General features: G+C 37.7%; 1 protein-coding gene across 1 annotated transcript; it reads left to right on the top strand.

Annotated features, from left to right (window-relative positions):
* The first annotated feature begins 28,807 nt into the window (after positions 1-28,807).
* LOC140156678 (protein DOP1A-like) lies at positions 28,808-126,153 on the top strand. The gene is given in 31 exon segments (XM_072179616.1): positions 28,808-28,901; positions 39,103-39,364; positions 57,336-57,688; positions 60,986-61,175; positions 62,128-62,916; positions 63,911-64,895; positions 65,515-65,661; positions 66,957-67,088; positions 70,513-70,655; positions 71,096-71,248; positions 71,719-71,822; positions 72,218-73,394; positions 74,018-74,189; positions 75,111-75,385; positions 76,149-76,292; positions 82,099-82,297; positions 82,300-82,492; positions 84,088-84,304; positions 86,164-86,355; positions 100,071-100,196; positions 104,694-104,828; positions 105,357-105,517; positions 118,267-118,457; positions 119,294-119,442; positions 119,926-120,035; positions 120,497-120,646; positions 121,428-121,489; positions 121,907-122,196; positions 122,946-123,190; positions 124,059-124,164; positions 125,461-126,153. Coding segments are annotated over 30 exon segments (7,731 nt in total). The 5' UTR covers positions 28,808-28,901; positions 39,103-39,226; the 3' UTR covers positions 125,764-126,153.
* Positions 126,154-144,179: the final 18,026 nt, after the last annotated feature.

Genomic DNA, 144,179 nt, shown 5'->3' with positions numbered 1-144,179 from the left:
GATTGTCATCAATACCGGAAGTGTCCGGTACTCAAGGTCATTTGCATCATAATGTCCATTAAAATAGGTATGTCTGGTTGACCAGATTTAAATTAAATCTTCAACATTCACAGATGAATGCATGAACATGCAGTGGCGGATCCAGGGCAGTCAGACGGGGAGGGGGCAATTTTCAAAAAAAAGAAATGCAAGTAATGGCCATGAAGCGGCCATGTCGTCGCACTTGCGCGACGCAGGGGACTGTCTGAGGAGGGATGTGGCACCCTCAGAAGTTAGAAACTTTTGGAAAATGAAGACCCAATTGAAGCCATTTTAGTTTGAAAAAAATGTTTCGAAAAGACGGCCCAATTGAAGCCATCTGTGGACAAGTTTTGACAAGTTTTTATTGTCCAATTTATTGCTTTTTAATTATGTACCCATAAAGTTGTGCATGCAGGGGGTGTCTGGTGTCAATTTGTAAAATTTTAAATGTTACACTGACACTTTATAGGCCTAAGACTTGAGATTTGCAATTAAATTATGCATGGATCGATGTTGAATTGAAGTCAGCATGGAGTCCGTCTTAATAGGCCTACTGACTTTGGTGACAAAACATAATTTTCACATGCTTTTGCGCAGCGGACCCACCTTCAAACAAATAATCACAGACCTACTTGTAGGCCTATAGGCTATAGATTGACCAGACTGTACGTGCAATTAACCTTTTCCCTTCTCCTTTTCTCTTCTTTTTTCTCCTTTTTTCCTCTCTTCTCTTCTCTTCTCTCCTTTCTTTTTTTTTTTGGGGGGGGGATGAAGGGTTTTCTGTGCCTGTGAACATGATGAATGAGAGTCTACACAGTTTATGGTTAAAGGAGTATTTCGTGATCCTAGTATCCTCTTTTTATGACATTTTTCAGTAGATATCCACGAAAAAACTTCAGTTGATTCCGATTCGTAACATGCACAATTTGAGGTTGGTGTTTCGGCATGTTCTTTGAGTTCCACGGGAACAGGGCAGCGAGCAAAAAAAATTGGGGGTTTTATGCCTTTTTGGTCAAAAACGCCTGGGTCCAAATTTTGGAAAAAAAGTCCACTTTTTTCAAAATCAGCCCCTCAAAATAAATCCTGGTTACGGTCCTGCTCAGGGTCTCGAGATAGTAACTCGGGCCCGACTTGGGCCCGAGGTTCGAGATAGTAACTCGGGGTCCGAGATAGTAACTCGGGGTCCCCGATAGTAACTTGGAGCCTGACTTAGTAACTTGGGGTTCGAGATAGTAACTCCGGGCCCCGAGACAGTAACACGGGGCCCGACTTAGTAACTCGGGTCTGAGATAGTAACTCGTTCCCCCTCGGGCCCGATTTAGTAACTCGGGGTCCGAGATAGTAACTCGAGGCCCCAACTTAGTAACTCAGAGTCCGAGATAGTAGGCCTAACTCTGGGACCCGAGATAGTAACTCTGGGCCCCGACTTGGTAGGCCTAAGTCGGGGTCCAAGATAGTATCTCGGGGTCTCGAGATAATAACTTGGGGTCCCGACTTAATAACTCAGGGTCCGAGATAGTAACTTGGGGCCCCGTGATAGTAACTCAGGGCCCCGACTTAGTATCTCGGGGTCCGAGATAGTATCTCGGGCTCCCGAGATAATAACTCGGGCCCCTGACTTAGTAACTTGGGACCCGAGATACTAACTTGGGGCCCCCAACTCAGGGTCCGAGATAGTAACTCGGGGCCCTGTGATAATGGGGCCTGACTCAGGGTCTGAGTAACTTGGGGCCCGTGATTGTAACTCGGGGCCCCGACTTAGTAACTCGGGGTCCGAGATAGTAACTCTGGGCCCTGAGATAGTAACTCTGGCCCCAACATAGTAGGCCCGTGATTGTAACTCGGGGTCCGAGATAGTAACTCTGGGCCCTGAGATAGTAACTCTGGCCCCAACATAGTAGGCCTAAGTCGGGGTCCGAGATAGTATCTTGGGGCCATTAATAACTCGGGGCCCCGACTTAGTGACTTCGGTCTGAGGTAGTATCTCGAGTCCCCGAGATAAAAACTTGAGGCCCTGACGTCTTAGTAACTTGGGGCCCGTGATAGTAACTTGGGGCCCCAACTTTGTAACTCGGGGTCCAAGCTAGTATCTTGGGGCCCCGACATTAATAACTCGGGCCCCGACTTAGTGACTTGGGCTGTGAGGTAGTATCTTGAGTCCCCGAGATAATAACTTGAGGCCCTGACTTAGTAACTTGGGGCCCGTGATAGTAACTCGGGATCCAAGTTACTATCTTGGGGTCCCGACTTAGTGACTCGGCCTGGCCCTTCGCACTTGATTATAAAGATTTTGAAAAAGGGACGAGGTGACTTTTAATTATTAATTATCTTTTAATTTCTTTATTTAGTTTGAACTATTACAAGCAACTATTGACTCGCTTTTGACTAGAGCGGCATTTAATTATTTCACAACAATATTTGATTTTATAAATAAGTGAAGTTGGAGTTGTACTCTTTGCTCATTCATCATTTTTGTTGATATTTAAGTCAGAAAATGGCAAGTAGAAGTAGTTGAAAGTTATTTTAAAGGAGAAAATTAGAAATAAAAATAAAATAATTAATTATTTTCAGAATTTCAATTTTGGACGCGGGCGGTAAACAGGAAACTAATAATCAAGTGCGAAGGGCCTAACTCGGGGTCCGAGATAGTAACTCGAGGTTCGAGATAGTAACTCGGGGCCCCGAGATAGTAACTCAGGGCCCAAGTTACTATCTAGGGGTCTGAGTTAGTATCTCGGACCCGAGTTACTATCTCATATTGGGGCCCCGAGATAGTAACTCAAGTTTCGATTTTGCGTTTGTGAGTATGCATGATTATGTGTACTATTACACGTACTGCTCCGGCATAGACAATGTGTTGTAATTTCGAATTAATCTGCAAGAATTTTTTTGTACACAAACATTATGTAGCCATAGCTTTCCAGTGGTAATCCATGTATTCCAGCCGTTCAAGGTACCTATGAATAATTAAGCAGGTGACGTATTTACCAACTCTAAGGACGTAGTGTTTCGTCTGTTTCGACGAATACAACTAAAAAAAACTGTTTGAATGTCAATTGTAATGAATATTACTACAACTATCATTCAATCGTTGTAAATTATTAAACAAAAGAATCATTATTATTATTATTATTATCATTATCATTATCATTATCATTATCATTATTATTATTTACATTATTAGGCCTATTATTATTTACATTATTATTTATATTATTGTTGGTGTTAGTGTTATTATTATCATTATTATTATTTACATTATTATTATTAGGCCTATTATTATTATTATTATTATTATTATTATTTACATCATTATTATTATAAAAAGGCATAAATATCTTCTATCAGGGCAGCCAGCATCCCACATGGAGGGGGGGGGGGGTAGTTAAAAGGGGCGGGGGTTTTGTCACTGAACTCAATCAGTTAATTAACCTAATCAGTTTATTAATCTAATCAAGTAAATAATAACCAATTCTACAATAATTATTCAACCGGGGTATTGACAACACACCATACAATGATGACTCGGATGATGATGATGCATGGTGATGATATTCATCATTGATGATGATGATGATGACAATGATGATGATTATAGGCCTAGGATGATTATGATTTATGTTTGTGATATTAATGATTGCTATGGTGATGATGTGGATGATGATGTGGATGATGATGGGTTGGATGATTCTGATGGTCATGAATGATGATGTTGATGATGCGACTGATGATGATGATGATGATGATGATGCTGACGATGCTGATGATGCTGATGATGATGCTGATACTGATGCTGCTGCTGATGCTGCTGCTGACGATGCTGCTGCTGATGATGTTGATGCTGCTGCTGATGATGCTGCTGCTGATGATGATGCTGTTGATGATGCTGCTGACGTTGCTGATGATGATGATGCTGCTGCTGATGATGCTACTGATGATGATGCTGATAATGATGCTGCTGATGATGCTGTTGACGATGCTGATGATGATGCTACTGATGATGCTGCTGCTGCTGATGCTGCTGCTGCTGATGATAATGCTGATGATTATGATGATGATGCTGATGATGCTAATGATGATGATGATGATGATGATGCTGCTGCTGATGATTCTGCTGCTGCTGATGATTCTGATGCAAATGATGGTGATGCTGCTGCTGATGATGGTGATGATGCTGCTGCTGATCATGCATGTCATCATGCATGCTCTGGTCATCATGCATCATCATCATGCAAGTCATCATACGAGGCATCATTGTCATCATCATCATCATCATCAGTCATCATCAGCAGCATCATCAATATCATCAACAACATCATCAGTATCATCATCAGCAGCAGCATCCGCATCGTCAGCAGCAGCAGCAGCAGCAGCAGCAACAGCATCATCATAATCATCCTATAATCATCATCATTGTCATCATCATCATCAATGATGAATATCATCACCTTGCATTATCATCATCCGAGTCATGGTGTGTTGTCAATTACCCGGTTGAATAATTATTATGGAATTGGTTATTATTTAATTGATTCATGGATATCGTAGATATTGATTGATTACTTGATTAGATTAATACACTGATTAGGTTAATTAACTGATTGAGTTCAGTGACAAAACCCCGCCCCTTTTAACTACTTATGTAAATAATAATGATAATAATAATATTAAAGGGGGGTACATAATAATATCAAATATCGCCTCCTTTATGCTGCTTTGTGAAAAAACGAGAGCATTTTCAGCGTAAATGTGAATAAATAGCCAAATTTGCAATCCAATACCTTGGTATACGTGAATTGCATTCTGGGCAGGCAATGACGAATGCTGACATGCTGTACAATGATGCCCGGCCCGCATTGAACGGAAAATGTTTTTATTTTCGCACCGTTTCAGAAAAAAAAAGGAAAGAAAATATATTTCCCTTGCAATATGTACATTTCAAATGAATATATAAAAAGTTTGGGTAAAATGGAGAGGAAAAACCCTTCGGAGACCGGGTTTTGAACCGGGTACCTCTCGGGTAAAAAACAAACGCGCTAGTCAATTGAGCTATTCAGCACACTACGCTTATTCTTGCCGTTTTAATAACTATATACGGCAAACCGTCTCCTCAGCAGTTAGTGTGGTTCGCTTTTTTCACAGAATGTGTATGACGCGAAACCAAAGTAGCTGTTGCGGTGACTGATATTTCGCTCATAATTCCTCCCAGAATTCCAAAGTATTTACCATTGTTTACAAACTGGTATACCTGTAAAACCGCTGTGATTCATGATTTCTCCGAAATACATCGACTTGGAGCGTCAAATTTCAGGATAGTAATGAGAAAAATAGTATCTATTATGTGATACCAAAACCTCATCAACAATGAAAAAATCGGGGATGATGCTGTCGATCGGGTTACGGACCTTTAACACTAACAATAATAATAATAATGTAAATAATAATAGGTCTAATAATGAAAATAATAATAATAATAATAATAATAATAATAATAATAATAATAATAATAATAATAATAATAATAATAATAATAATAATAATAATAATAATAATAATAATAATAATAATAATAATAAATAATAATAATAATAAATAATAATGATTCTTTTGTTTAAGGTTACGCTAAATTTCTATGGTTCTCGTCCTAATTTGGGCTGTAATAGCTACCTAAACCAATTTTTTTCTCCAGAAAATAAACATCGAGACCTAAAAATCATAGGTCATCTCGAGCTAACATTCTAAGCATTATTATTAATTATGATTTATTAATCTAGCTCATACACAAATGTACTTTGTCAGTGTTTCAATTTTGTTCACGCCACGTGAGCATGAAGATTTTGTGACAGAGGCCATAATTTAGTGATGCATGCCCCGATTTTGCTTTTAATTTGGCTACAGATAATAAACAGTTCAATAAAATAATGGCACTATTCAGCCTGTATAGAGCTTGTGTTGATTTTATTTTATAAGCTTAAGCATTGACAAAATTTGCATGGAATCTGGTACCACTTGTGGTCATTTTTTTGTAACAATAATTATTGTTTTTGTGTATGATATTATCGCCAGAATTCTTAGCTACATTATTTCTATGATACCTTACCATAACATATGTGGTATGCTAGTGTTACTAGGATTCACCAAAATGAAATATCTGGCGTTTAGGCACACTCCGCTGTCATTTTGTGACGGTTTTCAATTAGCGAGTTACGGCCAGTCCATAAAATACACGCCGAAAAAATCGCTCTTTCATCAACATCTTTCATTCTGTTGATGTCAAAATGGACATGACGATTAATGAATAGCGTTACATGCTAATCAGTAACTTACTTCTTACCAATTTGGTCCAAAGATGTCAACATTTCAAAGTATTTATCCTCCGGACACTTGATTTGAATTCAGCATTTCAGCGTGTTGATTTCTGAAGAGGTCACAAGGTCACTCACGTTGTGTGCCCTGTGACAACTCGTATCTAGTACCAACTCGGCCTTATTTCAATTTGACCCGCTTATCGGGCGCTTATGTCAAACAACTGTGTCCAATTTTCTTTGCCATTTTCTTCCTCTCCGCACTCTCCTTCAGTCCCTCTTGCTTTCCCTCTCTATTTCTCTCTCTCTCTCTTCTCTCAGAAAATATATAATTAATCCATAGGGCCTACAATATGAAATCTAATAGGGCTAAATAGTATACGTAAATAAAAAATAAATAGGCCTAAAACCAATCTTTAAAAAAATATTAAGGGGCTGGCATTTTCTTCGGGGTCCCAAATATACTGGGGGGTCAAATTTTTGGAAAGAAAAATAGGGGTCATAAAATTTTTAATGACCAAATGTAGAGAATCTGAGTCACAAGATGATTACAGATAGTGTGTTTATTTTATTTAAAAGGACCGATTTCAATGCAATTTTAGCCTGTTAAGGGTAAGGTGTATCGGTGATGGCCGGGAAGGGGGGCGCAATTTTATTGGCGCTGACTTTTTGTAAATTTGGGACCCACTTCCAAAGAAAACTTCACAGCCCCCTAAATACATGAAAGTAATGCATGAGAAAAAAAACACATGAAAAATAGGCCTAATAGGCCTAGGCCTATATCTAATGGGTTGTGAAATAGGCCTAATATGGAGAAAAATTTTAATGGCCTTTGCAAAAAAATACCCCCCCCCCCCCGCATGGCAAAAAAACCATGCAATTTTTAGTAGGCCGAGAGGGCAGTGGCGGATTCAGGAATAGCGCGACCATCGGGAGGGTGTCTGAGGGGGGATGTGAGCCTCAAAACGGGGGGGGTACCAGTGCAGGGCCTCAAATTGCAAAACCTGTGTCTTGATGACCTACTATCAAAATGATTTTGCTGGAACAAATTCTCACGAATGGAGCAAAAAGTTTTAATGATATTAAAAATGGACCTAAATACTCGGTGCTTATATAGGCCTAGGCCTACTGGCTTGTCAATCCCAGTCCAACAATTAAGGGGGTGAGACCCCTCAACTTTTTGGATTGTTACAAAATTCAGAGATGCACAGACAGACCGCAAAAAAAAATCCTGAACTTGCAAATCGTCGGCGAGCGTGCGAGTGGAGCTGTCGCCCAGCACGGCCGGGGGGTTCGGGGCCCGCTCAAGGGCCCTGGTGGGGGTAAGCCAGATGGTTTCTGCACATTTCGCACCACAGGAAAGGACATTTCAGAGGCTATTAAAAAAGAACATTTCAAGGCTCCTGGCTTGTTCTACACTTTTAATAACAATTGCTTACTTTTTCCAGAAGCATGCTTTAAAGTTACGAGTTTCCTATACTTTTTTATGCACAAGAGACACTCTTAGAAAATTGTTTTTTGGTTTTATTACATGACCAATATGGCTGATGTTGAAACAGAAAAATAAGGCAATAATTCATTTTTTGTGCTTGGTATCCACTGCTTCCCCCACCCCACCACACCTACCGGCACCCCATCCTGGGCCTTCACGTTCAGTAAACATTTTAGCAGATTTAGCACCCCAAAAGAGACCATTTTGACATAAAAACCGGAGTGTTTTAGACTTTTTTGAAAAGTTTTTTTGACCTAATATAATATTAAACATGGCCTACATGACTGAAATTGATAGTATAGGCCTATAATGCGGAATATAAAAACAATGATTGTCCCCCCCAATCGGGATGTGGGAGGGGCCCACATGGGGTACTTATGCATGAAGAATACATGGTATGATATATAAGAGTAATTTGTAAAATTCGGTATGTTAAACATACAGCGTGTCGCTACAAATTGGGATTTGAATAGTAGGCCTATATCCCAAGGGAAATACATACACACACTCACTCACCCCCACCCAACCTACCCCACCACGACGGCCACACAAAGCGAAATTATACAGCTAAAAGGTCCACATCAAACCTTTGACCCAAGTTTGCTTCCATTTAGACTTAAACATGACTTGATCTTAGAGTATACATGGTATACATAGGCCTATACGGCATCAGTCCATGCAGCAGCATCTCAAACGTCATCGTTCATTAATACACATTATACTTCTTACTAGGGTAATATTCATTGAGGAAAAAGAGATGAGTTTTTGAGCAAAAACCCGACAGCAATCAGTGGCATGCTGGTCCGATAATGGACTAAAATTCATCAATTTTTGGCATGAAAATGTGTTCTCAATAATATAAAACTTTGATTTGGCCACGATGCAAAAAAAAAAAATGAGTAGGCCTACCATTATCTATAGCCGAGTCATCCAGTCAGGGTTCTAAGGACTTTTCATTTTAAAATTCGAGATTTTCTCAGATCCGGAAATTTGATATATATAATGCGCAATATAAAAACAATAATTCATCAAATATTTGACCCCTCCTCTTGGTATGTGGGAGGAGGCCCACAGGGGGGGTGGTAATAATGTACATGCAGAATACACTGTATGATAAGAGTAATTTGTTGGGAAAATGACACCAAAAATTGCTCCCCCCCCCGCCCGCCAAAAATCGCTTGCCCCCCCCCTCTCGGCCCGCCAAAAATCGTTGCCCCCCCACATGCCAAATTTTGGGATGTCAATTTACCAACTTTAAATGGTCTTTATACATGTTATGAAAGAGCGTGAAGGAAAATTTGCATTAAGCTTTTCCGCACGGTTTTCCTAAGCATTTTTAGAGTGTTTTATGTGCCTAAATTCACTTGCCCCTCCTCTCGGCCTGCCAAAATTGCTTCCCATCCCCTTTCGCTCGCCAAAAATTTCTTGTCCCCACCCCTAATTTTACCCTCCCCAAGGGCTCATAATTATTGCACAGCCTTTAGATGTCCCCATTTTCTCTGCTAAAACAAACAAAATAAACATGAAACACCCACCCCAACGAACTAACTAAACAGAGCGCTAATACATCTTGAAACGCAAGCCTGTCCGGGCCGTTCGTGCTATATAAAACATGAATGTGATAGGCCTACCCAAAACGATTCTGTCAATCAAACTCCAGCACAGCCCGTCATTGGCCAGGATTTTAGTGTGAGGAATAGGCCGAAAAGACAAATTTTTATCCCAATTTGTAAATTTCTTATCTCATTTTTAGTCATTTTAAGGCCCGGTTTAAGGACTCTTTGCTGTTCCCATGTATTCCTTAAAATTATCTGTGGGATGATCCCCACCGACTCCCCTGGGTGCCCCACTCCCACCCAACCAATCACAAAAAAAAAAAAATATTGACCGGGCCGGTCGGGTTTTTTCTGGCTGCATTGCAATAGGGCAGTGTCTTTGAGGCCGAGTGCGTCTTGGGTCGAGCTTGCAACTGATGATCAGTATAATTGCATGAGGCTGACATCTTTATAGTATGTTTTATAGAGATAATTGTGTTATGCATGACAGGTGACAAGCTATTGCCTGTCAATCAAATTTGTTACCAAGCATCGGTAAACAAATTTAACAATAGGAGCTGACTGAAGGTGACAAAATAAGCTAAAATGGTCATTTTTACACTTTTTTTAAATTTTTTTTATTTCACATGATTGGTATGCATGTTTTCTTACGTGTAAGATGATAATATGTTTTTTGAGCTGACAAAGCCATAACAGATTTTGTTTAACCTTAATAATTAACAACGATTGAATGATAGTAGTAGTAATATTCATTAGAATTAACATTCAAACATAGTTGTATTCGTCGAAACAGACGAAACACTACGTCCTTAGACTTGGTAAATACGTCACCTGCTTAATTATTCATAGGTACCTTGAACGGCGGGAATACATGGATTACCCTTTCCAGTGATATAAAAATCTCAACTTTTTTTGAGAAAAGTGGGGGGATGAGGCTGTGGATCACGAAATGCCCTTTTAGTTTTAATTTTAAGCTTACTCTACTAGAAATCATGGTAGAAATAATCATTATCATGCAATAATACTTGAACATCTTAATACCAGATTGAATACCTTCTCATGTTCTTCTAAAATAATACAGCTTCTAGGGAAACTATGCAGATTTGTTGACAGATACCTGACAGGTTAAAAACCTGCATGCCATGATCCATCTTGCTTTGGTGTTATCTTTGGTGACGGGCTGTCGTTAGCAAACTTCAGAGTGAAAAAAGTTGAGTTGGTGCTGCTGAAAAAACAAGGAGAAAAGGTCTGATTTTGTATTCCCGGTATACAAAAATAAGTTACTTGAAAGTATTGCTTGTACTTCTGTTTCGCTTCTGACTGTTATCTGCTTTAATTAAGTCAGTGACGCTTTAGTAGCCTACGATGCGCCTGGAACTATAGTATTATACTATACAACTAAGTATAGGGTCATGTATTGTAGGTAAGCTTAAAATTTTAATTTCAAGTCATCAACAATTCAACATTGCTTACTTTAAATACTGATGCAAAAGGGGCTGTGCATTGATTATGAGCCCTGGGGGACAGTAAAATTGGGGGGGGGGGCACAAACATTTTTTGGCTGGCTGAGAGGGGGGCCGGGGGGGGCACATCAAAAGAATTTAGTGGGTAAATTTGTTCTCCCGGAATTTTGAGGTGGTGGGTCTTTGGGAGCTGACGGTGTACCGGTAAAAGGGGGTCTTTCGGAGCTGTGAACAAGCAAAATGGGGATTGACTTTTGGAGCTGCGAACAGTCATCAAAATCAAGGGTATTTCTTGGCTTTCTGGTTGAAAAAAAAAAAAAGAAATATGAGGAATGAGCAATTTTGGGGTCTTTTAGAGCTGAAATTATCAAAATCAAGGGGTCTTTCGGAGCTCTATTTTGGTCAAATAGAGAGTCTTTCGGAGCTGCAAAATTCAAAAAGGGGCGTCTTTCCGGGGGAGCTAGCATTTATATACTCGTCATGGTCATTTGTGTTAAGTACCACCCGAGGGGGGGGGGGCAATTTTGGCATACATTTAGATCTATTAGTTCTGTGCCCAATTTTGCATTACATAAGGTACATCCCATTCCCAAGCATTTGGCAATGTATGGACCAAACATTTTATGGACCAAACATTTTGTGCACATAATTTTAGGCCTATGGTACATACGTATCAAAATGTATATTTTGGACAATTATACAGCTATCGTTTCTACCCTATGACGTTTGAAAGTTTCTTGTTATCAAAGTGTTCACAAAAAAATGGTCATGGCTAGCATCTTTGATGAAGAAAAATGAGAATATTCACGCAGGGACATGCCGAAAACCTTACATGTACCTCGATCGTAAAATCCACCCGATGCCCCGGGCCCGATGCATGTCATAAACAAGCCATTAGATTCATTGTTGTAGTGTCAGTGATTGTCTCCGTGTATTGTCCTTGCAGCTGCAAGATGAGTTGTCAAGCTGAATTTATACTCGATCACTGAGTCACCGCTGGGAAATCACCTCCACATGGAGCACGCAGACTGGCGTAGCAATTGTCCATGTAGTTTTTTTAACCAATCAGGTTAGACATACTTCGCTTTTTCGATATTACCGGGGTACCCAAAAAGGCCGTCGCGTTCATTAATCCCGATAATGGTTTACAACCAATCACAAAACGCGTCAAAAATTTTGCACACGTCACGCCCCCGTGCACTGCGGTGCCCATGTGGCTTCGCTTTTCTGCAATTTAGCGAGCGAGTTGTATAAAGTCAGCTTCACACCTGTGATTTATGAAGCGCATCTGACATTTCTTTGTTCAGCTACATAAAGTTTCCGACAACACCAAAAACTCTCTGACACTGAAGGCCTGTCACTATATTCACAGCCTGGGGTGAGGGAGGACTTATTTCACACCTATTTTAACTACAAAACTTAAAAAGAGATTAGAGTAATTAGCAAAGATTATACTGGCACACGACTACATATGGTTTTGGATCTATCTTGGGGAAGTTATACAGCATGATCACTAAGAGTTACCAATGGCTAGAATACTTGGATTAAACTGGATTTGCTTTGACAACATTATTTACACATAAGATATTGCTGGAATTGCTGATATTTTCTTTAACTTGTATTTTTTCTTCTTTCTTTTTTCAGAATTGAACACAAACTTGGCAATATGATGGCAATGTGTCCATACCTAAAGCATTTGCTTAGTTCTGGACGATTTCTACATGAAGCAACTAAATTACAAACACTGTCATCTGTAAAACCTCTACTTGGATCACCCACCTTGCCAAATGTGATACCACTATGCAAAATCCATTCTCGCATTTTGTCTTCACCCAAATCTTATAGCCATATAGTGCCAGTAGAACCTTTGTCTCGTCTGCTCAAGTCGCTATTAGGATACAGTCAATACCCTGTAAAGACATCATTTATTAGAACCTTTTTCACAACAAGCTTATGTTGTAAACGGAAGAAACAAATTAGAGCAGTAGCAGACGATGATTCTGATGAGGAGATGGATGAGAGGGGTGACGAGACTGATGATGATGAGGATGATATTTTAGATGATGAATCTGGTGTACCTAAAGACTACAAGGATATTCATCATAATATGAGCTCATTAAGGATAGATGCAGTGCTGAGTAAAGGACTTAATATATCTCGCAAGTAAGTTCATAGTAATACTGTAGAATTCCATCCGTATACCCTAAACGTTCACCTGATGGCGCTATGGGCTCCCTTGACATAACTGGAATTTTAGACATAAACTGAAAGTGCCCTCCCATAAAAATCCCATCAGCAAATAAGGGCACATACTCTTAATTCTTGTTGGGATATTTAGAGGAGGGAGCTCTCTATTTGTACATGAAATTTACTCCAAGGCAAAGGAGCCCAGGTGCACCATTAGGCGAAGGGTTTTTTGATGAAAGAAAGGCAGACAAATTAGAAAAGTCCAAATTAGAAAAGAAAAACAACAAAAGGATGACTGTTTCATTTAAAGCTCTTACCTCATAAAGTCCATGTTTTCTCATTTAAGTGTTTTTTTTTTTTTTTTTTGGGGGTAAATGTCCACATTTTGGAATCCCCCCACAAAAAAAAATCATGGCTATACAGGGTGTCCCAGAAAAAATTAATCCACAAATCTAAACATCAGCGTGTAGCTCATTTTATTCTGCATCATATATGTCAATTTTACTGGAATCGGTTGACTGATTGCGACGAAATGGGCGATTACATAATGCATACGTCAATTCACTTCATTCCAAGTTTGAGAGAAAGATCATTCTGCAACACAATGCGCACTATAGTTGTTAAATGTTTGATCAATTAAATCCTTTTCGTTCTTTTTAAACAATCTGTTTCTTTCAAAACATTTAATTAGGTTTTGTTCAAATTTGAAAACAACCAGCACGATATTGAAAATGAAAGCTTGCATGTAAGATGATGCTCGGTACTTGTAAATATCTTTTTCATTAATGTTGCTATTAATGTTGTATAAAGAATTATTGCATAAAAGAATCCCAGCTGGCTTAAAAAAAATTCTCACAGACATTTAAGTTTTTGGAATATTTCGTAGAAATTGTAATGCAAAGTTTAAATTTTTTTAAACTTTAACATTAATGTTGCATGGTATCAAAAATCACACGTTAACTGTAAGCACTTGGTCATTGTCATTCGTGGCTCAATTTAATGTTCTTTGAAAATTTAAAATATAACATATTTGCACAACCTAAAGAATTAAAGTTAGAAAGCTTCCAATTGCAGAAATCAAAGTATTTCTCGGACAAAATGTTATTCATCTTCAGTGAAAGCACGAATAACATAACCCCGTCGGATTATAAAATAGATAATGTGGACTAGATTTAATGAGATACACGAACTTTAGGAAGCGGTGAGCGAGTATGAAAAAAGCGCCTGTGCTCAAACTTGGAAGGAACTGCATTGATGCGCGCATTATGTAATCGTTAATTTCTTCGCAACCAGTCAACCGAATCAAATAAATTTTTTATACGTAATGCACAATAAAATAGGCTATGCGCTACATTTTAAATTTTTTGATTCCTATGTCTACTTCTTTTTTCTGGGACACCCTGTAGGCTTGATGTTAGCATGTCACCTATGGAAAGGAAAATAGTTCATACCTACCAGCTACACTGCAAACATACACACTCTTAATGAAAGTATGCTTGCAAGCGCGAAGTATTACATGCATAAACCTTTAATAATAATAATAATAATGGTTATGTTTTGAATTGCTGCCAGTCTCATGTGTAAAAATCAACATAATTATATCATGCAGTATTTCACATGAGTCTATGCAGTGTATTGACTAGACCTGTACATGTATATACCTCTTTGGTTTCTTGTATCTGATGACTGCCCCATTGCAAGTATGCAAAAGGGCCCCTATTCCACAGGGTGACATTTGAAAGTGTCCTCAGAGATTTGCAAGGTCATTTCCCCTAGGGTCCACCTGTTAAGTTGTTTTTTGGGTTTTTTTTTTTTTTTTGCAAAGGTACCAAAATGTACATATATAACAACTAAAGAAAATTGTTTAGCATAAACCGATGTACCATGCAAAACATTTCTAGTGAGCATATGTTATGTTGCGAACTGTCATTTATGTAAATTGTTTCTTATTTTCTTTTACAGAAAAGTTGAAGATGATTTCTTATCCACCAAGCTTCGATTGAATGGAAACGTAGTGGTTAAAAAGGGCAAACAGGTAGGTGTCAAGAAAATCAGATTTAAAAAAAAATTTAAATTGCATTTTTTTAAACATTTTTCTCCCCAACCACATAACATTCACTTTAGTCAACCAAAGTGGCTCATCAACACAATGCCTATGACTGGGCAATTCCAATTATGAAATAAAAATCAAATAAATTGTCACTCAAATGCAAAATATTGTTGAAGAGAAAGATTTTCCAAATTAAAGAAATTTAAAAGAATTGATTTAAATCAGTGATTAAAAAAATTCATGTGATTAACATGATTTAAATTGAGCAACCCTGCAACTTTCACTTGAGTAGGGGTGTACAGCACCAGTTTTCAAAAGGCAGGTCTTACGGAAATGTTTCAGAGTGAAAAGGGAGTTTCAAAACTGCACCCAGGTGATCTTTAATACAGGACAGAATCAGCGCTCTGCAATGGTAATCTTGCAGAACTTTTAAGAAACTTTATTAACCCCTGAGCACTTCCTGCCAATCTGACATTGCCTCTGATTGGTGATTAAAGTGAACATATCATGTAAGTGACCAATCAGAATGGAGCTTTGCAAATAATTCACCCCAATTTGTTTGTGTGGTGAAAATATTCTAACAATGTTGCTGATTGGGCTAATTGATAATGAAAACTTCTTTTTGGCCAATCGTCAGGTAGTTCTCATGGGGTTAACTAGAGGCTCTGAGAAGTATTCCTGGGCAAAAGTTGTGGCATTTGAATTAGAAATACTGCAAGGCAAATTATGTCGAGCTGGAAATTTACACACATGCAGTGAAAACTTAAAGATGTTTTGGAGGATCTTTTTTTTTTAAAAAACCCAATATCTTCTGAATCATTTCCATAAGACCTGCCTTTTGATTGACTGGCTCATTCCACCAAACAGAAGCATTAACTCCCTACTATTTTCAATTTTGTCATTATTATAGGTCAAAGTTGGTGACACTGTGGATCTGATTCGAGGCTCAGGTGATGGTGAAGATGACATGGTATCCGTGATGAGGCTAGTGGTAAAGAAAGTCCTCCTGGATAAGACGGCTAAAGGAAATACTAGAGTGGTACTGAGGAGATGGAAGAATCTCAAAGTCCCTAAATCAGAATTTAAATAATAGATGGACATAGTATTATACAATCATGTTTATGCATGGCAAACTATAGTGTCATGTTTTATAATTTAAAAAATGTTTGTCAGGTTTGGTAGTTGTTAAATTATACCACAGACTACAGATAGAGCATGTAGTGTGATGGACCGGAGATTTGTCACATAAATCTGAGGACAGTGATGACATATGTGATGCAATCAAGCAAAATCAGTCGGAACTTGGAAATATTGATTTGAGATATAGCCAAACAAAGGCAATATTCCCTTTTTGTTTCCTGTTGTTTTGGTAATTCTTTAATAGCTCATATCTTTGGAACTGGTTATTCAATTTCAATGGGGTTTTCTGCAAAATGCAGCTTTGCAAATGATTTTTACTATCCTTTTAGAAACTGAAAATGTAATATTTCCGAGTTCTGACTGATTTTGCTTGATCAAATCACGTATTAAACCAAGTGTCGACCCTTGCGGCAGCAGAAAAATTTCTGGCCAATTTTTGTTATTGTCAAGTGACATCATTTCCAAATAAGTCTTTATAGCTATGCGTGTAATCACTACTCATGTTACACAGGATCCTCTCCAGTGCCATGACATAAAGGTACCAGTTGACCCACTGTATAACCATGTTGTGATTAGTAATTGTGTGTCCCAAGACATATGGGCACATCTGGAGTCATAATTGTCTGTTCAGGCTATCATCACTAAGGACCACAATAGCCTCATCCCAATCCAATGGCAGTGTCCAATAACCTCAATTACATAATCATAGTGCAACATTTGACCTTGAGTTGCAGAGTATGAGACTGAGTTTTTGTACCTAAACTTTCAAAGGTCATTCAATGTATGTACAAATGTATTGGGGTTTAAGAACTGTGCCCCTGATAGATAAGCATGTTGGGGCACTAGATATGTTTTTTACCAAATACACAATGAGTAAGTAATTACCAGGAATCTTTGTGTTGTTGCTGTGTCTATGGCAAATTGTGTTCAATGTAAATTTAGTCTTTCTTTGAAAAGACGTAAAACTACTGCCAACAATAATATCACAATAGTGTTAATATGACAAATGTGCTCAAAACTCTGAGAAATAAAGCTTTCAAATTGAGTATAATGAATTAATATGGTCAAACCAGTAACGTCACTTAATGGCGCACCTGGGTTTCTTTGCCCAGGGGTAAATTGCATGTACGAGGGGGTATCCAAAAGTTTTTGACATCGCCCAGAAGTGAAAGAGCTACTGTATATTGATGAAATTTTGTCTGGTCCTTATGTACATTATGGTCCAAAAATGATCTCATAAGTATGTTTACTTTCTTTACAGGTGGCGCTAGATGGGCAGTAGGCGCATAACCTTTTCATGATAAGATCCTCCACTTTCTTGAGTTTCTTCACTGTGGCCGCACCATCCATAAGGGATGGACGTCCCCTTCTTGGCTCATCTGTGAGGGACATGTAGCCAGTTTGGAAATTCCTTTTTCAAAAAGCAACAGTGCCATGATGATGGGCAATCATCACCGTAGATAGCTTTCATTTCATCATAGATTTTCTGAGCATTGTAGGCCTAACCCTTCAAATGCAGGAACCTTAATCACGCTACGTTCCTCAATTTTCACCATCTTGCAGGTTATGTGCCTACTGCCTATCTAGCGCCACCTGTAAACATGTAAGTAAACATACTTATGAGACCATTTTTGGAGCATAATGTTCATAAGGATCAGTGATTACACTGACAAAATTTCATCGATATAGCTCTTTCACTTGTGGGTGATGTCAAAAACTTTTGGATACCCCCTCATACAAATAGAGAGCTCCCTCCTCTAAAATTCCCAACAAGAATTAATAAGTGCCCTTATTTGCTGGTGGGATTTTTATGGGATGTCAAGGGAGCCCATAGCACCATAATGTATGCCTAAATTAATGTACCTGGGTGGATGTGGAAGTAAGGGTGTAACTTCCTTTGGATGTTTGTCTCATAATGCAGTTTAATTCGCCTGTCGAATGAAACCTAAAATTATCTCGAGACTGAAATTGCCTTCCGTAGTTAAGTCACGTTTCACTATTTTCCCGGTGGCGGAAATAGCCTTCCGTAAAGGAAGTCACGTGATAGTTTCATGGGCAAGGCCTCGCCTGGTTGCCGTTAGGTACATGTGTACCGTTTTCATTCTATATCAGTCAAGCATTCGAATCGGACGTAAAATTTTTCTCTCTATGTATCATGTCTATTGTACAACGAAGAGGCCGTATTAAATCAGCAAGCTTTTACAATACAGCTTTCTTCACATGGAATAAACTGTGACGGCAACAGATATTAAATCAAGATGTTGTCTGAATAGTTTTGTGTAAATTACTCAATAATACAAGTATACTGAGGTAGTCAGGCATTACGAGTGCAATTCGCTGTATGACGATCATCGAGAGTGTGTGCTGATATTCCGGGGCTTCTTATGCTTGAACATAATGGCAACGACCGATGGCTAACACAATTTCTGTATTCGGCTTCAACGGTCAGACCAGGGGATAAATCTGTGAGATATTTGCTTTCAACAAATTTGTCAAATTTTGCCGTTAATCAGTTTTTATGAGTAGTGAATAACTGGGTTCTAGCCCATCTTTAGAAATTAGCCATGGAGAATAGCTCTAGATAACTACTTCTAAAATACAGGTTTACATTTCAATCTAACGTTATCTTGCTGTATTTCAGCTAGGGGCCAGGGGTAGAAAACCTGGGTTAATGTTCTTAGAACAATCTCTGAAATAGGCCTACGTAATCTATTCATGACTTAAGGGACGCAACCTCTATGGTCATCATTTCTATTCACCATGTTCATTGAAGTGACAGAGAATTGAATAGATGCGTGTATGTCACAATACAATAGAAATTAGAATATCATGAATGCGTGAACCAATCTTTACGCTTAGACGCAGTGGCGGTGGGGGGGGGCAAATGCCCCCCAGTCAGAACTCTTGCCCCCCTGTTGCCCCCCCCCCAGAAAAAATCCAAAATTACGAAAAATTTCACTTTTTACGGTAATGTTGCGCAAACTTTGTTGATTTTGCAAATTCACTTTGCCCCCCTAATGCCCCCCCGAAAAAAAATTCCTGGCGCCGCCACTGCTTAGACGTAATAAACTCGTAGTTGATAGAGCATGAATAGTGATCACTTTTAAATTATTGGTACTCATGAATGCTAAAGATCGATGAATCATGCGGGTGGCCATTTCTATAACACATCATAAACCGGGAAGAAGAAAACTTGTTTCTGTTCTGGTTTATAAAATTAATAGATTAAAAGTGACATTTATACAGAAGCATATTAGTGCCAAAAAAAAAAAAAATTAGAAATATTATTGCGAATATTCGCAATAATCACACCACCAGTTTGAGTATGTAGGCCTACTTATTAATGCACTCGGTGTTTCATGCTTTGCCATCACAAACGTTTCACCCTTTGAAATCTACTTTAGAACGTTTTGTACTCACACCCTGCTATCTACTGTACATATTTTTATACTCACGCTTTGCTGTCTACTGTAGATATATTTACACTGACATCTTGTCATCTACTTAAGATTCTTTTATATGCACACCCTGCCATCTACTTTAGCTCGTTTTACACTCATACCCTGCTATCTTCTGAATATACTTTTATACTCACACTTTGCTATCTACTGTAGATAGTTTTATAATCACACCCTCCTATCTACTGAAGATACTTTTATTCCCACACACTGATATCTGCTATAATATAGGCCTACTGTCATACTCATAACCTGATATCTACTGTTGATAGTTTTATTCACACTTTGCTATCTACTTTAGAAAGGTTTTTACTCACACACTATCTACTGTGGATAGTTTTATGTTCACACTTTGCACCAGCTATCTACTGTTGATAGTTTTATACTCAATAATTATTGCGAATATTTGCAATAATTATTGCGATTATTCGCAATAACATTGCGAATATTCGCAATAACATTGCGAATATTCGCAATAACTATTGCGAATATTCGCAATAACATTTTTTTTTTGGCACTAATATGCTTCCGTAAGGATATGACAGAAGAAATTATAAATGTTATTGCGAATATTCGCAATAATAACATTGCGAATATTCGCAATAATATTTATAATTTTTTTTTTTTTTTTTAATATGCTTCCGTAAGGATATGACAGAACTGTTGTCGGAAAAAAATTCCTAATACGGAAAAATTGTGACCTTGTTCAATGATTCCTTTAAGGGGGTACTACACCCCTGCCAAAATTTATGCCTATTTCTGCATTATTCTTTAAAATTATAGCGCATTGGGGACAAGTAAGATATGTATATTATAGGGGCAAGGACTACAACTACTGCACTATAAATTTTATTTCAGCACAGACAACAGTTGTGGGGTTACAGTCAAAAATGAGGGAAAACCAATATTTGATCAATAAATCAATAACTACTTGCTTTGAGTTGCTGAATTTTCAGTACAGTAGTTGTAGTCCTTGCCCCTATAATATACATATCTTACTTGTCACCAATGTGCTATAATTTTTGTTTATTTTTCAAAAAATAGGTATAAAATTGGCCAGGGGTGTAGTACCCCCTTAATTACAAAATTTTATCCCTAGGTCAACCATTAAAAAAAGAAAATAATAATAAAAACCGCTGGCATTTTACAATCAATTTTAAAGTTTCACCACGTTTACACACACCGCGCATGCGTGAGCTGCATTATACACCCCAACGGGAGTGTAGGCCTACATCCATTTACACTGCATTTGAACAAAGATGTTGCTACCTACTGTATAGCAATGCTATATAGCTAGTATTTAACAAATATGTTGCTATCTACAGTAGATAGCAATGCTAGATAGCTAGTATTTAACAAAGATGTTGCTATCTACAGTAGATAGCAATGCTATATAGCTGTTATTTAACAAAGATGTTGCTATCTACAGTAGATAGCAATGCTAGATAGCTATTATTTAACAAAGATGTTGATATCTACAGTAGATAGCAATGCTAGATAGCTATTATTTAACAAAGATGTTGATATCTACAGTAGATAGCAATGCCAGATAGCTATTATTTAACAAAGATGTTGATATCTACAGTAGATAGCAATGCTAGATAGCTATTATTTAACAAAGATGTTGATATCTACAGTAGATAGCAATGCTAGATAGCTATTATTTAACAAAGATGTTGATATCTACAGTAGATAGCAATGCTATATAGCTAGATAGTAACATATTTGTTCAAATTGCTACTGTAGATAGTAACATCTTTGTTCAAATACTATGTAGCATTGCTATCTACTGTAGATAGTAACATCTTTGTTAAATACTAACTATCTAGCATTGCTATCTACTGTAGATAGCAACATCTTTGTTCAAATACTAGCTATCTAGCATTGCTATCTACTGCAGATAGCAACATCGTTATCAATGTAGATAGCAACATCTTTGTTCAAATAATAGCTATCTAGCATTACTATCTACTGTAGATACATCTTCGCTCAAGTATTAGCTATATAGCATTGCTATCTACTGTATAGATAGCAACATCTTTGTTCAAATGCTAGCTATGTGGCATTGCTATCTACTGTAGATTCAAACATCTTTGTACAAATACTAGCTATCTGACATTGTTATCAACTGTAGATAGCAACATCTTTCAAATAAAAGCTATCGAGCATTACTACCTACTGTAGATACATCTTCGTTCAAGTATTAGCTATATATCATTGCTATCTACTGTAGATAGCAACATCTTTCTTCAAATGCTAGGATTCTGGCATTGCTATTTACTGTAGATAGCAACATCTTTCTTCAAATGCTAGCTATGTGGCATTGCTATCTACTGTAGATAGCAACATCTTTCTTCAAATGCTAGCTATGTGGCATTGCTATCTACTGTAGATAGCAACATCTTGTTTCAACTACTACCCAGCAAATACAAAAATGCTTTTAAAACAAACGTGTTCTAAACTCATTTTGGTATTGTCAAAACGTTTTCATAGCATTTAAGAGTTACATAAAGATCATGAAAACGTTTCTATCATTGTTAACTACTGTAGAAAGCAACGTTTTTGTACAAATACTAGATATCTAGCATTGCTATCTACTGTAGATAGCAATATCTATGTTCGAATAATAGCTATCTAGCGTTACTGCCTACTGTAGATACGTCTTCGTACAAGTATTAGCTACGTGGTATTGCTATCTACTGTAGATAGTAACATCTTTGTTCAAATACTAGCTATGTGGCATTGCTATCTACTGTAGATAGCAACATCTTTGTTCAAATGCTAGCTATGTGGCATTGCTATCTACTGTAGATAGCAACATCTTTGTTCAAATACTAGCTATCTAGCATTGCTATCTACTGTAGATAGCAACATCTTTGTTCAAATACTATGTACCATTGCTATCTACTGTAGATAGTAACATCTTTGTACAAATCAAATATTATTCATTCATTCTATTAGCTATCTAGCATTGCTATCTACTGTAGATAGCAACATTTTTGTTCAAATACTAGCTATCTGACATTGTTATGAACTAGATAGCAATGCTATATAGCTATTATTTAACAAAGATGTTGCTATCTACAGTAGATAGCAATGCTAGATAGCTATTATTTAACAAAGATGTTGCTATCTACAGTAGATAGCAATGCTATATAGCTAGTATTTGAACAAAGATGTTGCTATCTACAGTAGATAGCAATGCTAGATAGTTATAATTTAACAAATATGTTACTATCTACAGTAGCAATGCTCGATAGCTAGTATTTGAACAAAGATGATGCTATCTTCAGTAGATAACAATGCCACATAGCTAGTATTTGAAGAAAGATGTTGCTATCTACAGTAGATAGCAATGCCACATAGCTAATATTTGAAGAAAGATGTTGCTATCTACAGCAGATAGCAATGCCACAATGACATAGGGCCTATTTTAACTTTAGAAGAAAATCATATGTTCCATGTTCAAAGAAATATTTTTGGAAAAAATCCGTTGCTTAGAGTTTACCCACTTTTCGAGAAAAACGTGATTTTGTGGAACATTATCCCATAGAAGCGCGTGTTATAGACAAATTTGTAATTAATATTTCATAAGAATGGAATGACCAATAGCGTTGCTAATCACGGACTAGTTGGGCGTTACCATGGTCATTGTTATAAACGAAAATGACATTGACCCCAAAAACTCACAAAATCGGTCAGTACACACTTTCCAATTTCCTTATTCAGAACAAAAAAAATATTTTATTGCCAAAAATGTTGATTTTATCAATTGCGGCATAAAAATGGGAATTTCGTTTTTGTTTTTGTTTTTTTTTCTTTAACGTTCCGGAAATATCTTGATTGATTATCGATTATCAATTATTGATTATCGATTATCAATCATCGATTATCGATTATTGATTGACACGACAACCCCTCCCCTCCCAGTAGACCCTTCGTAAGGGATCGAATTGACGTGTTTGAAAATCATTTCCGCATGATTTTGAATGAGAAAAATTGAGATTATCTTGATTGATAAGCGATAATCGATTATTGATTTTTAATTGACGGGACAACCAAAACCACCCCCCCCCAACCAACCACCCCCACCCGGAATAGACCTTTCGTAAAGAGGCGACCCGACGGGTTTGCAAATCACTGCCCCCCCCACACACCGACACCGCCTGGCTAATAATTATTTGGTGCAGAAGGGACACTAAAATGAATACACGGGATCGATACACGTGAATTGCTATGCACGATTTTGATATCAGACGAAAATCTTCTGATACCGGGTTAGAAAATGATGAATATCTCCCGTCGTGATTTTTTTCTCACGCAACCAGATTTCGTCTCATAAACTTGGAAATACGTGTTGAACAGATATGATAGTCGCTAGAATGCGCTTTGAAAATTGGCCGTGCGCTTTGAACTCAAAATTTGACCATTTTATATTGCGTTGGTCCTGTTATGGACTACAGCGTGCAGCGTGTAGTACAGCTGCACTCACTGTAGGCAGTATAAAAGTCGATGACCATTGACCTCAATGGGGTATACAAGCTTAATCACGCACAACCAAGATCGATTACCCGGCTATTGTGAGTAGCCTTAGTTATGTCCCTCGACTAATTATTAGTTTAAAAGAGCTTTAAAGGTTTGAACCAAATGGCTAATCGTGGCTGTGGATTTAACCTACCATGGCGATTCCTGCCATGAAGATATAGGGTCGATGACACTGTGCCCCCCCATCATTTTAATCTTTTTGAAAAGTAGACCTAATCTTGATTGATTAAGTATTGACTGAATATTCATCGATTAGGGCCTATCGATAAGCCATCAGTAAGCCCTCGAGTACCCCCCCGCCACACATACACACCCACATATACAGAGAGATAGAGAGATCACAGGTTAACAGGCTGCCTTGCTCATAACAACGTGAATGATATAATGCGTACTATGTTAACAGTCTATTTTCACGTGTTTTATAAATTGGAGATGTTTACGTTCTAATTATTTCATATAAAATAAAAGTAAGTTTATTTGAACTTTTCATAAAATCAACCTTTTAGGCTACATGTCACATGGGAAGTTGCCCAAAGGTGTCAAAATTCTCCAAAAATGTCCGAAATTTTGCAACATTTTTTAATGTTACGTAAAGTTCCCCAAAAGTGTGTGAGGTTGCTGACCTATTTGCGCTGCATTGGAAAATTTTTGACAATTTCATAGAATCCGCGCTCACTTTACGCAGCTTGCGCGGGAGTTGAAGCAATTTTGAGTAATTTTGAAAACTTTTGAGCATCTTTTCAGCAACTTTAAGCAATTTTGAGAAAATGTTAAGCAATTTTGTGAAATTTTGAATAACTTTACGCGATTTTGAGAAACTTAAAAAGCAACTTTGTGCAACTTACCGCAATTTCGAGGAAGTTTTAAGCAAGTTTGTGAAACTTTGAATAACTTTATACTATTTTGACAATTCTGGACCAATTTGGGCAACTTCCCCTGTGACATAGGGCCTCTTCCGGGGCTCCGTAGTAACCCCATTAGCAATGCTGGGGAAAATTAATGCAGTAGGCCTATCTCCTTCCGTATAATATTAATTTTGTTTTCGTGTATTTCTCGTTTGTCTTGGTGGTGAATGCCAAAATTGCTTGCCCCCCTTTGGCCGTGCCAAAAAATCTTTGCCCCCCCCTTTTGACGTGCCAAAAACCTCCCCCCTTACATTGCAAAATTTTGGGGAACCCGAATTCAAAACCTTAAATTGTCTTATCATGTCAATGCGAGCGTAGCGAGCAGGAAATTTGCTTAGTATTTGAATGTGTTCCTAACGTTTTCCTACACCTTTTTAGGGCGTAATATAGAAATGGTGCCCAAAATATCATTAGGCCTATGCCAAAAATCGCTTGCACCCCCCACCTTTCGACCTGCCAATCGCTTGACCCCCCGACCTGTCAAAAATGCTTGCCCCCCTTTTGGCCTGCCAAAAATGTTTACCCCCCTTTAATTCACCAGACCGGGGGTAGGCCTACACATAGCCTAATTCGACCTGCCAAAAATGCCCCCCCTTTGGCCTACCAAAAATCCTTTCCCCTATAATTCACCAGACCGGGGGTACACATAATTATTGCACCACCCCTAAGTGATCGGAAGGTCGTGGGTTCGAATCCAGTGCTTTTTTCAAGGCATTGTAAACTTATTGTCCATTTTCCTATACTAGCTACACAGTGTGTCTGTAATTGACGCGTGACCTCAGCACACGGCTCTGTGTTGAAGGTATAGGAAACTTTTTTTAGAATGTCGTCCTGGTGTTATTTTTAATTCAATGTCTTAGAAACTCAGATCATCATTTGCAGAAATTTGTTGTGATTACTAATATCTTTTCAAAAAATAAAATAGAGCATGTTTTCAACGTAGTTGTAGGGTTTATATAACATGTTGTGCAAATCTATCACTCAAGAATCTGTGTACTAATTGAATGGGGATTTCATGCCTTCCACGGCCTGAAACTTTCTCTGACTTTGCAACAGCGCCACAAGCGAACCATAAATTCGATTCCTTAGAAACTCACATGTCAATCATCATCATTTTTTTCTCTATCATGAGTCCAAAAAGCAATTCTATTGGTCAATGTCTTCAACGTAGTCGCCCTGTTTGTATGAGTGACAGTTTTTCCTCAGTTAGTGGCCCTCCCAGCCAAACTCGACCAAGTAAGCAGACCAATGCATGACCAGTTATTGATTTATTGACGTCATAATTGGCCAGTGCCTTTGTGATAGGCAAACAGTTATTGATTGGCCTAGATCAGTGTTGAGCAAAGAGTTTTTAACCAGGATTAGGGCAGAGAGTAGTTATTCTTGAGAGGGCACTCACCTCATTTGCATGGCAAATTACCCGTCTCCTCTGCAGCCAATTTGGTTTCGCTCCATCGAAATCAAGCTGGTCACGGAGGAGACTACTTTCCTTTGTGTTTGTTCATTTGTGTATGGAGAGCCCTTCTTGGAGTCCGTTTGGACTCAGGCTACGCTCTCAGCTAGAGTCCGACGCTGCATAGTACTAGAAACACCTTCTCTGTGAACTCGCTAGAGCAAGGAAAATAAAAACTGGTTTCATTACTATCTGTTTTTGAGCTTTTTTGCAGGTCTGCGACCATGGTGTTACCACAACTGTCTTTGTGTCATTAACATGTGCTGGAGTCTAGCACAGGTCAACCAAAGTCCCGGATTTTAATAAGACAATAATGATTGACACACACACCAGGAAGTTTCTCATCCAAAAGAATGAGAAAATTTAAATTCTCACCATTTTGGCCGTTTCTCATCAAAATGTCCGTTTTCTCATCCAAAACTTCCTTTAGTGTATTAAGTTAGCTTAGGCCTATTGATCCTAAATTTGCTGGTAGGGTAAAACTCGTTTTAGGGGGTGTTTAAAAAGTTGGCCACACATGCGTATAGGCCTACATTATCATACTTGAGTGCCCCTCCCCGGTGAAATTTGAGACTCATTTGGTCACCGTCCTAAGCGTCCTTGCCCACACGAGTCGCCCAGGAGTAGGCCCTACCCAGCATTATTAATTATTAGTGGTTAGCCTCCCTAAATACAGTCGCGTATCGTGTTGTCAATTATCGTTACTTGTGTCCATGGATATGACCCTATGTATAAGTAGGCCCCTAGTCTTCATAGAATTCACACAGTCTATGCCATGTCATTTACGGATACAAAGAGGATAATAATGTTGAGGGCGCCCACAAAATCTTACACCGTCTTACACAATGTTCCAAGGCAAAGTTCAGTTTAATATTTACTCATCGTAAAAATACAGACGTTTTATTATGTGATGATGTTGTCTGGATGGGTGGACAGTTGTCACACTGTGGAAAAACAACAACCGGGAATCCGCATTCATTTACAAATAGCATTAAATTAGTATCACATAGTGGCCTCCGTGCAGTGGAAAACCTTAATTCTTTCATCAAAAAGAAATGAAAATGACAAAAAAACCCGGATCCACCTGTACGCCTATAAAATGGGCACAGAAATTTGTCTCAAATATGAATGAATTTTAAGAAACATACGGGATATGATGAACCAATGACCTGACGCCATGATAGTAGGATCTATTAGTCGTTTTATATACAATGTATATACCGTGTTGTCATAATACCAATATTTGACATAATATATAACGAGTAATATTTAGTATTGTAAATATGCAGTTCATATGCACAAACGAACACTGATCTTTATGATATTCAGGTTGTTGTACATCTCATATAGGAGGTCATATAGGAGGTCATATGTGTTGACCTTCTCCTATTGTATTTGTTCATCTGTGTATGGAAAGGATTAGCGCCATTAAAACTCCATCAGTATTTGGGCGTAGTTCAGTGAACTCACCAGATTGCTATTCCAAGTACTTTGATAAATACAGATAATATGTATTAATGGGTCGAGGCGATTGCATTGAAAAACTAATAAATTATTCATAACAGTTACGTAATCAATCGATAGTGCGGACACTTTTCATTTACAAACCACCAAAATTCGTAATCTTTTAGCGTTGGAAAAGAAACCACGTGAATAGAGTGTCATCCCCCTGATTAGGGTGATAAAAGGTCGAATTTTATTTTACACAGGGATAAGTTTATGATGGGATAGGAGTTGGGATAGGGGCCTATCACGGTTCCGATTTGTGTTTATTCCCGGGTGTTTATCTTTTGTCTTGTTTTAATTGTAACACTTTGGGTTGGTAAACTGTTCTTTCTTTAATTTATTCGGTTTCCTCCTTAGTCATGTTCGGTAGCGTGCAATAATGCCTAATTATTATTATAGGCCTACCTGTCCTGTGGGTCAAAACAGGTGACTGGGTCTGTAAACAGGCAAAAAAAAAAAAAAAAGTTATACTGCCCTCTCTTGACAATTCTTGCAATAGTTTTAAAATGAATAATTTTTTATTCTCTAAATCAGAAGTGTCTTATACTTAATAATAAATAACTTTAAATCAATCAAAGCAATTTTGAGTCTGTGTGGTAAAAACAACAGGAAAAAGAGATAAAAAGCTATCGCCTGTTTGGGATCTTTTGAGTTTGAAGGGTATTTTAGGTAAATCCAGTGTTTCCATTTTATTAGCGAAAATAAAAACACGAAACATCTGCGGAACTGGATAGCAAATTTACACGTAGCAAACAAAACAGAACAAAGATTGCACTGAAATTGGACATTATATCGCCTTAGTTTTGTTTTTTATTATAAGGTAAGATTGATTTAATGTATCTTTTATTGTTGGTCAGAAGAGTATACTCATAAGCCGTTGTGAAGACGATAAAAAACACGATTTAACTTCAGACCGATTTTTTTACCGGTGTGCAGAATTCTGCTCACCTGCTGTCATGGCTGTATTGTATTTGTATGAAAGGTGAATTCAAATTTGCCATCAAACCACATCATTTTATATATCAAATTAAAGCCCTTGAGTAAAGAAAGCCAAAACTAAAAACCGTTTTGTTATAGCACTTTCCGTAGCAAAGTTACATCTTGTCAAAGGTTGACTTTCTCCAAAAATATTCAGCCAACTTGTACGGTAATCAAAAACAAACAGCATGCTGCATCTCATGATCATGTGATAGAGCAGCTTTTCTATTTGGAACTGCTGTCAAAATCCCTCTAAAATTCCATGTGCGATTATAAATCTCATAGATCGCAAAAATAAATGAAATATTTGGGTCAAGGGAATAAGTGTCTTTGAAAAATCTGTTCTTTTAATTTTCTATGTAAAATATGTACCGGTCATGCCGGTAATGTATTGTGTTTGGGCTAGTACAAGGAACTTATACGATGTCCTTATTCACAAACTGATACTATCTGTCCATCCTATAAGACTGTTACCGTACGGCAATGTGGTGAAGGAATATTCCAGCACTATGGGATGAATGCATCATTGCTTAATTGGATCCAAAACTTCCTCACTAAAAGATCTCAACGGGTTGTCATTGATGGCCAGTCATCTGAATACGTCGATGTCACTTCAGGAGTCCCTCAGGGGACGGTCCTTGGGCCACTACTCTTCTTATCATTTATCAACGATATTCCATCTGGGATTTCATCTAAGCTTCGTCTCTTCGCGGATGATTGCCTTTTATATAGACCTGTGTCCAGCCTTAGCGATTGCGATCTTCTCCAACAAGACTTAAACCGTCTGGACCAGTGGTCATCCAAGTGGCAGATGAAGTTTAATGTGGACAAATGCCATATTCTGAGATTTTCCCTCCTTCGAAACAACACCATCAGTGAATACCACCTGGGAGGAAACCAGCTCTCATCAGTCAATGAATATCCTTACCTGGGCCTCACATTAACATCAAACCTTTCCTGGCAAGCGCATATATCGAACGCCACCAAAAAGGCAAATAAGATCTTAGGCCTGCTCAGACGCAACCTCAGAGGCTGTCCACAAAAACTCCGCAGCAAGCCTACATCTCTCTCGTCCGCCCTCATCTAGAGTACACCAGCACAGTATGGAATCCTCACACCAAAAAAGACACTGACAGACTTGAAATGGTTCAACGCCGTGCTGCAAGATTCGTCCTTTCAAGATACCATCATCGGGACAGCGTGTCATCTATGCTCCACGAACTGCAGTGGGAGTCCCTTGAGAACCGGCGCAAATCAGCATGCCTTATTCTGATGTTCAAAATCTTCACCAAGTCTGTGGCCATCAATGCAGATCATATCCTCATCCAGATGCCATCTTCAAACACCAGGTACTACCACCCTAACAAATTCCAGATCATTCCTGCTCGTATTCAACTCTACCAGTACGCCTTTTTCCCCAGAACAATCACCTGGTGGAATACCCTCCCCGCTTCAATCCTGACCTCTCCGTCAGTAGAGGCCTTTCGGGGAGCAGTCTCTAATGCCATGTAAAGGCATGTTCATTTTTTACTCGCACGACGACTGTCAACTTGTAAATAAAGCACCTAGCACATTGGACTTTGCACCGTGCATGAGCATGACCAGTTTCCTTGACACTACATCCTTACTTATGGATCCTGTCGAGTATCGTCGTAGAAGTAGAAGTAGAAGTACACAGTCAAGAATAGGCTCCATCATTTTTTATTATGATCCCTCCCAGTCTCCCGAAACATCAAAACATCAAAAGCGTTGCACTTATACTTACTTAAGACTGTCCTTTTTCACATAACGCAGACAAAGTAGGGCCAACTTGCCTAGAAATGGTCAAATTTTGGCAAGAAATATCTCTGTGTAATCCTATGTAAGTCCCATATCACATCGTTATCGGCGATCGAGGTTTTTCTTTTCTGAAGTTTGGTTGGTACCCACCAGCGTCATGCATGTGACGTGACACAGCTATAATAATCGACCGGGGATCGTTAAAACGTCAACAAATTTCAAAACACAGAAAGCAGTAAACTTAATGGCGAGCGGTCCGAATTTTGAGCCATACAAGTTTACGTGGTGAACTATGTTTGGGCCCCGGTTTGGACCAGTTTGGCTGACTAGCAAATGAGTTAACTGAGGTTTGCCTTTCATACCTATATTTATGCATTATATCATTCATGAAGGGTGGTGCAATAATTATGTGTACTCCGGGTGGTGAATTATGGGGGGGCAAAGATTTTTGGCAGGCCAAAGGGGGGAAGCATTTTTGGCAGGTCGAATCAAAAGGGGCAGGGGTCAAGCATTTTTGGCAGATGGCCCAACCATCTCTTCTCACAGAGAAGTTAACCCAAATTAATTCCTTGTAAGATACATAAATGAATGAAATGAATGAATGAAAATGAATGAATACATGGCCCTCCAGAGATTTTCCTTAATTGAACCCTCATATTGCACACACATACATGTAAGTGTGGCCCAACTTAACCCAAATTAATTCCTTGTGGGATACATAGAGAGTGAAAGAAATGAATGAAAAATGAATGAGTTAATCTGGGGCCCTCCAGGGAATTTCCCAAGCCATTTTGCACACACACACAAGTGTGGCCCAACTTCTCGCAGAGAAGTTAACCTTGTAAAATATGGGGCCCTCCAGGGAATTTCCCCAGCCTTTTGCACATGCACACGCAAGTGTGGTCCAACTTTTCTTCTCGCAGAGAAGTTAACCCAAATTAATTCCTTGTAAGATACGGGGCCCTCCAGGGAATTTCCCGGCACTTTTGTGCACATTCACAAGTATGGTCCGACTTCTCACAGAGAAGTTAACCCAAATTAATTTCTTGTAAGATACGGGGCCCTCTAGCCAGGGAATTTCTCAAGCCCTTTCCACATGCACAAAGTGTGGTCCAACTTCTTAAAAAGAAGTTACAGCAAATAAACCAGCAAGCTACGGAGCCCTTTTCCAGGGATTTCCGGAACCCCTAGATCTGTTTACCGAAAATGCGGCTCAGCCTCTCCAAGATAAGTTAATGTGAACTAATATTGAATCTACTCCCTGAAGGCTTGGTCAGCTAATGCCCTCTCTTGCCATGCCCAGAAGCTACCAATAAAAACACATTGCAATACCTTTTGGTATAATGTTCCTCTATTATATCCTCTATAATACCCCATGCGAAATGGGGGCCTTCCCAGCCAATTACTGACATGAAAATTTGTGGGTGTGGTGGGTGGGAAAAAGACATTTTCATCAAATCAAAAATCCAACATACTCCTTTGAGAATCAGAAAGGATATTTCTACTACAAAGATAATCATATAATTGGTTATGAACAGTTCTTTCAATAATCTTTGAAATAATTGGCAAGCCCTGGGCAAGACAGAAATCGGCCTGTAATTGCTTACGTTATTCTTATCGCCAGATTTAAAAATTGGAGTGACTTTGGCTTTCTTCCACTCATCAGGAAATTTGGAACTGTTTAAAAAAATGTTACAAATATGAGCAAGTGATTTTGACACATAAGGTGCAGCCAATTTGAGTAGTTTTACACTGAATTTATCTAAACCTGGTGACTTATTATTATCCATATTACATATTTGGTTATATACAAAATCATAGGATACAGAATAGAAACTAAAACTCTCACTATGGTTACATCGAAATATACTACTTTTCCCATCATTACATGGGCAGATGATATCAATATTATCAAATTGTTTACTACTTCTTAAATTCTTCACCTACTGAGGTGAAGAATTGATTTTGAGTCAGCAGTATCTTTACCTGTAGCAATATTACCATGACCATTTTGGCTTATAATGTTAGGCACATTTGGCTTATCCTTTTTACTTGGAATTACTTTTTTAAGTGTTTTCCATAACTTTTTGCTATCATGTACATTATCATTATCAGTAACTCACTTTCGGTATAAGCCCACCCCCTAGATGGGCAATTTAACTTCAAAAATGGGGTGGGCTTATAACCGGGAGGGGCTAGTAGTTGAATTTAAAAATAAGAAAAATCTTCCCCATTTGTACATGTGCCCAATGTATCAGTATTTTCACATTTATATTTTCTATCATTTTGTCAATTTTTTTTTAATTTTAAGTATGGAATGTTAATTTTTTAACTGATATTTTTAAATACTTGTTCTTAAATGTGAAAGAAAAGCATTGATATGAATTAAAAACTTAGCCAAAATGACTACTGGGCTTATAACCGAGTGCACCCTTGTTCCCTGAATGGTTTAAAAAATAGGGGGTGGGCTTATAGCCGAAGGTGGGCTTATACCCGAGTGGTTACGGTAATTTGCCCTTTCAAAGTGCTTCTTCTTCAAATAAAATTTCATATTATTAACTCTATTTCTAACTGACTTAGCCTTTTCCCAATCATCAGGGTCATTGGTTTTATGAGCCTTGGCATAAAAATAATCCCTATCCTTACACAATTTAAGGAAATTACTGTCTACCCATTCAGGGAGATGCCCCTTATATACGCTTAGTTTTAAAAGTGCATCTTTATCGCATGCTTCAAAACAATGATTGCCACTTAGATAAAGCGTCATCAACATCATCAATACAGTTTACTTGTTCCCAATCAATATTCTGAATTGTGTCCACAAAGTGTGATTCATCAAAAATTAGCCAGAGGGGTGTCAAAAATGGTCAAAAATAACCTTATTCTACAAAATCAGGGTGTCCATTTCCTATTCACTTAGACTTGTGCCAAGTCTTACAATTTTGTGACTACAAAGTACAATTGTAAGAAAACATGCAAAATTGCATGTTTTTGGCCCTTATTTCCAAAAATTGACCAAATATTAAAATTTTACTTTCATTGTCATTTAGGACTAACTAAAGGATTAGGATTTAGCTAAGTTTCATTTGGCAAAACAGGATAATATTTTTTTAATCCAAAAAAATTAGTTCTGTATTTTTCTGGAATGGGGAGTAGTATTGGAGAGCCCTACTGTTGCAATTTTACACAAAAATGAATGGTAAAAGTATTTAATTACAAATAATAAGGACCTCCCTCACCGAAGTTTTTTTTCTTTACTTGGCCTTAGTTTAATAGTGTACATTATAATTGTGCAAAATAAATTGAGGGCGTTCTGCTCAGCAAATGTTACAATAATATACTAAAGGATTTAGCCACATGTTTGAGCAAATGCAGTCAGTCACATGCGCAATCATACATGGATATGTGTTGATATATCTTGTGAAAGAGATTGATCTGTGGAAGAGGTGATGCATATTTTTGTTGTACTGTCAAAAAAATCTAAATGTCAAAAAAATTATGATTATTAGAGTTTGTTTAATGCCCGCCTCTCCAACCAATCACATGCAGCATACCTTTGTAGAATTTGATGGGAGAAAATTATTTTTTTTACTCTGAGGGGAAATAGTTTTTTCGTCTAATGTGGGCAACGTTTTTTCCTCGAAAAATTCCCATACACCCACCCATGGAAATCAAATGATGCACCTCTTAATAAACACAAGTCATTTTAAATAAGTTTTCTTTATTTTGGGAGAGACTGATTTTATACTAGAAGGTCTTCAGGAGAGACTAGCAAACTTTGATAGTGTGTCGGGTTTCCCAAGACGTGTTAAAGCCACATTGTAATTTGTAGTATTTCTTTTCCATAAATTTTAGCTTTTACTGTCAGAGATATGTCCCTGTTTAATTTTAAGCTGAACAACTGAGGTAAAGCAAAGAAAATTGGAATTTATTACCAGCGCTGACCAATGCATGTCACTTCATTGGTTGTGCTACAGCACTGCCCTTTGGTGTGCATTTGCCTGTTCCTCATGCCATGTACAATGTACGTACATGTGTTATGAACATTGCGTACATACATGCGTTCACCTAATATATTCTGTCGTAATGATTAAACGATGGTTCCTGCGTTTTATTCAAACTCAGATTTTAACAAAACTACAGCACCTAGAGACTAGAGTCTTGATTTTTGTAGGGCATGATAGTTTAAAAAAAATAAAGTACATGATAATTGTGTAAAAACAGAATTTTGACAAATATTAGGGCGTCCACCTCAGCAAATGTTACAATATGGCTTTAAATACAAGGACAACCTGAATCGTTCGCTTTTCTCGCCTTGTGCTCGGACGCTTCACTCTTCCCTGATTGTGGGAAGAAAGGAAGCTGCCAATAGGACATGAGGGAGTTAGGCTACCTACACAGGTAATTCCTAGAGAAAATGTCATAGTCTTGATTACAATCAGATAATGAACGAACAGGTGGCATTAGTTTATGAAGATTCACCAATATTTGCATGTAGGCCTAATTCTTCCATTCAATATATTTCTAATTGCTTTATTTGCTTCAAAACGTTTCAGTGCAAAATATAATTGTTGTCACTACAATGATATTCAAGCCCACCTTGGTTATTACTAGCTGCCACACCTAGATGTCAAAAGTCTTACACAAAAGTATTAAACAAAAAGCATGTGTATTATTATATGTGGCAGAGGGACAGTCCACGGTCATATTTTGTTCCCAATAAAATGTTATTTTGCTAATTATGAGTTGACCATATCATGTCTTACGGACATCTTGATTTAATATTTTGTCTCAAATCCTCCGCGCACATATAGTAATTTTATCGCCTGCTTTTTGCATCTCATACCTACTGGATTGAATTAAATTTCAGTTTTTTCCCGCTGTTTTATTTCTTTCCAAATCCACCACACAAAAATCTCACTTCTGACATCATCCGATGCCAAAATAGCCTATATCGTAAATCTAATTAAAATTCTTCATCTTTACCACATTGAAACCTCCTTTAGAGATGAAAAGGTGGTCTATTCTTGTCAAAAAGCTCGTCCCACAGTATAAAAAAAATTAAAGTAAAAACAAAACCCTGATTTTAAACTTGGGAAGGGCTTTGAGTCAAACTATTAAATTAACCCCCTGGACCCAACTGGTCATCTTACAGCATTTGTGATTGGTTGTATGGTTGATAACTTGAAATGCTCATGTCAATTGCCAATTATGATTAGGCTTTAAACTATTTGTGGATAAACTTGCGTTTGCAGATAAACTTGCGTTTGCAGATGATCTTATTAATACCCTCCTTGATTGGTTCAAAATTGGACACAATATTCATTTTGGCCAATGGGCAGGTAGTTCTCATGGGTTTTAAAGATGGCCTTATAGAATAATATTACAGGTGTATTGTTTAGAGCATGCACAATGAATTTATAATGAGTTAAGGGGGTACTACACCCCTACCCAATTTTGTGCCAATTTTTGCATTTTTCTCAAAAATTATAGCGCATTGGTGACAAGTAAGATATGTATATTATAGGGCAAGGAATAAAACTACTGCAATGGAAATTTTATTTCAGCACAGACAACAGTTGTGGAGTTACAGTCAAAAATGAGGGAAAACCAATATTTGATCAATAAATCAATAACTACTAGCCTTGAGTTGCTGAATTTACAGTGCAGTAGTTGTAGTTTTTGCCCCTATAATATACATATCTTACCTGTCACCAATGCGCTATAATTTGTGAGAAAAATGCAAAAATAGGCACAAAATTGGGTAGGGGTGTAGTACCCCCTTAAAACTTGTATTGTGTATATTTATATCTGACTGACAGCTGTCACTTGTAGTCTAAACAGCATATAGTGCGAAGCCACATGTTAGTTTTAATTTTTCAATTTGACATTTCTTGCTTTACTTTGTTGCTTGCTTGTGAATTATTGTGTGTAGCATAAAGTTATTAGTATTTGCACAAAAACTGAGCTGATTTTACCAATAATTGATCATGCCAAACATGGTATCAGTTTAAGACATCTGATATCACACCACTCCACGCCATACATAAATTCTGCCAGTCACATTGGCGGAGGCGGGGTTCGAACTCACGGCGGCGGACTGCTTTGGATACACTATGAACCCAGCGCCTTAGACCACTCGGCTACTTGTCTTGTTGGAATTCATTTGATACTTATTTGAAGATATAATCGCAACTTCAACATAGGCCTACCACGTGACAAGCAAAGGCAGAAAACGTACCATATTTTGGAATTTTATTTGCCTAAAAACATTTATATGTATTATTAGCGCTCAATTATTGTTAACTGCGTGTTTTATACAAAAAAAATCCAACGATAAACATGATAACTGGGCGTCTATATGGACAATACATTATATCGATTTTGACACATGCTTGTGTCTCAGTACATTTCCATGGTCAGTAAAATACTATAGAGGAAAACCTATCATTTTCTTGTATACACGTTCGATGTTTTGATCAAGTATGTGAATATTCGACATTAGACCCAAAATGTTTTTTCAGGAAATAAAAGATTAGATTACCATAAAAACGAAACGGTAATCTTTCGTTGGGTCTAATGTAATATTCACATAGGATTTTCAACATTTTTTCTATCCTTATTCTTGCTCAATTAAAAAAATATTTTGGCGTATATAAAATTGAAATAAAATTCTCTGCCTCATATAAAAAAACGACATCAAATGTGCCACAATTGGGTATCACAAATCGTTATATATGATGTGCAGTTAATATTCATATTTTCTTTTATACAGAGGATGCTTCAGTTTTGACAGGAAAAATATTTTCTTGAAAACCCTCTCACTCGGTTATTTTAAAAAGGTAACCACGCTTCCCTAGAATGTGCAATAAATTAGCATTAAAATTTTTCTTATTTTAACAGCAAGCGTTTCTAGAATGTATTATGGCGAAATGTGGTGTAATCTGATATTATGTACTCAAAGAATAGTTCTCAGTTGAAGGTTCAATTCTCCCATCAGATGAAACTGTTATGTTCATGCATATGTTATGTAACCATACAGCATTGTTAGCTCATAGCTGTATGTCAGTTACCTATTCCACAACATGCTCATCTATATGGGCACAGTTCTTTAACCCCAATATATTTGTACATACATTGAATGACCATTGAAAATTTGAGTACAAAACTCATACTCTGCAGCATGAAGTCAAATTTAATCTCTGATTGTTTATCTGAGGTTATTGAACTATGCCATTAGGATGAGGCTATTGTGGTCCATAGTGCTAGTATTAGTAAACATGGTAAATGCAGGTAGAAATAATTGGTAAAAATTTACTATAATTAAATTGCAGTCCTGACAGTGTGTATGTTAATGTACTTATTCACATGAATATTGTACACACCTGCAACCTGTAATTGCTGCCAAGCGTGGGCTATCTACAGAACTATACAAATGAGGATGACATTGACAAGGAAAAGGTGGAAGCACTACAATTTTTCATTTTTTTAAAGGATGTTTACCCCAGATCTCAAGAAGGAAAAGGGGTACTGAACTAGTTTTGGTCTCATTTTGCTGATCTAGCTAAAATAGTGGAAAGTAAAACCTTTCCACTTTATTGCAATTCAAATGACAAGTTTCGATGAAATTTATTTGTGACCGTACAGCATTGTACGAATGAGCCGTAAATGTCCTCAATTGTATTCTGAGTTACAGTGTAAAATGGGCATGAAGGTCGTATTCATAGGTACCTCAATTTGGTGCTACGTGTACCTCATTTAATGAGATACACGTAGCACCAAATTGAAATACCTATGAATATGACCTTCATGCCCATTTTACACTGTAACTCAGAATACAATTGAGGACATTTACGGCTCATTCGTGCTGTACGGTCACATTTTGTAATTTTGACCTCTGTTTATGAAATTTTTGATATTTGACCTATTTGACCTTATCACTCCTGAACTATTAAGCACCATAGAAAAATATGACAATTGACTTTTTTTATTCTGTCGATGAGAGGAACAATTTGAGATACATTACAACATGGTGGGACTATTTTACAGTTTTACTCCCACAATGACCTTCGACCCCACGTGGGAACCACAGGGGCCATAGAAAAAAATGGAACCAATCAAATTGTTAGCATTTCAGGTTTAAGAATTCCAAAAAACATTGGGTTCCACTAATGTAGGAATATGAAATCCCAAACCCATAGCGCCTTGTACTGCTGGCTGTTTACGCTAACTATGTACATGTTCTTTAATTTATTTTTCTCCAGCTGGCCACAATTTTCGGGTAGGAGGCTGGTAGTAGCATCCAGCCAGCATCATCTACTTCCAACCATCAGAAAGGAGGCTGGTAGCTACATGTAGCATCCAGCCACACCATCTCTACTACCAACCATGAACTTAGATGAGGTAGAGTTACAATCTGATCCCAAATACAAGAATTATGTGACTGCTGTGGAGAAAGCGCTGAAGGGATTTGAATACTCAAGTGAATGGGCTGATCTAATCTCAGCTCTTGGCAAACTCAACAAGGTAAGAAGGGAGGGATGGGCTCTCTCTTGACCAGTGCTTTTTTGTGCGTTTCAAACAGATTAAACTGTAAGGTCGGAACTTTGCCTTGTTTGAGTGTCACTTATTGAGGGCAAACTTTGTTTGTTTCTGCACATTTCTTTCTTCCTTTCTTTTTCCTTCCTTCCTTCCTTCCTTCCTTCCTTCCTTCCTTCTTTCTTTCTTTTTCTTCCTTCCTTCCTTCTGTCCTTCCTTCTGTCCTTCCTTCATTCTTCCTTCCTTCCTTATTCCATCTTTCTTTCTTTCTTTCTTTCTTATCATAACTCTTTCTTTCCCCTTTTCAGGTTGTTACAGATTCAGAAAAGCTACCAGTGTTTCTTTAAATATTATTGCATCAATCTGGACAAGCATTCTTTCTCATTGCATTAATCTAGACAAGCATTTGGTAGTGAGCAGGTTATTTAATCAATGTGTAATCAATATTATGGTACACATGTGATGTTTTTATCATAACCTGATAAGATAAGCTGACATCATCTATTACTTCAGGGCTACCAAACCCGTGATTTGATAGCACTTTCTTTCTTTCTTTAAAAATTCCCCGGAAAAATTCTTTATTAGTGTCTTTTAAATTCTTTATTAGTGTCTTTCCTTTTCTATCTCTTTCCTTCTTTCTCATTTCTCTCCTCTTCATTCATTCATTTTCTTCCTTTATCATAACTCTTTCTTTCCACTTTTCATGTAGTTACGGATTCAGAAAAGCTACCAGTGTTTCTTTAAATATTATTGCATCAATCTGGACAAGCATTTGGTAGTGAGCAGGTTATTGAATAAATGTGTAATCAATATTATGGTACACATGTGATATTTAATCATAACCTGGTTAGATACAAGCTGACATCATCTATTACTTCAACGCTACCAAACCTCGATTTGGTAGCACTGGTTAAAAGAAAAATGTTGTGATTTTTTCCCGGTTATTTGACCTGCAATTCAGACTAAAAATCTTATTTCTTTTTGTAAATAACTTTACAAGTGTGCTCATTTGCAACAGTTTCAAAATTGTTGTGTTGATTTTTTGATACAAAATCACAGCTTATTTACAATGTATGAATTTTGTTTTGAATCAATCAAAAATGGTAACATTTGAATTTGTGTTTTAAACAATCTGAGAAATATGATTTGCACAACATAAATTTTACTTGGTATGGTGATAATATATGATGGCCTGATTTGCTGTATACATGTAGGTATGTCATGTTATTTGCATGCATATTTATATTAAAAATTTACAAACCTTTAAATTTGTTATTTACATGCCTTTGTGTTGGGGCCACAATTACGAAACATATAATTCTACTTAAAATAGCCCTGTGCCCAAAGTGGGTAATTTTTTTTTTTACATAATTCATATAAAAATACCATATGGAATATCATGTGAACTGTAGTTCATAGTTGGCATTATTACAGCTCTGAAGACTGACTGATTGAAAGGATGAGTTCAAATTTTATTTGCTCTATATTAAATTTTATGTGTGTGCTCTATGTGTGCCCATACTTGTATGTCTACCATTTGAGTTAATATTTTCATACCGTATGGTGCCATAAGCAAATATGATAGAGTTTATTTTCAAGTGAATCTGATGATATTAAACTGCACCTGATTGAAATTTTGATGTGAAATGCCAGCAAATTTTCAATAATTCGTAAGGCTTCATTAATTAAATTAATTTATAAACAATTGTTTTATTCTAAAAAATTATGCTTCTAATACTGGGACTTGCTACATGCAAAATTCCTGTGAATAGATTTCAAGGCACTGTTGGAGAGTGCAAAATAGCAAATTAAAGGCCTATTCAGTAATTTCAAAAAATCACAAAAAATCAGCAAAATATTTACACCTTTGTTAGTAGCATATAGATAAATGGTTCAGGGTGATACAATACTACCCTCCAGTTGTTAACCACTTCATGGGGCAGATTACCTGGGAAGTGCCACTATATTGCTGTAAAACTTTTGACAAGAACGTGCTTCCGCGATTTTGGCAAGGTGGTCCTAGTAAACGGGTAATTCCACCAGGTTGGGACACAGTGCATTAATCAAGTGTTAATGGACTATATCATTAAAAGTATCATTACATTTGAATCCACTGTTTAATATAGCATTCATCTAAGGGTGTGCAAGTGTTTTAGAACGTTTGAAATTATGTAAGTTATAATTTAACAAAAATATGATCAAAAATTTCTCATTTTGACCATGACATTGACACAGTGTTACGTCTGCATTTCTCTTTTTACATTTTTCCAACACTTAAATATATAAATATGCAAATTAATAATGTGTACTAAATTGCAATGCACACAGTGCAACTAGAAATACCTTTATAATGGTAGTCAGTGCCCAAATTACAGCAGAAATGGCAAGAAATAGAATTTTTTTAATGCAGACGTAACATTGACACCACAACCACACTCACATTTTTAATTTCTGCTGTTTCTGCTGTATTTTGAGACTGACTACCACAACTAAAGCATTTCTTGTTGCAGTGTGTATGTTGTGAATTGTACACATAGTGATTTTGCATATAACTATTTACTTAGGTCTTGAAATGCTAGGAAAGAAAATGAGGATTTTCCATGTAACACCTTGTCAATATTAAATGTTACGTCAAACTTCCTTACTTTGCAACACCTAAATAAGTAATGTGAAATAACTATATGTACTATCTAAAAGACAAATGGCAACACAAAAAAAAAAAATTGTTACGGGAGTCGGTATTCAAATACAGCAGAAACAGCAAGAATAGAAAAGTGTGAATGCAGACGTACCGTTGACACAGTGTCAATGTTACGTCTGCACTCAGGGGTAGCATTAATTAAGGCCCGAAAGTCGGGGGTTTGTTTTCCCGTGTTTTTCACTCCCGAGCTTGCAGAAAATCCAAATGCATGGGGTGAAAATTAAATCTCGGGGGTGAAAAATATTTTGCAGTGTAGTCAGGGGTAGGAGTAAGGTCCAAAAGTAGAGGGTCAGAGTTCACCCCGAGCTTGCACATATTCCCAACCCAGAGGGTGAAAAATTAACATAACGCTACCCCTGTCTGCACTCACACTTTTCTATTTCTTGCTGTTTCTGCTGTATTTAGGCAATAACTGCAATCATAAAGGTGTTTCTAGTTGCATTGTGTGTTTTGCAATTAAGTGCACATCATTAATTTGCATATGTAAGTGTTGGAAAAATATAAAAAAGTAAACTGCAGACGTAACATTGACACCGTGTCAATGTTACAGCAAAATGAGACATTTTTATGCCTCCACCGCGAGTTATGCCTCCACCGCGAGGCATACTGTTTTTGCAATGTCCGTCCTTCCGTCCTCCGTGCTTCCGTCCATCCGTCCTTCCGTCCGGAGGCTATATCTCGGGCATGGATGGGCGGATTAACTTCAGATTTTCAGGATAGGTGGGTCATGGTCAAAAACACTGGCTACTTTTTTTTTGGGTGAGGTTCAAGGTCATCTACTGAGATAAAAGGTCATTTGAGGTCAAGGGGCCCATTTTCCTTATTTACCTCTTTTCTCAGAGACTAGGGTCGCATACGTTCCTCAAACTTGGTGGGTGGGTGCATCTTGACCCCAGACAGAACAAGTTTGTATTGGTTAGTGGGTCAAGGTCTCCTGAGGTCATGCAGGGGTCATTTGAGGTCAAATGAGCAAAAATAGTCATATGGTTATGAAACGTGGTAGGTACAGTCAACATTTAGAGCCAAATTTTTGGAAGGGCATTTTGGGGTCATCTGGGGTCACCCAGGGGTCATCTGAGGTCAAATTAGTAAATACTGTCGTATGGGCATGAAACTTGGTGGGTACAGTCAACATTTAGAGCCTAATTTTTTGAAGGTCATTTTGGGGTCATCCAGGGTCACCCAGGGGTCATCTTAGGTCAAATTAGTAAATATTATCATATGGCCATGAAATTTGATGGGTACAGTCAATATTCAGAGCCAAATTTTTGAAAGGTCATTTCAGGGTCATCTGAGGTCATCCAGGGGTCATCTGAGGTCAAATTAGTAAAAACTGTCATATGGGCGTGAAACTTGGTGGGTACAGTCAACATTTAGAGCCAAATTTTTGGAAGGTCATTTTGGGGTCACCAGGGGTCATCTGAGGTCAAATTAGTAAAAACTATCCTATGGGCATGAAACTTGGTGGGCACAGTCAACATTTAGAGCCAAATTTTTGGAAGAGTCATTGGAAGGTTGTTTTGGGGTCATCCAGGTGTTGTCCAAGGTCAAATTCTGTCTCCTCTTTTAGGCCACATCACACCCTTTGGTGGAGGCATCACGGTCGACGCTGTGCGTCGAAAACCGCGACATCCGAGAACCGCGGTCCATCTAGTTGATCATATTTTTGGTAAATTATGACTTATGATAATTTAAAACCTTCTAAAACACTTGTACACCCTCAAATTAATGTTACATTAAACAATTGATTCAATTGTAATGATACTTTTAATGATATGGTCCATGTAACACACTGTATCCCAACCTGGTGGAATGACCCAAACCTGAGACGAATATAGTTATATTTATGATGCATATTTCAGGGATTTGTAAAATGAGTACAAAATCACAACAACTTTTTTTCTGTCTCAAAGCGTTAAATTTCTTATTTTACCATTTGTTTTTATGTCTGTGGAATGCAAGAGATGGTTTCACAAACTGTAGGTGTCCACCAATAATACATGAAAATGAATTCTTATACCAGCATAGAATTTCACTCTCTGTGTCTGTCTGCTGCAGTAATCCCTGGAAATACTGCTGTTCAGAAATCAAATCACATGTGGACGTACCCAGATGTAAGAGAGTTTTAAAGGTACATAAACAATTGAATAAATTAAGAATAAATTAAAATAATACCAAGGATTTTCTCTGACTTAATTTTTAATCTATCAAGTATATGGTAAAAATGAAACTGATAGGCCTAATATTTTGTAATGTGATATCAACCAATGTTTTGTTAGTCTCATTTGATGGCTAATTTTCCATGAACTTGATGAGGAAATAAAAAATAAAAAAAGTAAACTCTTGTCACATACATGTATAATAAATTTGCTATGCATTGTACTTTAAAACAAATGAAGTGAACTAACAAACTACTGAAGGATTCAGAAAATTTTACTTTTAAAAAAAATACTGTAGAAGTGGAAATTTAATTTGCAATTTTTCATGCCTTTTCCTATTTTGCCAATTTTCATTTGTTTTTCAATTGACGATTCAAAGCTCCCTTTACGTTTTACCTAATATATTTGCGTGTTGTTATTTTCAAACAACAAAACCGCACCAGAGAAAAGGTTTTCTCTTCTTCTTTCTTTCTTCTTTCTTTCTTTCCTTTCCCCTTACCAAAAGCAACTGGGGCATTAGAGTTAATAACACCTTAATTTTCCTACAATTAAATTTGATAAAATTCCTTACAAGCTACATATGTGGTCAATTCCAGCGAAAGCGGGACAAAATTCTCTCTATGTTAACTTTCCACTTTAAAATGTTATTAATAAAGGAAATCACGTTATTGGTGGAGCATATCATGTCACGTCCAATGTGCTCTCTTTATGCATATAGGCCTTTACTAGCAAGTTATTCCAGGGGACAAGTTATGATGGCTTAAATGAATTGGCGTTACCCACGAATTCAAAGATAAAGCACCATATATGTCATTTAATGTCCTTCAATCAAAATGAAATTATTACCGTTAGAAAGACGTTTGCATGATCTCTCATAATATGTAAAACGATTGAATTCCACCAAAGTTTGTGGACTCTGGAGGCCATTAAGTCAATTTGGCTAATAATTTTGTTACCCGCGTATCAAAAATTAAATGATCGTTCTGAAAAATGTTAAGTGAATATGCCATAAATGACTATATCATGAAACGAAGGTTCGTTCTATAATTCTGAGGTGCAAGTGATTATTTTATGCAAATACGTTTTACCCATAAAATTCCATAAAATCAAATTTGACGTTACCCACGTATCAACTGTTACCCACGAGTCCAGCAAATATAATTGCCATAACTTAAATTAACATTTAATGACTTTGGACACTGAATTTAGTTTGACAAGCGCTTAAAATTGTAAATCGTAAAAATCTACGACGGTTTAAACTTTTGTTACCCACGAATCCCGAATAGATGCTAACCTTGAAAAACAAGGAGATTGTTTATTTTAAGTTTAAATCAGCATATATTCAAGCCATGGGTATGCTATAATTTTTACAGTACTTACAGTTTATGCACCTAAGAAGCATAAACCCCAAACGGTACTATAGTACTTATAGCTTTACCCACTTAATTTGGCGTTACCCACGAATCCAAGGATTTACTCGTAAATTATATGTTTCTTATGCATCTTAACATTTTGAAAACATGCGAAATAGGTTCCAAAACAGTCCTGTTTAATAGCGTCCTCTTGAAGGTATACTGAAGCTGTATCAATCATGAAGTTTTGATTAATTATCCTAAATTACCATTTTTGGGGTAAATGCAATTGGTTAGAGAAACGGGAATCATTGAAACACAATGGAGGAATAACCGCATGATGGTTTCCAACCTTCTGTAATATTTTCTATTTTGCCGCTTACCAATACATACCTTCAAATATGTGTTACCCACGAATATTTTGGTTACCCACGAATCCCTACTTAAATTATAGTTAACAATGTATTGATAGTGTTTTAGTTCATAGGAACTGTCAAACACGAGTTAATAGAATATTGCTGCATGAAAATATGGAATGATTTTACTAAAATAATAATATAAAACTGTTTGCTCTGTCTATTTGAATTTGGCAACTTCATTATTCTCAAAATTTTTATACCCAAAATGCCATAATGATCCATTCTAAATATTCCATGTAGTCTGTATTTTGATTAAAATTCATTTAAGTGCCATTGCAGCCTGAATTATTGACATTCGGAAAAGTATTTTAAAAAAAAAAAAAAAAAAATTAATAGGAATTGCTATTTTCCAGGCGCTGTTACCCACGAATCCATCCGAGATCCTCATCCTGCTGACGAGATACAAAATCTAACTTTATATTTATATGAAGCATTTATTCTAATCTTTCGAAATAATACAGTAATGTTAAATGACAGCCACTTTGGAAAGAGTTCAAGAATTGACACAATCTTAACTGTACACCTGGTTCTTTCTTAAAATTTGTAATAACCAAAATATTTCTTTGTAGATATATGTAATAAAATTCTATTTTACGTTCAAAGTCTTCACCGATTTCTAGTGTATATGAGTCACACATAAAATATTGAAAGATATTAAAGAAAGTGCAATTTTATGGCGTACAACAGGTGAAAAAGGCTTGAATTAAGTGGGTAACATGCATATCGCATTTAACACTTTATTTGGTCTAGCAAGAAAAGTTATTTTTCAATCCGATGGCACTTCCACCTGATGATTCACTAGATATGATCGTCTCATTTGATAAGTCTAGAATTGAAAAGGAAAACATTTTCAAAATGGCCCCCAGAGAGAATTTTGTCCCGCTTTGGCTGGAATTGACCATGTACATATTATGTAATTTGTGCAATTGAATGAATATATGTTATTATTATTCTGATAGGTAGTGGACATCCTATAGAAAGTACTATTGCAGTGCACACATGTGTGACCATCCAGGGTCTGTAATAAAAGCATCCAGGTCTGTCATCAAATTATGTGACAAGCAAAATAAGTCTGTTACACATGTATTTCATTTTCAGTTATTGTTTGACCATTGGAGTAGACAGATCATGGGGGGGAGTTTATGACATTTCAATGATATTGGAAGGGCACAGGTCCCCAGCCCCCATTTTCGGTTACACTACCGTCAGGGCACATCGTCATCATCCCTATATCTTTGTGTCAAAAATTGCCATGATAGTACAGTGAATCCTCTTGTTTTTCATCAGCTACGCATGGCGATTTTGTTCGAGATAGGCCGAGCGACTCGGGCTAAGCATACCATGACTGTCATATGAGATACTACAGAGTTTCTATATTCTACACATTATTACGATTTGTGCATGCTCTAGTACCCCATATGATGTTTCTATTACAAGAAAAATCGATTTGTTTCAGGTAAAACCAGGGTTTTGTTTCCAGTACACTCACTCGAAAAGGAATACACTAATTAGCGGGGCCTTGCGGCTTGCTGTGGATATCTTTTACTGCATTTTATAAGTAAAAATTTTGAAATCCAAAGTAAAAATTTTGATATATTTAATTTTGAGAATTACAATTATACTTTATAGGTATAAAGGAACATGTTTAGCCCATTCAGTTAAGTTCCAGGTGCAAGTCCTATATCACAATGCATATGTAAACTTTCTTTATCTGTGTCAATAATAGAATATTGATTTCAACGGAGTATTGAGCTGTATGGAAAAAAAATATTTATAATACAGGGTGTTGGCACTGTGCAGGGTTTAGCCAACACCCAAAAACTGCCCCTCCACCTGTCTCTGGGCCATCCACAGGCCGATTGGCCATAATCATCTGGTGTAGATTTCTTTTTGACATTGGGGGGAGGGGTGGGATTGGACAAAATTTCTTGGAAGTATAGTGAATTAAGCACCTTTTGGTGACAGAATAAGATAAAGTGATAAAATATGGTGCAAAAGTGGAATAAATTCACGCAACGCTTGCAAAAAGTTGTACTTTTGGGCTAAAATGACCAAATATGAGGTAAATTTGGTCAGAAACCCACATACAGGCATCAACATTTGGGGAGATGATTGTATGGACCATCCCCCTTACAAAATATTGGGATTTATCCCCCATCCCCCGGGATCTACGCCTATGGCCATAATTCTGACATGGGATTCAAGTGGCCCGTGTCAGTGAGTACATGTACGTCAAAATGGAGACTGTTGTACTACATGTTTGCATGTTCTGACTGTATAATGCATTAGAAATTGTTGCACCTTTACACATTTATAGGCTTTTTAAAAAATGGTTGATTTTACCAAAATTTAGAATTTTTTTAAAAAGAAATTGTACTATAATGGAATTTCATCTAGATATTTATCAGGCAGGTTATTCATTTGTTAAAATTACTTGTCCAAAAGTGCCCTTCCGTCATCCAATTTTTAGATTGGACATGTCTCAGGCAACTGTCTCATTGGATATGTCTCAAGCAACCTTGGCAACTATCTGTGTTTACACCTACAAAATTGTACCAGTTTTTTGAGACACGATCATTGAATGCAAAACTGAAAACAATGAAGTACAAAAGAAATTGGATATATTGCTTTTAGCTATTTTTCAAAATCAATTTTGCAAAATGTTTAACTCATTTACTTGATGGGCAATGTCAGTAAATTAGAACAGAAACCATTAAAAACACTTCCACTAATGTGTTTGTGTGTGTACATAGGGACAGTGTGTTCATGATTGATTGACCTAATATCTAATGGTCTTGTGACTAGCAATATTGTGAAACAAGTGTATGTACTTTCCATTTCATATAAAAAGAGGCATCCATGTACGTAAAACGTAACTTGTAAAAATCCTAGTGCAGGTTTTTGGTATGTTTGCTGAATTTTGATGGTTAAAGTGCAAATATGTTGGAGATAGTAACTGTTACTCCGTTGACATGGGGGGGGGGGGATGTCCTGGGCCTGCTTTCTGTGCAGGGCCTACATGTAGGATTGTGGCTGAGCGATAAAAAGGCCAAAGTTTGCCTTCCCATTTGTTTGTTTGTTTATTTTTTCTTTATCCTGGTCCATATTCTTGTTCATGTTGTTGAAAATTAATAAGTACCATACTAAAAATTGTAAAAATATGCCTATTTACTTGACTAGCAGATCTATAGTAAATGCATACTACATGTGTGTGATGATATCACCGTGTGCCAATGATTCATTCTGATATCAAGATTTATTTCAATAAATTGTCATTTATGTTTAGATTTAGAAGTGCAATAATCCTTTATTCAAATATGATTCACTGATTATATAAATAGCATGCATGTCTGTACTGGGATGTGAGAGTGCAGCAAGTTGATGGCTGATATAATATTATATTATAATGCAATTATAAATTATGCATGTAGCCATGTTCATAATTAGACATGTAGATATACATTGTGTATGGGATTAATTATCTACAATAAAATGACGTAAATAATTTATTGCCTCTATAAGTGCCCACCCAGCAACTTTACAACAAGCAGCATGTGATATTATTAACCACCCATCCAGTACTGTCAAAATACTTCCTTTTTAAAGCATACCTATTCAATGACTATACATGTGGGAAATTGAGCCTTGAAAATATTGAAAATGTACGCTATTTAAATTAAATTAAATTATGACGCTATTTTATAGTGGGCAGATGTATAGATATTAAAAATACTTATCAATAACCACCTGCAAATGCCTTAAAAACAGGACCTGGACATAATTATCTGGATACCATTTAGAGAGCACTATACATTGTAGTACATACATATTAAGTCGCTGGTAACCAGTCTTTCTAAAATTGGATGTGATGGGATTCAATTTTATTCAATAGGCTATCTATGCTGAACAACAAATCATTCACACAAAAATTATAAATTTGTTGTTTTGGTCCATTTTTGAGTGACATGATCTGATTTGTCCTTGCTTGCTTGCTTGCTTGCTTGCTTGCTTGCTTGCTTGCTTGCTTTTATATTTCAAGTTTTTGTAAAGAAGCTTTGCATTAAAATATTTGAAAAGTCTCATCAGTGTGAAGTGGTGATCAGCTCGTAATAGGTGGGAACTCATAATATGCATGATGGAAAGAATGGTATACACCTATCCGACTTCGCCATTACTGCGGTGTCCCCGATGTAAAACTGCGGTGTCCCGAGGTCGGGGGTTCCATCCATTATTTATTTTGTGCTATATAGTATTGTACCGGGAATTGTACACAACAGTGATATTCAATACACAATCATGAGTATTGAATTACGAATTAAATCTCCCGCTCTGGTACATCTGTGTTGCCGTCAATAGAGGTCCAAATACAGTAAACGCTTCTCGGATTGGTGTATACGCAGTTTAGGCACACGTATTGCATGACTGATGCACTTTTTTGTTTATTTACGGACTCATAGGTTAGGACTTTCTTGACGCATGTAGTAACAAAAACTTAATAATTTTCATCTACGAGTTGACCAGTATGTAATTTTAACAATTCTATTGTATGTTATTGTTCTCAGCAATACAAAAGTGTGTCAAGACACAACCAGATTCCTATTGCTGGTGCCCCCATAGTGCACTGCTGCCCAGCTACTTGATGGCTACTCATGAGTACCTATACCAGTGCAGTACCAGTGTGTGTACTGTATCTACTCGGACCCCATTTTCACAGAGCCTGAAGTTGACTTTAGTCGACTTTGAAACTTTATTTCAACAACAGGGTTGTGTGTAAACAGGGTTGTCGTAACTTGAACTCGACTTCAGAACTCGACTTCAGAACTCGACTTCAAATGACGACCCGGAGCAATTTTAAGTCGAATTTTGTAGTGTAAACGAACACATAATTAGAAGTCAACTTCATAATGTTTATTTGAATGTATGAGCAATTGATGGCATAAAAGTCGAATTCACAATTTATTTTGAAGTCAACTACCATGTAAACACCCTGTTAGGAAAAAAGTTATGCTAATCCTTAGTTGAAATCTGAATTTGATGTCGACTTCCCTCTGTGTAAACAGGGTCTATGATACATGTACCTACTCTAGAATTCCCGCAACAGTACCAAATGAAGTAGCTGGACGGCAGTATACCTCTTGGTGACCAGCAAGAAGAATCCAGTGGTGTAGATAGCATTATCAACATATTGAAGCCACTCTATTGGTAATGAATCAATTAAAATGGATTTACACTAAACCCATTTTGCCTGTTATGATATCGCATTTGTAGATATGATATTATGATGGCATAAAGTGTGACAGGTTTGACCTGGTTCTACTGCTATGGAAAAATATGTCACAAGGAATTTCATTTGGCAATTTGTGAGAAGCTCAGATTCACGGATCTAAATTTCAACAAACAAATATAGTTTATGAATGTACTTTATGATGGAAAAACAAAAATTATGAACATTGATTCTTCAACAACAGTGGTTTTCTAGTTCACAAAATAATGTTGACATGAAAATAACAGGTTGTATTTTAATTATTGTCATTGATTTGTACTCCACCAGGTGGTCTTGCAGAACTAGAACTGATCTATTGTTTTGTATTACAATGCATATTTATTTGCATATTTGATTTGATTTTTATCAATTTTTATTGATTGATTTTACTCTTAGTTCATGTATCTGCAAACAGATTTGTTTATTTTTTCTATGTGTTTGTTTTTATCAGAAATTAATATTAATGTCAGTTGTCATTTTCATTTTATTGTATTGCATTTGGTTGGTTGTTAGTTGGTTTGCTTATTATGACCAGTGTATTATTATTTTCATGACTATAAATGGAATCAGTAGCTATATATTGATCCATGATTTAGCAGTGATTTGGGTAGTTGATTTTATTTACTATCAATTTTTAAATTTGACTAGGTCAAATAGATTTTTTATTAGTGTCATGTGGGGGATGGGTGTGTTTTGTTACTGAGGGCTTACTGCAACAAAGGGCTATCTGCATTTTTGGCAATTTATTGAGGCCTTACCAAAATAATCCTGAGGACACTGAGAATGTTATGGACACAAAGGGCTATAGTTTATCCAGTATAAGATGGCACATGACCCTGTTCCTTTTCCACTATTATTGCTAAATTATATACATATATGAAGAGCTTTGTTTCAAAACCCCTTACATCCACTTGCCCATTTTTGAGAACACATTAAAAAATCATCAACAAATTCACTGATGTATGGGGGTTTGCAACAAAAGTAGTTTTTGGCGGGATGCTTGGGTAGGGTGATTTTGATGATTTCTTGATGTGTTCTCAAAATTGGGCAAGTGGATGTAAGGGGTTTTGAAAAACAAAGCTCTTCATATATCCCAAAATGATATTTTGAAGCCAACTGTACGAGTGTTCAGGCCATTTATTATTATTCAGACCTGAAGCTTTTCGTCTTTTTTAGCTGATTTCCTCTTTTTTATTCCTGAAATTTACTCATTATTTGTTATTTTCAGTCCAATTTGAGCTTTTTTAGCATGATTTTGCGCTATTTTCCTCTTGAAAGCATTTACCTCTTTTTTTTTCACAAATGGTCAGTTTCAGGTCTTGATAATTTTTCAAATAGTGTTCATTATACCAGTGTTCAGGGGTCCATTGCACTAAACTTTTAACCCTTCGTATCTCCAGTAACCATACGTAAAGTTACGAATACCCGATACTAGAACGCAACTTTATGAAGGGTCCCTGTAGAAAATCCCTATTACCATACTTAAAAAGGGTACTGTTCGTAAGTGAGTTTAGTGACTGGAACTTACGACTCGTTGTAAGTTACGAACTAGCACTGGCTTCTGAGCTGTACTCTGATACCTGTATGATGATTTTCCAACGCTGCGCTCGCTGTTCGAGAGGCGTTGCGGGTTGAGAACGGGGCTGCGCTTCGCTGCTCGCTCCACTCGTTGTTCGAGAGGCCTTGTGGTTTGAGAACGGGGCTAGTTCTATTACGAACAATTTCGATACTTACGAAGCTTTGTAAAGTTTAGTGAAATGGAACCCAGGCCCTTTATTATTATTTATATATGTTCAGCAGTTCCAGTTTCAATACTAGAGCTACAATTTAGAAATCTGCACAAGATGTGTGATGATTACACTGAGACCTTGAAACACTTGAAACATTAGGAGATTGGTTTTATCATCTATGATTCCTAATCATTCTATAGGCCTACACATCAGAATATTCATTCAATTATCAGAATATCCTTCAGTTAACATTTACATAAAATGTTTTTACTTCAATTTTGTATTGAAGCTATTTATATTGCAGTGTAATGATTTTTAATTTGGGTATAAATTAGGGGCTGGCATTTTCTTCGGAAGAGGGTCCCAAAAATACAGGGGGGGTCATCGAATTTTTTGACAAAAAATAGGGGGGTTATAAATTTTTTACACCCAAGATAGGGGCTGGTGACTCAAAATTTTCGCACGCATTCTTTGACTTCATAATCGAAATGTGCGTACAATCTATGCACAATTTTTACATGCTCTGCGCGCCTTCTTTACACTTATGATAAAAATTTAAACGCGCTCCGCGCACTTTCTTCACTCTTAAATTTTTTCGCTCCGAAAATTCCGGCAATAAATAATTTTTCTTGAGTCTGTGTAGGTGGAAGGGGGGGGGGACCTCCTTCCTAAGAAAATGCCATCCTCCTTATTATATGAAACATTAATCCTGCACTCTTATTTCTTAATTTTAACAGATAATTTTAGAATTGGACCCCTGCTCATCATTGATAGTAAATGAAGCTGTGTTTCCATGTTCTGTCTTGCAAAAATGACTTTATGTATTTTTCATTTCTATTACACATTACAAGGCTGTGAAGCCAATTTAAGTGGCAACATCTTAACTAGGTTGATAGCTGCAATAAAGGAAAAAAATAGTTGGCACACCTGGACAATTGGTAGTGTTCATTGCTGCTGTGATAGTTCTATATGGTGATTTTCACGGTAAAGGGTGTAACTTTTGATTTTTAGGGTCAAAATTTCAAACCACTTAAATATGTTTCTGTTTACTGAAATCATGCATAGAAGCAACTTAAATTCAAGTAAAATAATGTTTCAAGGCTTAAACCTTTTGATTTCTAATAAAAAATTTGACATTTGCATAACATTTTGGTTAAAATCTAAGAAAAATGTATTTTACATAACCTCAGAAAATGTTGACATGAAAGCTGGAATACATGTGAAATTCCATTCCAAAGTAAGTCAACAGATATAAGTTAAATTTTATACCATGTTTTGCTATGTTTGTAATTGCAGTTTTGAAAATTTTTAACATCAAGTGTCATTTACAATGGAAATTTCCAAACCTTAAACATATTTTTTAAGTTTTAATTGGGTTCCTAAAATAATTTGAATGTCTAACTTCATGTACAAATACTACTTGATGAAAGGAACCTCCCATCCAAGTTTCACAGAAATTGGAGTTATTTTTTAGAATTGGCAATTCAAGCGATTTGTGTTTCGGAGGCTTCAGTTAACAACACAGGTGATCATAAAAGTAAAATATTTAGCTAAGTACTACAAGTTGACATAAAAAAATAGGTAAAAAATATCACAATTACCAATTTTCATGCTTTGCTGCTAAGTATTGAATTTCAGTTGTGACAAAAATTAAATTATCACAGCAAGTCATTTTTTTTGTTTCGGAGGCTTCATGTTAACAATTGTTAAACATTGCAGAAGTAGTTTTTTGAAAACAACAGTGTTGGGATCATCTAAGCTGTTATTTTCTTGTGTGTATTGAATCAATGATTCTATGCGGCAGATATTGTAGATTTATCACACATTAATTTTTTCACCCATTTGTTAAGTATGGTGTTTTTTGCATGTGAAGCCTCCGAAACAGGCTTTTTAAGGTATCAGTATATTTTTCAAACATTAACCATAATGTCAATTTTTTTTTTTAATTTATGACATTCTGCACATATCAAGTAATAATTACAATGCAGATATCAGTATGAAACACACCAATTTAGATATGCATAGATGATAATTAAGTTTACTGTTGTTTCGGAGGCTTCATTTGTTTCGGAGGCTTCAATTGTTTAAAACGGAAAGTTTGTATTGGGTCCCATTTTCAAACGGTGATATATATCTCCACGATTTAAAAACATGTGACTTGAGGATCTACTTTGCTACATTTTGATAAATAGATTGGATGAGCTCTTTTATTTATATTTGCACAAGCTTGCTGAACAGTTTGTTTCGGAGGCTTCAAAAAGTTAACGGAAAAACGGCTATTTGAAGTCAAGATTTTATAAAAATTTTAAAAGCTTGCAAATCGGCTAATTTTTGTTACCCATTTCAAGTTAAGATAACAACTGTTATAAATCAAGAAGAAGTGAAGAAATAACCAAGAATTATGAACCAAAGCTACACCCACAAAGTTTGTTAACAATTGTTAACGGAAAATGAAGCCTCCAAACGACAAATATCGAAGTCTGGTTCTCAAAAATACAGGGCCGTTCACAATTAAATCTAATGTGGCAGTGTTTACTGAACATATGACTGTACTTTCAGGATAAGAAAAATTATCCATGAACTAACTGAAGAAAACACAGGGTTTTACAAAAATGTTACTGTTTTTTATAGTTTTTCAAAATGGCAATATTAAGTACATTTAAGCCTGCTAAAACTGAACGCAGTAACTCCCAAAGCTGATTATGCTACCCAAGGTAGCTGCTAACTAGATGACTTATGTGGCCAAAAATTATGGAATTCTGTGGCTTTATTAGAACACTACGGATTAAAATGTTAAAAATCCAAAGTTACACCCTTTACCGTGAAAATGACCATATTTGATGACTAGTACAAACCATCCCCTTTCCTCCCCCATACTCCTTATTTTTGAGAGCCCGATGGCAAAAGTGCTTTCATCAACATTGAATTGGGGGAGAGGGGTATAGTGATATACATTTAGTATGCCAGAGTTATGGCAATATTATTTTCCTTGCATGTAACAAGCCTTAGATTATTAATACACAGATTGGAATTTTCCATGCCTGTGCCCTCTAAGCGTACTCGAATTCAGCTGACGCCGGTACAGCGTACAGACCTGGCGACATCGCTTATCTTACGCGAGAAGTTTCTTTTGTGTACGCTCGCGCTGTTTGCGCTATTTTTGAGTTTGCTCACGCGGTACCTGACTTAGCGTTGATCCCTTGAGGCAACATGCCATGTTTCCGCGGTATGCTTGTAACACTATATACCAATATTCCATCCATCAAGCTCTGATGGATCCATCTAAAGGCAGTGGAAACCTATGATCGTATCTATTATCATCTTCATAACTACCACACCAAAGCTCATGTGTTCTAATTTCCTCTTTTAATATTACAGGTACTACAAGCCAACTCAAGATACAACATCATACCCAAACAACTCCTCATAGGCAAAAGACTAGCACAATGCACCCATCCAGCCCTCCCAAGTGGGGTCCATCTCAAGGCCCTGAAGACCTATGATTTTCAAAACTACCACACCAAAGCTCATAATGTGTTCTAATTTCCTCCTTTAATATTACAGGTACTACAAGCCAAGTCAAGATACAACATCATACCCAAACAACTCCTCATAAGCAAAAGACTAGCACAATGCACCCATCCAGCGCTCCCCAGTGGGGTTGATCTCAAGGCCCTAGAGACCTATGATCTCATCTTCAAAACTACCACATTAAAGCTCATAACATGTTCTATATTCCTCCCTTAATATTACAGGTACTACAAGCCAACTCAAGATACAACATCATACCCAAACGACTCCTCATAGGCAAAAGACTAGCACAATGCACCCATCCAGCCCTCCCCAGTGGGGTTCATCTCAAGGCAGATGAGATCTACGATCTCATCTTCAAAACTACCACACCAAAGCTCATAATGTGTTCTATTTTCCTCCCTTAATATTAGGTACTACAAGCCAACTCAAGATACAACATCATACCCAAATGACCCAAATGACTTCTCATTGGCAAAAGACTAGCACAATGCACCCATTCAGCCCTTCCCAGTGGGGTCCATCTCAAGGCCCTGAAGACGTACAATCTCATCTTTAAAACTACCACACCAAAGCACATAATGTGTTCTATTTTCCTCCCTTAATATTACAGGTACTACAAGCCAACTCAAGATACAACATCATACCCAAATGACTCCTCATTGGCAAAAGACTAGCTCAATGCACCCATCCAGCCCTTCCCAGTGGGGTCCATCTCAAGGCCCTGAAGACGTACAATCTCATCTTTAAAACTACCACACCAAAGCTCATAATGTGTTCTATTTTCCTCCTTTAATATTACAGGTACTACAAGCCAACTCAAGATACAACATCATACCCAAACGACTCCTCATAGGCAAAAGACTAGCACAATGCACTCATCCAGCCCTCCCCAGTGGGGTCCATCTCAAGGCCCTAGAGACCTACGATCTCATCTTCAAAACCATAGGACCAAAGCTACTGTGTCAGGACATGTTCATATACAGTGCCGGCATATTTCCGTTGCTAGGTTACGCTGCCATGCCGGTGAAACCGGTGTTGTTGAATCTTTACGAGGAACATTACCTGCCGTTGGGAGAACACCTGAAGCCTTCATTGACAGGATTACTACAAGGGATTCTGCCTGGGTTGGAAGAAGGATCTGATCAGAATGATAGGTAAGTCAATATAAGAGGGTACTTCAATATTTTTTGGACGGGCATATGAGGCTCCAGACTTGAAACCCTCACCCATTTCCAAGGGCCATTTGACTGTGGACAGGAACTCATTTCTAAGGATTTTCTTAGAAATATAGACCCATGTCTAAGGATTTCTTTTGAAATATAGACCCATTTTCCCCGAAATGATCGAGATTTATTCACCATGCTCGTGGAAAAGGGGTTTATGTCAAAAATGGACCGATGTCTAAGGATTTTCCAGCAAAAAATAGGGACCCATGGCTAAGGATTTTTGGCAATAGAGCAACCCATCAAGGAGCAGCACATCGCCATATGCCTTTTGTATGGGAGTACCCCCCTACCTCTACAGGGTCTTACTACTTGCCCAACAATACATTTACTGGCCCACTTAACTAACAAAAAGACTCCATTTTGTCAGTTCACTTGATGTAGTGGACCCAACTGAATCTCTTGGTGCAGCCATGAAATATCAAGCATGGATATCCTGTGTTTGCCCATTGGCACTCGGCAGAGAGAGAGAGAGCATGAAAGAGCCTGGAAGTACAATTGCTGTTATGCAATTCATAACTTGCAACACTACAATAAAATCTTTAAAATCTACTGGCCTGCCGGGTCGGCATTGTTGAATACTTACTAGCCTGACGCAAAAATACTGTCACAGGCTGCCAGGCCGCCACTTAAATCGGACTCTGGTCAGGAAAATTATGGGAGTTGATTCTTGAAATATTGTGTATAATGCATGGACGCGCATTTTGCATACTACGCGCAGTGCTACAGCAATTTTTCTTGCGGGTTGTTGGATTTTATTTTCAACATATTTTTGTTATAAAAGCAAACATCATGGGATTTTTCTCGTGTATGAAATAGGTTCATAAATGTGTGAGAAATAATACACAAAATAATACACTTGTAGTTGTACTGAGATGTTGATGCGTCTAATGCACAAGCCTCCACGTCTCAGTATGTGTGCATTATTGGGGGGAGTAAACAAGTTACAAGTACAATAGAAAAAGAAATTAAAATGGATGCATTATGGAAACCAAGCTTCAAACAAAAGGCATATTGATCAGTGTACTTTGTCCCACTCAATTAAAACTGTTTAATTCATGCTTAGAGCATTTTGAAAACATCCCATGATCCACCTTAAAGACTTAATAGTCTAAGATCTCTTGATCTGAGACCAGTTTCCCTCTTAAAGGGAAATATTATTATGTACCATCATGTAGGCTTGGGCATTGCCAGACTTTAGCATCGCATATCGCCTGTCATTATTTCTACATATCGTAATCGCGATAAGGATTTAATTTCGCGATATATCACGGGGCACGATATCGCCCAAGCCAACCATCATGTAATATATGGAAATACAATTCATTGTGTTACTGTATCACATTATCCTTATGATTATCATATTTCCATTTCATGAGCATCATGCATGATTTAACATTAAAATGTTCTGCAAAATCCATATATGTGATAACATGTTTGGCAGAACAGATGCTTGCTGATTTCATGCTTTATGTATGTTATTCATACATGTTAACCATCAGGACATTGTGAGCAAATAAATAATTATGTAGTAATTGCTTACATGAAATTATGGTCACAAATCTATAGCATATTGCACTGCTGTAATTAATTACGCCAAACCTGCACACATTAACTACATTTTGTACATGTGACATGATCAAGGGGAATGAGGCGAAGGTTGCTAATATTGTTTGTGAGATATTTTTAAAAACAGTATTTCAATTTTTTTGTTTTATATTGTTTCAGCCATGGATAAATTGCTATAACTCGGTAACCAGATGTCCAGTTTTGATGGGGGTTGCATCAAAATGTAGCATTCATAAACTGCCAGAAAAATTGATGTATAAAACTTCTAATTTTGAAAATTGCCAACTTGTGACTCATTCCCCTTGATCATGTCACATATCTTCATACACTGTTGCTGATTACGGTGGCCCAAGACAATAAACCATTCAACTCTATGGGCACTATCAGCCGAGTAAGAACTATTTTGATTGGTTTTAAAGAGGGCTACATCATGTATTGAGCCAATCAGAGATATGGTTAGAATAGTCACTACGGCTGAAGGAAATTAAGTTTAAAATTGCTAAGAGTTCTATAAGCTCTATTATGAATGGTTACTGAGATGATTATATCATGTAATAAATAAATCAGGAGCACTATAAGCAGTATCCGAAATAAGGACAATTTGGAGGTTTTCACAAGGACAACTAGAGCATAAATTCTGCTTGTCCTCAAAACGTTTTGGTTGTCCCCAAAATGTGTCATATTTTCGAGTGCAAAAAATCAAATTTGTTTGATGTCTTTTGTTCAAATTGATCATAATCGGAAGCTGGCTAGTTAAGATGGTGATTCTATTTACAGGTAAATTAAGTAATTATGGGCCAAGTTCAAAACTCGAAACGCTAGTGGCTCTGTGATAAACACACGCGCACATAGCGTGGTACTAAAGAAAGTAGTCTTACATTGCGTACATGCTTAGTACGCTACTTGGATGCAACAGGTACGTTTGAGCTTGGCCAAGAATTGCTTAATTTACCTGTAGGTATTTGATGGAATTGAGTTGTATTGGTATGTTGTTGTAAAGTGAGTGTTTAGACTTGTCTTTTGCAAAATTTTGTAGGAGCATTTATTAGGGTAGGACTACAAATCAGGTAGAATATAGTAGTAGGAGAATACAGTAAGCCAAATAATGAAGGTACCAATTATGTTCACCCCCTGTATATCCTAAACAAAGGCAGATATGTCATAATTGGAACCAGCCGCCAATAGCTGCATCTTTTAGCTTGAATTTGAGACCTCATTCGTTTAAATTGTTCAAGAAATAAACACACAACGATCCAAAAACCCAAGGAAGATGCAAATTTAAAAGTTGCAGTTTACCACATTGCATGCCCTATTGATTTGTACACAAAGCGTTCTCAAACAAGAGAACTAGCGCCGTGCTTTCATTGATTTGCACGAAAAACTAGCGTCGTGCTTTCATTGATTAAACACAAAAGTGCAACTTTTTATTTCATATCTTCATTTGGTTTTGGATCACCGTTTCTTTAATTCTCAACCAATGTCAACAAATAAGGTCCTAAATCAGAGCTAAAGCGTACAGGCTTTGGCTGTTTGTTTTAATTTTGACACATTTGTCTTTATTTAGGATATACAGGGGTGAACACAGCTGATATCTTAATTCTTTTGCTTACTGTATGTATGTGTAGTAATCCTGATTTATATCAAATTTTCCCCCTACAGAACACAGACATTACTAGAGCAGCTATGTGCAGGCATGGTGAAATCCAACTTCTACTTTGCATTATGGGATTGCGTTCTACACAGCCCATCGGTGCGACTCCCAGCTATTGCCTTTGTATTATCGCAAGTAGACCGCAAAGTGCCCATGAAGGACCAAGCTTATATTATGGGAAATAACAAGGCTCTATTGGTAAGTAAAATCTGCTGCATTCAGTCCCTCAGTGCAACTACCAATATGTGGTTTTTTTTTAGGGTTTCTCTACCGGAAGTCAATTTGTGCCGAAATTCCTTCCCACGATGCAATAGGCGTATTAACCTCCGAAATGTATCTATTGTTATGCAATACGCTTATTGCATTGTGGGGAGAAATTTCGGCACAAATTGACTTCCGCTAGAGAAACCCTGAATCCGTGTATTATTGCCTAACCGCAAAATGCCCATGAAGGACTAAGCTTATATTTTGTAAAATGACAAGCCCATGTTAGTATATAAAATCTGCTACATTGTGAGATTGCTTTCAAGACAGCCCTTCTGTGTGACTCTTTTTAATTAAAGACAGAATTCAAAAGACTAGTTTGCATCTGACGTCATCTAACTCATGGTTTGTTTACAAGTGCTGTGATGATGAGTTGCTGAAGGTGGCGGTAAAAATAGGACACCTTAATTTTGCACCTTCAAATATATCTCAAAAGTTAGGTCTCCATAGAAAGAAACTTTCTTTCCCAAAGGCACCACATCGACAATGTCTAGAAAAATTGCTGTTTACCTTGAAGAAGTACATATTTTTTCGCCATTTTCTATGATTCCTTTCCTCCTATCAGCACCAGATGAGTTGACCCTCCTTTCACGTGCTATTAACCAATCAAGGGTCGTAACTAAGTGATGTAAAAATACTAAGCACCAGTGATACAAAACTATCAAAGGCTGTATGTAGTACTTTTGGGATTTAGAAAAACCATACGTGAGAGTATTCACAACAAAATTCATTTGTGGTATTTTTATGATTCATTTTCAATGCCTGTGATTGAATTTGTTGATACTCGAGCTTGGTATTATGGTTTTCTTTACTTATTAAAGGTGTTTATTCACAGATTTTTATCCAATTAATGTTTTCTCATCTTTATGGATATACTTTTTTTCAGGTCGAGTCAGTTTGTTCAGCGCTCTATGACAATGTCGCCCTCGTACAACGCAACATCCTGGACCTCATACTAGTCTTGTTTCCAATCCATGATGCATGTGTTTCTCACGACAACATCTCCAGAATCTTGACTGCTGCCCTCAATGTGTTGCTACGTCGTGACATGTCACTAAACAGACGCCTATATGCCTGGCTGCTTGGGAATGACACTAACGGTTTTGTAACCGCCCCTAAACTTATAACTAAAGTTAACAGGTCCGATAGTACCTTAACCAACGATAGTATTATCAGCACAGATGATGAGTCAGCAATTTATTTTGAAACATACTCAAAGCACATACTGATTGAGTCGTTAAAGACGTGGCTACACAAGACTCCTCACATAGAACCAGGGTACACGGAAAAGAAATCCTCCATGTTGAAGCCCTACAGGTTACTCATCAGCCTTATAGACAAGCCGGAAGTTAGCACGTCCATTATCGATGATATTTTCATCGAGGTTTTCCGCGCTTTGTACAACAGGTGCACAGGAGTGGTGAAAGGTGATTCTGGGAAAGGGTCAAAGGTCAAGAAGGAGGTACTGCATGGTAGTGATAGGCCAACAGATCTGATCAAAACAGCTAATATGTTGTTTGGAACTTTTGAGGCATTTTTCATGTGGGATTTTATAGCAAGGAAGTTTGAGAAGTGTTGCCAGGAGAGAGCTACCAAGACTAATGGTGGTGATGGTAATCTGACTGTGTCCGAGCTGTGTAAACTGGTGGACTTCTTGCTGGATATTGTTTCATTGGTAAGTTGATATCCATACTTGATTGAACAAATTCAACAGGATCGGTAGAGTAAAATCAGTAACTAAAGTTCCTTGTGTATCTGATCCAATGATGCACTTACTTGTGAATGTTTCAGCAACCACATTTGCCTTTATCAACACTTGATGACTGATGAGGGGTGACTGCAATCTACTGACAACCGACACTTGAAGGATGTCCAGCGTGATTTTTTGGGTTGCCAGCGTCGGTTTTCAGTGGATTGCAGTCATTCCTCAAGTGTTGACAAAGGCAACAGAGGTTGCTGAAATGATCACAAGTAAGTATATAATTGGATCAGATACAAGGAACTTTAGTTACTGTGAGATCTATACTCTTTTTCACCCGAATGTGGAAGTGACTTCAAAGCGTTGAGGCAGCTGCTTCACGCATGCATCTTTGTGGCATTTTTAAAGCGCTTGTGTGTGAATGCCAACGCTTTGATTGAATGCTAGCAAGTTGAAGCTGTACGTAATAAAATGCGCATTGATCTCATTGCCCCATCTAGGTGATAAATGGTATAGGGTGACATCGGGAGATAAGATCTGCATTGATAGGCATTTCCGAAATCCAGACAAAATGTGGACTTCCTTAGCGCGCAGATGACACACGTACAAGTTATATGCAATTACGCGCTTACAAGTCTACGCTTCTGCAACATGTGTACTACATGCTTACAATAATGTAGCTTTTGTAACACTTCTGTAAATGTAAAGTTAATTTTTATTACTTCTGTGGTCCGAGCTGTGCGCCAAGCGTAGACGAGCCATGGAGAGTACTCACGCTGAACGCACTTGACAACAAACCAGTTGACACATTGGTCGTTGGCATGGTGCGTAGTAGGCGACCTTGTCACTTCTACGCGATCGCAATTCACCAGCGCATTCCTGGACCACAGAAGTAATAAAAAATTAACTTTAAACTACTTCAAAAGGTTCATTTAGATTAAATTACACTTTGTATTCCGTCTTATAACAGGAAACCTACATCGAAACACCAACAGAGTTCCTTCCACAACTCCTGTGTAAAATCACCATGTCACTGACAAACTACTGTACCTATCTCAGCCTAGATGAAATCAACGACGGTCTTCGTCTCTGCGCCAAGCTACTCACCAAAGTCCAACCTTCCATGGTGCTCAGTCCAGATCCTGTTGATGAAGAGCTGGAAGATAATGAACATGGTGATTGGGAGATTGTAGAAGAGGACTCTTTACAGGTGGGAAGTGGAAGAAGATCCGACTCGTTGTCAACATCAACTCCAAGTAAGAACAGTCAGCGCAGTCCCGACAAGACTGTAAGTAGCGGGAGTGAGAAAGATGTGACGAGCAGAGGTGATGCTGAGGAGAATCATAATCAGAATCACGAATCAAATGATACGGAAAATCAAGTTGACTTCAAAGGGATCAAAGAATTTACACTCCCTGTGAGTCCGGAGAGGTCTTTGGATAGATTGGTATCAGATCCTAATGCTGAGATACCAAGAGGAAATGATGAAGATGAAGATGAGGATGTAACGGTATCGAAATCCAAAAGACCAACACTTGTAGACTCATTGTCCCTTCAAAGTGATCCCGGTTCTGAGTCAAGACATGTGATAGATAGTAAGCTTCGTACTAGCAGCATTACGTCTCTAACAGCTAGCCTAACAGAGAGTGAACTTGAACAAGCACCTGTATTCCTAATGCAGGCTTGTGTACAGTGTTTTCAGTCGTTCTTCCACAAATTTGTCAGTAGCAAGATCTTACCGAGCGCAGATGCGATCAAAATGCATATTGCAAAGCTGCAAGTTGGGAAGAGGGCTGGGTTGGATAGTAGGAAACCCGGTGGTGGTAATGGGGAAGATGTGCTGCTCAAATTGCCGAAAGGGTTGGAAGAACTGATGGAGAGAGAACAGCCGGAGAATGGACGGATCAGAACTGACTCGGTGCTGACCAATGATTCATCAACAGCTAATTATTTGGGTAAGTGATATTGTGTGTAGAGCGTTTTCATTCACATTGTATAAATGTAACAATAGTAGAATAACAATTATATTTTGATCACGGTTTCAAATATTTTTCTAGTTTTAAATACATTTCCCGTTTTAATGTTTGGGGGTTAGTAAACAGAACTGGCAAAAAAAATCTATGTTTGCTATTGTTGGCAACATCAAAATGTTTAGAGAAAGAAAAGCCTTGTTTTGGTCGAAAATAACACATTAACAGCCCGGCAAAGGTGGTTTTATGAGCTGGAAGTTTGTGTTATACTACTATTCCAAAAGGCAGCACTCTCCATACTTTAATTCCTGAGAAAATGTAAAAAAATACAACAATACCTCATTTCAGCATCTTATTTCCCTTAATAAATCGACTTGTTTTCAGCCAGTGCCTGTAGATCATTGTTTTTATGCCAATGCTGTGATGTAATCAAATGTGCAATATCATTTTTACATGTGTTGTTTGAAAAGACAAAGGTACAATGTTTATGTGATCATAGAGAAATGCCTTGAAAATAATCCACACATGAGGTCACAAGACAACTTTCATTACTTACTGACCACCCCTCGTAATTGTTGACTATAATTATGTTTTATCTTGACAGATGATGTCACCTTGGAATGTGATGGGTCAGCCATAGCAGTTCAAGCATTCAGCACAGCCTGTCATCTACTAGTTGAGTTTGCTTGCTTTCCTATGTATTGTAATGAAACTGTATCTGCAGCACTGCTCAAGACACAAAAGATTAAAGGTAAGGATGTTAAACCCCCGGCGGTCATCTAACAGCATTTCTGATTGGTTGATAACTTCAAATGCTCATTTCAATGTCCAATTATGACTAGGCTTTAAACTATTTATGGCCAAACTTGCATTTGCAGATGATCTTATTTATACCCTCCTTGATTGGTTTAAAATTGGACACAATATTCATTTTGACCAATCAGGTAGTTCTCATGGGGTTAACTTTCTCCATGCAGGTGTCGACTGCAGACGACAAGTTTCTGACAATGTCCTGATTGAACAAATTCATCAGGATCGGTAGAGTAAACTCAGTAGATAAGGTTCTTAGTATCTGATCCACCAAGTTCATTTACTTGTGTACATTTCAACAACACCTGTTGTCTTTATCAACACTTGATGGCTAGTGACTGGTACACAGTGTCGACAACAGGCAAATAATTATTTTGTCCCTGCAATGAATCACGTTCTAATATTCCGTTGGTGAGCGACAGGCAATTGGTATCTCACCAATAAGGTTTAGCTCGTTTTTCCGAACGCAAGAAAAGGAGTCCTATCTGATTGGCTAGAAACCGATCGCTAGATCGCTAAGTACAAACTCAGATGTAGAGATGTATTTAATTCCATTTAAATCAATATTCTATTCTATTATTGACGCAGATAAAGAAAGTTGTAGTGTTTCACTATGGTGCATTGTATTATAGACTTGTGATTTGATATTCTATAGCCAGTGCTATACAGCACGTGGGTCTGAGGTGAATGGGCTATGCTTGTTCTTTTCACATGATTATAATTCTCAAACAGTTGAATATATCACATTATTATCGCACGATTTAAAAACATTTTGGTGAAAATGCAGTAAAATATATGTGTTGAAAGAAAACAGCAATTGCAGCTGAGTGTATTGAACTTCCAGTTAGTGTATTGAAAACAAAACCTGAGTTTTACCTGACAACAAATCAAATTTTCTTGTAATGGCAACGTCATATGGGGTACTGAGCATGCGCAGATTGTAAAAATGTGTATGAATAGAAACGCTGCGGTATCTCATATCGTTCAAGTGATATGCTTAGCCTGATTCACTCGTACTATCCCAGCAATTTTTGACACAAAGATATAGGGATGATGACGCTGTGTGCTATTGGCAACTGATGGCACTTTGTCATGAAATTCCAACACTGTCACTGTAGTAACTCTCAAAGTTGATATATTTCTTTGCCTTTTCATTGTAGGCAATGTTCTGAGCCTCCCTGACCGGCTTCGATCGTTACTGGTTTAATAAGTTGATATTTTTTCTTTTCATTGTAGGCAATGTTCTGAGCCTCCCTGACTGGCTTCAATCCTTATTGGCCTGCTGTTGTTTTGTTTACAACTTTCCAATTCAGAACACAGCAATATCAACTACTATAGAACTCATTGGGCTCACCAAATCTGTCACAGGTAAGATATATGGCACCTTAGTGGTTGTATGAACTCGTTTGAAAACAGTAATCTATAGTTAGTTAGGCTTAGAAAGAAAACGCAATCTTGCTTTTCTCGCTGTGAATCTCTCTTTTTAGTGCTTTTCTCGCTTTTAAAAGATTCATTTCTACCACGAAAATCTATTTCTGTGGCGCATGGTTGCAGAATTCGACAACCATTGCAACTAAAAAAGCTGAAATTTGACCTGATTTTCCAGCCTGAAAGCACCATTGCCAACAATGCCTAGAAAAGTTGCTTAATGCCTGGTAAAAGTACTGCCATTTTTCGCCATATTCTGCGATTCCTTTTCTCCGATGAGGGCACCAGATGAATCAATTTTCCTTTTACACGCTACTGACCAATTTTGGCTGTGGGGAGTTGATATGTCAGACACACACTAATATTGGGCTATTCCAGTTGAAATCCACACTACCCCTGTGGAAGATTTTGGAAATACCTTCCACAGGGGGATTAAGTTTTTCAAATATAATTGGTCAGAGTTAATCATTTTGAAACCCATACTCCCCCTGTATTATGGCTTTACCTATAACTTTTACATCTGGAGTGAGTATTTCAAATGGAAGCTACCCAATTGTCTATTCTATTCAAAACTCATACTCCCTCTGTGGAAGACTTTAGCTAAATCTTCCACAGGGGTAGTAGGGATTTTAAATGGAATAGCCCATTTTGATCTCTGGCTTTGATTATAGCTAAAACTATCTTGGATGATAGCTTAGAAAGGTCTGGGTCCCTGCTTCTGTTATGCAAACCATGGTTGAATTAGTTGAATACCAGCCAGTTTACTCCTATCATGACATGATCTTAATCTTCCACACAGGGAGTGTGAATTTCAAATAGGGTTACCTGAATGGATGACTCCATTTGAAATCTATACACCCTTTGTGTGGGATTAAGGTCATGTCTACCACAGGGGGTGTATGGATTTCAACTGGAATAGCCTAATGTTCCTTTCATTGTGATTTGTGATATGGGTAATATGATGGTAAATATGATTATTGGTCATGTGGTATGATTGCACCAATCACCTTGCTGTGTCGGTGAGTTATTTGCTGTATGAACTAATATATTAGCCTTGTGTTTTTATTTTTGCAATTGCTATTTTCCTAGGTTCTTCATCAGACAGTGCATATTTGGTACTGCCAAATCCTCCCAATCCACACAAAGCTGACGCAGGTACAAAAGTAGATCAGCTGACTGACTTTATAAATCTTATAGAATAATTATAGGATACTCTGTGCACCCTAACACTAACATTACTGCCAACCCTAACTCTATACACTAATACTAGCCCTAACTACAAGCCCTTACCCTCACCATAACACTAAAGACTCATGCATCCTTCACTGCAATAATAGCATTGTGTTGCGGTAAATCGACTGTAAAATTCTGTCACTTACGTTGCAATCCTGAAAATTACTGACGATTAAACCAGGTCACCGCATGCAGTAACTTGATGGTGGGTTGCAGTTAAGATATTGTAAAATCAATGCACTGCTGCACCTGAACGCAATTACTATTTAACTTGACTGTGGTAACGCAATGTACACCATGGACAGAAAGTGCTTTTGTTTTATGTACAATGCCACCAAAGAAGTGCACATCATTAGTTTTAAAAAAGTTTAAGAAATCAAATGCAGTGCTTGTTTTCACAGAGCTCTGATGCATTGAAGTATGAGTAAGCCTTAATACTAACCCAATTAATCCCAACCTTAAGCCCTAACCCTGCCCTAAAACCCTAACCCTAAAACCCAGGGTTCACAGGGTATTCTATAGATACCTATCCTACAATGCAGGGTTAGAAATTTTATGAGAATCAACTTTGATTCCACAAGAATTTTGTTTCATGAATCGGGTCGCAGATTCTTGTCCAATTCTAACCCTGAAATGCCTCTTTATCATGTGTAATCATCACTTTCCGTTTTCTGTCAATATTTAGGCGGTATATGGGATTCTATCAGTAGTACTAATATCAGTTTTTTTCTTCAAATAACTTGGAGACACAGTTCTAACTGTTTATTTAGAAGATTCTTGATCAATTCTTTTCAAAATGATAGGAGCGTTTTCAATTAAACAGATCATTTAATGTGTCTCTCAGTTAATTGTACAATGTATATTAATCAATATTTAGGTGTTTCATATAGTGCTTTACTTGATCCTAAATCCACCCAATTCACCCAAGCTGACACAAGAGCTACACTAAGCCAAAAAAGAAACTTATAATTTTTCACAAGGTCATATCTTAAAATCCTCTCCATAAAAATGAACAAAAATTGCACACAGGATTACTTCAATACTCTACTCTAAACACTGGTCAGTAACCAAACAGTTGTCCAACTGACACAACAGCAAAATACACTGACATGCAACACCTTCCTGGACCACATTCACAGCGCAACAGATTTCTTTGGCTGGGTTCCAATTTTTCGCCTGTACAAAAAAAAAAATTACACACAGGATTACTTCAATACTTATTCTAAACACATGTCAGTAACCAAGCAGTTGTCCAACTGTCACAACAGTAAAATACACTGACACGGAACAGCTTCCGGGATCACATTCACAGGCGAATAATTGGAACCCAGCCAAAGAAATCTGTTGCGCTGTGAATGTGGTCCAGGAAGGTGTTGTATGTCAGTGCATTTTGCTGTTGTGTCAGTTGGACAACTGCATAGTTAGTGACATGTGTTTAGAGTAGAGTATTGAGGCAATCCTGTGTGTAATTTTGGTTAATTTTGATAGACAGGATTTTAAGATATGACCTTGTGAAAAATTATAAGTTTCTTTTTTGGCTTAGTGTATATTAGTAGTGCAATAACACCACCAATATCAAATATAGCATTGTATTTTCTTCTAACCTAACCCATATTTAGGTGCATCATCAGTTTTTACACTTTTACTCTCAACAAGAGATTTGGTACTATATACCAGCTTTATCAACTAATATAGCCTTGCCTTTAACTCAAATGAGCTATTCCAGTTAAAACCCATACATCCCTTATGGTAGACATGATCTAAATCTTCCACATGAGGAGTGTGAATTTCAAATGGGATTACCTGAATGGGGACTCCATTTGAAATCTATACCCCCTGTGTGGGAGATTAATGCCATGTCTTCCATAGGGGTGTATGGATTTCAACTAGAATAGCCTAATTCCTATTTAGGTGGTTCATCAGACAAGGCTTTGGTGCTCCCAAATCCTCCCAATTCACCCAAAGCTGACACAGGAACTGTACTTTCTTCTAACCCATATTTAGGTGCATCATCAGTTACTACACTTTACTCCCAAATCCATCCAATTCACCAAAAGCCGAGTCACAGACTTGGTACTATGTACCAGCTTTATCAACTAATATAGCATTGTCTTGTTTAATTCCTATTTAGGTGGTTCATCAGACAAGGCTTTGATACTCCCAAACCCACCCAATTCACCCAAAGCTGACTCAGGGACTATATCAGTAGTGCTTATACCTGCTATATCAACCAATCATCTAGACTGCTTGAATTATTGCTCAAATTTCTTCCAGGTAAGGTAGTATGTGTACATCACAATGGTTTAGTTTAAGATTTCACACCACCAAATCATAGTCCTATAGAGATATGTGCTAAATTTGCCTTAAGAAAATTAAATAAGAAAATAAATTACATTACAATTATTCATGTTTACCAACCTTGAGTACCAAGTAATTTCAAATTGTATACTGCATTTAGGCCAGAAAACAACAACTTTGTTTTTAGTAGCCCACATACATTACATTTTTTTTTATTTCAAAATTTTTTTTTTTGGTTACTTTTTTTCCAGGAAAGTTCGATGAATATCAAGATTTTTTCCTCAATATACCATAAAAATACCAAGTCGGGAATAAAAAAAAATCACATTTCGCATTTGTTTTCAAACCACTCGTGAGCTTTGAGACAAACCTTTTTTTTGGCCTAACCAATGTCTTTCTTGTATTCCTCTCCACAGAGAGTATCAGTGAGTCTGTGGTATCACCTAGGATCCAGGACTCCAGACCATCATCAGAAGAGTGCCGACCTGCTGCATCAATTACATAATGTCACACCAGATGTGTTCATATGTGAAGATGTCATTGGTAACTCTCTGGTACAAAACAATAAGGTAAGAATTAGGGATTCAATCATGTTTCACCATTGTTCATCACCCGTTACAATGATGCGTATGAGTGATTTACTTCGCAAGGAGCGAAGTAAACCACGCACACGCACCGGACCAACAAAAATATGGCAAACATTTGTCATATTTTTCAAAAAGATTCCGTCAAAATCAATAAATTTTGACCAAAAATATGGTTGATCCTTCATGTAATTATTTTGTGTAAGCTAATCCTAACCCTAATCCTAACCCTAATCCTATCCCTAACCCTAATCATAACCCTAAACTAACCCTAACCCTAATATTGTGTAAAATTACATGAAGAATTAACCAAAAATATGACAGATTTTACATAATTTTAGCAAAAAAACCCCATTTCTCCCCAAACGTAAAATCTGGGCCATACGGACCCGTAAAACGGGGTGATTTTTCGTCACCAAATGTATGATTGCAATTTTTGAATATTTTATTTTCAGGTTGTATGTCTAGAATCTCACAGTAAATTTGCAATACTATGGCACCTGGTTCGAGGGCAGATCCTCAGTTCTAGTCCAGCTAGTAAATTACGCACATTTGATAGGTAAGCTTTGATTTTAAATTTCATTTGTATGTTTGCAGTAACATTAATTCACACCAGTATCACATCATCAAAATGTTATGTTTAATTTTGTTCACCAATGGAATGGCATTTACCTGAATTAGAGATTGCTTGACTTGGCCTAACACCCCCCCCCCCCCCCCCCCCCAAATGCAGCCCAGACCAACCACCTACACTTTCCTTTACTCCAGTCACTGAAAAACCTCAACCAACCAGATGGCATCTGTCAATATCCTTGGACAAATATGAAAATGAAGTGAACTTATATTTCCATTTGCAATTACACGATTGATTGACTGATGGTTTGATTGATTGATCGATTGATTAATTCAATTTTATGTAAATTAATGTTAATTTATACTTTACTTGTCTTACAGATCACTCTTTGTAATGCTGGACAGCCTTGAGCACCCAGACTGCATGGTACGTTCCATCACCCAAACCTGGCTTGTCCACGCTATCAACAGAGGTGATATCGCCAGAATCCTAGAACCCATTCTACTTGTGCTACTCCACCCAGCCACAGCAAGGGTATCCGTACAATTCCTACAAACCAGGACTCAACAAGAGCGGGAGAAGAAAGAAGCTACTAAGGTGGCTGAAGACCAAGAGACTGCTGAGAATAGAATATATAGTATCAGCAGTATCAATGGAGAGGTCAAATACTACGTGGTAAAGGATGGGAAGAGAGCTCTTGCTATAAGTCCTGGAAATAGGGATCCAGTGTTCGCTTGTACTGCGATGGATGAGAAGCAGAAATATGTGACGAAAACCAATATGGGATTACGCTACCAGCCACCATCTGTTCTGAACAAGACGTTGAGCGTAACGGTGAATCCTATGAGTCAGCAAGCGTATTATAGTGATTCTGACAGCGATCACAGCGCACCCATGCATAATAACATCTTCAAAGCACCCGCACTTGCAATGCCAAAATCGCAGTCTTTTGATGAGCAGAACTTGAGACGATTTAGCACCCCTGCAACAAATGCGATTGGGATATCCAACAACAACAAGAGAGGAGAGAGGCGAAAAAGTGAGCAGTCGAGTCCGCCGAGTAGCCAGAGTGTACTAGATGACAAACTTAGTCACAGCGCAAGCACAGATGATCTATCGGATGCAGAAAACTATGAAGAACCGTCATATTTCTACAACGAAGAAGTGAATGAGACTGTCGAGGATGCCGTTCGTAGCGTCTTGTCCTCGATCATCGATCAGGTTGTGTTGGATGTAGAAGGCCCAGATGGCTTACAGAAGGAAGACACAGAACCACCAGAATCACCACTGAAGGCTACGCCAAGGAAACTACCACTGAGTGGACATGGAGGCAAAGGTGTGTCACAATCAGAGAAACTATCTCCCGATGACATCACATTGGATGATCTGGAGAGCGCTATGTCTGGGTTGGAGACAGAACATAGTGATGTTGAAGGAGTGCATAGTTCAGGACAAAAGAAGAAAGAGAATGTGGAGGATAATGAAGCTAAACTGTTGACTGGTTTAAAGCTGAATACCGTCAGACCACTGCAGCAGCATATACTGCTTTATGTCCAGGTAAGAATATTATCTTACACTTCCCACAATGCATTTCTTCCATTTCAATTTTCTGTACTGATTTGCTATCTAGTGCAATATGGGTTGATACTGATAGTGACAAAATGTACCTCAAAAGAGCACATCCAGATCTTGCTCTCGTCATTGGTTATATTTCCTTGTTTGTTTCACATAACTACATATCATCTATGTTAATAGCATACCAATACTTTGTAATGTGAAACGGACGATGATCTGTTTGGACATATGCTACGTAATCTGGTAAATCAGCATAAAAATAAACTATATTGTCAATAAAGGGACCTGTTTTGTTGATCTCAAATATGATTGAATTGATAGTTATTTCCTACGTACTGTTTTGCAGACTTGTGCAGAAAAGAAATACTTGGTTATGATACCCTTATCAATATTTCCAGTTGGATTATTATAAGGAAAAACTAAATTTTGATGCCATTGGTTGGAATTTGTTCAAAATTAGCAGCAAATTTGACACCCTTCTCAGGGGCCTCCAATGTTCCATTGATTGTACAAAAGTCATCTTTATGCTAATTTGTATTTTTTGTCACAAGGTTATAAAAATCAAACTAAATTTGTCAAAATAATATTTATTTCTTTTCAAACAGGTATTTGATGCTCAGAGGATGCTGTATGTACTAGCCACATTGAAGTCTATATTGAACACCAATCCCAGGCCATTTGTATGTGCTATGTCATCAACCAGCATCAGTAGTACCAATACACCACAACTCATTAAGCTACAACAGGTTCTGGCAAGACATAAACGATGTATAACAGGTAACTTTTTAAATACTTATTTGTGACCGACCACCACAAATGAGCCTAGAAGTCAGCCCTTCATCAAATTGATATTTTTACAGATTTGGAAAGATCATACTGAAGCTTCAAAATGACGCTTCAACCAACTTTGATATTCTAAAACTGTGATATTCTAAAATGAAGTTATGTTTCTTTAAAACTTGCCTTACAACAGAGCAAAACACTGAGAAAACTGCACTTAAAGTTATCAAATTTCTATTATTTCTGTTGAAAGCTGTGTAAGAGAAGTATGAAATATTTCAAATCTGTGAAAATCTTGTGACATTTTTGGATATTTTATACACTGTAGCTCAAAATCACATTTTCTGACTTCTGGGCTCATTTGTGGTGGATGGTCACATTTGTAGGGTCAGTAATTTTCTCTCATTTGTGAAGTGGAAAGATATCAAGGGAATTCTCTTCAGCAGAAAATTACAGAGAAGAACCAATCAAGTCAGTCACTTTTGTATTAATCTTACTTGATCTGAATCGGCATTTGGGAAATTCCTTCTTTTGCGGATCTAATGAACCGCTTAATTACTTTCATGCAAAACATAAGTATTTGTAAGCTTCCAAAATCAAGGCTGCAATTAGCTAACACATTATATTTTACCGCAAAAGTATGGCAGTTTTTTTGCTCTGAGCTTAGTGCTCCTTTCAGGTTACCCGAGTGACTCCATTTGAAATCTATACGCCATCTACGGAAGATTGAGATCATGTCTTCCATAGGGGGTATATAGATATCAACTGGAATAGCCCATTTTCAGTTCTCTGCATCAATTTTCTTTTGTTCAGGAATCTTCTTTTCCATGCCACAGTGGCTTGTGCCTATAAATATTTGTGGTCTCAATATTGATTCTTGAGGGATACCATGTTTTTAACACTATTGTTAACTTTCAGGTCATGATTTCTACTGTGAGTTGGAGCTTGAAGCCCTGACGTTATTCCGTAGCAGCACCTACCTAGAAATGGTCATCTTAGTTTGTGTGTATTTCATGAGGAGTTACTACCCTCAAGATTTGCGAGCTACCCAGAGTGATATCCAGGGCAATAGAGATGTACAGATAGCTAGTATGGAGGTGTTAGGACAGATACTACATGAATTGGTGGATGTTGTTAAGGATAGTGGGCGTGGTCTGGCTACATTCATCAGTGATTTGTTGTCACGATGTAAGGTAAGTAATGCCTGCATGGCTGGTGCAGTGTTACAAGCTTTGACTCATGATTGCAAATTTGTGTGTTCAAAAGCCATCATTTCCAATGGAGATGAGGCAGTGTGGCGCTGAGTCGTCAATGGGGAGGGGGATTAGGGGTTGAAACCCCCAAATGAGTTGGTTTGCTAACTCAACACCTAAAAGAAAATTTTAACCCCCAACTGCCCCCCTAAAAAGAGAAAATGTCAACCTCCAAATAGTGTAAAAATGAACATTGGCTCTGTAATTTTGTTTTGTTTTTGGTGGATGGAAGGGGGTTAGGGGGTTGAGCCCCTTAAATGAGTTGGTTTGCTAACTCAACCCCCAAAAGAATATTTTAACACCACCTAAACCAACCCACAAAAAGAAAAAAGAAAATTTCAACCTCCAAATAGTGTAAAAATGAAATTTCCCTCTGTATTTTTTTTGGGGGTGGATGGGTTGAGTCCCTCAAATGAGTTGGTTTTCTAACTCAACCCTCCCAAAAGAAAAATTCACTACCCCCTAAAACCAATCTTCAAAGAAAATTTCACCCAACCAAATTTCAACCCTCTAAACCACCCTAGTTTACTATTGATGTACAATGTGAATTTTGCTGTCTTTGCCCCCCTCGGACAACCGACCCGATATGCCACATGTAAAATACTTGACTTCCCCCCCCCCCCATAGGATTTTGATAAAGACCACACTGATTAGGACAGAGAAAGAGAGGGATAATTATTTGCCTATTTATGATTATTTTCAGGTGCAAAAAGCAGTACTATATTGCTTGCTAGCAACAGTCTACCATGCTAGGAGGAGAAGCAGTAAACATAACAGTAGTAAAGAGAAGGATATCATACAAGATGTACCTAAAGACTTGGCTGACCATGGTGCTCAAGCATTCCAGGTAAGATACATAACAGCAGTAAAGAGAAGGATATCATACAAGATGTACCTAAAGACTTGGCTGACCACGGTGCTCAAGCATTCCAGGTAAAATACATAACAGCAGTAAAGAGAAGGATATCATACAAGATGTACCTAAAGACTTGGCTGACCATGGTGCTCAAGCATTCCAGGTAAGATACATAACAGCAGTAAAGAGAAGGATATCATACAAGATGTACCTAAAGACTTGGCTGACCATGGTGCTCAAGCATTCCAGGTAAAATACATAACAGCAGTAAAGAGAAGGATATCATACAAGATGTGCCTAAAGACTTGGCTGACCACGGTGCTCAAGCATTCCAGGTAAGATACATAACAGTAGTAAAGAGAAGGATATCATACAAGATGTACCTAAAGACTTGGCTGACCACGGTGCTCAAGCATTCCAGGTAAGATACATAACAGTAGTAAAGAGAAGGATATCATACAAGATGTGCATAAAGACTTGGCTGACCATGGTGCTCAAGCATTCCAGGTAAGATACATAACAGTAGCAAAGAGAAGGATATCATACAAGATGTGCCTAAAGACTTGGCTGACCATGGTGCTCAAGCATTCCAGGTAAAATACATAACAGCAGTAAAGAGAAGGATATCATACAAGATGTGCCTAAAGACTTGGCTGACCACGGTGCTCAAGCATTCCAGGTAAGATACATAACAGTAGTAAAGAGAAGGATATCATACAAGATGTGCATAAAGACTTGGCTGACCATGGTGCTCAAGCATTCCAGGTAAGATACATAACAGCAGTAAAGAGAAGGATATCATACAAGATGTGCCTAAAGACTTGGCTGACCATGGTGCTCAAGCATTCCAGGTAAGATACATAACAGTAGCAAAGAGAAGGATATCATACAAGATGTGCCTAAAGACTTGGCTGACCACGGTGCTCAAGCATTCCAGGTAAAATACATAACAGCAGTAAAGAGAAGGATATCATACAAGATGTGCATAAAGACTTGGCTGACCATGGTGCTCAAGCATTCCAGGTAAGATACATAACAGTAGCAAAGAGAAGGATATCATACAAGATGTGCCTAAAGACTTGGCTGACCATGGTGCTCAAGCATTCCAGGTAAGATACATAACAGTAGTAAAGAGAAGGATATCATACAAGATGTGCATAAAGACTTGGCTGACCATGGTGCTCAAGCATTCCAGGTAAGATACATAACAGTAGTAAAGAGAAGGATATCATACAAGATGTGCATAAAGACTTGGCTGACCATGGTGCTCAAGCATTCCAGGTAAGATACATAACAGTAGCAAAGAGAAGGATATCATACAAGATGTGCCTAAAGACTTGGCTGACCACGGTGCTCAAGCATTCCAGGTAAGATACATAACAGTAGTAAAGAGAAGGATATCATACAAGATGTGCCTAAAGACTTGGCTGACCATGGTGCTCAAGCATTCCAGGTAAGATACATAACAGTAGTAAAGAGAAGGATATCATACAAGATGTGCATAAAGACTTGGCTGACCATGGTGCTCAAGCATTCCAGGTAAGATACATAACAGTAGCAAAGAGAAGGATATCATACAAGATGTGCCTAAAGACTTGGCTGACCATGGTGCTCAAGCATTCCAGGTAAGATACATAACAGTAGTAAAGAGAAGGATATCATACAAGATGTGCATAAAGACTTGGCTGACCATGGTGCTCAAGCATTCCAGGTAAGATACATAACAGTAGTAAAGAGAAGGATATCATACAAGATGTGCATAAAGACTTGGCTGACCATGGTGCTCAAGCATTCCAGGTAAGATACATAACAGTAGTAAAGAGAAGGATATCATACAAGATGTGCCTAAAGACTTGGCTGACCACGGTGCTCAAGCATTCCAGGTAAGATACATAACAGCAGTAAAGAGAAGGATATCATACAAGATGTGCCTAAAGACTTGGCTGACCATGGTGCTCAAGCATTCCAGGTAAGATACATAACAGTAGTAAAGAGAAGGATATCATACAAGATGTGCCTAAAGACTTGGCTGACCACGGTGCTCAAGCATTCCAGGTAAGATACATAACAGCAGTAAAGAGAAGGATATCATACAAGATGTACCTAAAGACTTGGCTGACCATGGTGCTCAAGCATTCCAGGTAAGATACATAACAGTAGCAAAGAGAAGGATATCATACAAGATGTGCCTAAAGACTTGGCTGACCACGGTGCTCAAGCATTCCAGGTAAGATACATAACAGTAGTAAAGAGAAGGATATCATACAAGATGTACCTAAAGACTTGGCTGACCATGGTGCTCAAGCATTCCAGGTAAGATACATAACAGTAGCAAAGAGAAGGATATCATACAAGATGTGCCTAAAGACTTGGCTGACCATGGTGCTCAAGCATTCCAGGTAAGATACATAACAGTAGTAAAGAGAAGGATATCATACAAGATGTACCTAAAGACTTGGCTGACCACGGTGCTCAAGCATTCCAGGTAAGATACATAACAGCAGTAAAGAGAAGGATATCATACAAGATGTACCTAAAGACTTGGCTGACCACGGTGCTCAAGCATTCCAGGTAAGATATATAACAGTAGTAAAGAGAAGGATATCATACAAGATGTGCCTAAAGACTTGGCTGACCACGGTGCTCAAGCATTCCAGGTAAGATACATAACAGTAGCAAAGAGAAGGATATCATACAAGATGTACCTAAAGACCTAGCTGACCACAGTGCTCAAGCATTCCAGGTAAGATACATAACAGCAGTAAAGAGAAGGATATCATACAAGATGTGCCTAAAGACTTGGCTGACCACGGTGCTTAAGCATTCCAGGTAAGATACATAACAGTAGTAAAGAGAAGGATATCATACAAGATGTACCTAAAGACTTGGCTGACCACGGTGCTTAAGCATTCCAGGTAAGATACATAACAGTAGCAAAGAGAAGGATATCATACAAGATGTACCTAAAGACTTGGCTGACCACGGTGCTTAAGCATTCCAGGTAAGATACATAACAGCAGTAAAGAGAAGGATATCATACAAGATGTGCCCAAAGACTTGGCTGACCATGGTGCTCAAGCATTCCAGGTAAGATACATAACAGCAGTAAAGAGAAGGATATCATACAAGATGTGCCTAAAGACTTGGCTGACCATGGTGCTCAAGCATTCCAGGTAAGATATATAACAGCAGTAAAGAGAAGGATATCATACAAGATGTACCTAAAGACTTGGCTGACCATGGTGCTCAAGCATTCCAGGTAAGATACATAACAGCAGTAAAGAGAAGGATATCATACAAGATGTACCTAAAGACTTGGCTGACCACGGTGCTCAAGCATTCCAGGTAAGATACATAACAGTAGTAAAGAGAAGGATATCATACAAGATGTACCTAAAGACTTGGCTGACCACGGTGCTCAAGCATTCCAGGTAAGATACATAACAGCAGTAAAGAGAAGGATATCATACAAGATGTGCCTAAAGACTTGGCTGACCACGGTGCTCAAGCATTCCAGGTAAGATACATAACAGTAGCAAAGAGAAGGATATCATACAAGATGTACCTAAAGACTTGGCTGACCACGGTGCTCAAGCATTCCAGGTAAGATACATAACAGTAGTAAAGAGAAGGATATCATACAAGATGTGCATAAAGACTTGGCTGACCACGGTGCTCAAGCATTCCAGGTAAGATATATAACAGTAGTAAAGAGAAGGATATCATACAAGATGTACCTAAAGACTTGGCTGACCACGGTGCTCAAGCATTCCAGGTAAGATATATAACAGTAGTAAAGAGAAGGATATCATACAAGATGTGCATAAAGACTTGGCTGACCACGGTGCTCAAGCATTCCAGGTAAGATATATAACAGTAGTAAAGAGAAGGATATCATACAAGATGTGCCTAAAGACTTGGCTGACCATGGTGCTCAAGCATTCCAGGTAAGATACATAACAGTAGTAAAGAGAAGGATATCATACAAGATGTGCATAAAGACTTGGCTGACCATGGTGCTCAAGCATTCCAGGTAAGATATATAACAGTAGTAAAGAGAAGGATATCATACAAGATGTGCCTAAAGACTTGGCTGACCATGGTGCTCAAGCATTCCAGGTAAGATACATAACAGTAGTAAAGAGAAGGATATCATACAAGATGTACCTAAAGACTTGGCTGACCACGGTGCTCAAGCATTCCAGGTAAGATACATAACAGTAGTAAAGAGAAGGATATCATACAAGATGTACCTAAAGACTTGGCTGACCACGGTGCTCAAGCATTCCAGGTAAGATATATAACAGTAGTAAAGAGAAGGATATCATACAAGATGTACCTAAAGACTTGGCTGACCACGGTGCTCAAGCATTCCAGGTAAGATACATAACAGTAGCAAAGAGAAGGATATCATACAAGATGTACCTAAAGACTTGGCTGACCACGGTGCTCAAGCATTCCAGGTAAAATACATAACAGTAGTAAAGAGAAGGATATCATACAAGATGTACCTAAAGACTTGGCTGACCACGGTGCTCAAGCATTCCAGGTAAGATATATAACAGTAGTAAAGAGAAGGATATCATACAAGATGTGCCTAAAGACTTGGCTGACCACGGTGCTCAAGCATTCCAGGTAAGATACATAACAGCAGTAAAGAGAAGGATATCATACAAGATGTACCTAAAGACTTGGCTGACCACGGTGCTCAAGCATTCCAGGTACGACATTTCAAATAGGGAAAGTACATATTTTTTATAGGAAAATGTAAAATGGGCTATTCCATTTGAAATCCATACTGCCCCTGTGGAAGATTTTGGAAATATCTTCCACAGGAGGAGTATGAATTTTAAATGGAATTAGCACATTAGACAGCTCCATTAAAATTTCATACACTTTCTGAGAAAGATTCAACCCGAATCTTCAACAGAGGGAGGGTGAGTTTTAAATGGAGCTGCCTAATGTGCTATTTCCATTTAAAATTCACACTCCCCTGTGGCAGATATTTCCATAACATTCTTTCTCCATATTGATAATAGTAAATTGCTGTAAACATTTGTGGAGAACGTACCTGTGCAGTGTTGACAAGGCGCAAACTACAACTCGTATGGCGGCGGAATTAACAACATGTACGATGCGTGAAGTATGCTCTCTTCAAAGTTTTACAGCAAAATAGTATAAAGTCTGCACAAAAAGAAACTCAGCTGTTATAAACACGCCTATAGCTTCGGAATTAATAATTGTTTTCACGTTATTTCAACATAAAAGAAGGATGGTTTATTTGGCGCACTTTGATACCAATTTGTCAATTTTGTTCAATATTAACAATGCAGCAGTGTTTTGGAAGAAAAATAGTCGAATATAAAAGTTGCAGCCATTTGTATTGATTTTGAAGTGAGCGTGAAGATAATGGCGGGCTTTACGTGCTACCGTGCTGGCATAATAACCATTGATCGCTGTAAACTGCAACTTTTAAAATCGGGTATTTTTCTTTAAAAACACTACTGTGTTGTTAATATTGAACAACATTTGACAAATGTGGTATCAAAATGCGTAAATAATGCATCCTTCCTCTATGTTAAAATATTGTGAAAACAATTATTAGTTCTGAAGCTATAGTCGTGTTTATAACAGCTGAGTTTCTTTTTGTGCAGACTTTAGTTATACCTATGAAGAAATTTATCATATCCCAAAGTCATTGGTAGAATTTCAACAATTTATGCCCAGATGCATTATAGATTGGTTTGTTTCTAGAAATACCATGTGAAGTCTTGAACTTTTGTTATTTTTCTAACAGGTGCAACTGCTGAAGCTGTCCCACACCATCATCATCCTAGAAGACCAGCTATTCACTCTGAAAGATGACACAGACACCGGCATACTCCCGGACAATGAGTGGGAATGTTACCGTATCAAACATCAGCCTCACAACTCGCTAGCCTTTGTACGCACCGCCAGACTATCATGTCAAGGGATACTACTCACCGCAATGCTAAGCGCCTCAAGCAGCAGCATAACTGTCACATGCATCGACATTGGGTGTCGTTACTGACAGATTCACTGCCATATTTGGAGCATGGATTACCAAAAATGGCGATACCTGTGGTGAACCAGCTGTGTAGGAATCTGGAGATATTGTCATCGTTGTATAAAGTCCAAGCTCAGACTTTGATTTCAGACTCAAACAAGAGGTAGAAATTTTTTTAATTTTCAAATTTTTTCAATTTAAATTTTTTTAAAGAATATGATTGTGAAGATTATCATGCATTCAGGTAGTAATAACAATGAATTTGTGATTATAATCTGATCTACTGGACTTACTTGTTATGAGAAGCAGTACATCCGCTTCACAGGTCAACAAACTGTTGCCACCAGAAATTCAGACAGCCTGATGATACATCCTGGATAGGATGTGAAATATTGCCACTCATAAAAAGTAAGTCCAGTAGATCAGAATCTCAATTTTATTGATATAGAAGTTTAAGATTTACCTTAAAATGTCCTATTTGATATCAGATTTAGTTGTACAAGTCCAGAATTTTACTTACGTTTCAGACGTTTCATCTCTCGTGCGGAAGATTTCATCAGTGTATTTCCGCACAGAAGATGAAACGTATAAATCATGAGTAAAATTCTGGACTTCTTTAAATAAATCTGATATTAAATTTAACTATATCAGTCCTGATGAACTTATTCAAAGACTTAAAGTTGTTTTTTTAAAACTTCTGTGGTCGTGCCTGTGCGTATCGCGTACACGAGCGTAAACGCAAAAGCAATAAACAATCACGCTGATTGGCTGATCGACCATGACCATGCACTTGACAACAAGCCGGCTGACCCATTGGTCTTCGGCGCGGCGTGTAGTAGGCGACCTTGTCACTTCTACGTGATCGCAATTCACCAGCACGTACCCGGACCACGGAAGTTTAAAAAACAAAAACTTTACAATGTCATGTTTGCATCTGAACTGCTTTTGATGGAACATTAAAGTGTGTGGGATGGCAGGAGCCATATTTTAACAGTTTCTTGTCTGGGGCCAATAATGTTTCAAAACAAAGCTTTTGGGTGTTTTATCCCTCCCATGAAAAATCGTGCACTTGGGGTGGGAATGATGTGACTTCTCTCTAGTCCGAAGGGCCGCTAGTCCGAAGATTCTCTAGTCCGAAGGTTCTCTAGCCCGAATATAGAATAAGGATTAGGGTTAGGTTTAGGTTTATGGTTAGGGGTTAGGGTACGCGAGCCTTATTTTATATTCAAAATAGAGAACCTGATATTCGGACTAGCGAACCTTTTTCAGAATTTGGACTAGCGAATGGTAAATTACGTGTTCGGACTAGCGAACCTTCGGACTAAGGAGCCTTCGGACTAGGGAAACTTCAGACTAGAGAGTTGTCAACAGGAATGACACCCTTATACCAAGCCTTAGGATCTCCTTTATAGAACTTTCCTCCTGTGTGTGTCAGCTTATTTATTTCAATATTTAAATAGCTCCAACAATTTAGGAAGAATAAAGTTGCCAGTATTTTATTTCCATAAACTTCTTTCCAGATCCGAATTTGAATTAGACAACATTCCACCTGATCATGTGATCAACATGCTAGAAGGCCTGACAACCATTTAAATAGCAATCCTCCAATGATTTAGGAAAAATAAAAGTGCCAGTATTTTATTTCCATAAACTTCTTTCCAGATCTGAATTTGAATTAGACAACATTCCACCTGATCATGTGATCAACATGCTAGAAGGCCTGACAACCATTTTTTATTTCCATAAACTTCTTTCCAGATCTGAATTTGAATTAGACAACATTCCACCTGATCATGTGATCAACATGCTAGAAGGCCTGACAACCATTTGCCATTTCTGTTTGCTTGAGAGCACATCCAGCTTGTCAGCGATGAGTGGACGACATACAGGAGCCAGTTCTACTGAACCAGAAAGCAGCACATCAGCACCTCTATTGAGTACCTTCTTTGGGGCACTGACAAGAGATAGGGGCAAGGTAGGTTACACATTGGGACAAAATATGAAGGTGCATCATGTATGATACCCAGCATGTATGTCAATGGCAGTTCCTCTGTACCTTTTGTTATTATGCCTCAGTTATCAAACCACAGTTTCAAGTCAAAAGTTCTTGAAAATGTCCAGGTTTTCCTTTGTGACATTTAGAAAATAAACTCTCACTCCAATCATGTCGTTACGAATTCTTCAGACGTCGAATCCGGATTCGGCTTTTGGTAAATTTATGTTATGTATGAATTATTTTTGAATTAGAGAACAAGGGATCAATTTTTTTCCATAGAGGGCAGCATATGACTGCAATGCACCGTAAGAGGTACCAGTTTCTAGCAATTCTCAGTTTTGTAAGATGCCGAGACTGCTAGGCTCACTACCATGCATGATGTAGCTTTCTTAAAGAGATGTAAGGATTATCAGAGATCACCAAACAGTCAACAGTTATACAGGGTGTATCAAAATTAAGTATACAGTTTGAAAAATGCCGCTAGATTAAAAAGTACAAGGTCTTTGGTCAAAATTCTCTAGTTGATAACTTAATCAACATCTTGTCCTCCTACAGCTGAAAAATCACTGGGGTGTGACCATTAATAAGGATTTGGTGGCTACTTTTGTGAGCCGAGTACAAAAAGCAGTTGCGCGAAGTCAATTGGGTTTAAATGCCCGGTGCTTGTTATTGTTCTGCAGCCAAGAGAAACATGCAGGTGTACAGATCATTTGTCCTCATTGTTAGGGTTCCAATCCTGGGAATGTGTGAGTTACATAACACGTGACCTTTGATAAATCTGGGCAACTATCTCATTACATATGCTAGGTTTTACTTGACAAGGATAATAGCAACATTATTAATATTAAAAATGGATACTCCACAGTACACGAAAGAGTAAAGGACCTTCCTTGTTGCAGTGTACCATCGCACCCAGAGTCCAGTAGAAGTGCTTCGGAGATTCCATCAGCAGTACCCATATGCACGTCCTTCACGTGGCGCTATTTACTAAATTGTTGTGAAGTATCAGATAACTGGAACGAGTCTTAATCTGAACAGAGAACATTGTGGTCGCCCCCGAACTGGAATATCTGCTGCTAATATCCTAGCAGTCCGTAACACTCTGCAGACGGGGCCGGCAAGCAGGAGGTCAAATTAGCTGCCGTCGAAATGGACTTGGAATACGATCTGCAACAGAATAACTCGTTTATGACGATAAGGAGACATCAACTTCGGAAAGCAGATCACCAACGTCGCACTGTGTTCTGTCAGTGGCTTCTTGCCCGTCCCCTACGTTTCCTGGAAGATTTCATCATTGGCGATGAAGCAGAGTTTGTATTAAATGTTTTCACAAGTCCTCCTGCAGACCTTGATGAACTTCAGTGACGCATAATTGCACAAGTTGACATTCACAGGCAGGACAGACCTCTCATTAGACTTGGTGTGAACGCCATGTTGAGAAGAGCCGAAATCTGCATACAGAAGAATTGTGGGCATGTGGAAGACCAAGACTAAAATTGTCAATAACTGTAAACAGTAAAGAAAGTGGTGAGACCTTTTGTGTGATTTGTATGGTGTTTTGATTTTTATTGACTTCGCGCAACTACTTTTTGTACTCGGTTCACAAAAGTAGCCACCAAATCCCTACTATTGGTCACACGCCAGTGATTTTTCAGCTATAGGAGGACAAGATGTTGATTAAGTTATCAACTATGGAATTTTGACCAAAGACCTCATACTTTTTAATCTAGTGGCATTTTTCAAACTGTATACTTAATTTTGATACACCCTGTATATGCCAATTTGATCATAATATTGGCAGATCACTGATAATCTATATAACTTTGTTTTGTTGACAGAGTACCATCAACCAATCCAGCAATCAATCCAACACACCTAAATCTGAGGCACGTAAGGGTCTACTAGGCATGCTACCACGCATCATAGCCAGTGTGGCTAAACTATGGGCCATGGTGAAGAAATGTGAGCGAGCAAGAGATGGCGGGAGACGGTCAGAAGAAGCTACTTCATTGAGCTTTGGCTCACCAAAGGTTAGTAGAGCTGTCTGTTGATGTTTCTTGTAATTCAGACATGTTATCAGTGGCGGTGCCAAAAATATTTGTCAAAAACAGCTTCAAGCCATATTGTAACATTTGCTGAGGAGGACGCCCCCGATATTTGTCAAAATTCTGTTTTTTACACGATTACATTGTACATTATTAAACTAACATGGTGCTGTAGTTTTATTGTCTCGCCTGAATGTTCAGGGAGAGACTTAGTAATCACTATGGTGTGTGTGTGTCCGTGTGTGTGTGTGCGTTTGTAAATGCCTCCAACTGTGGAGGTGTGTGTGTCTTGTCACATTCACACTGTGGAGTCTGCTAACAACCGTGGAGCTCCACAGTTGAAGATAAGCTCAAAAATGGGGGTTTTGGGCCATAGAGGGGGGTATACCACCTGTCATTTTCTGATTAGAGCAACCTCCACAGTATGGCGGTTGCTGTGAGATTTATGTAAAAAAATCTCCCCAGTTTGAATGTGGGTGTGTGAATCTCCCCAGTTGGAATATACACACACCTCCACACTTGGCGGCATTTACAAGAGGGGGTGTGCGTGCGTGTGTGCGTGTGTGTGTTCGGAAAAAGCTTGTGAACGCGTTATCTTGAGAACCGTAAGTGCTATGATGATGAAACTTTAGAGGGGGTAGCATGACCAGAGGGTGTCGACCTGATTAGATTTTGAGCGCAAAATATGGTAATTAAGTACCTAATTTGCATAATTTATGCGTAATAAGCAAAATACCTTGTGAACAGATTATCTGGAGATCCGTATGGGGTACAGTGACGTAACTTGGTGGGGAGTAGCGTGGCCAGATGTTCTCGACCTGATTAGATTTTCAGCGTAAAATATGCTAATTAAGTACCTAATTTGCATAATTTATGCGTATTTGATGCGTATCAAGCAAAAAAACCCTTGTGAACAGTTTATCTGGAGATCCGTATGGGGTACAGTGACGTAATTTGGTGGGGAGTAGCGTGGCCAGATGTTCTCGACCTGATTAGATTTTCAGCGCAAAATATGCTAATTAAGTACCTAATTTGCATAATTTATGCGTATTTGATGCGTATCAAGCAAAAAACCCTTGTGAACAGCTTATCTGGAGATCCGTATGGGGTACAGTGACGTAACTTGGTGAGGAGTAGCGGGGCCAGAGGTTCTCGACCTGATTAGATTTTGAGCGTAAAATATGTAATTAAGTACCTAATTTGCATAATATATGCATAATAAGCAAAATACCTTGTGAACAGATTATCTGGAGATCCGTATGGGGTACAGTGACGTAACTTGGTGGGGAGTTGCGTGGCCAGAGGTACTCGACCTGATTAGATTTTCATGAGGTCAAAGGTCACATACAAGGTCAAAGGTCAACTGAGGTCACCAAATCTTTTAATAATTAATTTTTAACTGTGCATCACATATCCCAATAACAGCTTGATCGGTCATGTAATTAAGGAAATATGACGACTTTAAGATAGTCGCTTTCTTTGTAAAGTATAGCAAAGTAGCACTTTCAATGAGTGATAACTCGTAAAGGAAGCATCTTTCTGTTTTGATTTATTTGATGAAATTGTTCTTTGGTATTGCCAAATTTGATTTTTCAGCGCAACATACTTTTTCCAATTTCGTGAGGTCAAAGGTCAAATACAAGGTCAAAGGTCAACTGAGGTCACCAAATCTTTTAACAATTAATTTTCAACTGTGCATCACCTATCCCAATAACAGCTTGATCGGTCATGTAATTAAGGAAATATGACGACTTTAAGATAGTCGCTTTCCATGTAAAGTATAGCAAAGTAGCACTTTCAATGAGTGATAACTCGTAAAGGAAGCATCTTTCTGTTTTGATATATTACTTTGATGAAATAGTTCTTTGGTTTTGCCAAATTTTGGAAGGTCATTACGGGTCATCCGAGGTCACTCAGGGGTCATCTGAGGTCAAGTTATTAAAAACTCAGTATGGGCATGAAACTTGGTGGGTACAGTCATCATTTAAAGCCAAATTTTTGGAAGGTCATTTTGGGGTCACCAGGGGTCATCTGAGGTCAAATTAGTAAAAACTGTCGTATGGACATGAAACTTGGTGGGTACAGTCAACATTTAAAGCCCAATTTTTGGAAGGTCATTTTGGGGTCACCAGGGGTCATCTGAGGTCAAATTAGTAAAAACTGTCGTATGGACATGAAACTTGGTGGGTACAGTCAACAGTTCAAGCCAAATTTTTGGAAGGTCATTTCAGGGTCATCTGAGGTCAAATTAGTAAAACTGTTGGATGGACATGGAACTTGGTGGGTACAGTCAACATTTAAAGCCAAATATTTGGAAGGTAATTTCGGAGTCACCAGGGGTCAGCTGAGGACAAATTAGTAAAAACTCGTATGGGCATGAAACTTGATGGGTACAGTCAACATTTAAAGCCAAATTTTAGGAAGGTCATTTCGAGGCCACCAGGGGTCATCTGAGGTCAAATTAGTAAAAACTGTTGTATGGGCATGAAACTTAGCACGGGGGTACAGTCAACATATAAAGCCAAATTTTTGGAAGGTCATTTCAGGGCCACCAGGGTCATCTGAGGTCATATTAGTAAAAACTGTTGCATGGGCATGAAACTTGGTGGGTACAGTTACCATCGGCCAGATAATCGTGCCCAGCCGATAACCGCCAAATTCATTTACCTCTCTACCAACAGTTATCGCAAAAGCAGGCGGTCACAAAAGCAGGCGAGACTCGTGGTTCGAGAACCGCCTTGTTCAAAATCTGAGCGTTTGAATAAAACGCAGGAACCATCGTTTAATTATTACGATGGAAATATTTGTCAAACACATACTCGATGTTCATAACACAGTACATACATGGTGTGTGGGTCACTCAACACACATTAAGCAATCATGCCGCAGCACGGCCGATGGAGTGACACACATTTCCGTCATCTGCGCTGGTAGTAAATTCTAATTTTCTTTGCTTTGCCTCCATTGTTCAGCTCAAAAATAAAAGTGGACATATCTGACAGTAAAAGCTAACATTTTATGGAAAAAATACTAATCTATTTTTATGGAAATGTTACAACATGGCTTTAATAAGGGTGAAGTTTCACATTGCAATTGGTCACTGTTTGTGGACTGTGTCTGTACGGACACTTGCTACATGCATTAGAATGGAGCTTCATATTTGTCAATACCACCATTCTTCTTTTTGCCAATTTGGTTTTTTTTTTTATGAAAAATACCTAATAATGATTTTAGTGACTAATCCTTCACTTTTTAAGATATTTCAACAAATTTTAGCCTTGGTCTGTTGAGAAGCAATGGGCTATTCCAGATGAAATCCGTACATGACCTAAATCTTCCACACAGGGAGTGTGAATTTCAAATGGGGCTACCTGAATGGGTGACTCCATTTGAAATCTACACTCCCTGTGTGAAAGATTAAAGTCATGTCATCCATAGTGGGTGTAGGGATTTCAACTTGAATAGCCCATTTGGTGAATGAAGTGATGAAAGTGCACTGGCGTCAATGAAAAGCTTAAAATATAAACTTCTCTTGTGTAATTAGTGGTTGGGTGACGAAAAAAAAAACCTGTTCTAAGGGCCGACCGACCCAGAATTTGCATTTTGTAGAAAACTTGTAAATTTTGCCAACATTTTTTTTTGATTTTGGTGAAATGTTAGAGTAATTTTAGCATGCAGAAAAAAAACCCAAAACACCTGAACCAGCGACTCTACTTGAAAGGTCTGTTCGCCCGTAGAACTCATTTTTTCATCGCCTAAGTGTAAAAAGTAGTTTCAGTAAATGAATGTATACAGAAAAATACAAGAAGAATAAGTGATAACTGAAGTTTGATGTGGTTGTTTGTTTCTTTAAATTCTCTACAGCTTTTGGCCGAGGTAGGATTGTTTATCTTCTGTCCATTTTAGTTTGTTAATTAACCCTGCCTAAGAGTTTAGTACCTAATAGTAGTTTGTACCAGAGACAAGAAGCACATAGAATCATTGCTCAAATAGCTTACTATAACATATTGGAGCAGACCTCCCCCAAAAAAAAAGCATGATTGGTGGATGGCAGCATTTTGCATGCTGGCCTGCAATGATTTTCTTAAGTATGTCACAACAAAGCACTTTGCAATTAATTAAAGTATAAAAGGGTATGGTTTGTTGGCAGTTTGAAAAAGAATAGGGGGTGTAAGAAATATTATTCTTCGCAAAACCCAAAATGATTGCATCCTATGCGCACCAAAGAAGCACACTGAACACACATATATTGCGATGTTGTCTGTGTTATTACGCACCACAAAGTAACCATACTCCATTGAATTGGGGATGATACGCAGACTACGCACTATATAGCACATAATGCTAATTTATTCTGAAATAAAAAGAAGAGCTAGAAAATACTATTTAGCACCCACATTACCAATCTTATTGGATTTTGATATGATTCAAGACTTTATCGAATAATAATTTAACTCTTTCCACGCAGTTGTCGACAGCAGACGACAAGTTTAAATTTCTTTTTGAAAATTCAAAAATTTCAGAATTGTAAATGTTCATGACCATATTTGGAATAAGCATGAAAAATGCATTAAAATGAGTACAAACAAGCCTAGTATTGGTTCAGTGGTTCTTTCAGTGGTTCTTTCAGTGGAGTATTAAAGGTGAACCTCATTGAAAATAAAGTTATATATCAATGGAAAGCTTATGATATCAGGATATTAAAAATATTTTTTTCCGATTTTTTTGATGGCCAATAAAGCTGAAAAATTAAAAAATGAATGAATTTTTGGTCTTTTTAAGGCGCCCAAAAAGCACCCAAATCAATCGTCTTTGACCTTGAGAATGCTCGTGACGTAAGCTCAGGGTTCGCAGTCACGTGATCCTACTCGAAACACGTAAACAAGACTTGCTTCCTGTACTTTGCAAGCTGCTGCCCGGCAAGTCTGATTTTCACAATAAAGCTTGAAATGAGAAGAATCTTCAAGTTGCTGATTCCTTCTATATACAGGGTGGGCCAAAACCAACTTTACCCAATTACAAAGGTTCATATCTCAAAATTGAAAAGTTTGCTTCAAATTGTTTTCACATATTCGTAAAGAACATCTTCTTAAGAGTATTTGGTGAAAAAACTATCCAAAAATGTATTAAATTAAGAACGTGACGCTAGTTTTAAATCAAAGGGTCAAAATTAACTTTGTCCATGCGAAGGCTTACTGGCTGTCGCGTCGCATCACTTGCAATACCGAGTTCGATAGAGAATGAGAACCACTCAGTATACGCACAAATTTGTTCAGCAATTTTATATAACACAACCAAATAAATAAACATAAACAATTTAAATTTCAAGCTACGATATTTCGTCATGATATGCAGCTTTCAGGCTGCAAAGATATAAAAACAATTCTCTTCAAATATGCATAAAAGGAATTGTAACCTCAGACCTCATTTTTTGTCATTTTTTGTAAAATGTTATCTACAAGAAAGTTTGCACTTTTTTCGTTTTTGGTATGTTCGGCCCCGGGTTCGGCCGGCAAATTGTTGCGTCGACAACTGACTCTGGGGTTATAGCTGCAAGTTCCCTCTGAACCGCTGCAATATTTGCAGCTGAACGGTTACTTCTTGGACGTCCGCTCCGTGCTTTGCATCTATTCATCACACTTCCGAGGTTGTGGAAGTTGTTCATGTGTAGAGTTATGGTAGGTTTTGGCGGGACTCTTACGTTCGGGAAACGAATCCGAAATTGACGCTGCACTTCCAAAAAGCTTTCTGTTCATACAACTGCCATAAAAGTCCTCTCTTGTGTTGTGATCGCGAATTGCCTTATCTTGACGCCTTGCAAACCTATTTAGAAATAAGCCATGCAGTCTCAAAATGCACGAAGACTACCTATTTAAAATTCAAAACTTACGCCAGATGAAACCTCTGTAATTGTGTAATTTTATGCTAATTGTTGGTCAATGACAGTGAAGTTCGAGTACATGACAAGTAAATGGGGATTAAAATCGATTGTATTTCTTTCATGCGTATAAAACAATCATCACTTTTCAAAGACAAGCCAAACGTGTTTACTAATTACATGTATGCCTAACGCATATGTATGCCTTACGCTTAGCAATCGGACAAATCCCATTGAAGTACGTGTGGACAAAGTGATTTTTGACCCTCGGACGTAAAACTAGCACCATTTTGTTAATTTAGCTTCTTTTGCTTCCATTTCTTCATCACATACTCTTAGAAAGATATACATTTAGAATATGTAACATTAACATGAATGGCTCTTCTATAATTCAAGCAACCACCCTCTGAAATTGGGTAAAGTTGTTTTTGGCCCACAATGTATATTAGAAATAATAGAATTATTGTCAACACGAAAATGTTCCGTAAATTTTTGACAAAATCAGTCAGGCTGGCTGGGTATAACTGGGTAATTGAGTTTGAATTTCGCGCTGGGATCAATTCCATGCGCAAATGATTGCTGCTACCGTATACCGTTCATGTCATGGACTGAATAAACATGATCGAATAACAAATTAAATAACTTGTTTGTGACATTCCTATTCTTGATTCATTTTAAAATATCTGATTTTTAAAAATATCGCCTTGTAGTAATCAAAAATTAATAAAAAAAACGCCGATTTCATCAAATCCAGCCCATAAAGGTTTTCATATTTAGCGCATTGCGGTAATACATTCTCCCAGTACATTCTTTCCACACAATCCCTGACACAATCACGATTGAAAGAAACAGATACTTTATTATAAAATAAATACAATTTAGGCTTAGTAGACCGTTATTTGATGGAATTCTGAAATCTGAATAAAATTAAAATATTGTCACTTGTGTCACAATTCTTTTAATGATACTACAATCAGTGTACTGAAAAAGTGAAACATTCATGTTTTATGGATTACCGAACACGATGCGTAAATTGCTGCTTTTATGCTGAAGAAATTACAGGCAGCCGCGCCGATCAAGGTGGGCAAACACAGCGACTCGCTTGTCTCTCCGGTAGCACAAGTTTGCGCCGTGTTTCAGCAGATTTGATCAATCGTTCCCTTATATTTGGAACATTTACAGGAATAAATTTTGCTAATGAAGTAGCAATAAGTTGGAAATATCAGAATGTGAATATCAAATCGGTCATTTTGTCTGCAAGTACAGTACGTACAGTCGCGGATACGGAACATTCGGCGACTGAGACTCAGTCATAGTCAGTCACTGAGTTCACCCCGCCCCGTATGTATCTACGAGTTCGCCTATCATACATGACCGGTTGTAAAGTTAAGAAATAATTAAAAAATCCCTACATGTACCTTATTCTATTCCTTCATTTTCTCATTGTGATAAGTTCATCTCAACTTGGTGTGACGATCTGAACTGGTATACTAGCAGTTATTTTTGCAATCTGTTTTCATTCCGGTTCTTCGCTAATCTTCGCTCTTCGTGCTTTACTGTAATATTCCCTGCATATCGTGGATGGCCTGGCCTATCCCAAATCACCCCGGCCAGCACTTTTCCCATTTTTTAATCCACACAGTTTATTCAGGAACTTCATTCTTGATTTGATCATGATGTTTCCTTCATGTTATTCTTATTTTATTGAAGATATTTTTCATGTAAAGTAAGTTGACAATGACTGAGTTCGCAGCATTGGCCCGATGCATGCCACAGTAATGCATGGACATTGTGTTTACAATCAAACCCGGAAGTAACTGTGTGTCCCGTTGACGCCATCATCGAAAAGCGCCTAATTTGAACGATTTCGCTTTTGTAATTTAGGGGGTGCCAATATCCAATCTTTGCATGGAGATTATGTCTATCCTGGTGCGTTAGGCAAATAAAAAATATTCTTTTCTGCTTCCTGGCATCATAAGCTTTCCATTGATATATAACTTTATTTTCAATGAGGTTCACCTTTAAAGACTCAAGGCAGGGTGATGGTGCATGTGTATTGCCACATATATACTTACAAAATATTTACAATGACTGTTGTCTATCTATCTGCAATCAACAGGGCCAGTATAATTACACAAATCATTTACAGTGACTCTCTTCTATCCCCAATCACCCGGGCCAGTATAATTACACAAATCATTTACAGTGACTCTCGTCTATCCCCAATCACCCGGGCCAGTATAATTACACAATGCAACATAAATGCTTGGTCTATTCTACTTTGTTTTTACTTAATTTAATCAAACCTATAATGAAACAACAGAACAAGGTTTTCAGATATTTTGTCCTATGTAGGCCTAATTATGCACTGCAACACAAAGGTAGCCTTCTCTGTGAAATATTTTTTTCCAGGCAATTCACATTTTCACACCAAAATTCAGCAAAATGTGTATTTATTCTACTTTCTGTTATCTTGCTGGCATATATTGAAATCTTGCCCTCTATATACAGGGTGTCCCAAAAGTCTCGATACCATTTTAAACGTTCATAACTCTAGTATTCAGCACGCGATAACAAAAGTGAAGGAATCGTTGAAAAGAGAAAACTCTGGCAATTTTTTTGACACCAAATTTGACATGTAAACCCACTACCATAATAAATAATCTACGGTGAAACAGCTGGGCATATTACACAAAAAAAACCATACAATAAGTTTACTGCTCATCTCCGGATCCCAACTGTCCACTACCTCCTCTCAACATCAAGACCAATGTCTCTCCATTCAATTCAATTGCATATATCAAACAGTTCTCGTATTATAGAATTAGACTATCAAGATGATATACAACACCAGGAATTGTGTACTAATGCTTTGATTTCATTCATAAATCAAGCCAGTAAAAGCTATTTTCTAAAGTTGTGTAATATTCCATTCTTCAATTCTCTGCTCTCTCACAACATGCACAAGATTCCTCCACCAGGAGTGTAAGGACATAACTCTTAATAATTCGCAGTGGATGATGATAGACGGGGAGGTGAACATGAAAGTATCGTTCTTCATATTGTAATTGCAAACCCAAGGAAACATCCAGTTGTTTTCCATTACAAGTGTTCAAAAGTCAAGGCATATTCTAAACATTAATAATAACACATTTGATCTTCAGTCGGTGCTTAACTTCATCATCAGTGTGATCAGAGCCAGGGTTGAAACTTCTATTTGAATATATTATATAACCATTGTTAGATTGGAAATTCTATGAAGAAATGATTTCAATATATCATCATCAACCATATCATAAGAACAAGATAAGATTTTTCTTCAAAATTTTACTAGAATAGAAGGCGAGGAGCGAAGCATATTTTGGTTACCACTATTGACATGTTGCATTTGAGTTGCATTGTTCATTGGTCATATATGTCTTATTAACGAAGGAAAATGTATCATGTTTGGCATCCAAATAATTGCCCTAATTTAATCTTTTCAAATATGTATTTTGATTTCCCCTCGGTCAATCCTAGCGAAAGATATGACGGTTCAAAAAGGTATCGAGACTTTTGGGAGACACCCTGTATGATAATAGCACCCTTTTGCAGGCTTTTTAGCACTGTTGTCTGGAATCTAAAATGTCTTGAAGGTTTTTTATGAATACCCACAAAATGATGTAAAATTTTCTCTATGAAAATCCACGTAACTATTCTCACACAAAAAATTGAATGATTTCGCTATGTTTTTTCATGTAAACATGGGCCTCACCATATGGCATATTTAATTGAATTTGGTGCTTGGCCATCCACTAATTGGGCATTGCTGTTGTTCAAGTGAAGCTTTATTGTTAATGATGCTTCACAAATCCACCCCAAAAGTAATGAGGCTATATGTGTCTTGTCTCTGGTATGCATGGTTAACCCAATGAGAACTACCTGCCGATTGGCCAAAAAGAAGTTTTCATTATCAATTGGACCAATCAGCAACATTGTTAGAATAATTTCACCACGCAAAAAAAATTGGGGTGAATTATTTGCAAAGCTCCATTCTGATTGGTGATTAAAGTGAAGATATCATGTAATTGACCAATCACAGGCAATGTTAGATCGGGAGGTAGTGCTCAAGGGGTTAAAGTGTTCCCTTGGTGAAGTAGTGTCGTTTTAATTCAGAGAATTACCAAAGCATTGCATCATATTTATTATATTATAGACTTGTAAGTTACAATTTTGCTATTAACAGACTAGATATTTAAAAAGAGCTGTAAAAACTTGAGCTGTTGTATTACGCTAATCCAGTTAAAATCCATACACCCTCTATGAAAGACATGACCTTAATCTTCCACACAGGGAGTGTCAATTTCAAGTGGAGTCACCCATTCAGGTAACCCTATTTCAAATTCACACTCCCTATGTGGAAGATTAAGGTCATGTCTTTCATATGAGGTATATGGAAGACATGACCTTAATATCCCACACAGAGGGTGTAGATTTCAAATGGAATCACCCATTCAGATAAACCCATTTGAAATTCATCACATTCCCTGTGTGGATGATTTAGGTCATGTCTTTCATAGGAGGTGTGTGGATTTCAACTGGTATAGCCAATGGCAGCCAATCAATATAAATTGCTATAACACTATCAGTGTTAAACTTGATGCCTAACCATTTATGTATTCTTTGCTATATTAAACTAGCAACCCTGTATAAGTGTTGTTAATGCTAATAAGTTTAATTAGAACCATAAATGCATGCTATACTCTTTTAATTCAGCATTCATCTGTGTAGTGATTTTGGTCCTTTAGCAGACTTTGTACATGACCAGATTCCTATTCCTGCCGCCACCTTCAGTAGTACACTGCTGCTCTGGAGTACCTGTGTTGGTATACCTGTGTAGGTACTCTGGAGTACATGTTGGAAGTACACACACTGGTACTGCACAAGTCGTCACTAGTAGCTGGGGAGCAGTGTGCCTGGGGGGTGCGTCAGCAATGTACCTTGTGGGTGGGTGGGGGGGTCGGCAGTGTACCTCTGGGGTCGGCAGCAAAAGGAATCCGGTAGTGTATACTGAAAACATCCATGGGAGTAAGATACAGTCCGCTGGCTGTGTATAGTTTTCAGATTTAGATAGTTGTACCAGGAGAGTTCAAATAGTCAGCACATAAGTGGGAAAAAAATGTGAAACAGAATTGATAATTCAGCCTCTCATTTCAAATAGAGCAAATGATCTCTTTTTTTTTATCTTAATCATTTTGCATTGGTGAATCATACAGAACCTGGACCATATTTAACACAATCCACAGTGGGCTCGGGGCCCAGGGGCCACAATCTGGGGGCGGTGGGCATAATTTTTAGAGGACAAAGGTTATTTAAAAGAGAAAAAAACAAAATTTAACACAGGGCTCAGTAGGCTCAGGCCCAGGGGCCACAATCTGGGGGCAGTGGGCACAATTTTAAAGGATAAAAATTATTAAAAGAAACATTAAAAAAAATGTATCAAAAAAAAGAAAGAAAAAGGGAGTGGAAGTTGGAATACGTTGTGATGTGCATTTTCCTTCAGCTCGGTTTGATGCCACGATTGTCCTATTTTTGCCACATTTTAGCATTAAAATTTTTTTTAGTGTCAGTTTCTCGTTGTGGAAGGGTTTGTTTCCATATACATGTACAGCCAGTCACTGCACAAAGGAAGCCAAATACATAACCCAATACTTGCATTATAGACAGATCCCTTAGTATTAGTGGAAACTAAATGGACTATTCCAGTTGAAATCCATACACCCTCTATGGAAGATATGCCTTAACCTCCCACATAGGCAAGGCATCCGTTCAGGTAACCCCATTTGAAATGCATACTCCTTGTGTGAGTGATTAAGGTCAGGTTTTCCATAGGGGGCATATGGATTTTAACTGGAATAGCTTAATGTCATCTCCTGTATAGATTTTTTATTTGGTGTTGCTTGTACATTAAAAAAATTAAAACAAGATAGTGCTATATTTTTTTGACATCTGGAGTGGTTTCAAATAATTTTGACGTACATTGTAGCATGTGATAAAAGGAAAATACATATTATTATTTTTTTTTTGCTGCGACGATCGCATTGGACTATTCCAGTTCCTGTGTGTCAGATTAGGGTCATGTCTTCCATGGGGGTGTGTGGATTTTAACTGGAATACCCCATGTTGTAAATTCAAGCTGACAAATACTATTAATTAGCAAGGTATGCTGCTAACAAAAACCAGAACAGATGATTCCTAATATGCTTTGCTTTATTGGATACTTCCCCCCCATAATAGACACCAATCATGAATTCTAACACAACATTTTCACCAATTTAAGTTACCATCATAGCCGTATATTATGAGCATCCATCAGTAGAACATTTTCAAACTTTAAATTAATCCATATTATATTGTCTGTAATAAACACATGGGGGAGGGGCATGCATTGTTTTGAAAGCGAGTGCATATTAGAGATAGATTTTTAATGAAAAAAATACTATGTAAGCTTAACCAAGTTTTAAGCTTACTCATGTTGAAATTTCTGCATTTCGGTCACTTTTTTATGAGAAAAATTATGAGGGCGTTTATTAGCACAGAGGGCATTTATTACAGACAATACAGTAGTTTGCAGAGGCAGGTAATTAATGGCATGTTTTTATCATCTATAAAATATCAAAATGTTGGAAGTATCAAATTGAAGATTATTGTATGTTAATAAGGGCTCGGCTAGCGACATTTTTTATTCATTACTTATTTTACTTTGTAAATTATATTCATAATTTTTATGCACAATAGTTAATTTATTATAATACAATTAATTTGGCATTGTATATAGCTAGTATTATTTGATAGAGCAGTTTTGGTTTATTTTGCCATGGTTAAGTATATTAACCCTATGAGAACTACCTGCCGATTGGCCAAAAAGAAGTTTCCATTATCAATTGGACCAATCAGCAACATTGTTAGAATAATTTCAAAAAAAAAAAAAAAAATTGGGGTGAATTATTTGCAAAGCTCCATTCTGATTGGTTATTAAAGTGAAGATATCATGTAATTGACCAATCGGAGGCAATGTTAGATCGGCAGGTAGTGCTCCGCAGGGTTAAAATCACCTCCCAAATAACCCATCACTGGTGTAGTAGTGGAATGAAGGCCCCAACATCAAAGGTTCACTGGTTCGATTCCCACCTCGGGCTAATTCTAAATTTACAAATTACTGTTTCAATAATTATAAGGAAGGGAAAATTATATAATTTACTTCTGTGATTTCACTTTTAGTTCATATTTTTCTGTGGATGTGCCTTTTAAAAATAACCTCCCTCTGGAATCTACCAGCGGATGGGTACATTCTAGAGTCAATAAGTTTGTAAAATGGTTATAATTATCATAGAATTTTTGCCTTGGGTCAGAACTTTGTTACAATTCTTTGCTGTGCTGGCAAAAGAATTTGATAAGAATATATGGATTCATGCAAAGACTCTCCTTTGCAAGAATACCTAGATATTTGCTGAATTTTGTTTAAAATTTTGTTTGTTTGTTTTGAATTTTTGTTTGTTTCTTTATTTGTTTATGTGTTAGTTTATTTTTAAATGCTACAATATTGTAGCTCCAAGTTTATCCACATGAGAACTACCTGCCTATTGGTCAAAAAGAAGTTTTCATTATCAATTGGACCAATCAGCAACATTGTTAGAATAATTTCACCACACAAAAAAATTGGGGTGAATTATTTGCAAATCTCCATTCTGATTGGTGATTAAAATGAAGATCTCATGTAATTGACCAATCAGAGGCAATGTTAGATTATTTAACTTTGTTTTTTCCTTTTCATTATATGTAGTCTGCAAGACAACAGATCATGGAGTTACTGAGTCCTATTGCCTTACATCATGCCAGTAATCTACTTGCTGCTATTGGTGTTGTGTGGAGTGATTGTAGGAAAAGACACAAAGTCAAGCAACAGAAGGTAAAATTGTGTGAAGATAAAAAGTGATGTTTTCAAATCTTTTGTGCAGAACAAAGAATAACTTAGCTCGTGGTAATAATAATAATAACAATAATTAATAATAATAATTACTTAAAGTTAAAATTGTCAAACTCTTAGCGTGTTGTAGAATTTGGAGGACGGCACATAACAAAGTCGACGACAACAAAGTTTGGTGTTTTACTGTCGCAGAACCATCTGGTGTGGAAATCAAAAAATCCCTATTGTTGGTTCCAACATGTACAATTACATCGCTGAAACATTGAAGCTCATCTGTCATTTCAGAAATTTCATCGAAAGTGTCTGTGACAGTGTTGTAGGTCTTGAGACGCAGGTCTCGATCTCGGTCTCGGATGTCATGGTCTAGATCTCTGTCTCAGACCCAGAAGTCTCGGTCTCAAACGTTTTTAAGTTCGAGAAATATGATTTTCTGTTGTTGTTCATTACAAATTCTTACCCTAAATTTCAATCAATGTTGAAACTCAAAATCATAAATAAATAATCAAAATATGCGCCAAACTTGAATGTGTACCGTACTGTCAATCTTTTATTTTTTGTGTGCATAATAAATTAAAATGGTTAATATTATAATAAGTAACCATACCTAAAGGTTTGCCCAAAATAATATATGAAATGGCAAAATAATGCAGTATTATCAGTCACTAATAATATTGATATTAAAAGTAGATAAATACCCCTTAACATTAGTACGCAATACGTTTGTGAAGATTATCATTCATCCAGGTAGTAAACAGTATTAATATTAAACTATAATCTAGTCAACTGGACTTACTATTTTTTTTTAGTGGAAATTTTCACGTCCAATCCTGAACGCATCATCAGCCCTACTGATGTTGTGGCGGCAAAAGTTCATTGACCTGTGAAACGGATGTTGTAGTATCACAGGTCACCACCTTTGAGTTCAACCTGAGAGGTATCTTCCTGATCGCTGAACTGTAGGCACTGGCCAAGTTGTGACGTGGGCCGCCTCCCCTGTTAAGTGAAGGCTCCTCCGCTTCACGTAAATCGCTTCTTTGACCCCTCTCTCAAACCATCTGCTTTCTCTGTCCAAGATTTTCACATCCTTGTTATCAAACAGAATGCTTTGTAATGTCCAAATGCGTATAGAAGGCGGAGTCACCGCAACCAGTGCTGGCTCGTCTATGCTGGTACATACGCTTAGCAAGCGCTTGTTTGGTCTCCCCTATGTACAGCTCTTCGCATCCACTGTCTTGACACTGAATCGCGTAAACGATGTTGCTTTTGCTTGTCTTTAGGTTGTTTATCCTTGGGGTGGACTAGCGCTTGCCGTAAAGTGTTCTTGGGTTTGAAAGATACCGTACCCCTTTGTCGCGAAAAATCCGACGGAGTTTCTCTGAAAGTCCGGAGATGTAGGGATAGTGATGTTCCTACATGAGTCACCTCACCGTCATCCTGAGTCTTACGTGCGGGAGCGGTTTCGTCGGTAGATTTGGTCTGAGCGAGTGCTTTGTGAAAAGTCCAATTACGATAACCGCAAAGGTTCAGTGCTTTTTGTAGATGTTCCTGTTCCTGTTCCTTTGCGTCCTAACTAAAGGAAATAGTGTTCACTCTATGAAATAAAGTGCGTATTACACCCAGTTTGTGCACCAATGGGTGGTGTGATTCAAACAACAGATACTGATCTGTGTGCGTGTCCTTGCGGTAGACCGATGTTTCTAGGCTGCCGTCGCTTTGCACTGTAACCAAACAGTCTAGAAATGCAAGTTTGTTGTCTTTCAGTTCTTCCTGCGAACTTGATATGTTCATTGACATTGTTGATATGATTGTAGAAAGGGGCTCGTTGATCTTTACGTAGCTTCACCCAAGTGTCATCAACATAACGATACCAGTGCGAAGGGGGTACCAGCATACGATGTAAGGGCCAACTGTTCAAACTGTTCCATAAACAAGTTTACGACAATCGGTGATACTGGCGATCCCATTGCGCAACCATGGCGTTGTCTGTAGAACTTGCCATCGTAAACAAAGTAGGTCGTGTTCAGACATAATTCAAGAACTTCACAAACTTGATCCGGACTGAGGTCTGTGCGCTCCTTTAGGGTATTATCCTTCCTTAAGAAATCGCGAACACAGTTCACCGCTTCCTTAGGTGGTACGCATGTAAACAACGCTGAAACGTCATACGAAGTTATGGTCTCGTTGTCTTCCAAATGAATGTCACAAACTTTGTTAACAAAATCCTGGGAGTTGACAATGTGATGTTTGGATTTCCCAACCAGCGGTCCAATAATATAAGCGATGTGTTTTGCTACATTATAAGTCACCGAGTCCACGCAGCTAACTATAGGTCTCAAATCTTGGACAGAGAAAGCAGATGGTTTGAGAGAGGGGTCAAAGAAGCGATTTACGTGAAACGGGAGGAGCCTTCACTTAACAGGGGAGGCGGCCTACGCCACAACTTGGCCGGGCCTACAGTTCAGCGATCAGGAAGATACCTCTCAGGTTGAACTCAAAGGTGGTGACCTGTGATACTACAACATCCGTTTCACAGGTCAATGAACTTTTGCCGCCACAACATCAGTAGGGCTGATGATGCGTTCAGGATTGGACGTGAAAATTTCCACTCAAAAAAAATAGTAAGTCCAGTTGACTAGATTATAGTTTAATATTAGTACGCAAGTTTAAAAAAAATATCAGAGCATGTGATCCAGTGACCCTCTGGATGCTGGGGTCATGAGATGAATGAGTAAGATATTTATATTTGCCTGTATATTCATAAATATGTATCAGATTTAGGGAGTTTCTAGGACTTCACAATATTTGGAGTTATTAATGAATTATAAGTGATGTTGTTGACATATGAGCTTCCCATTTCAGTTCATGATTAAACCCGGGGCCACTTAACACAAATGACCATACTGGTATGCTACTCGGAAAGACCCCTGTTTTTGAATCACGCAGCTCTGAAAGACCCCTGAATTTGACCAAAACAGAGTATGAAAAACCCTGATTTTTATAATTTTAGCTGTAAAAGACCCATAAATTGCTCATTCCTCACATTCCATGCTATTTTCAACCAGAAAGCCAAGAAAGACCCACCACATCCGAATTCCGAGGAGTACCCACCAACCAAACATTTGCCAAATAAAAATAGAAGTGATGTGCCCCTCTCCCCCCCCCCCAATAAACCAAGGTATCGGTCTTGGTCTCGGAAGTTATCGGTCTTTGGTCTCGGAAGGGGTGGTCTTGGTTTTGAAAGGTTTGGTCTCGGTCTCCGTCTCCGTCTCGGATGGGCATGTCTCGGTCTCGGACCTAGAGGTCTTGACTATAACACTGGTCTGTGACTGTGGCACCACTAATTGGTTTGATACACACATCCAGGAAGTCATCTTTGGGAACTTCACTTAACATAGAGTCCCCTATAACAAGATTTCTTCATTTCTTAAGTGTATTTGGTGTAGAGTCTTGTTTTGATTTTGTTTCAAGTGTTTATAAGCGTTCAGACAGATCTTTATTCTGCTTCAGTAGAACTTTGACAATTTGTTGTAAGGAAGTCACAAGTTAAAAATCTTTTTTTAGCTGTGGTACAGTTTGCTGGAGGGAATTTAGTTGTTGGCAAGGAGTTTGGATTGCATTCTGGGTGTCTGATTTACATTCAGGACAAGACCATGCTGACTTTTGTGTCGGTTTTCTTTTAAGTCCAACACAAGCATGGTGGAAATCTCTTTGACATACGTAGCACTTGCACATGTTTGTATTATTAGGCTGCGTGCATTCATGACAACTACAAGAATTTTCTAGATTTGCTGTAGGGTGCATCAGGTGCCGCAGGTACTGGTCATGAGTTTGTGTCAGACTGATGTGGATGTACTCCACCATTACCGGCACTGCTAAGATATGGTGGTGCAGAGCCTGGCACTGGTGGGTTTAAATGTCTCTTACGTTCACAATCATCACACAATTAAGATCACTTTGGCGGATAGTGACATCTTCCTTTGACGTTTTGCAGTCTTCACAACTATGTAGAGATGGCATGATATAGTTTGTTTGTTTGTTTGTTTGTTTTATTTCTTCTTTAACCTGGGACACTCAATCAGTTGAAAACACAATTAATCATCTGTTCTTCCTTGAGGCCCATAGTTCTTGTACTGGGAACTATATGTACACTGTAGACTGTAGACTGTAGTGTACATGTGGTATTAATTTATCAAAAAATTTCACAGCTTATAAAATTACCATGCATAAACATCAGATGGCCTGAGAAGCCATAAAGTGTGTGATGTGTAAAATTATTCAGGGATTATAAAACACTTATGACTAATTCCTATGTATGACATTCTTTGTAGGACTTTGATTGTGCTCCATTGCATGTTTGTCTGTTTGTTTGTTTCTCTCTCATAACTTGAACAGGAAACTTTTGGATGAAATTCAGAGTTTTATTCCCGTTAAAAAATGATCAACAAATAATGCAAGATTTCAATATTATTTGTTTTCCAGGTCATTCCATCACCGTCAGACGAGCAACTTGTATTGGTTGAGTTAGTGAGTGCTATTAGAGCTTTACCGTCAGACACACTTGTACAAACTATCAAACAAGTATTGAAAGCACCACCATTTACAATCAAAGATAAGGTATGTATATAGACGAGCAGCACCACCATCAGTAGCGTAGCGACGGGGGTAAGGGGGGCATGGGCCCTGGGTGGCATCTTTACGGGGGGCGCCAAATTGACCAATTCATCATCGATTCTGCGCCCCCTTCAAGCGATAAAAGTCAAAATTTTTGTGCGCTTAGCGTGCATTTCAGCACCAAATCATGTGAAAGATCAATTTAAGACCGATATTCAACCTCATAACCAAAATGAATTAGGTCCTATTTGTGCAAATTTCACACATGAATTCATTCAAGAATTGGGGGTGCCATTATGTATCCTTAGCTCTGGATGCTACAACCCCTAGCTACACCACTGACCAATATTTACTGTCAAAGATAAGGTATATACATAGAAATAGATGAGTAGATGATAGGGATTAATATCATTGCATCGGATTCAAAAGTGAACCGTGCTTTATGGCAGTGCGCCACCAAATATCAGTCCAATATAGAGATGTGTGCAATATCGGCCTTTAAATTATTCTCAACATAATGTTTTCCTACAGAATCAACCAGGCCTTGAGGTTAGCATGCTGCAGTTCCTGTTTTGTTACATGCAGCGTATGACAGTTGGACCTCTACGGGATTCCTGGCACTCAGTGGTAGCTCTACTGAAAGATGGCTTACAACTAAACCTAAATGCTCCTGGACAGTTCCTCCTATTAGGGTAAGTCTTCCCACAAGGCATTGCTTCCACCTCAGTTTTCTGTACTGATTTAACGTCTAGTGCAACATGGGTCGATAGTTACCAAAGGTAGAACATTGAACAGAACACATCCAAAATTATGTTTATTTACTATAGAAATGTAAAAAATGTAGATATTTATATAGCGCTTTATGCCGTACACAGCCTCAAAGCGCTTTACATTTATTCCGCCGTCATTAGAATATGTTGGAACCACGTTTGCAGCCTACAAATGGCTCATGTTCCATCAGTACAACGACTGTGACTACCCCTAACAGCTTCCCATTACACCTGGGTGGGGCTATAAACCCATGTTTAGCCAGTCTATTCTCAACTTGCAAGCAAATGGAACAAAACAATCAAGAGGGATTAAAAAGGAAACAATTATAAACAAAGACTTCATTTCATGATAACAGATATTAAATATCAGACAAGCACAGAAATGTACTTAAACGGTGTTACCCCTGTAAGTAAAAATACACCAGCCCACATCACCATGCCTTTACATTAATCAGATTCAGGATTGTTCCACTGTAAGAGCCAGGACCATACAGTTCAAAACTAATGCCCAATGTCAAGTATGCTAGCCCTGTAAGTAAAGTAGACCAGTCCATATTACCATGCCTTGACATGAATCAGGACTGTTCCATTGTAAGAGCCAGGACCATCCAGTTCTAAACTAATACCCAATGTCAAGTATGCTATCCCTGTAAGTAAAATAGACCAGTCCATATTACCATGCCTTTACATTAATCAGAGCTGTTCCACTGTAAGAACCAGGACTATATAGTTATATGATAATCCTCAATGTCAAGTATGTTAACCCTGTAAATAAAAATAGACCAGTCCACATTACCATGCCTTTACACTTATCAGGACTGTTCCACTGTTAGAGCCAGGACCATACAGTTCTAAACTAATGCCCAATGTCAAGTATGCTAGCCCTGTAAGTAAAGTAGACCAGTCCATATTACCATGCCTTTACATGAATCAGGACTGTTCCACTGTAAGAGCCAGGACCATACAGTTCTAAACTAATGCCCAATGTCAAGTAGGCCACACCCACTGTCGGTGACTTCCTACGTAAAGATACACTGGATATGTTTTGTGCTAAATGGGCTATTCCAGTTGAAATCCAGACATTCTCTATTGAAGACATGATTTTAATCTTTCACACTGGCTGTGAATTTCAAATGGGATTACCTTAATGGGTGATTCCGTTTGAAAGCTACACTCCCTGTGTGGAAGATCAAGGTGATGTCTTCCATAGGGTGTGTATGGAATTGATTGATGGGATGGATCAGTGACTTGATAGATCAGTGATCTCATCTCTGATATTTTATTGGTCAAAACGGACACTGTCATCTTGATTATGATAAAATTTGCTAAGGGGGAAATTCACAATTCTATACATGTTGTGCAGTAGCATACTGGCTTTGAGTTTTAAGGAGTGTGAGTGTGATCCTCCACACTCCTGAAATGATCATAAGGAGTGTGATCTTTAAGCTGACACTTGCACTTGTATGACAATCACACTCATCATTCACAAAATACCACTCCTCACAAGTTTGAGGTGTGCTATTTATCACACACCTCAATTTTGTAAAACTCAAAGCCTGAGCATATGGTTAGTTTAATGACAGCATTGGAGAAGTTATGTGGAGTTAGTTTGATTTATTATTTTTTAAGATGATTAGGGTTGTGTGTGTGTTCTTAATTGATTGTTTGCTAATATTTCTACACATATGGCATACTAGTATGCAGTTTTCCCTAAACCAATTCTGCCTAGTAGCTGCATGCTTGTACAATTCATGATTCCTTTATCGTAATCAATTTAAAAAAAATGCACAATAGAAATGGTGACAACGGCAGTTGCTAGAAAATGACGAGCTGAAAAATGTTATGTTTCATCCCATCTATGCAACATTGTACCTATGTTGCATAGCTTATAATTACTGTAGTGGTAATGGATTAAAGCTGTACTTAAAATACAGAGGGTGTTGTCTGTTTCTTGAACAAGTATGAGCCGCTGTGACCACATTAACCTATTTACGCTCATTAATCAGATATAATTTGATCAGCTCGTAATCTGCGGGAATTGTTAGGCTTTTACCACTCTGCCAAAAAGTAGACCCACGTTATAAAACCCGCCGATTGCAAGCTGATCAAACTATAGTATGGCAGTTAATTAGGTAAACTAATTTATACAGAATATCAGCATCACTTAAATGCTCTGCATGCTAGCCATAGGTTTGAACATAAAAAGTCACAAGTTTTGAGATATTTTCTCAAAATATCAAGAGCTATCTCAAGAACCACTGAACCACTACTCGGCTTGTTTGTACTCATTTTAATGCATTTTACATGCTGATTCCAAATATGGTCATGAAAATTAACATTTCTGAAATATTTTAATTTTTAAAACAAAGTTTGAAACTTGTCATCATGAGTCGACACCCGTGTGGAGAGGGTTCATGGATGATACTAGAATAGTGGCAAAGACTATAAATCATTGATTCATTTCCGCTCATGACAGTACCTGTATACGGTTACAGCATTGATAAACACTGGTGTTACTGTATCTAAACAAAGGATTAGTTTCTTAAATATATGAACTAAAAACTCGTGTAATGTATACTCTGTTTATTATCATCACACAGAAGAAAGGTTGTAGCGTAATATAATATGTTGCTATACACTGTCTTGTCTGATGTGTAAAGTAAAATAAAATCACATTAAAGCAGTAGATATGTAATTTTCTTCGGAGGGGGTCAATAGGTAGGTGGCCAGAGTAGATTTGTTATGACCCCCTATCCTGGTTGAAAATTTTATGATTCCCACTTCTGCAAAAACAAATTGTTTGAAAAGGTCAAGGAATAAATAGTGGGGATAGTATAGTTTGGGATTGAGGGATGATGATCAGGATCTCTGAATGTTCCTTTAAAACTTGAACCACACAGCACAGGCAAAAACTGATTTACTATACACTGATTGCTCCAGCTGTATTACACTGAGTCTTTATTGTGAGAGGAGTAGTGTTGCCACATGTATGTACAAGAGGTTAATTGAGAGGATTCTTGTTTAATGCAAAAGTTACCAGTGTGAAATTACTTCTTACTTCAGGGTTTGACAGAGTATGCCAATTACTGTATATAAGCTTTGGTTGCCACACCTTTGTGTCGCAGTCAGCCTTTGTTGTGAGAGGAGCAGTGTTACTAGTAGTGAGTGGACATTACATATTGTGAGAGCAACTTAACCGACAGTCATTCCCACCATGGCTGGGTATGGTTATTACAATATCTCAGCACTGCTGATAGTTGTTTTGGTACTTTATAGCGTAACTGTTGCTGATAATCATCAAGAGCACGTATCCATAACATGTGAAGAGGAGGATATTACCAACTGGTGGTGGTGGTATGAATTCTATGCACCAGGTGGTAATGGTATAAAATGTCACATCCGCTGTCCCATAGACTGCACCTGTATCCTTGGTAACTACACAGTATCAAGCAACTGTACTAATGGAGACATAGCTGAGACTACAATCCCATACCCATACATTGTGAGCTATCTGAGCTGGGCTGACACCACATTGCATGGTGTCAAACCAAAAACATTCTCTCTGTTTGCTGATATATTAAATGGATTACATCTAAATAATATCAGCCTACGGTACATTGAGCAAGGAGCTTTTGATGGGTTAACCAATATGAGGTTCCTATTCCTACAAGATAATGATCTTACTGACATAGCGGCAGGTGTGTTCAGTGAGTTGACAAGCTTGAATGAGTTATACCTTTCAAATAATCATCTAACTGACATAGCGCCTGGTGCATTCAGCAACTTGACAAGCTTGATGCTGTTAAACCTTTCAAACAATCACCTGACTGACATAGCGCCTGGTGCATTCATCAACATGACAAGCTTGAATGAGTTATACCTTTCAAACAATCACCTAACTGACATAGTGCCTGGTGCATTCAGCAACTTGACAAGCTTGATGCTGTTAAACCTTTCAAACAATCACCTAACTGACATAGTGCCTGGTGCATTCATCAACCTGACAAGCTTGAATGAGTTATACCTTTCATACAATCACCTGACTGACATAGCGCCTGGTGCATTCATCAACTTGCCAAGCTTGAATGATTTATACCTTTCAAATAATCATCTAACTGACATAGCGCCTGGTGCATTCAGCAACTTGCCAAGCTTGATGTGGTTGTTCCTTTCAAACAATAATTTGACTGCCATAGTGCCTGGTGTGTTCAGTGAATTGACATGCCTGATTGAGTTACGGCTTTCAAACAATTCTCTAAGAGAGATCATACCTGGTGTTTTCAGCAGCTTGATAAGTATGGAGGCCTTAGACCTTTCAAACAACCACCTTACTGAGGCAATACCTGGCACATTGAGCAACCTGACACGCTTAGAAGGATTAGACCTTTCAGGCAATGACATAGCTGAGATAGTGCCTGGTGTATTCAGCAACCTGCCAAGATTGTATGGATTGAACATTTCAAACAATCGTCTTACTGAGATACCTCCAGGTGTATTCGGTGAATTCTGCAGCAAATTGACCATTTATGTTCTAAATAGCACATATGCCTTCGACTTTTTGCGTGATGCTTTTGACCTTTTCCATCTGTCATTGTCACAAAATGATCTTTCTACATTACATTCTGGCACATTTCAAAATCAAACTGAACTCAGATATCTTGATATTGATCACAACCGATTGCAATTCCTTCCACAAGATATTTTCCACAACCTGAGCCAGCTGTTATATCTGGACCTGTCAGTAAATAACTTGGTTCACATTCCTACTAAACTGTTTATTCATTGTCTCCATTTGAAAAGAATTGACTTGACTGACAATCCAGTTTTGTGGTTTGAGCCCAATATATTTGCAGGGTTGAATGAAACTGTAGATTTAATTGTAAGTGACCCTTCTATCTGTTGTTTTACATCAGCTAACTGTATATGTGACAGAGCTCCATCCCCATTTCTGACATGTAAACGTTTGTTGCCATATAATGGTCTTCGCATAGCTGTATGGTTTGTAGGTGCTCTCTCTTTGATTGGAAATATATTGGTCTTGTACATTAAATACAAGCATAAACAGCAAAGTAATAAGGTCCAATCCTTGCTGATCACAAATCTGTCAATATCTGATTTCTGTATGGGTATATATCTGATCATATTAGTTTCAGCAGACATATATTACACACATTATTTCCCATCATTTTCTGAATTGTGGAGATCTAGTATGTTGTGTAGAATAGCTGGTGCCTTGTCTGTATTATCCAGTGAGGCATCAGCTTTCTTCATAACACTGATCACCATTGACAGGTTTCTGGGGGTGAAGTACACATTCAGGTATCAAATAAGCACTAAACTTTCCCGTGTTCTGGTTGCCCTGCTGTGGTTTGTAGCATTAGGCATAAGCATTGCAACATTTGCATTATCACAAGGCAATTTAGATATTTATGCTGTTTCAGAAATTTGCGTAGGGCTACCGATTTCAAGACATCGGTCTCACAGTACAAATGAAACATCAAAAATGAAATTCACTGGATGGGGGAATCAAATAATAACAGAGTCCCAGGCTGTGTACACTGGGAGTAGGGCAGCTATGTATTTTTCAATTGCTGTGTTCACAATCCTTAATCTGGGATGTTTTTTTGGTTGTAGGTTACTGTTATCTAGCTATTTTAATTTCTGCCAGGCAAACAGCTAGAAAAGCTGGTCGTTCCCCCAATACAGATGAAGAAATCAGAATGGCTATGAAATGTTTTCTCATAGTCTTTACAGATTTTTGTTGCTGGATTTCAGTAGGCATATTGTCTATTCTAGTCCAAGCTGGGGCAGTAGAAGTTGACCCAGTTGCCTACGTCTGGATAGCAACATTTGTCTTACCAATCAATTCCTCAATTAATCCATTCCTATATACTTTGGTTTCATTTATTTTGAGCAAGAACAAAAGAAAGAGGCAAGAAAATATTCCGCTCAGGGCAATCAAGAGATAATGATACCCATTGGAATCTATGATATTGACAGGCCTGTGTACGAGGGGGTATCCAAAAGTTTTTGACATCACCCAGAAGTGAAAGAGCTATATTGATGAAATTTTGTCAGTGTCATCACTGGTCCTTATGTACATTATGGTCCAAAAATGGTCTCATAAGTATGTTTACTTTCTTTATAGGTGGCGTTAGATGGGCAGTAGGCGCATAACCTGCAAGATGGTGAAAATTGAGGAACGTAGCGTGATTAAGGTTCCTGCATTTGAAGGGTTAGGCCTATAATACAATGCTCAGAAAATCTGTGATGAAATGAAAGCTATCTACGATGATGATTGCCCATCATATGGCACTGTTGCTTTTTGAAAAAGGAATTTCCAAACTGGCCACATGTCCCTCACAGATGAGCCAAGAAGTGGGCGTCCATCCCTTATGGATGGTGCGCCACAGTGAAGAAACTCAAGAAAGTGGAGGATCTTATCATGAAAAGGTTATGCGCCTACTGCCCATCTAGCGCCACCTATAAAGAAAGTAAACATACTTATGAGACCATTTTTGGACCATAATGTACATAAGGACCAGTGATTACACTGACAAAATTTCATCAATATAGCTCTTTTACTTCTGGGTGATGTCAAAGACTTTTGGATACCCCCTCGTACATTATACAGAGTGTTCCCAAGGTAGTGGGCACATTTCTTTTCATCATAACTCTGAAGTAGTTCAATAAAATTTACACCTATATTTAAAATGTCATTTGTTTGTTGTTTATTGCTTGCTTTTTATCCCCCTGGCTTTAGCCATTGTACATTGTACAGAAAGTGTTCAGAAAGTAATGGGCACATTCTTTTCATCATAACTCCGAAGTACCGGTAGTTCAATAAAATTTACACCTATATTTAAAATGTCATTTGTTTGTTGTTTATTGCTTGCTTTTTATCTCCCTGGCTTTAGCCATTGTACATCGTACAGAAAGTGTTCAGAAAGTAATGGGCACATTCTTTTCATCATAACTAAGAAGTAGTTCAGTAAAATTTACACCTATATTTAAAATGTCATTTGTTTGTTGTTTATTGCTTGCGTTTAGAGGTGTACTGTGACCACCAAATTTCCAAATCGTCCTGATGACAGACAAAATATTGTTTGCTGACTAAAATTGTTGAATGTTGACCCATATTTTTTTTTTGTCAGGTCGCCCAAGAATCTAAAATGGGGGGCGGGGGTACGGGCAAAAAAATTCTCAAACTTCCATTTATAGTAACTAGTTTATTTATTCCAGTGTCACCAGCAGCCAATTTTGTTCCGGTATCATTTCCCCCAATATTTAGAGCCTTTTTGTCCCAGCATTTGGAACCAGGAGGGGGAGGGGCTACTTGCGCCCAGGTCGCCTCTGTCCACACTATGTTCAAATTTTGGTATAAGATGCATTGTTCACCCACTACACGTACTCATGTACTGCAAGCCTTTCACTATTCCTTTCCCCCAGGATAGTTTGATTGAAAGGGAAATAGAGGTGGAGAACCTACTTGTATCCACAGATTATAGAATATATATCCATACCAAGGCTGTTAAATGTGGACCAGCCAAGTTGCATGCTACTGAGCCTGAAAAGAAACCACAGTGAATCGCAAAAACAATTGACATGAGCGCTGTCATCAGGGTACTGGGGTGCTAATTGTGCGTCCGTTATAGCACCAAACAGGTACGATTAGTAGAGCGTACAGTACGCGTTCTTGCATGACATTTGCTGCTGGTTGTTCTAGGATACGTAATAGCGGCTTGCATATCTGTAGTACCACTGAAGCCCACTGTCATTTCCCAATTTGATTATTCCCTGTCCATACCTGTGTAAATTGTGTCATGCTAGTTGGTGATTCAAAAGGTATACATTTAAAATAATGGATGACAATTGACCAATCAAACCGTGCCTATATTAGAAACTGCATGTAATTCAATGCAATGTAATTCAATGCAATATTACGTAGTGCAACATATACTGCGCCAATAAAGTATCCTTACACTTGGAAAAATAATCACAATTTCAAAACTGAGCAATATTAGGGGTAAATTTGTTTTTTAATAGATGCACTATCTAATCCTGCACATTATGACACCACATTGAATCCAATGTGACCTCCCGAAGAACAGTTACAAGCAATTGAATAGATGGAGGTCCAGTTTTAAAAGTGACAAACTGGCCTATACAAGGCGCAAAAAGATTCCAACAAGCGCAACGAAGAGACAACACGGTTTCTTCAATGAAGCGTTATTTAAAGCAGTTTTTATTTCGGTTTTTACTTCTCTGTACTTTTCATAACTTTCATTTTATTTGTCAGTTCTTTTGTTTCAGTTTTCTTTTGTTCCTTTTGTTTTAAATTAAAGCAAAACGCATAAATTAGCCATTCACCACTCTCAAACCAGATGTCTAGTCTGTAGTGTTTTGAATAGGCCCGTTTGTCACTTTTAAAACTGGACATTCCTCTAATCAAATGCGTGTAACTTCAATGTGGTGTCATAATGTGCAGGATTAGATATAGTGCATCTATTAAAAAAACCAAATTTACCCCAATATTGTTCAGTTTGGAAATTGTGTTTATTTTTCCAAGTGTAAGGATACTTTATTGGCGCAGTATACTATAACATAGCGTAATACAATGTAAAACATTTAGAACCTATTAACCCTTACTCTATAAAATCTTACAAAGCAAAGCCACTGCACATGCATGCAGCCCATGTGATATATGTGACCTGCTACCACGAAGTGAGCGTAAAGAAAGTCATCACTTGCGTTAGCTGTCCTACACCAAAACCTGACCTTTTTATGAAAATTTGATTGATAAGGTTGTGTGCAGAATTCTGTTAGCTCCAATTTGATACCAAATTTGCTACCAACCACTCTAAATTGATAAAGATAACAGTATATGAAGTTTGGTGCATTTTAAAAAGTTTATTCAATTGTTAATTTAAAACGTGTGGATTGTTGCAATGCTTTACTGATGAATACTAGGGCATGATTTTGATCAAAATTGTCTCAATTTTTCTGCTCGGAACATCATTTTAAAAGATAATAGTTTGCCATATCTCAGGTGTTTCGTTACCTTGGTCACAAAATGTCAATGTTGACCCTATTCAATTCACCCTGTTACCCAGAATGGGAAGAAAAATTAAATATGATAAAATGATAACTTCATATAAGGCTCAACAGTGCATATTGCAAAGACTATTAATTAAGCTAATGCCATTTTGAGGGACATGGGAGGAAGCATCATATTATATTACATGTAACACCAATTTCAAAACAGAGATTGTAATCGACTCTGCTATAATGATAACATGTCGGTCATAATTCTCTTGTCTATTTTGTTGATCAACATCATTGTCCATTAAAGTATAATTGGTTACAAGTTGTGAGGTGGTGATTACAGTTTTCTGGTTCAGGTTTCAATTGACTTCTTGAACCAACCAGTGCCAAGCAATTTGTGCAGAATGAAATTGCAAATTGCCCAGACAAATTGCATATTGTGCTGAAAAAATAAGAAAATATAAATATATATAGCCCAATTTCTTTCCAGGATCCATGTTCAGATTATTCTGTCCTTTCATTTGTCGTAAGCAAAATGACCGAAAGTATTTTGCTGAAACTTGGTTGTAATATAAATTGTACGGAGAAAAATGTAATTGCATAGACAAATTAAATTGGGTGGAGAAAGTGAATTTGCGAAAATGGTTGGGCCCTGGACAAGCAGACATGCCATAATGAAAAGTCATCAATTTAAAGTTTAAACTTTTTAGCAAAGTTCTTGATGTTAGAATTAAAGGAATATACAGTTATTTAACGGGGGTATCGATTGGTTTAGGATATGGATTTTGTTCAAACTAACATACAATGGCAATTATTGTCCCCTTTATGTATCCATATAAAAAACCTGAACATTTTCAGCTTAAATGCGACTAATTAGCATAATAATTGCATTGTGGTCCTGAAGCGTTAATAAATTATAATTTGTAGTTTTTGGGGTTCAGTTGCTTAAAAAATGAAGTATAAATAGTCAAACCAAGAGTCAAACTTAATACATATTTTTGTCTTCTGTAAACTGCCAATGCATTACGCGAATCCATATGGATTCGCCCAGTTGATGTTTTACGGGAATCTTTGCGTGAATCGTTTTGCGGATTCGCATCGGACTTTTGAGCCTGTGCTAAAGGGCGTATTCAAAATGGCCACCATTAAATAATTTGCTTGTGGGACATATTCTCTCCATGATGCATAGGCTAAGATACCATTAAATGATCTAGAGCACTAAATTGTATACAGGATCTGAAACCTGTACTGAATAATGGAAAAGTAGACATGGATCTTAGCAACCACATTATCTCCACATTGGAGTCTGTCAAAGTTGTACCCACCCACTAATCTAATTGAGGAATTTAACACTGACAAAATAAAGAGTGAAGAGCTGATTCCTTCTAGGGTCTGTGTGTAATATGTTCATTGCTTTCTTTTCTTGACAATAAGGTGGTTAGCACAATTTTGAATTTCATGCAAGCATAAAATGATTTGAATGCTGCCAAAAAGAGGGATTGCTAGAGGGCCCAGGGGGTACTGGTTGAGACAGTAGTTACTAATGACTCCCTCCCCCGCCCGCTTAAATATCAATGTTATATTGTATTGTGTTGGAAACTTATATCATTCTTTTGTAAATTGTTTAGTGTAATATGGGTGATAGAATGCAGTTTATAAACTGCATTCTATCACCCATGTTACACTAAACAACAGGCGGCATAGGAAGCGCAACACGTGACGTACAAGGCTGGCGAAGATACAGGGCTGACAGCCCCATTCAAAATACACGGTTAGCAATTACAAATGGAAAATTAACATACTTGCAGTGTGGTACACGGTCGTACCCACGGTTTTAGAGTAAGATAATTTTGCTTTGACACCACATAACAAATTTAGAATTGTTTATGAAGATTTCATGATTATGTATTAATCCAATGGCGACCTCAAAATTGGCGATATCGCTTCCATCACCGCCTGCTAAACAAAAGAATGATACAGCTGGGTCCTTGTCAGGTCCATCCCACCGGTAGTAGTGTCTGTCACAGTGCTCTGTTGTTGTCTTATCGTATTATGGAAAGAAAACCAACAAATGGCAACATAGAGTGGTTTAATCTTTAACCCCCTGGACACTACTAGTCATCTGACAGCATTTCTGATTGGTTGGTAACTTGAAATGCTCATTTCAGTTGCCAATTATGACTAGGCTTTAAAATATTCGCTTTAAACTATTTGCAGATGATTTTATTAATACCCTCCTTGATTGGTTCAAAATTGGACACAATATTCATTTTGGCCAAATCGGCAGGTAGTTCTCATGGGGTTAAAGAGTCAAATATGGAAATATCGAAATCTACAAAAAGAATAATCAAACTGTTACACAAATGTGACACGATCAAGGGAAATGAGTCGCATGTCGCTAATATTGATTTTGAGATATTGACAAAAAAAGTGTTCAAAACGTTTGTTTTACGTTGTTTTTAGCAATTGATAAATTGACGTAACTTCGCAAAGGAAAGTCGTATCAACATGGGGTTTTCAGTTTCTGAAAGCTTTAAATGTTCTCTTTAGGCACCTATATAAAACTCATTTTCGACCAGGGTCGACATGTGACTTATTCCCCATGATCATGTCACAAATGAAATCTTGGGTTATATTTCAGTTTTAAGCAGTACATCAATAGCAGGTATAGTTTGCAGCTAGGTTGAAAATAATATGTTATTAGCTAGCAGAGCTTGACTCTTCCTGATTAAAGTGTGTTATTACACAGATCAAATTTTCAATAATATTTATCCCATAACCCAGTAATCCACCATGGGGTTAAAACAAGACTGGTATACATGACACTGAATTTAAAAGTGTGTTGGGCAATTGTAACACATGGTTAGATGGTGTATATTCTACCTCATATTGAGGCACAAGATCACCTAAGTATTCTTATTTTAATGCATATTAATTATTGTATATACTTGATACTAATCATTGATTTGTGTTCTTCTAATTTTGACGTTTATCTACAATCCCGGTCATAAATAGTTAGAACACTTGTGTCAAAGTAGGACTGTTTGAAACCGTATTTCTGTTATACTTGACATATTAAAAGTTTGCTTCCTTTGTTGTGGAGTCTGAAGCCTTCCCTACTAATACAACCCTCCCCTGCCCCACCAATAATGTTGGATGTTTCTAGGGGTGCATGACCAAAAAAAAACAACCAACTACCAACATTGATCGGGGGAAATGGGGGGGGGGCATATTTGAAGTACCCAAGTTAAAGTGTTCTAACAATTATGACCGGGATTGTAGGTCATGTAGTAGACACGATACAAACAAAGATACGCAATGTTAGCAAGGCAGATATTTGATTTTAAAAATCCTACTTTACAGGAATCAAAACACCATTAAAACACAGAGAAGGCATGAAGTTGCACACTGGAAATTTAGTTAATTTCTGCCCGATAGATTGCACTAGCTGTTTTTTACCAAGAGAATCATGAATGAAATCATCCATAAGCTGTTGCAGTTTGATGACCATAGTGAACAATTTGAGTTACAAGAAATCTCGTCATCGTCTAATTCGAGGCATGCAATCTGATTCCTAGATCATGTAAATGGTTAATGAGCAATTTGTTTATCTTTTTTGCACCCAGAATCATGAATGAAATCATCCATAAGCTATCGCCATTTGATGAGCGCAAGGAGCAACGTGAGCTTCAAGAAATCTGTCAGCGTCTAATCGAGGCATGCAATCTGATTGCTGGATCATCTCTGGAACAGACTACATGGCTCAGACGAAATGTCTCTGTAAAGATACAGGAAGAGCAGATAGCAGAGTCTGATGGTGAGACTGTATTCCTTAAAATAAGAAAATATTGCAAAATGATTATTGTTTTATTGCTGCATCTTTCCAATTTATGAATTGAAATGGAAAACAGAGGAAACTCTTACAGGAGTGTTACTCATCAGACAGGATCATATTGTATAGACATAAAGCTTTAACGAGACTAAAATAGTCTCCACAGTCCATTCTTCAGGAGAAGCCTAAAATCAAACAACGATTAGTATCTTAAAGCCATATTGGGCAATTCCACACTCCCCGTGTGGAAGATTTTGGAAATATCTTCCACAGAGGGAGTATAAATTTCAAATGGAATTAACACCTTAGGCAGCTCCATTTGAATGTCATACATCCTCTGAGTAAAAATCAGGAAAAAAGCGAGCGTTTTTGTCAGCAAATGTTGCAGTATGGTTTTAACAGACAAGCATTACAAAGTGTTGCACACTGGAAAATCAACACAGGGGTGGACTATTTCCTTTCTACCATCAAAAAAAAAAAAAGGCAGACAAACTTGTGTTCACATGCCAGAGTGTCCATCTCTCTTTCAAATCGACTTGGGCCAGACTCCCCCATGTAATGTTTCTTGCTGGAGGGGGATCACTACACCTCTTCCACAGCAAGTCTGTTACCTTACCATAAGCCTTGCCTAAGTGCACATCATGTTGTGCCTGCAGGGTCAAAGGTCAAACCCACAATCTCAAGCTATCTCGCAATCATGAGTCTAAGTTTTAGGTAGCTGCTTCACAACATGGCGGTTTCTCCCAGAGTTCTCCCAATCTGATTCATTCAATTTTTGCTGAACATGCCTTTATTTTGTATATTTTATTTTCCATGCACAGCTTCGGATTCCCCTCAAGGAGGAGCAGACTCTCCTACAGAAGTGACGGCAATCGCTAATCCCGAGCAGCCTGCTAGTCCTCAAACCAGTGCAGCTATTACCAGATCATATTCACAGTACAGTGTACATGCTCTTACTCTTCTATCAGAGGTAGGTATTCCATGGTAGTGGGGTGGTGGGGGTAACCTATGCTAACATAACCTATGGGGTGGTAGGGGTAATCCCAAGCAGCCTGCTAGTCCTCAAACCAGTGCAGCCATTACCAGGTCATATTCACAGTATAGTGTACATGCACTTACCCTTCTATCACAGGTAGGTATTCCATATGGTAGTGGGGTCCTGGGGGTTACCTATGCTAGGGGAGATACAGGATTTTGAAAGGGGCACACTGTTGAACAATTTGCAAGCTTGATTCGATCCTCCATATGTTTTACAGCAAATGTAACTCTATAGACCATTTAGGGGAGCCCAAGAAAATGAATCCATTTGTTTTAGAGGAGGTGGTGCTCCCTGCATCCACCCTTGACCTATACAAGAACCTTGGTAATAATAAAGTTGCTCAGTTCCATAGTAATGGTTTGTTATGTTACACAAACATAATAGTGACTTCTTGTGGTATTGTTATTTTTTCAGCTCCTATCCCAGATGTTGGATTTAATCTATCAGAGTGATGAAAAGGACAAAGTGGTTCCTCTTTTGACAGCTATTATGCACAATGTGACACCCTACCTCAAAAACCATAGGTATGTAATAGATATTGTTGTGATTTCAGCTTATATTTTGAGAAAATATTTCAAAACTTGAGCCTTTTATATGTTGAAGCATTAAGTGATTTGCTGACATCGTGAAATATTTGCCTTTCAAATGAGGAAGTGTAGGTGTTTATATTTAAGGAAAAATGCACCAGCTGATGCCTCAGGTTATCCTCAGAGAGATAGCTAAATCTTTTGGGTTAAACTTGTGTGTGATGAACACTTATATTGCACTTGTTGATGATCAAAATATAAGTTGACACCAATAATTACCTGTCGATGGCAACACTCTATAGATGTCACATTAAATGAAACCAAATCAGGTAAAATTCCCAATGTTGTCGTCTAACAAGCCATCAAGTGACAAAACGTTATGAATAATCTTCCTGTCTCTTTGATAATTGTGTCTATTCAACTGACAAAACTTTGAATACTGTTCATGTCTCTTTCAGTGCACCCAACATGCCAAGCTACCGTGCCTGTACAGCTCTTGTATCCAATCTGAGTGACTTCCAGTATACCAGAAGAGCATGGAAGAGAGATGCCTTTGATTTGTTGCTGGACTCAGCTTTCTTTCAGATGGATGCTACTTCAATAAGAGGGTAAGTTGTAAGCTAAAGCGACGTAAAAATAAAACCCTGTTCTACGGCCCGACCGACCCAGATTTTGGAAAAAAATTGGGAAAAAAAATTTCCTGTACAAATGAATGCCGACCCAAATTTCAGGAATAAATTTCTTTTTTTTTGTATTTTCTCATTGCAAATTATTTATGGATTTTGGTGATTTTTTTAGGTCATTTCCGGAGAAAAAAAAAAAGGCCGACCGACCGACCCTACTTGAAAGGTCTGTCCGCCCGTAGAACAGGGTTTCTTTTTTTCATCGTCTAATGGATAATGTGTGCTATTATTAGCTTAAAAAGTATGTTGAGATGCAAAATAGCTTGCGGGCGTCACACTATCTTCATTGGTTACAATCCTCCATTCACATGACCGAATATCTGAATGGTAATCCAATGCCAGTCTCTATTGCTGCTAATTTGGCCGATGTGTTATTTATTTTCTTACATAGCCATTTGTGTTAAGATTGTGTTTCCCAATGCTTTGGCTCACCCTAAGTTCGGTAGTGACATATTTATGAATTTCGTGGTTACAGTATAGAATCGCATGTGTAAAGTTAATGGTGCAACGCAAACATGCTTGTGTGCAAGGGCAGTTCATTTTGCACCACTACAAAAAAGCATTGACATCACTACAGAACTTGAGGGGAACCAAAGTATAGACCCCAATTGGGTCGTGAACTACAGTTTGGGAATGGCTGTTATAGTTCATTATCATTAGTATTATCTACAATTTTGTGATTTATGTGTTGTTGGTTGTGTAACAGGTGGAGAACAATAGTTGATAACTTGATGACTCATGACAAGACCACATTTAGAGACTTAATGGGTAAGTTTACTTGAATTGGTTTTCATCATAAACAGTTTTCTCTCAAAAGAAATTTTCTTTCTTTGTCATTCTCTGCAGTTAGAGCATGCATTGGGCTATTCCATTTGAAATTCACACTACCCCTGTGGAAGATTTTGGAAAAATGTTCCAGAGGGAGTATGAATTTCAAATATATTTAGCACATAGGCAGCTCCATTTGAAACTCATGTTCCCTCTGTGGAAGATTCAGGTTGAAGCTCTCTTAGAGGGTGGGTGAAATTCAAATGGAGCTGCCCAATGTGCTAATTCTGTTTAAATTTCATACTCCCTCTGTGGAACATGTTTCCAAATCTTCCACAGGTAGTGTGAATTTCAAATGGAATAACCCTTTGGAGCATGAATGATCCTCAAGTAAATAATTTCTAACCATTTCCACAGCTCGAGTTGCTGCATTCCAGAACACCTCACTGAACCCGTTTGCAAGTCGTGAGGCAGAAATGGACCAACGAGCCCAGCTGTTAAAGCGTCTCAGCTTCACACTATACTGTAGTCAAGTAGACCAGTATGTACGTGCCTTACCAGATATACAGGAGAGATTAGCAGAGAGTTTGAGATTGGCTCAGGTGCCATCTGTACATGAACAGGTGTTTTTGTGCTTCAGGGTTCTACTACTTAGAATATCACCACATCATTTGACTGGCTTATGGCCTACATTGATATCAGAAATGGTAAGTGTGCATGGGTTACATGCCCTTGCATTGACTTTTACCCCTGAATCTGGGCTTTAAGTGTAGTTGCAATTGTTTTGCTTCTCTTGACTCCCTGGCATTTGCTGACAATGATTTGAATATACTGGAAAGTCTCCAATCCAAATCTATTATCATTGACTTCACTTTAATTGGACCTTAATTACTTTGGATTCCTCATTTATATCAAAACTAAATAAAATGTGTAAAATGTTTCACTGCCAATGGGTGCAGGTGAATGAAGTAGTTGTTAGTTGAGCTTTTTTTTTTCATATAACCCAAACTGAATATTAGAAAACATTAGACTCATTCCTCTTGATCATGTCACATATGGCAACATTTTTGGGTAGAAAAACTTGGCCTTAAAGCTGTGTTATCCTGCTTAACTCTCTCCATGCGGGTGACGTCTGCAGACGAAAAGTTTCAAAAAAATTTTGGAATTCAAAAATTTCAGAATTGTAAATTTTTATGACCATATTTGGAATCAATATGAAAAAAATGAGTACAAACAAGCCATGTATTGGTTCAGTGGTTCTTGAGATAGCTCTTGATATTTTGAGAAAATATCTCAAAACTTGTACCTTTTATGTTGAAGCCTATGGCTACACGCAGAGTATTAAAATAATGGTATCCCCTATATGAGCTATATGACATGCAGGCATACCTTGGTTCCCTAAATTTAGCTGTCTACATAGTATTAAAACCAATGTACTCTTACTTTCCTACTCCAGGTCCAAGTATTCCTGTACTTAGAGGAACAACTGGCAGCACTCAATGTAATGCCAGACACATCCAAGAGATCAGCTTTCAAAAGAGTTGCCAGTTCTGATATTGCCAACTTCTTCCTGGGCAATAGCAATTCACCAAAAGGCTTGTCATCTATACCCAGGTCATGGTTAGGACTCTATCTGGCTGCTTGTAAGCTGCTGGATTTGGCTCTGTGTTTACCATCTGATGATATACCACAGTTTCAAGTGTAAGTTTTAATTCATTGGGCTACTCTTGTTGAATTCCATATACACATCCGAGAAGTATTTACTGTATTTGGCCCTCTATTGACGGAACCACAGATATACCAGTGCAGGAGATTTAATTTGTTCAATCAATTCATGATCGTTTATTGAAAATCACTGTTGTGTACAATTCTGTATAGCACACTAACAAGTAATTGATGGAACCCCAACCTTGAGACACCGCAGTTTTACGTCGGGGTAATGGCGTAGTCGAATCGGTGTATATCCCTATCTCTTTTTACACATATCAACACTTGGGGTTAAGTGTTAGAGTTTACACAATTGGACAAGCAACCACCCTCCCTTTTAGCTTTTAGTTAGGACCCCCTGTCAATCTCAAAGGTCAGTAAGGGAATAAACTAAAAGATTGATGACGTCCTGTAAGTTTCATTAGGGGGGGGTTAAAATGTTGATTAAGTTTCTCCTATCTTCGTTGGATAGGATAAACCTCCTATGTGTCATTGGCCCCTGAACATGTTTAAAACAAAACCTCCTATGTAATCTCTTGGCAGTTTTGTTTTAAACATGTTCAAGGACCACAAGTACATTGAAGGTTATTCCTGCCTAACGACACTATGCTCATAAATAAAACATTAATGATATTTTGACCCACTCCTGGTTTTGTTACAGACGGGGAGGGAGGTCAGCTATGAATCAAACTAGTTACGTTTATAGGACATCATCGATCTTTTGCTTTATTCCCTAAGCAATTCATATATCCCCTAAATGTGTAATCCTCCGAGTAATGCTTTTAGGATCCACTAGAGTTGATGGAGTATTACTAACATCCTGGAATGTGACTGTTAATTCATGGTGTTTTATCTTTTACAGATACAAATGGGCGTTCATAGGTGAAACCAGCAAGAGAGATTCTGAGACACAGTTTGTACCACACATAGCCAGAGCAGCTAAATTACTCAGGGCAAGGTTTAAACTGGTAAGTCATCGGGTTGAGCAATAAAACAATGCATTATTAGCTTGCAGTTGAGCCAGATAGACCTGTGGCTAACATCATTGTTATAATAATTTAAACTTGTACTTGTATCATACTAGGCAAGTGCAAGGAGCGTAGCATTTGTGTGTGAAGGAGCTTCCGTCACTTGTCGGAAAATCAATTGCAGATATCTGATCGATAAGTCGCTAGCGTCAAAATACAACCAGTTGACATCAAGGCAACTTTGATGCGATGTTGACTGAACGGTGTTATAGCAATTGTGCAAACCATACCAAGATTTTCACAATAGCTACCTGCATTTGATATTTTAGTAGCACACTGTGAATGCTAGGATGATTTGGGCATAAGATACAATACACTTAAAAGAACATCTGTATGTCATATACTAGCAGTAGTTTAAATGAATGGCACAAGCATTGGAACTCCATTTTGTAAAATAATTATAATATATATCATATCATGTTTATTGAGTACAAATGCATTGTGGTTTATACATTTCATATATCATAATGTTTACTATGACTATATCATTCATGCAGTGTAACCTGTTGATAAAATAAAAGAATGAAGAAGGGGGCGGCCTATATGCTTCACCCTAGCAGGGAGTAAGACAATGTGAGACACAATTAATATATGCGAGGATAGGAAATAAATGATGCAAGCCCGAGAAATTAATATTTAAATGATGTGTTTGGGGCTCAAGCAAACTGACATATGAAAATATTAAGAGAGAAAAAATCAGGACTCAGCGGGGATTGAACCCCGGTCGCTGGATCACTGGTCCAATAAAATAAAAGCAGATAAAATAAAAGCACAGTGTACCTGGTGTATACTGTGGAAAGATAAAAAAAAAGTAATTGCAGACAAAGCTCTATTTTCATTTGAACAAATGACTGATACTTACTTAAAAGGGCATTTCGTGATCCACAGCCTCACCCCCCCACTTTTCTCAAAAAAAGTTGAGATTTTTTATATCACTGGAACATCTGGCTACATAATGTTTATGTACAAAATATTTCTTGCAGATTAATTAGTTTAGCAAAGATATCAAAAATTTGAATTTCGTTCTGGTGCACCAGAACGAAATTACAACGTATTGTCTATGGAGCAGTGTAATACACATAATCATGCATAACTCGCATAAGCGCAATATCGGAATCAACTGAAATTTTGGGAATATACTTTTTTCGTGGATATGTACTGAAAAATGTCATAAAAAGAGGATGCTAGGATCACGAAATACTCCTTTAAGATATATATATACTTGATTGATTACAGGAAGGTGGCATTAGTCCTGCACCAGCCGAGGCCCAAAGAGGACGTCCTCTCATCACAGCTCACAGCATCAAATCAGTAGTGGATTTGTTACCATTCTTCAACGCTGTCTGCCCTTCAGACCAGTATACCAGTACACAAGACAACTCACATCAAGGCATGGCTAATGGTATAACAGGTGGCAATGGGAAAGATGCACCTGTTCAGAATAAGATGGATGAGGAGGATGCTAGCTTGGCTAATTGTACCATTAATGAGTATATTGAGAGAATGGTAGAGAGGGACTTCCTTGTGCCACTCAGTTAAGCACCTGTTAGAGACGGTATATAACAGAGCAATCACTTGTTAGCGTTTTCACATTGTGGCAAAAAGTAGCATTTCTAATTTTTCATACAATTTTCTGCTGAAAGATTGTTTAAGACTCAAGGCAGAAGCCTTTTTTTTTCAGCTGAAAATTTGCAGCTAGAAATGCTTCATTTGTTGCTAGGGGAATCCACTTTGACAATAAAATGCTTTAGGCAGTTAGGGGAACAATTTTCACATTTTAAATGGTGTATAACAGTAATAGGTACTCAGTAGTCATGTGATAATCATGTCTGTGATGATCACATGATTGTCATATGACTCTGGTAGTTATATGCCATGCTAATTACTTATATGATTGTGATAACTACCGGTAATGTACATGTTAGCACCAATGTAATGTGCCATGATCATTCCAAAATTGTTTTCCCTGAACTTATTGATCAAAATTGATTTGCAGTATTTTGAATTCAATCTTTTACTAGAACTTACATTTACAACTTACTACGTTGCGTCTCATCAGGCAACTGACCCGCTGGGCTGTAAATGGGATACTTGAAGACAACTAGGGATCCTCTTGATGGTCTGGTTACAGGTGTGAGAGATAGTCTTAGTCTCCATTTCTTGTTTAGGTGACAGCTGCTCCACTCTCTCCCAGATGACTTCCGTGATGCCTCTCCGCTGCCACTGCTCCTCCTTATGAAGAATCACTGCTTCCTTGGTGTCAAATTTATGACCTGTGTTCTTAAGGTGGAGGTACACAGCAGAGTTGTGGGTCTTGTTTTGAGCCTGGCCTCATGTGACCATGACCAGTCCAGTGGGTCAGTTGCCTGATGAAGTCTGATGGTATCAGTAAAAGACATACCAGTACGGTAATTCAAAACTTTAACGACTGGATGACTGAGACTATTGACTATTTCATACTTGGTTTATCTTAATGCTGCATGCTTGTTTTCTTGCCACCAGAGAGAGTGGCAATATCACATTCTAGTCATTGGACATCTTTGCTATATTTTGATTCACTTTAGATGTTTAGGCACATCAGTATTGTTATAATGAAAGACAGAGATAAAAAGACTTAATCGCGTCTGATGTCACTGTCAATCAAATTCCCTACGATCCTTGATTGGTTAATAGCCGATTGGAGAAAAGGAATAGCAGAAAATGGCTTTTACAAGGCAAAAAGCAACTTTTCTAAGCGAAGTTTCCTACTGTAAAGACCTAACTTTTGAGATGGTTTGTATGTTTGAAGGTGCAAAATTAACAATAAGGTGGCCGGTTATACAGCCGCGTTCAGCAAGTCATCATCACAACACTTGTAAACAAACCATGCTCGAATTTGATTGACAGGTGACGTCAGACGCGATAAAATCTTTTTATCTGTCTTTCATTATAGCATCAGTTAATATGTGGGTGGTCCTGATCATTTTTACCACTCTATTTGAATACCCACCAATCCTACATAACCTTAGTTGAATGTGCTCTTATTTATAAGCCATCAGGTGTCCAAACATTGCAATACATTTATCTTATATGTGCCAACTATTGCTTATTGATATTTTCTGTGTGTTTTTGTTGATATATGCCATGTAACCATGGTAACCATAGCAGTTATACTATATATATATTGTATTAAAAACAAATCTTGCTACTGTGTTATGCTGGTAAAGGTGCTTTGTTTATTTTGCAATTTTATTTTGCAATTTTAATCAAATGGGTTTGGCAAAAGGAAACTTTTGTTTTATAGAATTTTGTAATTACATTGGTGTTAAATAAGACATCTGTAGCATTAAACCTTTAAGCCCCATCCCTTGATTAGTATGCCAATGGGTGAATACAGTTGAAATCCATACACCTGCTATTGAAGATACCCCCTGCACGACACAGGGAAGGCATTTAGTGGACACTGTTTACACTATGCGTAATATTACACACAGGGAGTGTCAATTTCAAATGGGGTTACCTGAATGGGCGACCCTATTTGAAAATAACCCCTCCCCCTGTGAGAGATAAGGTCATGATATCTATTATAGGGAATGTATGGATTTGAACTGGAATAACCCAATATCTTATCTAATGATCTCCTTGCTTGTAGTGAAGTTATGTCATTGAATTTGATGAAAATCTTAGCCAAATCACAGCAGAATGGTCAGGAAGTCAGTTACTCCCTTGCTTCACACTTGCTCAAATTTAAATAAATATGTCACATTGTTTTACAAGGAAGTCACCCCTTATCATATCATTCATATGACTTCTTCAAGTGCCTGGGTGCTAATTAGGTATAATAGAATAGTAATGGTGTATACAGGTAATATACATGCTGCCTTTTGGGTGTACTAATTTGCAGACATTGTGTAGTTAGCTATGCCTCCCCTTGTGTAATAAGGGTAAAATGGTGATAATTGTATATGTTGATGAGTTGCATTTTAGCAAATAAGTGATATAATAGATCTGTGGTGTTAAGAGATTTTTTAAATAGGAGGGAGAGGGAAGGGGGTAACAGGAGCTTTATAGTGTGCTATGCCATACCCACATGGGTCCACACCTCTAACACATTCCCTAAGGCCCAGTCCACACTAGTATATTTTCGTCATCGTGTCGTAATCACCCGATTATGACACGATTATGATACATGAATGATGAGGCGTCCACACGGTCAGCATCTCATCATCGTGTCGTAATAAATTCATGCTACGGTAATTATGAAGCACATTGAGTAAACATAAATACAATGACAAAATGTGTACACACGGGTAATTTTCATCATTAATTACGACACGATCATGCTAGAAACCGGCCCAATGATGGAAATTTTCATCATTCACGAATGATGACACGATTGTAGTATGCCGACGACATTGAGCGGACACACGGTACTAATATTATAATACGATTATGACACGATCGTAATCGACGGGGAAAAACACACTCGTGTGGACCGGCCCTGTGTAAAATGACAGCTATTAAAATGCAATGATCTCATCTGTAAAAGTATATTTTCTTTTAAAGACCAAAATCTAGGTACCGTAGTCATTGAAGATGAAAAATAAAATGCATGGTAAAGGCTTAAATTTTGTGACACAACCCGTCAAATAGGATTGATGTTTTGTATTCGCCCAGATCTGAATCCACATTACTATATTATTGACCAAATTTGAATCTCTAAAAAGCTTAAGCTTAAAAATTTCCCCCAAAATGACACAAAGAAGATAATTTCAACTCAAAAAGTCTAGGATAGGCCCTTATTTATGATTTGATAACAAATTTGTACAACACAAATTATCATAGAATATTATTTTTCTCAATTTGACCAGAGCAACGTTTTACCGTCGGGATTGCTCTCACTCCCTTAGCACTACCTGCCGATCTAACATTGCCTCTGATTGGTCATTTACATGATATCTTCACTTTAATCACCAATCAGAATGGAGCTTTGCAAATAATTCACCCCAATTTTTTGTGTGGTGAAATTATTCTAACAATGTAGCTGATTGGTCCAATTGATAATGAAAACTTCTTTTTGGCCAATCGGCAAGTATATAGTTCTCATCGGGTTAATTTATTGATGTGGATACACTTGTCTGCACTAAATTCAGTAGAAACAGAAACTCAGTCATATTTAGCAAAGAACAGCATTGCCTCTGATTGGTCAATTACATGATATCTGAAATCACTTTAATCACCAATCAGAATGGAGCTTTGATCTGTTTGGAAAAAATGGAAGATGGAAATAGTATTGTTCATTTTCTGTTTCATGTTCAACCATATAGTACAAATTATGTTGTACATTTACAAATAATGTACTTGTTTAAGTGCTAAATATATATTTTTTTGCATAGATTAGTCTGTACTATGTATAGTGTATAATTATTCATAATTGTTGTATTTTATTTAATTTCCAATATCATCAAGTGGTGATATATTTATTTTATTTAAGAAATTCTGTGTACAAAACAGTGTACATTAGACTGAATCAGTTGAATTCCAACTGTTGCCACAACAGTTGCTGGGAGAACAACTGCAAAGGCTACTGAAGAGCACAGGAAGGTTAACTGCTAAGGTTAACTCTCTTCACGCGGGTGTCGACTGCAGACGACATGTTTCAAATTTTTTTTTTTAATTCAAAAATTTCAGAAATGTAAATTTTCATGACCATATTTGGAATCAGCATGAAAAATGCATTAAAATGAGTACAAACAAGCCTAGTATTGGTTCAGTAGTTCTTAAGATAGTTCTTGATATTTTGAGAAAATATTTCAGAACTTGAACTTTTTCCGTTGAAGCGCATGGCTAGCATGCAGAGCATTAAACAAAGGCAGTTAATATGGATATAATCAAAGAAAGAATTAAAGACTAGTGTGCATCTGACGTCATAGTCCATCAAACGCCATATGACTCTATTGGTTAATAGCGCGTAAAAGGATGGATGATTCATCTGGTGCTGATCAGAGAAAAGAAATCACAGAAAATGGCGGATCAATTACGGTACTTTTACATGGCAAAAAAAACTCAATTTTCTAGGCATTGTTGACTAGTTTAGACTAGTTTGATTGACAGATGATGTCAAATGCAAAGTAGTCTTTTTAATTCTGTTATTCTGTGAAGGTTTGAAATTATCTCGCTTTGGCAAAGCCAAGGTAAAGAAAATCCTCCTTGTCCAGGGTTTAAACCTGGGGTGTGATACAAGGACTGTAAATACAAGATTTAAAATCACCTTTTAGTGACATATAATAATTAACTCTACTGAATTAATTAGGGAAAATTAATCATATTGCTTGCCAGTAACAAGATGAATTGCAAGTTTTATACCATGTTTCTGTGTTTTTACCACTATTAAATATTATTACCCTCACATAACAATGTATCAAGAGCAATTCAATTATATATGCATTGTGTTCAGTTCACAGCCTAAGGAAGAATGACGTATGGTTCATTTGGGCTTCTGTACTCAAATAAAAAAGTTGAATGAATGAATGAATATTATATGTGACGTGTCATGTCAAAAGGAGACACTTATGGGCAGGATCGTAAATGGAGAAATAGCCAAAAATCTGCCCGGGGTGATTTTTTCACAATTTCGGTTTGTTGCGAATTTGTGATGTTATTAATGTTAAAAATATTGTCTGATAGTTTCAGACCCGAATATAACTGGCATCTTGTATTTTTTGAGACATTTTTCAAGGTAATTCCTACTCTCAACATTGTCAATAATATTTTCAAAGGCCGATATCTTAATTTCCAATTTTAAAATACCATAACTTACGAACTCAATATCTTCGCTTAGGAATGTCCGATTACATTGGGGAAAACGGCATTGTGGAGCAAAATATCTCTATATTTAAGATATGTAAAAACCTCAAAATTTATAACCTGCCCAAAAGTGTCTCCTTTTGACATGACACATCACATATTATATTGTGAACTGGCAATTTTATACTGTCAACGCTTACTTCTATGAGTACACATATCAATTAAATGTGCTGGTCCACACTCCCTCTGTGGGAGTATTCCAAATGGAATTATTTGCACATTCACCAACTCTATTTGAAACTCAACCTCTCTCTCTGTGCAAGATTTGGTTTGATCTTTCTCAGATCAGAGGTTGTATGAATTTCAAATGCTTAAAGGGGGGTAACCCTATTGGTTTTGGATATGGATTGTCTTTAAAATTACATAATAATATCAAATATCTCCCCCTTTATGCTGCTTTGTGAAAAAAAGCGAGAGCATTTTCAGCGTAAATGTGAATAAATAGCCAAATTTGCAATCCAATACCTTGTATACGTGAATTGCATTCTGGGCAGGCAAGCAACAACAACAATACCCGTTCGTATGACGAATGCTGACATGCTGTACAATGCCCGGCCCGTATTGAACGGAAAATATTTGGGGTTTTTTGTTTGTTTTTTTTTTTCGTACCGTTTCAGAAAAAAAGGAAACAAAATATATTTCCCTTGCAATATGTACATTTCAAATGAATATAAAAAAGTTTGGGTTAAAAATGGAGAGGAAAAAAAACCTTCCGATACCGGGTTTTGAACCGGGTACCTCTCGGGTAAAAGAATGGCGCGCTAACCAATTGAGCTATTTAACCAACTGAGATCACTAAGGAATTGTTTTAATTATATACGGCGGACCGTCTCAGCAGTACTGAGCGTAGTGCGCTTGTTTCACAGGATGTGTGTGACGCGAAACGCAAGTAGCTGTTGAGGAGACTGAAGTTCCGCAATTAATTCCCTACCCATGATCTGAAGTAATTTTTATTATTTACAAACTGGTAACCTGTAAAAACCGCTGTGTTTCATGATTTCTCCGGAAATACATCGACTTGGAGCGTCAAATTTCAGGATAGTAATGAGAAAAAAAGTATCTATTATGTGATACCAAAACCTCATCAACAATGAAAAAAATCGGGGGGATGATGCTGTCGATCGGGTTACGGACCTTTAATGTGTTAATCCATTTCCAAAATCTTCCACAGGGTTAGTGTGGATTTTAAAATGGAATAGCCCAATGTCACTCTACTTTGACTGATTTACAATTGATGTAACTGATGTAGGTACACATGAATGTAAGGGGCATTGCAATAATTATGTGTACCAGGGGAGGATGAATGATATGGGGCCCAAACATATTTTTTGCTCTAGACTAAGAGATGTGAGGCAAGCAATTGTTTTGTATGTGAAAAGGGTGAAGCAATTTTGCACAGATTTTTGGAGGCACCTTTTCAATAGTATGTTCTAAAAAGATGCACTTGAACTACATGATCAGACAATATTAAGGGATCTGGAATGAAGCGTTTGACAGTATTTTTTGTGGGATATCACGAGCACCTCAGGCGTGTCGAATTGCATTCTAAATACTGAAGCATGTTTTTCTGATATCAAATAATTTTCATTTTTTGAAATTCACGATATAATACAAATTTTATGACAAATTATTAAAATTTGATATTTTGATATATAACTGTCCTCGAAGTATATTTTATAAATCTGATGATATATTTTTAAAGTGCATGTAGCTGGGAGGAAAAGCCGACGATCAATTGAAAATTTTGACCTTTCATATTGATGATATGGATTTTTTCCCAAAAAGACCTCATTTTTTTTTTTGTGTTTTGGGAAAAAAAATCCATATCTTCAATACCAAAGGTCAAAATTTTCAATTGATCGTCGGCTTTTCATCCCACCTACATACACTTTAAGTATAAATTATCAGATTTATAAAGTTTACTTCGAGTACTGTTAAATATCAAAAATATCAATTTTTAATAATTTGCCATAAAATGTGTATTACGTTATGCAATTTCAAAAATCAAAATTACTTGATATCAGAAGGACATTCTTCGTATTCAGAATGCAATTCGATATGTCTGATGTGCTCTCATGTCCCACAATAAATACTGTCGAAACGTTCATACCCCTTCCCTTAAGTTCTTAAATGATGATTCCCAAAAATCTGGGGTACGCATGATTATTGCTCAGCCCCTAAACATTGGTGTAGAAAATTGCAATCTCTCAATTTTCCCTTATCAAATTCTTTGGTCACAACTGACTTGATGTTCTTACTTCATTGTCTGTTACGTAAATGTGAAAGGGGTACTCAGGAATGGGCCATTCCAGTTGAAATCAATACACCCCCTATGGAAGACATGACCTTAATATCCCACACAGGGAGTGTGAATATCAAATGGGGTTACCTGAATGGGTGACTCCTCTAGAAATCTACACCCCCCCTCCCCCTGTGTGGGAGATCAAGGTCATTTCATCTGGAATACCCCTATGACACTGTTGAAGTATTTCTAACCTCTGCATGTGATGTTATATGTGCATCACAATCAAATTGCTTGTTAATTGATTCATGCAAAATCAGATGGAGGTTTATCCAACTATGACCTCTTTGGAATATCCCTTGGGCTATGCTCTATGGGATATTCTTTGGTTCCAAAATCAAAATGTTTAGATGTTTCACAATCCCCTCCAAACAACTGATGCCTAGTTATCAATGTCTTATCTTGAAGCATTCCACAGCATTACATAAATGTAATTTTATACAAGATGATAATGAGGGAAAGGAACCCAAAGCAAATTCCATATCTCATTCTTATATAGATGTAGAATTTTGATCGGACCAATTGTACCACCTGACTATAATAAATTTAGCATTACATTACCATACACCATTTGCAATATGATGTCCTTTTATAACACTAATTTACCAAACCTGGACAAATTGGACCCTTTTCAGAATTCCTCTTCAACAATAACAATTCCTATAATACCAGGGTAGCTAGCCGATAGCTGATATAGTTGTATGTGTACATAATTATATTATTTTGATGGTTGATATTTTAAGTGTTGTTCTAACATAGAATTCTTGTTGCTTCAGTTTTATGGCTTAATTTGGAGCAGTGCTATAGACATAGCTATGGATATGTATACTTGTAAAAAGGAAAAGATTATCATAGGGCCTATCAAGTTTATCATGTTTGGAGCCTTATAATTGTTTCATGTGGCTTCTTACTTCCTGCACACAACTCATAAATGGGAATAGCCCCCATGTTATGATGGCTATCTTAGATGTGCAGTAGTGAAGGTGGATTTCAAAACTGTTGATGAGGAATAAAGACTAATTTGAAATGTTAACCCTAACCCAACTGCAACTCACTAAACTCACTATTAAAACCATTGCGTATGTATGTATTCCACGTGATGCCATGTCACAATCAGCCTAAGTCACCCACGGAATCCCTGCAGCCAGCAAATTCCCTGTGGGTACAGGTCACTGATCTTCAGACTGTGTGGCATACAAGGGGTCTGAGGTTCAAATCCTGGGGGTACCAAATGACTTCTTTGTTCATCTTCTTACCTTTTTTGTTTCTTCTTTCCTTTCCGATAGCAAAAATATCATGGATTGGGTTAGGGTTTGTTAACATGTTTTTCCTAGATTTAGACATTGTTAATATTTTTTCTCAATCACATATCCAAGATGGTCACCATGGTGTTATGCCAATGGCGCATTTATGCGCCATGAACGAAGAGTGTGTGTTTTCTGTCGGAGTATGTACCGTTAGGGAAGGAAGCGTTAATTAGACTTTACAATGTATTTGACCAGGGATGGATTTACTAGTCACTCAATCCATTGTGTCTAAGTAATTATATTTTAATGTGCAAACAATTTTAAGTTGAAACTTTTGCCTTTATTATATTATTGCATAATCTTGTCTCTTTGCCTGATCAAGATGTAATTATCAAAGTGTAATTAAATTGTAATTTATGTGAGATTTTGTATTCCACATATAAAAGTGCTATATTATATTTATATTGTCAACAAAAGTTTGGTTGAAAATATATTGTATTGGGCTAGCTTTGCCTCTTTTTTGTGTATGTTAATACTTAACCCCCAGGACAATACTGGTCATATAACGGCATTTCTGATTGGTTGATAACTTTAAATGCTCATTTCAATTGCCAATTATGACTAGGCTTTAAACCATTTATGGTCAAACTTGGATTTGCAGATGATCTTATTAATACCCTCCTTGATTGGTTTGAAATTGGACACAATATTCATTTTGGCCAATCGGCAGGTAGTTCTCATGGAGTGTAGATAGAGTACCATGTTTGGTATACAGAATATTTTTAACAGTTAATGCACTATGACAGAAAATAAAAGTTTGTCAGTACAATGTACTTGATGTTCATCCCAAACACAATCAAATAATATTGTTACAAAAATGTTTTCATTTATGTCATAAATTGAACATACAGTGAGTTCTTGAATGGGAGATTAGCCTACAAACTCCCTAAAACTGAAACAAAGTTGTTAAACTTCTCAATGACCTAGTTTTAGCCCACTCAAGTTAATCAATATTAGTTCTTACATTTTCATGGTGTACAATGTACTCTTGCCAAATCTGAATAAATAAATAAATAAGTAAATAGATTGACCTGAAAAGAATTTATTTTAAAACCCTGTACCAATCCTTGCCTTTTGTTTGTAGTAAGGCAAAAAAAAAAAAAGGTTTGTCTCAAAGCTCACGAGAATTTAAAAACAAATGCGATTTTTTATTCCCGACTTTTTTTCATGGTATTTTGAGAAAAAAGTCTGATTTTCGCCGATTATTTCTGGAAAAAACTATAAAAATTTTTTTTTTGAAATAAAAAAAATTTCCGCATTTATTTTTGTCAAATCGTGGATTTTACAAACGCAGCAAAGCTTTGAGACGATTTTAAAAAATTTTTTTGGCCTAATATGTATCTTAACCCTATCCACATGGGTGTCGACTACAGATGACAAGTTCCACATTTTATTGATGACATTCATCAGGATCATTCAAAGTCAATTAATTAAATGAGATTCTGGTCACAGATCCAAAAGAAATGGAAGTACTCACTCGAAATATTTCAGTTCCAATCAGGAACCTTGTTCACTCTGCAATGACTGTAAGTGGTATTTCTAGATGTCGGCAGTCCTGGGTGGCTGTGATGACTTTAAGATGCCACATACAGATGCGCATGGGTGAATTTCATAAGTCTCATTAAAATGACTTATTTTATTAGGTTGAATATGACACTTGTAAACAGGTTTTGAAATTGGCATTTTTATGTGCATTTATTTCCCAGGATCAGAAACATGCTGTGTCTGTTGACAAAGTTTTGGTCATCAAGGTCTGGATTACAAAGGGCAATGATATTGCTGGCTTCATTCATTTCATGCTTGTAAACAGTTGATATTTTTGATGTATAGAACTTTTATTTAAAAACAATGTTATAGTCTCGCCTTAAAATGATATAGCTGATGTTAAGTTGACCTTTGTTTTAAAAGCATTTATTGTAGATGTAAGTTTAATTGTTGAGTATCATTGGGCAATTCCAGTTGATATCCATAAACCTCCTGTGGAAGACATGCCCTTAACCTTCCAAACAGGGAGTGTGAGTTACAAATGGGGTTACCTGAATGAGTGGCTCCATTTGAAATTCACACTCCCTGTGTGGATATTAAGGTCATGTCTTTCATAGTGGGTGTAAGGGTTTCAACTGGAATAGCCATTATGAGTTTATTAAAACTGTACCTTGTATATTGTAATTTTAACCTAATTTCACACACTTTTGATTGTTAAATGTCTATGGGAACATACTGTTCACTTTCCAAAGAACAAAAACAAAGATTTGTTGAGTTGAAAAGACGACACCATGAGATGTATCGATTGGTTGTCATTGTGGTTGTGTATTATATTCACAGGTTTATTTATAGAAATGTAAAATACATTATTGTGGAATAAATAGAAATTATTATATTGGTAACAAATAACAACATGGCGTTTCTGGTTTCTATGAGTTATGTGTATATAAATTTTGCAACACACTTGCTATTCCTATGTAGAAGTAGTGATGTAACAGGATTAATTACCATAGCGATGGGTCAACACAATTTTTGAATGTATTGCCCTGTATTATAAGCAGGCTGCACTCATCACCTGTCATGCTTGTAGAGTGAGCAGCGTGGCACACTGGTTAAGGTCTTTGCCTTTGGTGCGAGAGGTCCCGGGTTCAATTCCCCGCAGGACTAAAAAACCTTTTCTGCTCTCCCCATGGCTCACCTGGTAAAGGCGGGGCAGATGACCCATGATAAAAGACCACATTACAGTCAATTCCACTCAGGGTAATAAGCCTAATCATTGGCTACACTTGCCTGTTCTGTAAAATTGCCCCACCAGCTATATACGGCGACCCCCTTCGTTCACCAGGTCACTTGTGCCTGGCCGATGTTTCGTCAGCGTTATCTCCTTGATTTCAGCTGTTAATGCCTTGATATATATATTTTAAAAAATACAATACCGCTCTTTTAAAAGACACATGTATTTGTACAGTGCGAGTGAAACGTACATTGACTTGGCATAATAAGAAACTTCTATAGAATTACAATCCAGGTCTTTATGCATATTCTTTGATAATCTATATAGTATGTATGGTATAGTGTGTAGGCCTATTGGGATATAGCACAATGTACAGTGTGTATTGGTATCTACACCTGATAGCACTGTATGTATCGCTATGTATGGTGTAGTGTGTATTGCTATCTACCCCTGATAGCACAGATGCACTGTACAGTGTACAGTGTGTACTGGTATCAGCTGAGAGCAGTATGTATGGTATTGTGTGTATTGCTATCTGATCACAGAATGAATGGTAAAGTGTGTGTTGGTATCTACACCCCATTGCACAGTATGCATGGCATAGTGTGTATTGCTATCTAACCCTGATACTGATACTGATGCCACATTGTACAGTGTGTATAGCTATCTACACCCGATAGCTATGTGTGTATTGCTACCAACCCGATAGCACTGTACATTGTGTGCTGGTTCTGAGAGCAGTATGTATGGTATAGTGTGTATTGCTATCCATCACAGATCACAGTATGAACAGTAGAGTGTGTGTGTGGTATCTACACCTGATAGCACAGTATGTATGGTACAGTGTGTGTTGTATCTACCCCTGATAGCACAGTATGTATGGTACAGTGTGTGTTGCTATCTTCCCCTGATAGCACAGTATGCATGTGTGTTGCTATCTTCCCCTGATAGCACAGTATGCATGGTACAGTGTGTGTTGCTAACTACCCCTAATAGCACAGTATGTATTATACAGACCCAGTATGCATGGTACAGTGTGTGTTGTTGCATCTATCCCTGATAGCACAGTATGTATGGTAGGCCTACAGTGTGTTGTATCTACCCCGAATAATAGCACATGTATAGTACAGTGTGTGTTGCATTTTCCCCTGATAGCACATGCAGTTATTGTAGGCCTATGTATGGTACAATGTGTGTTGCATCTACCCCTATAGCACAGTGTGTAAAGTACAGTGTGTGTTGTATCTACCCCTGATGACACAGTATGTATAGTACAGTGTGTGTTGCATCTATTCCTGATGGCACAGTATGTATGGTATAGTGTGTGTTGTATCTACCTTGATGACACAGTATGTTATGTATAATATAGTGTGTGTTGTATCTACCCCTGATAGCAGTCTGCACATAGAGTGTGTATTGCTATGTAGCCCTGAAAGCACAGTATGCATGGTACAGTGTGTATCCCTGGTGGCACAGTATGTATAGTAGGCCTACAGTGTGTTGTATCTACCCCTAATAATAGCACAGTATGTATGGTACAGTGTGTGTTGTATCTACCCCTGATAGCACAGTATGTATGGTACAGTGTGTGTTGTATCTACCCCTGATAGCACACTATGTATAGTACAGTGTGTGTTGTATCTATCCCTGATAGCACAGTATGTATGGTACAGTGTGTGTTGTATCTATCCCTGATAGCACAGTATGTATGGTATAGTGTGTGTTGTATCTATCCCTGATAGCACAGTATGTATGGTACAGTGCGTGTTGTATTTACCCCTAATAGCACAGTATGTATGGTACAGTGTGTGTTGTATCTACCCCTGATAGCACACTATGTATAGTACAGTGTGTGTTGTATCTACCCCTGATAACATAGTATGTATGGTACAGTGTGTGTTGTATCTACCCCTGATAGCACAGTATGTATGGTACAGTGCGTGTTGTATTTACCCCTGATAGCACAGTATGTATGGTACAGTGTGTGTTGTATCTATCCCTGATAGCACAGTATGTATGGTACAGTGCGTGTTGTATTTACCCCTGATAGCACAGTATGTATGGTACAGTGTGTGTTGTATCTACCCCTGATAGCACAGTATGTATAGTACAGTGTGTGTTGTATCTATCCCTGATAGCACAGTATGTATGGTACAGTGTGTGTTGTATCTTCCCCTGATTGCACAGTATGTATGGTACAGTGTGTGTTGTATCTTCCCCTGATAGCACAGTATGTATAGGGGTGTGTGTGTTGTATCTTCCCCTGATGGCACAGTATGTATAGTACAGTGTGTGTTGTATCTACCCCTGATAGTACAGTATGTATGGTATAGTGTGTGTTATATCTTCCCCTGATGGCACAGTATGTATAGTACAGTGTGTGTTATATCTACCCCTGATAGCACAGTATGTATGGTACAGTGTGTGTTGTATGTTCCCCTGATGGCACAGTATGTATGGTATAGTGTGTGTTGTATCTTCCCCTGATAGCACAGTGTGTATGGCACAGTGTGTGTTGTATCTAACCCTGATGGCACAATATGTATATACAGTGGAAACTCGTTAATACGAGATCGCCGGGGTCGGCATGTTTAGCTCGTATTAAGCGGAGTTCGTTTTAAAAGTCAGGTACAAAATATGTGTCGGAAGACTGCATGTGTTTAAGTCGGCTCAGTGGGCTGTACAAGCAAAACTTCACTCGAGTCTGCATAGCCATCTTCATTATTTTTTACTAGATTTGCAGCCTCCGAGCAATGTCTCAGTTCGAAATTCCCTCAATCGGTATGATAGGCTAATAATTGTTTTTGATTTTCGGTAAGAGGCATTTTTCTCACAGCTTTCTGATGAAATTCAGATGATTTTCTCAAGATGATTATTGTAAACAAATAAAACAATTACTTACGGCGATATCGGGATTTCCCCTACTTCCAGCAGCTAGTAAACATGCCTCGAAGGGTTTCCCACTTTCGATCCAAGGGCGGACTTCCGCGTTTGCGATTGGCTAGTTTGATATGTCGTCAGCAATAATTGGCCTTATATGGCAAATTTCGTCATGACTTGATTTTATAACATCTAAAAATAGGAAAGGGAATCCTCATTTGCCCCTGTTTGCCGCTAAAGTGCCCGGGCTAAAGTGATGTCTCGAGCGAGTATTTTGTCAACTTTTCACATGATTTAAATCATAAATTTACCTTGGGAAATTAGCTCGTTTTATCCATCATAAAAACAATAGAAAACAAAAGCTTTGACTGACAGCAAGTGCTCGTATTATGCGGATTTCGTATTATTTACCTCGTATTAAACAGTTTATTTTGTACAGTAAATAATAGGGGAAAATCGGGACCACGAGTTTCTGTTCGTAGTAAGCGGTTTCTCGCATTAAGCGATCTCGTATTAACGAGTTTCCACTATAGTACAGTGTGTGTTGTATCTACCCCTGATAGCACAGTATGTATAGTACAGTGTGTTGTATCTAACCCTGATGCACAGTATGTATGGTACAGTGTGTGTTGTATGTTCCCCTGATTGCACAGTATGTATAGTACAGTGTGTGTTGTATCTATCCCTGATAGCACAGTATGTATGGTACAGTGTGTGTTGTATGTTCCCCTGATAGCACAGTATGTATGGTACAGTGTGTGTTGTATGTTCCCCTGATAGCACAGTATGTATGGCACAGTGTGTGTTGTATCTACCCCTGATAGCACAGTATGTATGGTACAGTGTGTGTTGTATCTACCCCTGATAGCACAGTGTGTATAGTACAGTGTGTGTTGTATCTACCCCTGATAGCACAGTATGTATAGTGCAGTGTGTTGTATCTAACCCTGATGCACAGTATGTATAGTACAGTGTGTGTTGTATGTTCCCCTGATTGCACAGTATGTATAGTGCAGTGCGTGTTGTATCGATCCCTGATGGTATGATATGCATGGTACAGTGAGCGTTGCTATGTACCCCTGATAGCACAGTGTGTATGACAGTGTTTGTTGCATGTACCCCTGATAGCACAGTATGTATGGCACAGTGCGTGTTGTATCTACCCCTGATAGCACAGTATGTATAGTGCAGTGCGTGTTGTATCTATCCATGATGGCACAATACGCATGGTACAGTGAGCGTTGCTTGCTATGTACCCCTGATAGCACAGTATGGCACAATATGTGTGTTGTATCTATCCCTGATGGCACAGGGATGTGCCGCAGACGTTTGGATGCTGACTTTCTCTATACCTACTTTTTGCTGTATTTGCTACCCATCAGTATACCAACTTTAAACAAAAAACACCCAAAATCACCCAAATTTGCCCCACTTAGGCACTTTTAAGTGCACCTTTGCCAAAATGCACCCAATTGGGCGCATTGGTCTTCACTGAAAACCCACCCATCAATATACAAAAATCGATGAAAATTAGGTATCCCAAAACAATGGCACATCCCAGTATACCTTCAACCTGGGAGGAACCCCCCTCCCAGGACAGGATCTTAGCTAGAAATTGAGGTTTGCCTGTCATTTGAAGAAAAACATGCCAGCCCTAATCTGTCCTTTAAAACATTGACCTGACTTCTGCAGTCCATTGGGGGCTCAGAGTTCAAATGTGTTACTATGACCTTCTTTTGCGAATCTGGTTTACTAATAAAAAGGTCAATAGGGAGGTTTCATGTACGCCACGGATCACAAGCCCTGGAGGCACAACAACGATATTGGAGCATGTGAAAATGAAATATCCCCAACAGAGTGCTAATATTCCTTACAAAGCATGGGTTTGAATAACGCGCCAAAGATTCACAGAGGATGATAATAGTTTGTTTGTCCTCCACCACACTTGACTGACTTTCAATGCAGTCATTTTTATCAACCTTTTAACCTTTTGTACAAGCGCCCTATAGCCTTTCTTAACACCTTCAATTATAATTTAGCATGTGTCAAAGGCATTAATTTTGACTGTCCCAGGAGCAAACATCCAAGTCTAAAATGACGGGCAGACGGGTGGTTAGCTAAGACACTGTGCAGAGAGTACATGCCTGTGTATTTTACACAATTAATGCCTGTGTATTTTACACACAATTAATACACTCCTGGCATTAATGATTATATTTTTCTAACATATAATTTTGATTCGATGCCCATACCAGTGTGTCGCCATGCCCCTGTATGCCAACACAAAAGTATGTAAATAATACAATGCACAACACAAAGAGACATGTTTTTAAATTGACTTTCCATTTTATTTATTTCTTTCAGTTTCCGTTCTAATTATGTGGTTTGCTCCCGAGAAATTAGTGTTAAGTCGCAAGTTTGGAGTTTTGAGACATTCCAATTTTTGAGTTGCTGTTCTTTGTTTGAAGACACCTGTATAGTCAGTGGTATGTCCTTTATGAATGGGGACATAATATGCTGTACTCTGTATTCAATTCTGTCCCATGTACTTGATAACGGTTGTTATTTTATGTCAGAACTTTCAGGCATTTGCACTCCACTGCTGGTTTTCTTTTCAGAATCCAGCAATTGTGCAACTGAGCATCTGGGATATGATCACCTGCTATTTAGTTTTCTTTAGTTTGCCTGTTTTATTATTGCCAATTTTGCCATACATGTATGTGGTTTAAAACAATTTACCTTTCCTTTGCTGACATATCTAAACATTAGTCCAAAAAAACTATTTTAAAGAAGACAATCAAACAGCTTCTTTTACAGTTTGCCTTACATCAGAGGATGATTCAAGGACTACCCAACATTCCACTAGGTTGACTTGCTGTTAGCATAGCTGTGTGAGTGAACACGACACCACTGCTCGCCCACTGCATAGACGTGCTGCACATGCATGGTTAAATCCCGGGGTTAAATTTGAATTTGGACAGATATATTTACAATAAAAACACATTCAAAATGCTGGTCGATTTCACATTTTATGTTATCTACAGAAGGTGTGAATTATCCTTTATGCATACATCACTTTTATTCTGAAATCGACCAAGTAATAATGACACACACACAATTTTAGAACAACATCTTTTGCACAGAATTCAATGGGGTTTGAAAAGTAAAATGGCAGTTGAAACTCTAGTGATAACACTTTTGCAGTGCATGGTGGGGCTTCCTTAAATCATCCTCTGGCCTTACATGTACACACCTTTTTTTAAAAACATTATAGGACTTAATGTTTGAGCAGCACTTGTTAAGGAATTATAGAACTCAACACTATAAACAAAGATGGAATTAAAAATATTAGTTTGCGTCTGATGTCACTGTCAATCAAACTCCCCACGGCCCTTGATTGGTTAGTAGCGCGTAAAAGGAAGGTTAATTCATCTGGTGCCGACTGGAGAAAAGGAATTGCAGAAAATGGTGAAAAATAACAGTACTTTTACAAAGCAAAAAGCAACTTTTCTAGGCATTGTTGATATGGTGCAGTAAACGTTTCCTATTACAAAGACCTAACTTTTGAGACGGTTCAAAAGGTGCAAAATTAACCTTAAGGCATGCCGTTTTATTGCCGCATTGAGTAACTTAATCATAACGACACTCGTAAACAAACCATGCCTGGGTTTGATTGACAGATGACTTTAGGCGCAAACTTGCCTATTTTTAAATTCTGCCTTTGATTATAAACACTCTACTAACAAAATTATAGCACCCTCAACTGCCACTATCTCAACATACTTGAAAACATGTATTTTTAACACAAAAGGCACAACTAGAAAACTCATCTGATTTCATAATGTCTGCTTTGTAACAAAAGTGTACATGTACTGGTTTAATTAAGTGCATCTTGAAGGAA

This window comes from Amphiura filiformis, chromosome 7, assembly GCF_039555335.1.
Source record: "Amphiura filiformis chromosome 7, Afil_fr2py, whole genome shotgun sequence".
Lineage (NCBI taxonomy): Eukaryota > Metazoa > Echinodermata > Ophiuroidea > Amphilepidida > Amphiuridae > Amphiura > Amphiura filiformis.
Note: the sequence above shows the minus strand (reverse complement) of the source record. Positions and strands in the feature narration are given on the sequence as shown.